Genomic DNA, 144,179 nt, shown 5'->3' with positions numbered 1-144,179 from the left:
ATCGGTAATCCACACTACGGTGGAGGGTATACGAATGAGCCGCAAAAAGCCTACCAGAGAGACTTCATACCTACTCGGAGGTCGCCAACATCCATCGCAGATTTTAGTAAAGAGTCACTGCATATTTCAGTAAGAGTAACGGTTTTTAGTGTTTCGCCTATTTTTTAAGAAAATTTCACAAAAAAATTATTTTAATAAAGAAAGAAATAATTTTATGGCTTTGTAATATATACAATACTCTTTAATAACGCTCATATAGCGTAGTGTATTTTTCAGATTAAACCTTTCGTGATTATAGGCATATATCTATTTCAGACGTACAATTCCAAATTTATGTACATATGTATATCCATCCCATTGCTAACACCCTAAGATAGTCAAAAATTAGGAGAAACTAATCAAAACTTACAAAATCTGTTTTATGGCATTTTATTGTTCATCCCTTATCAATTTGTTGTTTATTCTTCTGCTTTACCACGTTTTATTTTCTTTCTCCAAAAGAAAATCTTACAAAATACAAATGTCAGATTCTATTAAAAAGTAAAAAAGCAACAAAGTGACCCTTAAGTATCACTTTGTTGGTCAGAGAGAGAGGGGTAAAATTTAATTTCACAAAAAAAGCTACAATTTCCATTCAACATTATCTTGAATTTCATGTTAAATATTAACGTAATTCAAACTGAAAGGTCAAGTGGGAGTGGTATATAAAACTGACATAATACGAGGGGAAAGAAAAAGAACAAATCTTTGTATTTGTGTTATTCTTTTGCCTTCTTCAAGAACTTTATTTGCCATGCGTCTGTATTTGTGTTTTTCGCATTTAAAATGGACCTTCGGTGAGGAGAGTGGCATCATAAATAGCCAATGGAGAATTGAAATTAAATTCAATATTTTTAATCATATTTCATTCGAACTAAAGAAAACCTGGGACAAATAGAAATTGAGAAAAAAAGAAAGGGTCAGACATTAAATATGAGAATATTTCAACAAGCACTGTAAAAAGCAACGGGGGAATGGATGGGCAGAACTTACCAAAGAGAGCGTTCTCAGAAATCATTGAAACATGTATGCTTCTTCGATAATAGTATTGCCTTTTATTATCATTGCCTGTTCACATTTACATATGAATTGCAAAATTTTACCCTGAGCTTGCGATAGTAATTTTTTTCTTTTAAATAATTAACAATCCTCCCTACCAATCACTAAGACTCTCAAGTAAAAGTAAAAAAAGATGAAACCTTTCTTGGTTAGAAAAAATAATCTCGTATGCTTACTCTTAAAGTTTATCAACCTTTTTAACTCATATAAAACTAAATTACGCGTGTTCACTCTAATCTAGAAACCGACATTTGTAGACGTTAAAAGGATATTAAAATTAATGGCAATCATTTAGACAGGTGAACAAATAAATGGATGGATGGATGGCCGGTTGGAAAAAATATTAAAACAGAAACGTGGATATCTGACGAACAATGTCAGTTTGAATAAATAAATATTAGATGTGAAAACATAAGAGGGCAATAACCATAGACACATAAATAACTCAAATAAAACGATTATGGAACACAACTGACAAACAAACGACTTTATTTTTGACGCTTATTGTGTTCGTCTTAAATTTTTCATAAACAAAAGGTAAGCTTAAATTTATATCATAAGCAGTCATTTTACACTTTGTGATGAAATGATAATTACATTCACCTCTATACCCGCAAAAAAGTTAATCATCCCTCACGGGGTAGCAACTGTTTTTGGAATAATTGAAACTAAAATAAGTTTAGAAATAGTTTAGGTAATGTTGCCACTCCAATATTTTTTATTATGGTCTTCGAATTGTCCTTCAGATGCAGTGTTGGGTGCGTTCACAGATAGTTGCACATCCATATATTGGATGGCTGCTAATAAGCAGTCGAGGGCAGGAACGTAGTCAGAAATGTATCTCGACACCAACGGACAAAATTTAATGTTTGGGAGTAAAATATACAAAAAAAAATAAAAATATAAATACATAAATAAAATAAAATAAAAAATTACCGTTTCGTGGGGGCGGCACCCTCGAAGTTCTGACAGCCTGTTAAAAAAATAGTATCACTGCCTTGTTACAAAGGTTCGCAAACGATTGGACGCAACATTGCATTGAAGTAAAATAGAACAACTAATTTCCTTTCGTTTATGAAAGTACTAACCTCTTCCGCAACGTCAAGGCAAGGCTTATTCCTAGAAGAAGTGGAATATGCCATGGTAACTGAAGAATGTTATTTTTTTGTAAATAAAACAATAGGGGTATGACTTTTTTACAACTTCGTATCCCTGTATCATATGTTGATTAATTTTTTACCTAATATTAGATAAAATCTTAATTATTAGGTGAATCGACAAAAAAGCTCACACACAAACACGGTAATTTGAAAATGTTTTATATGGACTTTTTTGACAAACTTTTGAATTCACTATAAACTGATATATAACTGAATACAAGCTTTAGAGCAGAGACGCGCTTCTTTGCAAAGACCGTATAGTGAGGGCGCCCACTGAGTTGTTTTGCATTTGCTTTTCTCACTTGCAGTGTAAGTGAATGAACACAACCAATAAATTATTGTTGACGTAGGGGATGTAAGATACCAAGGAACGGTCCTGACCGGCCTTAACATGGCAAAGCCCAGGATTTATTTTAGTCCCTCTTTCATCTCAAGTGGACACTGAGCTCCCCGTGGTGTCACCTGGGGAACTGCCTTTAACACCCGTCAAAGGTAGTGAGCTAACATGTGCCGCGCGTTCGCCCATAAGAATATTAAAAACTTGGGTTTGGGCGTCGGATTAGTAACCCTACCCTAGAAAAAACAGCCTAATATGAAAAAACGAAAGAAAAGAAATACAAACCCCTCTAAAGTTTACGAACCCTGCAAACGTTTTAAGGACCATGATCTGCGAATCTGCACCTGGAATGTTCGCACTCTTTATAGAGAATGTGCAGTTTACGCATTGGCAAATGTACTTGAAAAGTACAAGGCCGACATTACTGCCATACAGGAAATACGATGTAGTTGGTCGGAGGTTAAAGCATCTGGTCTCCAGCTTCACCCCAGTGAATGAAAGACTCGCTGCATTAAAAGCAAAATTCTTCAACATCAGCTTTATTTGTGCTCATACTCCCACTGAAGACAGGGGCGAACAAACCAAAGATATATTTTACGAGCGCTTAGAAGAAACTTATGACCGTTGCCCTGCCCATGACATTAAAATCATTCTAGGCGATTTTAATGCCAAAATTGAAAAGGAGAATATCTTTGGCCCAACAGTCGAGAAATTCATTCTCCACAGTGAAACATCTGACAATGGTATGAGGCTGATAGACTTTGCAGCTGCAAGAAACATGGTAGTTAGCAGTACCAGATTTAAGCATCTCGATATCCATGAGGGCACCTGGCTGTCGCCAGATCAGAGAACAAGAAATCAAATTGATCACGTTATGATAGATGGAAGACATGCATCAAGCGAGTTGGATGTACGATCTTTCCGAGGTGCAAACATAGACTCGGTCCACTACCTTGTTGCAGCAAACTGATTAACTGGTAACTGATACAGATAGTGTGCTCGGGATATGAATAAAGCCTTTTTCCAAACTGTTGGTATCCAATACTAGCGAAGACAACAAAGATACCACAGATACAATCCCAGAAGATGGTATTAAATGTATACCGCCCGGCCAAGGTGAGGTAAAGAGAGCAATAAATTATGCTGAAGAATAATAAGGCAGCAGGACCTGATGGCCTACCAGCCGAGCTGTTTAAAACCGGAGGCGACACGCTGATAAGGTGTATGCATCAGCTAGTTAGCTCCATCTGGCAGGAAGAACGTCCAAAAGAAAGGAGATAAGACTTTATGCTCCAATTATAGGGGCATTAGTCTTCTCCCTATCGCCTACAAGATAGTGTCAGGGATATTGTGCGAACGACTAAAGCCCATGGTCAACGAAACAATTGGACCATAACAATGCGGCTTTCGACCTGGCAAGCCCACTACTGACCAGATATTTACCCTGCGGCAAATCCTGGAGAAGACCCAAGAGATGCAGATCGACACCTACCACCTTTTTGTCGATTATAAAGCAGCCTTCGACAGCCCGCTACGTTCAAAGGTATTCCAAGCCATATCTGAATTTGGTATCCCCGTAAAGCTCATTCGGCTTTGTAAAATGACTCTAACTGACACAAGATCTTCAGTTAAAATGGGAAAGAACCTCTCCGAAGAGTTTTGTACCAAAATAGGTTTCAACATCCTGCTAGAAAAGGTTATAAGAGAGGCAAAAGAGGCAACCGTCAAAAGAAGTGGCACAATCTACACCAATACCACATGTTACTTGCTTATGCTGATGATATAGACATCATGGGACGATTAGCAAAAGAAGTAACCGATACCTTTATTAAGGTCGAAGGAGAATCTGCTAAAGTTGGTCTGGCGGTAAACGGCGAGAATACCAAGTTGATGGTGTCGACGCGCAATGCGTCCATTGAGATCGGACCAACTGTTGAAATTGGTTCCTATAATTTTGAGGTAGTAAAAGACTTCGTATACCTCAGCACCGCCGTAAACACAACAAACGACATCTGTTGTGAAATAAAAAGAAGAATTGTATTGGCCAACAGATGCTACTTTGGCTTAAGTAAGCACTTCAAAAACAAAGCCACAACTCGTCAAAATAAAATAACGCTTTACAAAACACTGATACTACCCGTGCTGATGTATGGTTCCGAAGCCTGGGTACTTGCGTAAGCAGGTAAGGCAGTGCTTGGCGTGTTTGAGAGAAAAATTCTTCGAAAGATCTACGGACCGATCTACGTTGACGGTAAATATCGACGTCGTATGAACCACGAGCTGTATCTGCTATACAACGACATCAACGTAGTTAAACGTATCGAGATGCAGCGATTGCGTTGGCTAGGCCATATAATAAGAATGAGCGATGATGAACCCACTAAAAAGGCATCTAAATTCGAGCCATATGGCGGTGCACGCAGAATTGGCAGGCAAAAGAATAGATGGCGCAAACAAGTGGAGAACAAGGCGTGGTTTTCCAAAAAGCGAAGCACTAAACAGAGAGAATTGGAGATCTTTTCTTAGTTCGGTCTATGGAACAAATGTACTGTAATGGGCCAGCTAAGTAAGAAAGTAAGGTTATTGTTTTCTTCACTCATACATACACACATACTAAAACATTGATGGAAATGGACGACGCTACTTTAGAGTCACAATTACTACTTACTTAGCTGTCCCTTTAAAGAATATTTGTTCCATAAGCCGAACTAATAAATGATCTACATTCATCTCTGTTTGTTGCATTATTTTCCCAATCTGGATATCGAGTTTTCTGATTTGGTATTTCATCTGTTCGCACAATCGAAGCCTTGACCTTCCAGGTCTGTGTGTGTCGCCACGCGGCCCGTATTTATACGCCTTTTTAGCAGGTTCATCATCACTAGACAGCAGAATTTTATGCAACCTCTAGTTTTGATCCGATTAATGTCAACTTTTGGGGCTGGTATGAACACCTGCCTTGCAATCAGAAGATCTGCGGTTCGATTCCCAGGCCAGACAACATCAAATTTCCATCGGTGGCAAAATACCTCTCAGTAATGTTGGCGACCTTTCCTGAGTATTTCAGCCATGTAAAAATTCTCTACAAGCGGTGTTTTAAGACACGCCGTTCGGATTCGCGATAAACTGTACTCATTGATATGAGTGAAGTCTCTCTTGTCCCGCCTGGGATGTTTGTGGAACATTATATATTATACCGACAAATTTCAAGTGGAAAGTTTTATACCCCCAACGAAGACTTAATGCCAAATTTCAGCCCTTTCGGAAAGATATTGAGGTCACAATCGGAAGGTGCTGTTCTATGGGAGCTATATGAAGACTTGGACCTTTGCGGAAAATTTTGAGGTAGAAAGTTTTATATCACCAACGAAGACTTAGTACAAAATTTCAGGCATTTCGGTGAGATACTTAGGCCACAAATCATTAAATATGGTTTTGAAAAAGGGTTGCATATGTTCATATTATGCATATATGTATGTCAAAATATGCAAAAAATTCTGTGCCTAATTCGTTTTATTTTGTGATAAAATGAGTTTCTGTCTAATCAAATTTTCTCTACGACCATTCTAACCATATATGCATTTACATAGGATTCCGCTGTCTAATCATCACTTATTCTTATGACATGGCCTAGCCAACGCAATCGTTGTATCTCGATACGTTCAACTATACTAATGTCGTTGTATAACCGATACAGCTCGTGGTTCATACGACGTCGATATTCACCGTCAACGCAGATTGGCCCGTAGATCTTTCGAAGCACTGCCTAATTTGCTTGCGTAAGTACCAAGGCTATGGAACCATACAATAGCACTGGTAGTATCAGTGTTTTGATTTTAAACTGCTTACTTAAGCCAAAATAGTATATGTTGGCCAATACAATTCTTCTTCGTATCACACAACCGATGTTCTTTCTATACCTTTAACTACCTCAAAATTACAGGAACCTACTTGGACACCATCAACTTGGTCTTGTCGACCTTTACCGTCAGACCCACTTTAGTAGATTCTCTTTCAACTTTCATAAATGTATCATGTTAACTGCGGACCGGGTATCAGTTAAAGTCATCAAATGATCTTCGACATGGCTTGGAATACATTTGAGCGTAGAGGGCTGTCGAAGGCTGCTTTATAATCGACAAAAAGGTGGTAGGTGTCGATCTGCATCTCTTGGGGTCTCTTGGATTTGCGCGGAGTAAATATCTGGTCAATGATGGAATTGCCAGGTCCAATTGGTATGGCCAAATTACTTCGTTCATCAAAGGTTTTAGTCGTTCGCACAATATCATTGACACTATCTTCTGGGCAAAGGGAGAAAATTTATGTCCTGAAGCTAGAACATACAGTCTTATATCCTTTCTCGTGGACGGGACACATGATGTTCAGGTTCCAATCGACAGATACGCGTTCTTCCAGCCAGATGGCGCTAATTAGCTGATGTACAGATTTGAACAGCTCGGTTGGTAGGCCATCGGCTCCTGATACCTTATTATTCTTCAGCAGTTTTATTGCTGTTTATACGTCATCTTGGCCGGACGGTATACATTCAATACCATATTCTGGGATTGGATCTATGGTATCTTCGTCGTCTACGCTAGTATTGGATACCAAAAGTTTGAACAAATGCTCTTTCCTTACCCCGAGCACACTATCTGTATCGGTTACCAAATTACCTTGCTGGTCTCTACAGGAGGATGTGCCTGTACCTAAGACATCAGTTTGATGTTTCACTCTTTGGTAGAAGTTTCAGACTTCATTCTGACTCCTGTACATCTCGATTTCACATTCCCGCTTTTCCATTTCTACCTTTTTCCTGCGGAAAAGACGTTTCTCTTCTCTCCTTTTCTCCCGATACCTCTCTCGTGCGCAACGCGTTGCTACTGATTGAAAAGATGCCCGATATGCCGCATTTTTCTTTTCGGTAGCAGCACGACACTCCTGGTCATACCAAGGGTTCCTTAGTGGAGGTCTTTGGAGTCCAAGAAAGGATTTTCCGGCTTTTTGCATGGAGTGGGCAATAAATTGCCATTGCGCTGATATGTTATCGGGACGATGAGTGCTTTGATTAAGCAATTGGGCCAGTTAAGTGGAATATGCCGTGGTTATCTACTGTGATTGCAGCTTACCGATGCACAACTTCTGTGTTGTGTCTGTTCATACTTTAGTTACTAAGTTTTATAGGCTTTGCTGTAACAAGGTGGTGGTCCAAGTCTATTTGATTTCTTGTTCTTTGATCTGGAGGCAGCCAGGTGCCGTTATGAATATGGAGATTATTAAATCTTGTACTGACAACTACCAGAAGCATACGTTTCTTCTCAGCGCTCGTAAAATATACCTTTGGTTTGTTTGTTCGTGTCTTCAGTTGGAGCATGAGCGCAAACAAAGCTAATGTTGAAGAATTTGCTTTTATCCTTTGTGTAGCAAGTGTGTCATTCACTAGGTGCTGCTGGAGACCAGATGATTTAACCTCTGACCGACTTCAAATCCGCAACCAAACGCATGCGTTGTGGCAGCTATGTTACAGTGCGTCACATTTATGTGTTGTTGTAGATTAACATGCTGATCAATTATATATATACTTTGATTATTTCGAGGAGTTACAAACAAAATTCGTAGATGGGTACCACAGGGCTGTGTCGAAAAACCCACGATATGACCAGGAGTGTCGTGATGTGGCATATTCATGGATGAAGTATTGGGGTATAAGGAGAGAAAATAAATCCATGTACCACAAGAAAAAGAGAGAAATACGTTCAAAGGTGCAAGGTCCATAATTTCAAATTTTGCAAGATTACATTACCTGATACCCTGTCATCTGCTCAAATAGGAAAAATCCTTCTCCGAACAGTTCAACAGCAAATTTTTCTTGCATGCCTATTATGCGCAATGCCTACTCCTTGCCACACAATGATACTCCTTTCAATTGCTCTCATTTAATCGGTTTGGTTTATATGCATGTACTCTCAATAATACACACACACAAATTAAAATAATTAAAATTTATTTACATTAGTAAAGAATTATGAAGAGTTTAAGCATTTACGTAGGTATGTTAAAAGTCAACAGTATTGATATTATAAGCCAGCCTCAGGTGATGTTTTTTATGTGTGTTTTTTTGTTTTTGTAGCATTTTTATGCTAGTTTTCGTCATTCGATAATTGATTATTTAGTAAAAGGTTAAGTAAGTTAATTTTTTTGTAAAAGATGTTGTTCTATTCAAATCAAGTGCCTTATTTCACCGCATGTCCTTTTTGTGTGATTGTGGGCTCATTTCATCTCATGCCATTGGTGTTGTTATCCCTTTAATGTTTGCCATAATCATCGTTTGCATCGATAAGCGAGTTATTCAATTCTTCAAATAATTCATTTGATTGATGATTTCTTAACAAGGGATTATTGTTGTTGCCATTATTAGGGTTGTTGTTGTTGCTGTTTCTGTTACCAATTTGATTGCTAGCCGACAATGGATTTAAGGCCATGGCAGCTGCGGTGGAACGTAAAAGCAAAGGATTTCTTAAAGCATGTTGTAGTTGCATTAAACATCTGAAAGAAGGAATTGTTTTGAAACTTAATTTTATTTCGATTTTTTTAAACCAGTCAGCCAAACCTTTCTAGTCTTCTTTCATTGACGTCTTGAATGTCGAAAATTTCGGACAATCCTTCATCGTCTCGGTGAAACATATTCGTAGCCGTATTTCCAGCTCCATTTCTTTTGCCATTGGTCCAGCCACGTGAATATTGGAATGTCTGGGCCATGCATGTCATTGAGAACAAGAACAACAACACAAGGACACGCAACATGGAATATTGAAATGATTGACCCATAGGAAATTGCAGTTTGACGTGGATTTAAAATTGGCTGTAAACAAAATGAATGGTATTAAATAATAAAAAATACAAAGTTATAATAATTTAATATAATATGTACGCTTATTATTGTCTTATTTTTATTTTACATTGGCAAAAATATATGGGGATTTTAGAAACATGTTTAAATCTATAATGTTGCTTAATATGCATATGTATATTATATGTACATGTTTGGCAGATGTATGTGTCTGTATACATATTTTTTTGCTGGTTTGTGTCTTTGAATTATTGTAGCATAGAATCAAACCAAATGTAGAAAATTTTCGTTATATTATCTTCGACATTAACCCACATACCTACACACTTCGTTATTATCATTATCAGGGATGGAAATGTTTTTCTTCACAGAGAACACGAATTTCAAATTGATTTTCAAATGAAAAAAATCGAGCCGCAAACCTATTACAATTTGAAAAATTAACGATTGCGACGTTTCGAATAAATGTGTAGGTTTTGCCAATAAATTTAAATTGGACGAAAGCGCAAAAGTATTGAGCTTTTGTAGAAGAGATACCTAAAGATTCATGAAAGTGAATCTAATTTTTGAAGTCATTCGTTTCGATAGTTATCGTGCGGACCATTTAGTTGGTCACCTTAGGATTTTTCTCTTGCTCTTGCGACATTATGTCAGGAAGTATGGGCTAATCCACAACAAATTATATCGCTGTAATCACAAGACCTACCTCCGAAGAAAATTTCTAAACAATCCTCGAAAAGCGCACTATAGCGAGAATTTTCGGAAAGACGTTCCACTTCATGAAATTAGGCGTTTTTAGATCGAATTACGCACAACAGCAATTTCATAAAATTACTTTAATATGGAACTCGATATAAGAAGCCTAATTTCATGAAATTACTTCATTGAAATCACTCCAGTGTGGACCGGTACATAATGGCACAAAAGCATATTTAGTGCTTATGTACTAGCCATCCAAAAAATCCTATTATGACATGCAAAGTTTGGAGGAAATTGCTTAGTCACTCGAGAATTATCCAGCCCACGTATTGGACGTAGGCAATGAATGATACTAAGCAACGGCTCTGACCGGCTTTCATCTCAAGTGATGTCACCCGGGTGTTAACATGTGCCGACACAAAATGCGTACCTAGAATTCGTACCAACTGTGGAAGTTTGTTCATATTATTTTGACGTAGTTAAAGACTTTGTCTTCCTCGGCACCGTCATAAACACAACAAACAACATCAGCTGTGAAATAAGATGAAGAATTGTACTGGCTAACTTTGGCTTAAGTAAGCAGTTTTAAAAACAAAGCCACATATCATCAAAAAAATAACACTTTAGAAATCACTGATACTACCCGTGCTAATGTATGGTTCCGAAGCATGGGTACTTGCGCAAGCAAATAAGGCAGTGATTGGTGTGTTTGAGAGCACAATTCTTCGAAAGATTTACGGACCAATAGGTGTTGACGTTGAATATCGACGTCGTATGAACCACGAGCTGTATCGGCTATACAACGACATCAGTATCGTAACGACATAAGGAGCGATGATAAACCCGATAAAAATGCGTATAAATACGGGCCGCATGGCGGAACACGTTGAAGGCCAAGGCTTCGATGGAGTAAGGCTTCGATGGAGTAAGTAAGTGGAAGACGAGATTGAAAAATGCAGGATTAATAATTGGAACAAGTAAAAAAGTAACAGTCGGGTTTGCCGACAGAGATATACCCTCAGCCTTCGTAAATAGAAACTTTAATCTACGGTCAGATCGAATGTATTTAGGGTCTATTCAGAAATGTGTGGCACTTTTTGGACATTTGAACTTGCCGATAAAAATGTGGATTAGGATTATAGTTCAAACGATTTGCGGAGCACAGAATGGACCGACATAGTGCATTACGGAAGTGGATCTTATTTTGAGAGTCATAAGTTTTCGATAGACATCGCGCCCATGACTAGTGGGTTCAATGGGTTATCGTATACCTGTTGGACCAGGACATGCATGGGCTTGGACAAGCATGGGCTTGTCAACGGAAAACATAAACATCGGTATAAATTGCCAAGGATCTCCGAACAGACCCTAAACTACAGCTGGACACAAATGTTGAATCTTTTTGGGGGAGGTATCCTAAGGACAGGACCGATATGGGCCATTTTAGAAGTTAAACTAAATTAGGACAAAATATGACGAAGGCCAAATTTTGGACCAAATCGGTTTATCACTTCGAGAGTTATTGTACTCTCCAGCTACTACATATGGTGCCATAGGAGTTTTTTACAACTTTCGGGCTGTTTTCCCAAGAAGTATGGACTTGCCACTGAAAAAACTTTTACCGTCGTAATTGAGACGGCGATTGCAATTTGCTTCAACAGAAATCAAAGTTAGTCAAGAGCAAGTCTTAAAGTGAACTTATCCGAAATTTTGTGTGGGATGTACCCAAAAGAATGAACAAATATAGTCCATGTTCATATCTGATCTATATCTGGTAGATATATTAGGATGCGTAAAGTATGGACCAAATCGGTCCTTCCCTTCAAGAGTTGTCGGGCGCACAATTTTTCCAAACATTTTTTAACTTTTGTGGGGGTGAACTGATATGACCCATCTTAACTGAACTTAAACTAAGTTTGGACAAAATATTATGAATTCCAAATTTTGGATCGAATCGACAGTTCCGTTTGAGAGATATCTTGCGCTCCAACCACTACACACGGTGTCATAGGGGTTTTGTGAAACTTTCAGGATATTTTCTAAGGAAATACGGTTTTGCCCCTGATGAAACTTGTACAGCCGTATGGGGGCCGTGAATACAAGTTGTTACAACAAAAATCAAAACGATTCAGGAGCAGGTCCTAAACTGAACTTTCCGAAATTTTGTGTGGCAGGTACCCGAAGGCGTGGACCGATTGAGTCCATATTGGCACCTCGTCTAAGTTTGGTAGAAATATCACGATGTGCAAAGTAATTTCACGATCGTGCGCACAAATTTTCCGAACATTTTCGAATTTTTTTTGGGGGAGGTACCGGGAGGAGTGGACCGATATAACCCATCTTCGAACTTAAACTAAGTTTGCGAAAGCCAAATTTTGGACCAAATCAATTCATCCGTTCGAGAGTTATCATGCACACCAGCAAGCCAGACAGACGGACGGACATTATAAATCGACTCCAAATTTTCTGAAACACATTTCGTCCAAACATACTTGCGGTCCAAAACCATTATTTCGATGAGGCACATTTTGCCCGTATGAAAATGTATATTCCCTCATTAGCATAAATGTTGAGGGTATAAAAATAAAGTAACAAATAGAGAGGAATGAAAATATTTTCTTAGTTCAGCTGTCCTGTGTAAACCAACCAAATATTGCGAAATCCAAAGTTTGGATCAAATCGCTTGATCCGTTCGAGAGTTACCTGTGCACCAACCAGACATATGGACTGGCCATGTGCATGAAATACATTTTTGAACGTCAAAGGTTATATGTATGGCCTTGTTAGTCTAAAGGCTGAGGGTAAAAAAGTGAAACTACCTAACAAAACACAGTGGTGGCACTTACATGGGAAGATGCGACAAAAATACTTCTAGATAATACATGTGACTTAAAAATACTCTAACAAAAATATTGTAGTCTTAGATCAAAGTTTTGATTCGATTTGACGTGTCATTGCAGGAGTTGTCATTGCTTAGTGAACTTAACTTCTCCGCGAAAAATGATAAACATTGGTTCCCGATTTGATTATTAACTACATTTTCAAAGTAAATAGAGTTTAAATGGAATTCAGAATCTAGAACAACTTTTTATAAATATTTGGTGTATCAACCTGTATTGCATTTTCATTGTGAGAGCTAAGTATTTATAGATGTGTAAAGAAACGACACTAACGCACTCTGCCGGCAATTCCTTAAATTATAATAAACAAAAGACAGATAAAAACATATGTGGAATAAACAACTGAGACATAATAAAATGATGAAGAGAGAAAATGAGAGAGCGATAGAAAAGTAAACAAATTTGGATTAACACAAAGTTTTAAGTCAGATAAAAGTGAGGAGCACATAAAAAGGAATTGAAAGTGAAGTAATAGACTTTAATTGTCGTTTCTTTATTTATAGGTAATAATGTTTGTAAATAGTTGTAAGTTTGATCACTGAAAAAAATATATCACTTTATTTATAGAGCAACACTCCGAAGTCTATTTATTTACAATTCCTTAAATCGAAGTGGCAGTTGACTTTGGCCTTATAAAACGACAATTTTGGTCGAGGAATAAATAACATGGAGAAGTTACATTTTACATTTGTTGTAAAGGCAGCAGAGGATGGAAAAACAAACGTGATTTGTATAACCTCAATTAAGACTGAAGATGGTAAAAGTTACGTAGTACCAAGAGAACTGCAACCGGTAGGACAACATGCGAGCATTTTAGGATCGGCGGTTTACGCAAATATCAAAAACACATTAAAGAAAAGATATCAAACAAGAAATGTGTGGATTAAGATGACAGAAAATATGAAAAAAGAATACTGTGATGCGGATGAAAACTTGGTGATTGGGGGTGCATACCCAGAAGAAAAAACTGACAACGATAGAGAGAGTAATACAAGTATATCAGAGAACACAATAGCAGATCAAATGGCAAAGGCTTTTCAAATGATAATGAATAACCAAAAAAGTAACGAGAGACCATGTCTAAGAAAATTGGCAGAAAAATTTGTTATCGAAAAATACAGTGGAAAAGGTAATGCAAATCAGTGGTTAGATGATTTTGAAAACGAATGTGAAAGATTAGAAATTTCAAGAAACGAGGAGAAAATCGAAATTTTAAAGGTTTTCCTGGACAGATCTTGCTTAGACTGGTATAGTGCAATGATCATAAAAAATACTTTAAACTCGGAATGGGATACCTGGAAAGAAAACTTTTGTGCCACATATGCTAACAAAGGATGGTCAAGTAGCAAGTACGCTTTATCATTTAAATACCAAACAGTTCTCTACTGGAATATGCGCTAAAAAAAGAAAAACTTATGCTTGAAGTGAGATCCTCAATAGATCAAGGACATATACATAGATGTTCGAAGATGTGCTATATCGGCCCTCGTTTTGGTACATCTCCCATACAACAGTACCACCCGACTGCATTTGCTCACCGAACAAGGTGAATTGTGTGGAAATCGATCTTCATTTTGGTATACTCATACGCTGTAAAAGCCAAGCATTGTTTTCGTTCGTACGATTTACGGACAAATAGAAAAATCGTATGTAAGTTTGTACAACACATTCTTAAAAGCATTTACAGTACAGTTCAATGCTTTGGTATAGTTTCCTTATGGATGTTAGTTTTTTTCTCTTTATCCAACGTTACTATAATTATACCCTCCACCATAAATTTGTCATTCCGTTTGTAACACATCGAAATATTCTTCGGACACCCTATAAAGTATATATATTATTGATCAGCATAAAATTCTATGTCCGTCCGTCCGTCCGTCTGTTTGTCTGTTGAAATCAAGATACAGCTCGCAATTTTAAAAATAGAGAGTCACAATTTGGTAAAGAAGTTTTTATTACTTGCAGGATGGATGGTATTGAAAATGGGATATATCGGTCCACGTTTTGATATAGCCCCCATATAACGGTACCTCCCGATTTTCGGTATTTTTAAGGTTTTAGCTTCATTATCCTACCAAAACGTAGTCTTATTTAGGGGCACAAAACTTCCCCCCAGAATTTGTCGGTATCAGTCCACACCTTCATATAGCCCCCATAGAACGGTACCTCCCGATTTTCGGTATTTTTATGGTTTTAGCTTCATTATCACACCGAAATGGCTGAAATTTGGTACTTAGTCTACGTTGGTGGTATAAAACTTTCCCCCAGAACTTTGTCGGTATCGGTCCATGCCTTTATATAGCCCCCATAGAACGGTACCTCCCGATTTTCGGTATTTTGAACGTTGTGGCGTCAATATTCCACCGAAATGGCTGGAATTTGGTATTTAGACTTCGTTGGGGGTACTCAAACTTCCCCTTTTAATTTGTCGGTATAGGTTCACGCCTTCATATAGCCCCCATGGAAAGGTACCTCCCGATTTTTCGTATTTTGAAGGTTGTGTCTTCAATATTCCACCAAAATGGCTGAAATTTGGTATTTAGTCTTCAATGTGATATAAAACTGTTCGCCAGAAATATGTCTGTACAGGTCCACGCTTTCATATTGCCCCGTTTCTCACTAAAATTTGTCGGTATAGGTCCACGTTTCGATATAGCCCCCATAGAACGGTACCTCCGGATTTTCATAATACTGAAGATTGTGACGTCAATATCCAACCGAAATGGCCGAAATTCGTTATTTCGTCTTCCAAGAGTTATAAAATATTCCAGAATAGTATTATCAGTAAAGGTAAAAACTTTTCGTCAGAAATTTTTCGGTATAGATCGACATTTTGAAGTAGCCCCCATAGAATGGTGTCTCACATTGTTTTACCGAAATTGCTGAAATTTAGTATTAAGTCTTCTTCATACACGAAAGGAAACTAATTATTCCATTTTACCTCAATACAACTTGTGGTGGAGGGTATAACAAGATCGGCCCGGCCGTTCTTACTGGTTTTTCTTTCCTGTTCCCGGATGATATCAATTTTCCATACTAGATCGGACCACGACTATGTCTTGCAAAATAAAAAAATCCAAAAATAACACACTATTTTTATTCTTGAGTCGACTGAGGATTATTTATTAAAATTTCAAATATTTTTAGCCATATATGGATATCATTAAAATAAATCGTAGTCGCTTTAATCCGATCCCAAAAACTTTGTTTATAATAGTGTGAATGGGTATGGCTAAATATTCACTAAACCAAGTGTTAAGATTTCCAAATTTACAACTTATTTTATATATTTAAATTCTTATTTTCACACACTTAAAACCTTTGAAGTATGATCACAAATTTTGAAACTTACATTTGCTGTCTAAGGAATAAACTACACGTCCGTTAAAATGTTCTTTGAAATACCGACTGAATAACAAACTGAAATATGTTCGTGGTTTTATACCACATTTCTTGGCTGAGATACAAGAGGCAGAATCTTTACCAGCAATTATCATCTGGAACAGAAGGAAAGTCATATTAACTAAATACACTGGAAGAAATATAGAATATAAAATATGTACCAAAAGAAATTACAATCTCAACAAGCAAATTCTGATTGGAATGTAATCCTTTACTAATAAAACAAAATTCACATTCAACGTGTACCCGGACCGCCTTCTTCATTTAATAACACTTGTTTTATTTAGCATCTACACGGATTAAATGTTATTAGCAGGCAATTGTTTTTGTTCATTTTACCAAAAAAAAACTACCATATCATGTGTATGTAAAGCAAAAGTAACAACAACAACAAAACAACACATATAAACATCCTCCATAGAAGGATTCCATATTGACGATGGATTTTGGTGCCGCACCAACGAGTAAATTGAATGCATTTGTTGATTAAAAAATTATCACCTTCACTTTCTGCTAAAAATCAAACCCTTTCGTGGTCTGCCCCATCATCAAAGATAACACTTTGCCTGTGGGTCTTGCTAAAAATAAACATCATTTTCATTCCCCCAAACCCCACTTAGATTAGCCACAAAGATGTCTATGCAGACATTGGTGATGAAAGGATTGTGATTGAAGAGGTTAAGTATAGCCGATAATTATCCATGTGTTGATCATTTGTTAAAGTTTTGTTAAATGCAATTACATGTTTCGGTATGGTCTTGTGTCATATTTGTAGGAGAAGACATACGTCAGTTAGACGAATTTATTTAGAGGAAATAGAGGAAATTTTTGAGAACTTCAGCACTATATCATCGCTTAACTGAAAATAGTCAATAAAAAAATGTATAATTCAGATTTAGCTCCATTAATTACGCTTTTTGACAAAATTAAAGACATGATGACTTATCAACGGCTGGTTAAAGATCCAACAACAAATTTGTCGAAGAAAAACAATGAACTCGTAGAAGAGTTGTACAAAAATAACATTATCTCGGCAATAGATAGGAAAAACCTCAAAACAGACGTGGCTACAGCACCGAGATTATATGGACTGCCAAAGGTCCATAAAGACAACTACTTAGGTCTAAAAATTATAGAGGAAAAGTGGAACGAGATTAAAGAAATAACAAATATGACAAAGAGCCTATTTTTCAGCATTCTAAAATTCTGCATCAAAGACAACCGCTATTTCCAATACGAAGACAAGATATACAAACAAAAGAAAGGACTGCCAATGGGTTCACCGGCTTCTCCGATTGTAGCTGATTTAGTGATGGAGAAACTACTTGACACCTGTATGGAAACACTTTTGACGAAACCAGTGATTCTGACAAAATATGTGGACGATTTATTTATAATCATAGAGGAAAACGCAATAACAGATACATTGATAAAATTTAATAATTTCGATAGTCATATCAAATTTACTATGGAAGAAGAGAAAAATGGTTCCATTCCATATTTGGACACGGTCGTAATAAGAAATGAAAGAAAATTGGAGATAAATTGGCATCAAAAGCCAACGGCATCTGGTCGTATATTGAATTTTTACTCCAAACACCCAAAACAAATGATTATCAACACAGGAAAAAAACCTTGTAAACAGAATATTAAATATTAGCGATAAAAAGTTTCATGGAAGTAATAAGATGAAAATAAGAGAGATTCTGACCAAAAACTGTTTTCCAAAACCATTAATAGAAAAGCTAATAAACCAATATAACACCCCCACGAATAAAGAGAAACCCGAAAGGATCTACAAATCAATGGTTTATCTTCCAGGAATATCTGAAAGATTTCAAAATTCAGATCTATACAATAAGGATAAAATCCAAGTGGCAACTCGGACTAACAACACCCTAAAACGCTTATTTACCAATACAAAAAGTAAAATTCCGAGTCTTGAAAGACATAATGTAATATACAGTATTGAATGTGATGGAAAAGTGGATGAAAGTTGTGGTAAAAGATATGTGGGAACAACTAAAAACAAATTGAAGACTAGATTATCGGCACATAAATCGGATATAAAATTAAGGAACCAAAATAATACCCAAAAAACGGCACTTGCAGAACACTGTAAGCTGACCAATCACTTGCCAAATTTTGACAACGTACGAATACTTCAAACTGAAAACAATTACAACAGAAGGTTAACATTAGAGATGCTACATATTAATAACATACAAACAGACAAGAAAATCAACTACAAAAGCGATACAGATAATGCAGCTTACTGTTATCGGCATTTGACTAAGAAGAGATCGTTCAACAACAAGAAATCAGTGCAATAACAACACCAGACAATGGTGGTAAAAACTACAATAGCTGATAGATTAACTTGACTGTTTTATTATTTTTATACAAATGTAAGAAAAATTGTGTACCTACAAATCTTGTACCTACAAAAAATGTGTATTTATCTAAAGCTGTGATAATAATTATTAAAATATACAACTATTATGTTTTCTATAGATCACCCCTGAAGATGCAATTTTAAAATTGCGAAATATTGGGAATGTAAATAAAATGCAATAAAAATGAAATTCAAACAATGACCTCAAGCTCAAAAAAGTCTTATTATTTTAAAAATCTTGGAAAGAGGTCAATTAACAACCAATTATTAACAAAAAAAACAAAATTAAATGTTTTCCCGTGCCTCAGAAGGCTTTATTGGAGCAAGACTAGTCAATTTATCCCAGTTTAGAAGGAATATTATCCTCACATGGACATTTGAACGTATTAATGGTTTCAATAAATTCATAGATTTCATTGCAAGTAGAAGACCTAAATTAGAACTTAGAGGTGCACCTTCTAAAAGTTCTAAACTGATTATAATTGTTACTAAGATGTCTTTTTACACCATTTTTCGATGTATTAACAGATTCTACAAAATAGCCGTTAAAAATTCTAGATTCTGTGTAATTTGAAATTTTAATGGTCATTATTATATGCTTTCCTTTACTATTGGTTGGATACGACAGCGCAAAATAAACCAATTTGGAGGACTTCAAGATATAACTTTCATATTAAAAGTTGATGCTAAGAAGGTCCTCTTTTTCAATGGTCACATTTAACTTTAAAATTGCCTGGAAGCTAAAAATCTGTTTGAAAAAAGCCAATATATAATAAAGGGGGAAATATTGTTATATTTGACTTCTCAGTCATACCTAGAATATTAGTTCAAAATCAACTCTTTCAATTCCCTCTAAATTGCTTTCAAAATAATTTATCATATATACCTTACTATCAAAGTGCCCGCCACTTCGTATGCGAAAAGGAAATAAAATACAACAACAAATAGTATTTAATACCGAAATGGTGAACTCTGAAAATGTTGTTGTAGTAGTACCTATTTTAATTGATATGTAATTTCATTTAAGTACTATTTCGTCTGCTCCGTCCAGAGATGGCCTGTCGGAAACTGTGACGTATATGACATACATTTCCGACGTATAATACATACGTCAGAAACGTCGTAAACTTACCCAAAAAAACATAGGTTTACGACAGAATTAAAACATTTATGGTTTTAACAATATTTGTATTTAATCCAATTCAATAACATTTTAGATTTTCTTGAGATCTTTTTTTTCAACAAAAAGAACAACAAATTTTCATTGAAAGTGTCTTTTTATACCCTCAGCCTTTAGGCTAAAGAGGGTATTTACACTTTGATACGACCAAAAATGTGCCTCATCGAAATAATGGTTTTAGACCCCAAGTATGTTTGTACGATATCCGTTTCAGACAATTTTGAGTAGATCTAGCAATGTCCGTCCGTCTGTCTGTCTGTCTGTCTGTCTGTCTGTCGGTCTGTCTGGCTGGTGCGCACGATAACTCTCGAACGGATCAATCGATTTGGTTCAAATTTTGGGTATCGAAATATTTTGCCCAGATTCGATTTAAGTTCGAAGATGGGCTATATAGGTCCACTCCTTCAGGTACCTCCCCCACAAATGTTCAAAAATTGTCGCAAAACTTGTGCGCACGATAACTCTTGTAGGGAATAACCGATTTGATCCATACTTTGCACATCGTGTAATTTCTACCAAACTTAGATGAGGTTCCAATATGGGCTCAATCGGTCCACTCCTTCGGGTACCTACCACAGAAAATTTCGGAAAAGTTCAGTTTAGGACCAGGTCTCGAATCGCTTTGATTTTTATTTACGCAAGTTTTATTCGCTGTCCTCTATACGACGCTGTAAGTTTCATTAGGGGCAAGTCCATACTTCCTGAGAAAATAGCCTGAAAGTTACAAAACACCCTGTGACACCGTGTGTAGTGGTTGGAGCGCAAGATAACTCTCGAACGGATCTGCCGATTCGGTCCAAAATTTGGCTTTCGTAATATTTTGTTCAAACTAAGTTCAAGTTCAAAGATGGATTATATCGGCCCACTCCTTCCGGTACCTCCCCCACAAAAGTTCGAAAATGTTCGGAAATTTTGTGCGTACGATAACTCTTGAAGGAAGTAACCGATTTGGTCCATACTTTGCACATTATGAAATTTCTACCAGACTTAGATGAGGTTCCAATATGGACTCAATCGGTAAACTCCTTCGAGTACCTCCCACACAAAATTTGGGAAAGGTTCAGTTTAGGACCAGCTCTCGAATCGCCTTGGTTTTTGTTGTAACATCTTGTATTCACTGTCCCCTATACGAAGGTACAAGTTTCCTCAGGGGCAAGTCCATACCTCCTGAAAAAATAGCCTGAAAGTTGGAAAACAAACCCTATGATACCATGTTTACGGGTGGAAGCGCAAGATAATACTCGAACGGAAATGCCGATTCCGGCCAAAATTTGGTCTTCGTAATATTGTTTCCAAACTTAGTTTAAGTTCGTAGATAAGCCATATCGGTCCACTCCTTCAGGTACCTACCCCACAAAAGTTCAAAAATATTCGGAAAAATTGTTCGCACGATAACTCTTGATGGGAGTGACCAATTTGGTCCATACTTTACACATTCTCATAATATCTACCAGATATAGATTAGGTTCGAATATGGACTATATTTGTCCACTCCATTCCGTACCTCCCACACAAAATTTTGGATAAGTTCACTTTAAGACCTGCTATTGAATCACTTTGATTTTTGTTGAAGCAACTTACATTCGCTGCCTCAATTACGATGGTAAAAGTTGTTTTAGGGGCAAGTCCATACTTCTTGAGAAAACAGCCCGAAGGGTGTAAAAACCCCCTATGGCACCCCCATGGTCTATGTCGGTCCATTCCTTTAAGTACGTTTTCCGAAAAAAATTTTGAACTTTACTCCCAATAAAAATTTTTGTCGGTTCATACGACCAAAATTTTGAAACCCCCTAAATACATAAGTTTTTTGTGAAAAAAGTGTTTCAATTTGCACAGGCTGAGGGTATATCTCTGTCGGCAAAGCCGACTGATACTTTCTTACTTGTTTTCCTTGAAATAGAAAAATATTATCATTTCATATTTCTGTAATATAATGTTCACATGATATGACAGATGGAGTTTGAATTGGGCTGTATCGTTCAAGGCGTTGAACGAAAATGGAGTCGTTAAATTTCAAACTTTTTGAATATTCTTGTAATATAATTGTTGAATATATATTTGTTAATTTAAATATTCATATGTATAGGACACAATACATTTATAACAACGGGTGGGAATTATTTTACAAATTTAATTTCATATTAAATAAATGTCCAATTTTTTGTAAAACCACTACAATAAATTGCAACTGACAAATGCTAAACAATCTTGAATAGCAAAATATTTACTAACAAGTGAAAAAGTATCAGTCGGCTTTGCCGACAACGATGTACACCCAACCTGTGCGAGTTCAAACCTTCAAACCTTTTCCCCAATAATAATAATAATAATTAAGTATTAGGGAGTTTTCAGATATTGTGGACCTTTTGAGAGTATGAACTAAAGCTCGCAAATAATGCGGAGGAGGTACCTGAAGGAATAGATCGAAAATGGAGTATTTTGGAAGTAGATCTTAGGAGACATTTCAGTTGGTCACTGTATAACTTAAAGGTTTTGGGCCAGTATGTCAGGAAGCATGGACTTACCCAGGAAAAACATAATACCGCTAAAAAAGGAGCAAAAACGAGTAGCATCGGTGTAATTGTCCAAATGATCTTCGAACAGATCCTGAGCTGTACTTAAAAAAATGTTGAACTTTTGTGGGGGGGGGAACCATAAGGAGATGGCCTATATGGACCATTTTCAAAGTTAAACTACAATTGGACAAAATATTAGGAGATCCAAAGTTTGGTTGATCAGTTCGAGAGATATCGTGTTCTACAGCCACTACATATGGTGACATAAGTGTTTTTACGCCCTTCGGGCTGTTTTCTCAAGAAGTGTGGACTTAGAGGGCAGTAAATACAGTTTGTTACAATACAAATCAAAGCGATTCGAGAGGTGGTCCTAAAGTGAACATTTCCAAAATTTTGTGTGGGAGGTACCAGAAGAAATGTACCAATTGAGTCCATATTGGAACCTCATATAAGACTGGTAGAATTTTGATGATGTGCAAAGCATGAACCAAATCTGTTACTCCCTTCAAGAGTTATCGTGCGCACATATTTTCCCAACATTTTCGAACTTTTGTGGGGGAGATACCGGAAGAAGTGGACCGATATAACCCATCCTCAAACTTAAACTAAATATTATGGACAAAGTATTACGAAAGCCAAATTTTGAACCGAATCGGTTGATCCGTTCAAGATTTATCGTACCCTTCAGCCAGACAGACCGGCAGACAGAGTAACGGATCAACTCCAAATTGTCTGAAGCGAATTTCGTCCAAATATACTTGTGGTCTATAACCACTACTTCAATGAGGCACATTTTTCCCGTATGAAATTGTATATACCCTCGTTAGCATAAATGCTGAGGGTATAAAAAGTGTAAAATATAATTAAAATGTGCAAATATAACACGAAATAACCCATATTGTAGAGGTATTAAATGTGTAATAATAATTTAAATTAGAAATTATATAGAGACCATAGACATTTTTAGGTTTATGACGTAAACGACTTTTTATACGTTTCATACCGGTATGTGACTTTTCCGACGTTTACAACTTTACGACCGTAGAAAACTCAAAAAATTGTCAAACAGACCATCTCTGGCTCCGTCGGAAAATATCGTAAGTCCCTCTCAATAAATTTTTCAGGAGGAAGAAAAAACATTCCATCTCTTTCTGTATTAAAGATTTTATTATGGTGGTAAAGGCAGTATTCTTCGTTTGTTTATTCCGCTTCAATACCTGTACTTTGTTTGATAAAATTCCGTCGCGTTTGGGAGGTAATTGGATGTCTTTGCACTTACGACCTTTTCCTGTACAGTTTTGTATTTTTGTAGGGACTTACGACCTTTTCCTACAATTTACGGACGTTTTTTATACCCTCAGCCTTTAGGCTAAGGAGGGTATATCACCAATATTTTTGAAAATTTAACATAGCTGAAGCCAAGGTTTACCCTTTTAGAACACGCGACTCGTGATTGTATATTGTACAAATTAAATACTTTTGGATAAAATGAAATGTTTTTGGACGTGGCAAAAAATATTGGCCTTAAAAGATAATTTGCGTGGAAGCTGTGGCTATATTTATGTTAAAAAATTGGTGAAAATGGGTTGAAGCCACCATGTCTTTTTTTGTTATCTCTCGATTTTTGAGTAAACCACACTTCTCTCGATTTTCCTGTCAAAGTAAAAGTAGAAGCAAACTAAATAAGGATCATCTCACTAATGTATTACTTTTCAAAATTTGGTCTGCTTCTACCATTAAATGATGCTGACATTTTGAAGCCAGATTTACAGTGTTTTTTGAAATCGTATATAGGATTGAAGAACTCGCGATTCTGAGTTATTTGATACGAATATTGTGAATGTAGTCTGCACAGCTTCATAGAAATCTGCATACAAATGCGAAAATTTTGTGCGAACAATTGTCTAAAAATCATATTTTTCGGGCCTAATTTTTACAATTGTCACTCGATTTACTCGTACTTGATTGCACATTTTAGTTTTTCACGTTCCGGGTCTTATAAATCATTCCCCGTAAAAATCCATCTACTGAAACGCGAGTTACAAGAAATTCCAAAGTAGAAAAAGCATCTAAAATTATTTTTGGAAATATCACGTATTTTATCGCGTTATCTACGTTTCGTTTCCACTGCAATGAAACAACTAGTACAGCATCTTCGTTTTAGCGGAAACAGAGATTTGAAAACTTCACTGATAAGGGAGCTACATTTATTTTATCCCAAAAAATAGTGTGTGATGCTACATCCACGGTTCTTGATTGATCGCCTTGAATTAGATATATATCGATATAGATTTTCATGGTGAACACTGAAATCGGATGCGGACAAATATTGTATGCAGTTTGCGCAAATTAGCGATATTTTATAGGTTTTTTAATGCTAGGATGCAGCCGATGCTACATCTTAGCCTCCAAATTAAATTTCGAAAAATATATTTAAATTAAAAGATATGATCTTGCTGTACATGAAAATCACATGCGGACAAAATGATTTTGATAATTACGCGACTTACACGTATTTTAAAATGCATATAAATTAAAATGGTTTATTTGACCTCTGTTTCCATTTTATATGCTTTGAGATATATCCTCATCAACCCAATTACCTTCCCTAATAGGAAAGCTTTAATATGAATGTCAATAAAGCAAAATCCGTCTATTTTATTGGGAGATTTAAGCAAAATGAAGGAAGTATTCTTATAGATTTTTCCAATATTTTCTACTACATAATGCATGTAAAAAAATATTTTTTCAAACAAAAAATAATTTTTTTGACCAAAATATGTGCTTATTTTGGCTGTAACATCGAAACTGAAACACCAATCTGTATGATTGTAGTCTCATTTGATTCCCCGTGAAGTTTTGATCCACAACAAATTTTTATGTAATTTTATGACCACTAAATGGCCTTAATTTTGAAAAAAAGTTTACTTATATTCAATAATTTATCAATTTTATGTACATACCGCGAGTTCTGTGTAACATTTTGCAGGTATTATGCAATCTACTCGCTGAAGTCACTTCGAGAGAACTTTTTTGTAACAATTGTGCTCATTAAAATAATTAGCGTTTTTATAATATTTTCTTTTTTAAAAGCCGAAATAAAACCGCCATAACTTTTGTCCGCAACAACCAAAAATTGGCTCGCGACCAGATTCGTACTGGGAATTTTTTTCTTAACCTACATATCAAAAATCGTTGATGTAGCGCGAAAAAAAATTATCAATTTTTTTGGAAATGGAATATGAAATAATTGACAATATTCGTGATATACACTTTGATACGATAAAAATGTGCCTCATCGAAATAATGGTTTTAGACCCCAAGTATGTTTGGACGAAATGTGTTTCAGACAATTTGGAGTCGATCTAGCCATGTCCGTCCGTCTGTCTGTCTGTCTGTCTGTCCTGCTGGCTGGAGCGCACGATAACTCTCGAACTGATGAACCGATTCGGTTAAAATTTTGGCTTTCGTAATATTTTGCCCAAACTTAGTTTAACTTCGAAGATGAGCTACATCGGTCCACTCCTTCCGGTACCTCCCCCACAAAAGTTCGAAAATGTTCGGAAAGTTTGTGCGCACGATAACTCTTGTAGGGAGTGACCGATTTGGTCCATTTTTTGTATAGCGTAAACTTTCTACCAGAGTAATATGAAATTCCAATATGGTCTCAATAGGTCCACTCCTTCGGGTACCTTCCACACAAAATTTCGGAAAAGTTCAGTTTAGGGCCATCTCTCGAATCGCTTTGATTTTTGTTTTAGCAACTTGTATTCACTGCCCTCCATACGACGGTACAAGTTTCATCAGGGGCAAGTCCATACTTCCTGAGAAAATAGCATGAAACTTTAAAAAAACCCCTATGACACCGTGTGATGTGGTTGGAGCGAAAGATAACTCTCGAACGAATCTGCCGATTCGGTCCAAAATATGTCCAAACATAGGTTAAGTTTAAACATAACTCATATCGGTCCACTCCTTCAGGTACCTCCCCCACAAAATTTCAAACATGTTCGGAAAAATTGTTCGTACGGTAACTCTTGAAGGGAGTGGCCGAATTGGTCTATACTTTACACATCCTAATATATCTACCAGATATAGACCAGGTTGAAATATAGGCTATATTTGTCCACTCCATCCGTTACCTCCCACACAAAATTTCCGATAAGTTCACTTCAAGACCTGATATCGAATCACTTTGATTTTTGTTGAAGCAACTTGCATTCGCTGCTTCAATTACGACGATAAAAGTTTTTTCAGTGTCAAGCCCATGGTTCTTGAGAAAACAGCCCGAAGAGTGTAAAAACCCCCTATGGTACCATATGTTGTGGCTGGAGATTCACTTCCATAACGGTCAATGTCGACCCATTCCTTTTAGATCCTTAATCCTAATCAACATTTTTTTTTCGTTTCATACGCCCAAAATTTTTAAAACCCTCTAAATACATACGTTTTTTTGGGAAAAAATGGTTTTAATATACACAGGCTGAGGGTATATCTCTGTCGGCCAAGCCGACTGATACTTTTTTACTTGTTTTAATTTTTCAATATATGAGATATTTGACCGCATACAGCATCCCAATTTGTTTCAAGGAAATGCCAGAAGTCCATCTTTCATAACCAGTTCGCTTATAGGGGAAAATAAATATATTTTATATAAATAATAAATTTTCGTTGCAATATAGAAATTATCAAATTTTTGTTCAAAAGTTTGGACCACAGGCTCCGCCAAATATCATCCGATTATCATCCAAAGGTGTAGGCTAGTTCTTTACATTGTACCCCATCCATGGAAGACGTTAAAAATTATCTCTGAACTATATTAGCTGTAGTATTCTTTTAAAGTATACATTTTCCTTTGGACTTATGACCTTTTTGTACTCAAGTTTGTACGTTTTGTGGACTTACGACCTTTTCCGACAAGGTCAAAACATATAGAAAAACGCGACATACTACCATTTTCTTTATATCATACGACGTGTTTTGACTTGTACTATCATCTTGTACCAAAAACGCGATTTCCATAAAAAGTGGACTTACGACATTTTCCGACGGAGCAGACGATTTGTAACATTTTTGTTATATTTTTCAAAAACATCTGATGTATTTCACCCCTACAAATCAGCAGCCACGTGTTTCAATTGATGGCTTTCTGTCCACTGGGTGCAAAACAAAAAATGTATAGATCTACGTTTCCATATGGAATAAAAACACAATTTTGTTCAAAAATAAAAACCGTCTTCGCGTTCACATAAAACCAATGGTACAATATTGAATACAAATTTTCAAACCCAGGACCTTATCTCAAATTTCGCAGTTTGTTCTCCCAATGCTCACATGTAAAAAAAAACATGTCATACATATTAAATGCCATTGTGATCTAATCCCAACCGTGACTCTCATAACAAATTCCATAGCGCTGGATTTACCAGTTCATTCATACTAGTGATTCAATTTGTAATACAATTTAGTAATTCTAAATCATTTATGGTGTATTACCCTTTAGAACTTTGCGTGCACTAGTAGTATTATTCCAAATTATATAACTTCAGCTTTAATACTACACCTAAAACCTAATTTGGTACTTCTCGTAACCTTATAGGAGGTATTTCCAATAGCACCTCCATAGCTCAGAAAACAGCGACCTTTATACCAAATTTCAGAATTTGTACGAATTTAAAAAATGTACCAAAGTTAGTACTTTTCGTACACCTGGGTATAAACCTCAAAAATGTATCCCTATATCAACCCTATATACCAACCATGATTCTCATTGCCAGTTCTATATGTACCCCCACCATATCTTAACTCCGCACAATAACAGTGCTTCTAATTTTAGCTCTTATTCTACATCAAGTACCTAATTTAGAACGATTTAGTACTTTTCTTATACTTAAGGTACGTATTTTAACAACCACATCCACATCTTAAACCTGTATACAAACACCGAAATTAATACCAAATTTCCGAATTCTCCTCTATTCCTACACCCAATTTAAATTTTAATACAACTTGGGCACTAATTTCCGAGATATCTTTTTTATATACATTTAATTCTATATTTTAAAAATTACCAATATTTAGTTTCATTTAACACTTCTCTTACATGTGAGTACGAATTTCCAAAACTACCTCCTTATGTCAATCCCACACTATCTAATCTCAAATTTTTTGTTTCCATCTCTATCCATCCACCAAAATCCTAATTGTACCTAATTTTCTAAAACTACCTCAATTCTTCACTTCAACAGCAATCTTAATTTCAAATTTCAGGATTCTACACGTTCGCACAAATCCAAAATATACCAAATTTAGTAACATTAAGTACTTTTCGTACCCATAAGTACGAATTTCCAAAACTTACTCAATTCCATACTCCAACAGCAATATTTATTCCAAATTACAGGCTTTCTGCTCTATCCGTTCACCAAATCCATATTGTACCACATTTAGTACTTTTTGTACCCATAAGTACGAATTTCCAAAACTACATCAATCCTGCACTGCAACAGTAACTTAGTTTAAGGTTTCCAACTCTATCCGTTCACCCAAATCCAAATTGTACCAAGTTTAGTACCATTTGTACCCATAAGTACGAGTTTTCAAAACTACTTCCTTCTGCACTCGAACAGTAACCTTAATTCCAAATTTCAGGATTGCAGCTCTATCCTTTCACCCAAATCCAAATTGTACTAAATTTAGTACCGTTTAGTACTTTTCGTACACATGAGTACGAATTTCACAAACCATTTTATTTTATAAACACCACTTCCCAACCTTCATTTCCATACCAAATTCCAACTTTCTAGCTAAATACGTTCAAAATATACAATTGGTACCAAAATTAGTACTTTTCGTACACTTAGAGGTCGAATTTCCAAAAACCCTTTGGTACATCTTTCTAACTCTCCATCAGTTACCCTCATTCCAAATTTCAGAATTCTAACTCTTCCCGTTTGCTAATACAAATGGCACCATATTTAGTACCTTTTCCAAAAACCCAGCCTTATCTCACCCCTACACACCGACAGCAACCCACAGTCTAAATTTCAGCTTTCTAGCTTCAGCGGTTTCGTCTGGGCGATGATATACATGTCACTCACTCACTTATCACTAAGCTCTTATATATATATATATATATATATATATATATATATATATATATATATATATATATATATATATATATATATATATATATATATAAGATCTTCATGGATTTGAATAAATGTAGCATTTCTTCTGGAAACGCACAAAATATATTGGGGAAGCCTTTTGGCCCTTTTCAAATTCCTTTATTCGCTAAATTCAGATTTTCTAAATATTGTAGCAGGTTGTCCTCGCGTGACTTCAGACACCACTTGCAGATAAGCTTTTCATGGCTGAGATATTCAAGCAATTTCGCCAACATTACGCTGAATATGGACTATATTTTTGCTCTCTTTTTATCGCTCTTGTATTCTTTGCCCCCATTACGACGGTACAAGTTTTTTCAAGGACAAGTCCGTACTTCTAGAGAAAATAGTCTATATTTCCTGACAAAATTGTCCGAAAGCTGTAAGGCCGCCATGTGTAGCGACTGGTGCGCACGACAACTTTCGAACTAGATACTGCGTTGGTAATATTTCTACAAATTATAGATAATGTTCGAAGACGGACATCGGACCACTCCTTTGGGTACCGTTCTTTCAAAAGTTCTAAAAATTTCGTAAATTGAAACTCTCATCAATGGACAGATCGAATACTGGACATGCAACCAAATTATTTATCCCGAAAAATAATGTAGTCCTTTTGTTTGGGGCGTGGACGTAGAAGCTCAAACATAAACCTGATCCTCAAACAAAAACCTTAAACTGGACTTTAACAAAAATGTTGAACTTTTATGAGTGAGAAGTGGGCCGATATAGCCCACTTTTCTATGTCCAAGAGAAATATTACGATGTGCAAAGTATGGAACAAATCGGTTACTCCTTTCGAGAGTGCCTCATTGAAATAATGTTTTTAGACTCTATATATGTTTGGACAAAATCAGTTTCAGACAATTGTTGGTCGATTTAGCGATGTCTGTCCGTCTAGCTGGATGGACCGCACGATAACTCTCGATCGGAGTACGCGATTGTAAACATCATGATATTTTTACCAAACTTAGCTTATGTTCGAAGATGGGCCATAGCATGATCGCTAAAGTTTTCCAAACTTTGCACATTGTAATATTTCTTAAAAATAGATCAGAATGGAATATGGACTATATCGGTCAACTCCCTCAGTTACCTCCCATACAAAATTTACTATTATGAAGGTACAGTTTTTTTTCGAAGGCAAGTACATACTTGCTGTGTCAATGAACCAAAAGCTGTAAAAACCCCCGTCAGCTTCAAATAAAATGACTAATGAGCATGATAACTTACGAAATAAACATCCCATTTGACCGAAATTGTGCGCATCCAAGTATACGTCCCCCCACCTTCACAAAAGTTCAACAATTCACTTTAGGTACTCCTGGTGATCCAGTTTTCAGCGATATTATGGTTGCATAATGGCCCAATAGCTCTAACTCCTACGGAGACCACATAAAATGGCTAAATAAGAAGGGAATGAATCCAAAAGTAAGATCCACATTCAATATGGACTAAGTTTGCCCATTTCTTCCTACTGCCTACTCCAAAAAGTCTCTATATCTTTTGTCTGTATGTTCATTAGAGTTATTAGTCCAGTCAAAATAGACATGCGTATAAGGGGGAAATAGCACAAATTCCTACAAAGCTTAATTTTTTTGGAGAGCTAGGTTTAGCCATTAGAAGCGATATCCTAAAAGTCCCCATCGATTTCATGTGTGCAAAAAATGTTATTCGGGGTCAAAGATCAAATTTTGGGACTTTTTTCGGTTTGCTGATCATATCTCCAAAACAATATTTATGTTTTTGACATCGGAGCTACGGTTCCTGAGATATAAGTCTCGCAATATAGAAAATGCAAACAATTTTACGCCACCTGTGCGGTAGTTTGCATGTCGCGATTCTTTTACACTTATTTCAAAAACCATCGTTTCTATCAAGAAATGCTCAAAGAGTAGAATGTAGATTACAAAATTTTCAATAAATACTAATCCTTACAATAAATGCCTATACGGCACCGTTCCTACGATACGAGTCATACAATACACGGTATGCACTTATGCACGCCACCTAAGAGCAAATTAACATAACGCGATTATTTTACAATTGTTTCGAAAAATGTATGTTCTGTTAAAAAGTGATTAAAGAAAAGGTTATAGAGTATACAATTTTGTACAAGAATGGTATTTACGGTCTCTACCTAAGACGTGCCGTTCTTGAGATATGAGTCAAACAATACAAAATATTTCCACGCCACCTCTGAGGAAGTTCTCATTACGCGATTATTTTAAACTTATTTCGAAAACTGCAGGTTTTAAAAGTGATTAAAGTAAACATTTTAGATTGCAAAATTTTATACAAAAGTGCTCTTCACGATTTTTGACTAAGACTTACCATTATTGAGATACGAGTCATACAATAGAAAATATGCACAAATTCCCATACCACTAGTGCGGTAGCTACTCGGCGCGTTTTTACAGTGGTTTCCCTGTATCCCTTCTCCACTAACATTTTTGATTAGTTTCGGAAAATTTGAAGGAACAATACCTAAGAAGTCATACAAATACCCAATTATTGATATTGAATATTGCATAAACTTCAACGGCAGTATTTACTTCCAAATATTTTACATTAAAAATTATGTACAAAAATTGGCCTTATGTTACAGCTATTGAGATATGTATAACGAACCTAAGTGTTAAGTTATGCATGATATGCGCATATAAGCTAAGTATATACATACCTAATTAGAAGACAGGTATAAATATCTAATTGCATTTCTTTCCTATATATTTATACCTTGCATCAAGCTCTCGTAAAGGGTATTATGTCTTTGAGCATTTACATGTAACATACAAAAAGAAATAGACCCATGGTTACTTTTGATGATATATGGTAACATGGGGTGCCTGCGCCACTGGGGCGGCTTTGCCACCGCAGATTTTCTTGAAAACTGCAAATGCTACAAAAAACCAGTTAAAAGAAAATTGTGAGTTTAGCGAAGATCTATCATATCCCAAAGGACTTTTTTTTGTCAATTTTAGTATACTTTTTGATTATTCGATAGATAAAACGTCCCTTTATTGTAAATTTTTGATATTTAAGGAAGAAGTATGGTAAATGAAGTTTTAGAGTCCCGTCCATAAGAATGGATATAAGACTTTATGATATTCCAAGCCATGGCTGAATTTGGTATTCCCGCAAAGCTCATCCGGCTTTATAAAATGACTTTAACTGACACGAGGTCCTCAGTTAAAATAGGAAAGAACCTCTCCGAAGAGTTTGGTACCAAAAGAGGTTTCAGACAAGGAGACAGCCTTTCGTGTGATCTCTTCAACATCCTGCTGGAAAAGGTAATACGAGAGGCAAACGTCAAAGGAAGTGGCACAATCTACATGTTACTTGTTTATGCTGATGATATAGATATCATGTGACGATCAGTAAAAGAAGTAACCGATACCTTTATGAAGGTCGAAGGAGAATCTGCTAAAGTGGGTCTGGCGGTCAACGGCGAGAAGACCAAGCTGATGGTGTCGACGCGCAATGCGTCCATTGAGATCGGACCAACTGTTGATGTTCCTATAATTTTGAGGTTGTAAAAGACTTCGTCTACCTAGGCACCGCCGTAAACATCAGTTGTGAAATAAAAAGAAGAATTGTATTGGCCAACAGATGCTACTTTGTCTTAAATAAGCAGTTTAAAAACAAAGCCACATCTCGTCAAACAAAAATAACGCTTTACAAAACACTGATACTACCCGGACTGATGTATCGTTGCGCAAGCAGATAAGGCAGTGCTTGGCGTGTTTGAGAGAAAAATTCTGTGAAAGATCTATGGAACAATCCGCGTTGACGGTGAATATCGACGTCGTATGAACCCCGAGCTGTATCTGCTATACAACGACATCAATGTAGTTAAACGTATCCAGATGCAACGATTGGGTTGGCTAGGCCGTATAATAAGAATGAGCGCTGATGAACCCGCTAAAAAGGCGTGTAAATTCGAGCCACATGGCGGTACACGCAGAATTGGCAGGCCATAGAATAGATGGCGCAAACAAGTGGATAAAAAGATGACAAGGCGCGGTATTCCTGAAAGCGAAGCACTAAACAGAGAGAATTGGAGATCTTTTCTTAGTTCGGTCTATGGAACAAATGTTCTGTAATGGGCCAGCTAAGTAAGTAAGTACTTCGTACGAATGGTACTAAATTTGGTATATGAATAGAGGTGGAATTCTGAAATTTGTTATTAAAGTCGCTGTTGGTGTGAAATATGGATGTGGTTGTGAATCCATCTACCATAAGTAAACTAAAGTTACTAAAAGTCACAGAATTTGATTCAAATTGTTATTGTGTAATGGGGTAGTGCTGAAATTGTGAAACTCGTTATTAGGATAGCATTTGGCGTTTAGAGTGGAGATAAATAAGGATGAGGTATTGGAAATTCGTACTTATGTATACGAAAAGTACTAAATACTGCTATTATTGTTTTTTTTTTTTTTTTGGAGAATAGATAGAGCTGTAAATGAGTATCGCGATTGGGATATAGGGATGTAATTTTTGAAACTTGTATCTATTATAAGTACTAAATTTGGTACAGTTTTGATGTTGCATAAAGTGATATAACTGGAATTTCGAAATTTTGTATTAGAGTCTACTTTGATGTTTAGATTATGAGTTTCTGAAATGCATACAAATTCTGAAATTAGGTATGGAGGTCGCAAAGAACTGAATCACTGAGTTGGTGTTTTAAATCCGAAAAGTACAAAATGGTACTAAATCTAGCGCTGGGTGAAACAGGAAATGTATAATTATTGTACCAAAGTGCAATAGATTTTGTATTGGGCCAAGGAATATATGTTGAATTCTGATTTATTAATTATTTGTCAGGTTCACTGTTAGAAGTGGTAGTAGTGAGAATCACTGTTGTTGGATCACTTCGTTTTATTTTTTTATAACGATAAAAGTAGTGAAAATCTGGGTTTCTAACATTTTCAAATTTAAACGGACATATCTTCTTTTTTCACAACGGATTTCTATTGATCCTTCTTCCTTTTAAAGGGGCGAATAATATCTTTTGAACAAGTTATTATTTTTTAAATCGGTTAACAAATGGCTAAGTTATAGTGGTTTATGTCTGAAAACCCCACAAAAAAACTATAACTGAATTTCTCACAATTTTCAAAATAAATATTGAACAAAACAAAAAAACATTTTATGTGTATGTATGTGTATATGTATGTAATTTTTAACTATTCTTCACATATTATCTTAGCGAACAGCTGACTGACGTACCAATAGCTTTTAAAGCTTACAAATAACTTACAAAATGTTTTCGTTTTCACATCAATAGGCCAAAATAAACAGCAACAAGTTGGCTGTTTAGATTGTGGCTAGCAAAACAAAACACAAGACCGACTGCAAGCAAGACATGCGCGGTACGTGTTTAACAATTTCCTTTTTGAGGAAAAGCGAATTTGAAGAATGTCAACACACAAACAGTACATTGGAGGTAGAAGTTAGTCAAGTCCAATTGAGTCTCCAGCAATTGATAACAAAGGAAAATAAAATATCAACAAAATTATTTTTCCTCCGTTAGTGTGTATAACAGTAAATGGAAAATTAAAAACAATTCTTTAGGAAAGATAAACAATAAGTTGATTTGGTTGCTTGGAAAATGTTTTATGGAATTTTGTAAAGCTATATATAGTAAAATGTAAAATTCATGAATTAAAGAATTTGTATTCAGCTTAATTTTGCCATATGTTTTATTATGCCAAACCATTTATGGCAAAATATGTTTTATAAATTACGTTAAACATAAGTGAAGTGCAATTTTCCTATTCACCTGTGTCTCGGTTTTATTAGTTTTTCAAAAATTAAACTTAAAACCAGAATCCTATAATGAATATGGAAAATATGGGTCGACTACGCAAGGTAAGTGGGTGAGTGTTTGTGCATTTTGTAGTAGATTAACAAAAACATATTGAAGTAAATTTATGTTGTTGTTGTGCGATTTTGCATTCCTATCGCACAAATTGACCTTCACATTGGAATACCCACCAATTTAGTTGAATGTGGCCAAAACAAAAGTGGGAGAATTACTCAAAATGAGTAAACAGTTGAAGAAATGCGTAAATTAACATAAAAACATTTAAGTCAGTTATAAATTAATGTCTCTTTGAGCTGTTCACTTTAATATTTTAATGCAAGTTTTGTATTTGCTCATGTTAACCCAGCAAACAAAATTACAAGAAACATTTTTTAATAACTTTAATACGGTTTATCTTTTGACAATGACTTGTCATTTTATTTGACTTTTGCTAAAATTATTCATGAGAAACGCCAGCAGATGTAGGCTTACTCAGGTTTTTTACCGAATTTTAAGTTTTTTTCGTTCCTCTCCCAAATTGTTTTTAAAATTCTTAGGCAATACAGTGACGTAGGGGTGACGTAGGGTGACATAGGGGATGAAAGGTACCAAGCAACGGTCCTGACCTGCTTTAACATGACAAAGCCCAGGATTTATCTTGGTCGCTCATTCATCTCAAGAGGACACTGACCTCTCCGTGTAGTTACATTGTGAGCAATCATGTTCCGCGCGTTCACACATAACAACGAAAAAAAACATGGGTTTGGATACCTAGAAAAAGCATCCTACTATGAAAAAACACAGGAAAATAAAAAAAAACCCATCTAAATATGCGAATCTGCACCTGAAATGTTCGCACTCTTCATAGAGAGGGTGCAGTACGCACTGGCAGATGTACTTTAAAATTACAAGGCCGATATAACTGCCATAGAAGATATACGATGGATTGGGAAAGGAGTTGTTGTTATGACGCCTTTCTCATCGTATCTGAAAGGTGATGCACTGCATTATAGCTGCCATGACACAAAACATGAGTTTGGTTGGGAATTTGTAGTTGGTCGGAGGTTAAAACATCTGGTCTCCAGCTTCACCCTAGTGAACGAAATACTTGCTACGCGTTCATGCTCCAACCGAAGACAAGGACGAACAGACCCAAGACATATTTCATGAGCGCTTAGAAGAAGCGTACGGGCGATTTTAATGCCAAAATTGGAAAGGAGAATATCTTTGGCCCAACAGTCGGGAAATTCAACCTCCACAGGAAAACATCTGACAATGGAATAATGCTGATAGACTTCGCAGCGGCAAAAAACATGGTAGTTAGCAGTACCAGATCTAAGCATCTCGACATTCATAAGGGCACCTGGCTATTCCCAGATCAGAAAACAAGAAATCAAATTGATCACGCCCAGCAAAAAGAGTCTTCCCAAAATCATGGGTTTTGTAAGGGATTTTTGGCAGCCGTAACTACTCACAAACCCCCCTTCTTCCCCATTATTTTTACAAGGGCATGTCGCACTCAGTTTCAAGTTATTTTATGACCACCAGAATAACTAGTTATTCTGTGGCCACTAGAAGTTGAAAAGTAAGGTGAAAAAATTCTATTTTTAGAACCAGTTTATGTAGAGAATTTGTTTTTAATTTCATCGCACTTCTTACTTTTATTTTACTTTATTTTATTTCGCTGTATTCCTGAATTGAGCCCACGAACCCTCTGATTTCTGGCCGAAGACACTACACACTGTGCCACGCACACGAATATTAAGGGTTGCTTAAAAACTTAAATGTGCAGTACACATGTGCACCACGAACTGTTATTTTTTAATTAAAAAACACTCGCGTGCCGACGCTGAACGTTGAACTGTGCCACCGTCCTCATTACTTAGTGAGGAGTAAAGTAAGTAGGTTTGCCTTGTACATTTTTTATGAAGTAACCCATTACTTTTCCGATTACTTGTAATGCGAAAATAAGCTTGTTTACATTGCTTTGTAATGGGTTACGTAATGAATAACGGATCCGAATTTTTGCTAGGCGTTGTGATAGATGCTGAATGTTTTACCGAGCGTGTTGCAACCATCGACTCGTATAAACGTTGCAACTAAAACACGAACAGAAACAACACGGAAATTGGACATCGGTATACTACAAACACAACAGATAGCCACAGTATATTCGACTCAACTTGCCCAATTGCTCAATGAAAGCACTCTCCGCCCCGATAACATATCAACACAATGGAAACAGCCGCAAAATCCATACTTGGATACCAGAGACCTCCACCAAGGAACCCATGGTATGGTCAGGAGTGCATCATGACACTCCTACCGAAGAGAAAAATGCGGCATACAAGGCTACCTTACAATCAGTAGCAACTCGTAGCACACGACTTTTTCGCAGGAAAAAAAAGACATATGGAAAAGCGGGAGTGTGAAAAAGTCGAGATGTACAGGAACCTGAATGAAGTCCGAAAATTCTACCGAAGAGTGAAACATCAAACTAATGGTGTTGGCACAGGGACTTCCTCCTGTAGGGACCAGCAAGGTATTTGGTAATTGACACAGATCGTGTGCTCGGGATATGGAAAAAACATTTTTTCAAACTGTTGGTATCCAGTACTAGCGAAGACAACAAAGATACCACAGATCCAATCCCAGAAGATGGCATTGAATGTATACCGCCCAGCCAATATGAGGTAAAGTCAGCAATATACCGGCTAAAGAATAATAAGGCAGCAGGAGCTAATGGCTTACCAGCCGAGCTGTTCAAACCCGGAGGGGACATGCTGATAAGTTGTATGCGTCAGCCGATCTGCAACCTACCACCTTTTTGTCGATTATACTACGTTCAAAGGTATTCCAGGCCATGTCTGAATTTGGTATCCACGCAAAGCTTATTCGGCCTTTTAAGATGACTTTAACTGATACTAGGTCGTCAGTTAAAATAGAAATGAACCTCTCCGAACAATTCAGTACCAAAAGAGGTTTCAGAAAAGAAGACAGATTCCCTTGTGACCTATTCAACATCCTGCTGGAATTTGCACGAGATGCAAATGTCAAAAAATGGTACAATCTACAGCAACAGACACATGTTACTTGCTTATGCTGATGACATTGACATCATGGGATGATCAGTAAATGAAGTAACTGATACCTTTAAGAAGGTCGAAGGAGAATCGGCAAAAGTCTGGCGGTAAACGGTGAAAAGACACAAGTGATGGTGTCAACGCGCAGTGCGTCCATTGAGCTCGGACCAACAGTGGAAGTTGATTCCTATAATTTTGTGGTAGTAAAAGCCACATCTCGTCAAACAAAAACAACGCTTTACAATACACTAATACTGCCCGTGCTAATATATGGTCCGAAGCCTGGGTGCTTGCGCAAGCAGATAAGACAGCACTTGGTGTGTTCGAGAGAAAAAATTTCGAAATATTTACGGGACAATATGTGTTGACGGTGAATATTGATGGCGCCTGAACCACGAGCTGTATCTGCTATACAACGACATTGTTATACATTATTATAGTTAAGCGTATCGAGATACAACGATTGCGTTGTCTAGGCCATGTCATAAGAATAAGCGATGTAGAACCCTCTAAAACGGCGTATAAATACGAGTCTTATTGCGGCACACGCAGAACTGGAAAGCCAAGGCTTCGTTGCTACAAAAAATAGATAGGAATGGACATCTTTTCTCGGTTCGGCTTATGGAAAAAATTTTCTGTAAAGGGCCAGCTAAGTAAGAAAGTACACTCGAACATCTCTATAACAAATAATTATCTATAGCAAAACGTTTTATAAAACAAAAAAAAAACGAATTTTCAACCTCAATAGTCTATTTATAACGAATTTTCTCTATAACGTAGTAATCCTTCGTATCGCGCAGCTACGTTATGGAGAAATTCGAATGTACACATGTCAAAATTCATGAAAAGTAAATGGAATTAAATTTCATTGTTAAGTTTTCTTTATTTTGTCTTCCACTTCATATAAATCGTTTGCTGGGTATTGTTTCTTCAAATGTTTCTCTCCCTCGCAATTGGCCACCTAGACCGACCGACTGACAAGCAGTTAACTAAACATGAATTTATATTCGTGGCACGAGTGGCCCATTGTCAAACAACAAACAGACAGACAAACAACTTGAAACCAAAACTTAACATTTTTGTTGTTGTTTTGAGCAACCAGTGAGTGACCACTGACTGGTGGTCAAACGTTTATGTTTAACTGAGCAGCAGTTAGTTGTTTGCTAAAATTCAACGATAACGGTTCTCGCTTTAGTTCAAACAGTATTGGAAAACAATTACATTAAATACATTTTTTATTCCATTTTATATTTTTCTTTACATAGCCGACCACTGCTGGTGGTAATGATACCCAACATCTACTGAAATCTTCACCAAACATTTTGGAAAATTTTCCATACGAGGATTTTAGATTGAAATTGGATCGTTCGCAGCCAAAACGAATGACGTCACCACCAATACGCCACCAATCGGCGGCCTCACGTTCAAAGTCACCTCTGTTTTGCGACACACTAGAACGTCATGCCTTCATGCAAAATGTCATCAACACCAAAGCAAACACACGCAGCAACTATGATGTGCGCTATTCGTCACCCAGCCAAAAGGAGGCCACCGTAAGACGCAGCTTGGAAGAGATTTCCAAAGACATCAAGGAAATCGAAGACTTTCTAACTGTCACAGAACATGTTTTGCAGCAAGAACGCGAGTTGGATATGGAAATGGAATTGCAAGAGAAAAAGAAACGCAACAAAACCGAGGGTAGCCCCAATAAGGAAAACAAATCACCCTCACCAACCGGCAATCGTTCACGTCGCAATTCCAATAAATCGGTTACCTATAAAATCAATTCATTTCGCAATCGCAAAAAGAAGTCCGGATCTCCAAGATTTTTAAATTCGCGTTTATATTTTCGTAATGGTCGCATAGGCTGTTTGGAAGCGGAAAATGCCACCTCCAATGTGGAAAGTACCCATGCCTTGGTGAAACACATTATTAAGTATGAAAATGAAAAGCCATTGGTCAGTCCAGAAAGTGTTAGAAGAGTTTTAAATGCTAGACCAACTAGCGATTCTCCTCCACTAACTGAGTCCAAGCCCCCACGAAGGTTATCAACTTTAAGTACCAATCATGTACCATTACCCGGACAGGTATCGGAAAATCCCAATGGCCGAGTAGAAGCATTTGAAATGCAACCTCTACAAGATGTCATATCGAAGGCGGCTGGTAAAGTTCTATTGGACCATGGTGACTCGGGTGTCCACAACTCACCCCAAACTGAAAGTTTTGGTTCAAATAGTCAACCACTGGTGGACGAGGATGAGCAGGATGTGCAAATTTGTTATGATGAACTACCTGAGTTGCCAAATGAAGAACAAAATATGGGCGCCCTTATGGACAGTGAACTGGATATGATGGATTGTGAGATACCGGCGCATGTTATAATCAACCGTCTATCGAGTGCCGATAGTCTAGATTCGGATGGTCAACAGTTCCTGAGGGATCAAGTGAGGCACTTGGTTCGACGTTTTACAGCGCGTGCAAATAAAATGAAAACACGTCTAGAAATGCCACCCACACCTAGCAGCAGTGCTTCTTCACCATCGCCACCACCACCAGCAGCCGTCAATGCAAAACCGAATTTTGCTTTGGCGCCCAGAGGCCATGATTCGCCGGCAAAGAAAAGTTCAACACCTCATCACACGCCCAATAAGAAGCCCCAGTTTGTAGCTGATAATCCGCGTTCCAATGTTTGGCTTTGTTCTAGTTTTTGCAGTACCGATGATCAGAAAACCCTGGATCCTCAGGGAACTCTGTACATTTCGTGGTTATGTGTGGTCTCAATATCGTTCCTTTACAATGCTTGGGTTATACCATTACGTTCCACGTTTCCATTTCAAACACCGGAAAATACCAACACCTGGCTTATACTGGATTTTTGTGCTGACATTGTCTATCTGGTGGATGTGGTATTCTTCAAGCATCGCATTATGTATCTCTTCGAAGGATTTTGGGTTAAGGATAAAAATCTAACGCGTAAGAATTACATGCGGAAGCTGCAATTTAAGGTAGGACGAGGGGTAATTTTATAAAGAATGAATGGATTTTTTATTAAATTTATCGATTTTCGTTACAGTTGGACCTCTTGGCATTGTTGCCTTTGGAATTGCTGTACTTCAAATATGGAACAAAGGCTGTTTACTTGCGATTTCCACGTTTTCTCAAGGTTCAAAGTTTCTGGGAATTCTTCAAGCTATTGGATCGTGTTATTTCATCGCCACATATTGTAAGTATGATTTTAATACATATAACCATAATATCCTAGCAAACGAAATGAAAGTGTTCCGATGTGAAGTGGTTCTTTCACCCATGCTTAAGAATGCATTCAAAGGAACTTTTGAAATAACTGGTGGGTACTACAAACCTTTGAATAGGTGAAAATATTATTCAAACAAGTAAAAAGTATCGGTATTTAGGGGATTTTCAGAATTTTAGGCGTATGAAGTTGCCACAAAAATATAAATTATCATAAAATCTCAATAGTTTTGCGGGGGAGGTACCTAAAGAAATGGACCAACATAGTCCATTTTGAAAGTGTGTCTTATTTTGGGTGTCATTCCTCTCGCTTGATGAATGTCTTCCATCTAACACAACGCGGTCAATATGATTTCTTGTTCTTTGATCTGAAGACAGCCAGGTGTCCTTATGAATATCGAGAATCTTAAATTCGATACTGATAACTAACATGTTTTTTGCCGCTGCAAAGTCTATCAGTCTCATTCCATTGTCAGATGTTTCACTGTGGAGACTGAATTCTCAACTCTTGGGCCAAAGATATTCTCCTTTCCAATTTTGGCATTAAAATCGCCTAGAATAATTTTAATGTCATTAGCAGGACAATGGTCATATGTTTCTTCTAAGCTCTCACAGAATATATATTTTGCCTGTTCGTCCTTCTCTTCAGTGGTAGCAGGAGCGCTAATGAAGCTAATGTTGAAGAATTTTGCTTTTATCCATATTTTAGCAAGTCTTCCATTCAATGGAGTGAAACTGGATACCAACTACAAATCCGCCATATCTGTAAAAAGTGCGAACATTGCAGGAGCAGATTCGCAGATCATGGTCGTTAAAGCGTTTTCGGGGGTCGTCAACATTAAAGGGCCCAAAACCCAAGTTTTTATCGTTCTTATGGGTGAAGGCGCGGCACATGTTAGCTAGCTTTAACGAGTTTTAGAGCCAACTCCCCAGGGAACACCACTGGGAGGTCAGTGCCCTCTTGAGATGAAAGAGCGACCAAGATAAGTCCTGCGTTTTGCCCCGTTAAAGCCGGTCAGGAACGTTGCTTGGTATATTTCACCCCTACATAAATTCGATTTCAAGTTTTATTATTACAGACTTTTTTCCAATAAAAAAAAAACTTATAGTTTTATAACTATTTTATTTTTTTTTTATTTTGCAACAGGTCCGCATAGCTAAGACGTTGCTCTATATGCTCTATATGATACACTTGACGGCAACATTTTATTATGCCTACAGCGTTTATGAAGGTATAGCACCACTTGAACTATCATCCACAATTTCACAATAAAAATTGATCCTGATTTCATTTTTCACAGGTCTTGGAACCAATCGATGGGTATTCAGCGGCAAGGGACATCCGTATGTACGTTGCTTTGCCTTTGCCACGAAAACTGCCACGTCCATTGGTAAATATCCCGCTTTCCTTCAAAACGATTTTCCAAGCTAAACTTATTCTCTCTTTAAAAGGCAAAAATCCCAAACCTGAACACGAAGGTGAATATCTCTTCATGACGGCTGCATGGTTAATGGGTGTCTTTGTATTTGCCTTACTCATCGGTCAAATAAGAGATATCATTTCCACCGCTACCAGGACCAAAAATGAATACATGCAATTGGAAGATGAGACCCTGGAATATATGAGACGACTGAATCTACCTCAAGAAATACAGAAGAGAGTTCAAATGTGGTTTAAATTCACCTGGGATCAGCAGCGAACACTGGACGAGTCGAATATTTTGGATTCCTTGCCTATCAATCTGAAAACCGATATTGCCATTTCGGTTCACATACAGACACTATCTAAGGTACAGCTGTTTGCTGACTGTGAGGAAGCCCTGTTGCGTGATTTGGTGTTAAAACTTAGAGCTGTCACATTCCTTCCCGGTGACTATGTGTGTCGCAAGGGTGAAGTGGGCAGGGAAATGTACATCATTAAACTGGGTCAGGTTCAGGTAATGGGTGGACCCAACAATGACACCGTCTTGGCAACGCTATACGAAGGTTCAGTATTCGGTGAAATTAGTTTACTGGGCATCAATGGAGCAGATCGTCGTACTGCAGATGTCCGCTCTAAAGGTTATGCAAATCTCTTTGTTCTCTCCAAATCTGATTTGAATGAAGTTATTGCCTACTATCCCAATGCCCAGTCGATTCTGAAGAAGAGAGCCCGTGCTCTGATGCGTAAAAATGCGGCGCGTGAAAAGGAAGAGAGAGCCCGCAGTGCTGTACAAGCAGATGTGGTTATTGGAAATCCCAAAACCCCTGAAAATCCACCCAAACTCCTGCAGACCGTCATACAGGCATTACCCTATGAATCACCTGCCGTTATGTTGATTACACGGGGCTCCAAGCGCATGCGTAAAAAACGCCACTCCATGAAAATGGAAACAATTGAGGATCGAGAGGTAGAAGAAATTAATGATCCACATAATCAAATTAAGGCGCGAGACAGTTTTATGCTACCACGCGACTCCAAGTCATATTCCCCAGACCTGCTATCATCAATACAAAGAGAATTGGAAAATAAAAATCAATTTATTAATTTAACCGATTCCGAAAAGGCCCTCATCATTTCCACTTCAAGTACGGATTCTGTGCGAGTTGAGGACATCGAAGAGTATGGAAAGTAAATGAAAAGAGGAGTATTATATTTATAAATGTTGTTATGGTATTTACATACATTCATATATAATTGCCAACCACTATTATTCAAAATAAATGTGCTTTTAATGTTCAAAACAATTATTATATTAATATGCTTTCTATATCCGAACCGGCTTAACTTTTGGAATCAATAAACTTGATTCCAAATTTCAATCGGAATGTCACACTGTATCGAAACTTCAAACTACAGTTAAACCTGTTAACAAATTGAGATAAAATATTCAAAAGTCTATATCGGTTCAATCCTTAGGTATCTTCTCCACAAAATTTCAAAACTTCTTTCAACTCAAGAACATGTCTCGGATCGATTTGACGTGTTTTGCAGTGTACACGTAAATGGTGAGGTGACGACATTTGTTCGGAAATTCCTCTGAGTCCATCCAGTGCATTGATACAGCCGCCGTGGGATTGCTTATGTGGGAGAGTTAGGTGTTGTCCGAACTTGATGTATATTGAGAAAAATATTTCGATGTGCAAAATTGAGATCAATGTCAGTCATCTCTTTCGATTTTCGGGCCACCGACCATTTGTGTGTGTTTTTTCCATACAATCTCTCGTATAAATTATAGCTTTTTCAACCAAATGGAAATTGTTTTTAATATATGAGTTTTTATAAGAGTTTTATGAACACCCAAGGAGTATTTTTTTCAATTTTGGCAATGTTTTTTTAAGAAGTTTTGAAAACATTTTTTAAAAATTTTGTTTTCCAATTTTTGTTTAATTTTTTGTATATTTATGGTTTGTTTTTAAGTTTTTGCCTTTTTAGGGGCGAAGGCCATTATTTGTGAGATTTAATTAATTTAATTAATCGAGCTTTTTATGACCTCTCCTTAGGTCGTAAAAAGCTCGATTAATTATATTTATGGTTTGTTTATTGGAGTTTGAACTTTTTTAAATAGTTAGAACATATAAAAAACTCAAAACTCAAATAGGAGTCTATTTTGATGCAAAATATTAAAAAAATTAATTTTTTAACGTGAATTCCTACGCAACCGCTAGACGGAATTTAGTGAAAGTGCAAAAAATGAAAAGAAAGAGTTATAAAAATATCTCTACCCATTCAAAAGTTACAGGGTTTTAACCAGGAAAAAACGATTCTGAACCGCTGTGCGGCATAGATATCGTAATTTTTGCCTATTTCTGTATAGTTCTTCCATATGAGAAATGTGAAAATATCCGCCTTTAAATCCACTATAACACTATTCACCACCTGGACGGCTGAAATGAGACCCCCCTGAAAATGTTGGTCTATGATGTCCAGACTCTGACCACTAACTACCTTAAGATAGTGGGTGTAATGTTCGACGGCTGGTTAAATCCGCTCAACAACAGATATTTCTGACATGACCAGAATTAGGAACAAGGTTCCCAAGTCGTTGCCCGCCAGCTCTTGGGGTGCTGACAAAGAAACCTTGTTGACCTCTTATAAACCAATTTTAGAGCTACGCAGTAAACGAATATTCAAACCTACCATAATGCCGATCAGTACCTGCTTGGCTGTTGCCGCCTTAAGCATCCCTGCCACAACCTAGAGGACAGGCATCCCCACCCTGGCAGGCACATCAGGAGATATCTTCGTGAGCTGGAGAGAGAGGCCCAAAAGATGCAAACCGGAACCATTATATAAACGAGCCTATCAGGCTGACTAGAATAACATTCACACTAGTGCAGTTGCGGATTACGTACAAAGATACAGTGAGAATGAAGTCGAGGGGGTTTTACATGATTCTCGCCTTGACGGCTCTTACCATGGTGCACCATTGCACCGGGGGTCGCGAAACAATACGTCGGCCAGAGCCCCTTTGGAATTGCCCAGAGTACTCTCAGAGAGTGGTAGCTCTCCACAGAATCCCCAAGTCTATCCTGCAGGTACCAATTCGAAGATCCACAATTATGGGCTTCACTTCCCACTTGGTAAGGGGTTGAGGACAATCTTACAACTCTGCTGCTCTATGGGTCGCAGCACCCGGTTGATAATGCAACTCCACATCGTGCCGAAGCTCTACCCGCGATTTGGGTCCTACAACAACCACCGCGTTGCAACCAATAGGTGCCTCTCCATAGTTAGGTTAGATCAACTGATCTAGGGGCTCCTGACTCCCGCGGTACCAGAAAGTCTCCGGTCACACTTCGTAGTCGAAACTACTACCAGTTTTTGTTCCATACAACACGGGACTGGTCACCCAAAGTGAGAGAGAGTTTAGGCACGATCGGGGAATGGGAAGAGTGCAACAAAGATCTGTGATGGCACGGTTCCATGCGACCAGGGGACTGGTAACCCCCCGTGGCAATATACGCGGTTAAGCCTATAAAGCCCCAACACAACAACATAGAAACAACACCTACGACGACACCTGCACTAACGTTTTGCAAAGTCCTAGGTTCCTGAAGTCCCCATAATGAGGACACTCACACAACACTGGAGCCCCACAACTGCACGATGAAGTGCCAGAAAGGTTTATACTATGCAAAAATGCATTGAGAGACCCATGCCCAGTCAACAAGTATCCCAGATGAAGGCCGAAACCAAAATCGCGGTTCGTCATGGCAAAAGTAACATCCGGGATAAACCTAAATGTTACTCGCCCATTCTCGCACTCGATCTATCTAGATTGCCATCTAGATGTTACGAGTTCACGCAGCCGCGCCTTGCGATTCTAGGCATCCAAGCTCTTCACAACCTCTACTGCCCAATCAGTGGGAACAATCGGCAAGCCTATCTTGGCTAAAAATGACACGTTTGCTCGTATCACTTCCAGGTCAAGAGGAGGGACACCCAACAACAACTGCATAGCCTCAGTAGACACTGTGCGACATACAGGGAGGTACGCCAGCATCATAATGCGCTGACATGACAGTATCTTACGATACCCATACCCTGTAACCGCAGTATGCCATATGGGGGCACCGTATATTACACAGGCAACAAGCAGACCACCACGCACGTCTACTCAGACCCCAATCCGATCGCAAAATGCGACGAACATGACATAGAACGCTGCACATTTTCTATTTGAGCCGATCTAAGTGAGTGATGAAATTCATCCTCCCACCCATTGTTATGCCCAAATACCTCACTTCAGTCTTGTACGAGAGACCTCGACCATCGAAGACGACGCTCGGATGTCGATTGCCAGACAATCTACCCTTGAGTAGCATTGTGGCACTCTTCTCTCTAGCGACTTGGACACCAACCCTGGTACCCCAAGTGCCAACAATAGACATCATTCTGGAGCCCAACTGTTCCATCTCAGAACGAGATTGAGCCTCAACCAGAATGAGCAAATCGTCTGCATAAGCACAGACCTTGCAAAGCGAGATGAGTTGTTGCAGTAGTGGATCCATCATTAGGTTCCAAATAAATGGACCACAAATGTACCCCTGCGGATAACCCCGAACAACATCAATGGAGACTCTATTGTTTGCACCAATAGAGCAAGCCCCCCGATCTGAGAAATAGCTTTGCCAAAGCCTAATCTCCTGGCATCCTACTTCCTGTGGACGAACAAGTACTCTTGACCAACAAAGGTAGTCAAAAGCACCCTTGAAGTCGACGAGTATGCCCAAGACATATCGACTCGAAAACTCAGGCACACAGCGCTTTACATGCAACCATGCGTCTTCTATACTACGACCTGGTTTAAACCCAAACTGCCATTCAGACTCTGCGCCAGTAAGTCTCTCCTGAAACCGATGCACCATTATCCTCTCCAGTACTTTTCCAAGCACTAAAAGAAGAAGACCGATGTCGCGATAAGATCGAGGATTACTCCTGACCTTCCACTCTAGTGGAAACACACCCATACTCACACATTTACACAGCAAAGCCTCTAGGAAATCCGGAATGACCCTCCATATGCTTTTACATATCTCTCCGTTCAAACCGTCTAACCCAGGCGACATCCTGCAGCAAGAATGTCGAACTCATTATAGCAGAAGAACACCAGCTGTCAAGACAAACACGAGTGGTTTTAGCTCAGTTAAGAATCGGACGACGCAGGCGCCTCAAATCGTATTGGGCCTCAATTGATTTGCTTTGCTACAGTAACAACAAAATTCGAGGTTATTTTTAAATTTTCATCGAACAACTATGTACGTTTCGGTTTTCGGTTAAGAGCTGTTTAAGAGCGAAAGAAATTTTGAAATGTTTACCGCTGTTATTCTTTGTAGTCTTGTTTGCAGCGATATAATATTTTTATGGAACAACACCATGCTCCCTGACATAATGGTCCGAAAGTTCTAAAAAATCCTATGACTACCCTCAATATCGATCGAAATTAATGACCCTCGAAATTAGATCCGTCCCAAGATGGTATTTGTGTGTCGATTACTTCTGATACCTCTTCCACAAAAGTTGAACCCCTGTGCCCTTCCATCCAGTTGAAACCACTTCACAGATCATAGTGGTCATGACTGACATAGTGGGTCCTCCTTCATACATCTCTCTCAATAAAGTTAGTAGTATAATTAACAAGATTACAAAGTTATAATTTTATTTCCCATACTTCTTGTTGCTTAGATCTGTCAGTGGATTAGTTAGACCTACTGTATTTGATACCTATAGCACAAAGTTCTTTGGGGAACTTACTTCCAAATCGTATTTTGTCACCTGTGAGCAATGGTATGCACACCCGCCATGCACGCTGAAGGTCGTGGGTTCGATTCCCCGGCCAGTCAACATCAAACAATTTTCATCGGTGGAAAAATACCCCTCAGTCATGTTGGCGACATTTTCTGAGTATTTCAGCCATGTGCAACTTCTCTACATTGATCATTTGTAGAACAGAAAATCGTTATTGATTTCAACCACTCTAGTCGTTGTTTATTGTACTGTCACATGCTGGGGTAATTTTCTGTTTACATGACTTACCTTTAGATCATAAGCTTAAATAAGACAAATGTTTTGTTTTTAGTTGTTAACTAAACTAAAAATTTTATTTATGTAGCTTTGCATGAGAAAACAAGAATATACTGCAAATCATTATATGAAATATGGATGAAATTATATAATTAAACTGCTTTAATGTTAAAAAATACATTCTGTCAATAATTCAGGTGCTCATTCATCTACAGCTGTCTTTCATTCGTCTAACTAAAAAATTAAAAATATTGTATTTAAATCTACGACAATGAATGTCGATATTTTTTAATTTACAGTGATCAGATTTGGGGCCTAAATATTTGTATTTTTTTATAATTTTTCATATATACTTTCTTTTTGGTATAATACAATAAAATATTTATATTATACATTTAAAGCTCATTTAACATTAAGTCTGACATTTAACCAAAATACAATACAATTCCTGGAATTTTTAGTTTTTTTGTGTCTTTAATTATGTTTTTATTTTATATATATTTTTGCTCTTCTTTTTCCACATTAAAATCATCGGGGGAATTTGGAAATATCACGGATTTAAATTCATCACTTCAAGAGACGGATAGTGGTAAAATTGTGATTAAAATCAAAATATTTTATGATTAGCTTAAAATAAAGACGAAGAGGTGTTTTGAAAACAGCCTATTTTAAACGTAGTATATGTATGTATGTATATATTTTTCTAGAGTGTTTTTTATACAAATATTAATATATTATTTAATAATATATGAATATAAAGTTTGGGTTTTATATATTTGTTTAGTTGCTTAATTTTTGATCCATTTAATATACTTTTTTCTGAGAGGCTACAAAAATCTTCACATTATAATATGCTGTGTGATATACAATAGCAAGCGATGTCACAATAGGGACGCTAGGTTGGCAATGGCGGCATTAATGTTTTGGGAAAGAAACAAGTGCAACAACAATACAAATGATTTTACAAGCTTTTGCAGGAAATTACCATATACTCGTATTTGTATCATACGACAGACAGTCCAATCACTGTATGTGAATGTAATTAAATTTTGACTTTCTAGTACATTAACAATTTCTTTAAATGTTTGATAATTTGCATTGGAGATTAGTTAACTTTAAATTTACACGTAATTCAATTTAAAAGTCATCTTAAAACCGAAATCAATACAAACAAACGCCACTATTGCCAAACCCTTGATTATACATTGTTGTTATTAGTAGTATATTGCTGTGATGTTAAATACAAATAAAAGTTGATTAAATATATAGCTCTTAATTTTTGTTGTTAATGTCTTTGATTTACGTTACGTTTTGGTTTTGTTGTTAAGTCATTTCGGGAGAAAGGCGCATCGCATTCGAAAAGCTATTGAGAATGTGCACATTTGGTTTTTCTTTTTTTTCTTATTTGAAATGTACAACATCGAGTTAAACGTTGTATTTTGGTTTTGCTTTCGATTTAAATATATTGTTGTTTTATATATTTTGCATTGTTTTTATATAAATCGTATATTTTTACTATTATTTAACTTTATACTCGTATTTTAGTATGGGAATCGAAGTTGTATATGTATGTGTTTTGATCTGTTTGTTATAATTTTACGCTTTTCTCTAGGAATACTGACTGACTGTTTAAACATTTGTTGAACTGGGTCTCATGTAATTTGTGTGGGCGTATGAACGCAACAAACGATTATAAGGATACTGAGCTGCTGGCCAGAGTTCAGGTTTCTCGGTTAATGTATCCGATAAAGCTTGCAATAAAACATCTGCAATAATTTACATGTGTGTTACTAAAAACAATCCTTTGCAATCCTTTCTGTTAAAAAGTTTACTTACGTATAACTTTTTGCTCCAAATCCAATGGTATGACACCCAGTTCATGTTCGCGTTCAAAGAAATCCATTAGTTTCTTAATTTCCCGCTGTGCTTCATCACCATGTGTAAGAGATTCGGTAAACATTATCTGAAACAAAACAAATACGAGGTATATAAGAAATAAATATTTTATTGTGGCAAATTTGACAAATGTGGAACTTTACCAATAGAGTTGATAGGGATATTTCCAACCCATATGGAATTCGATATACTAAATTACACATAATTCGATTGAAAGTGTTTCCTACAATCTTTTAATAACCAAAAACGCTAAATACGGTTATACTAAAACTGGGCAATTAACAACAATCACGGTGGTCTTAAACCAACTTAAAATGATAGGAGCTTACACCTTTGAAGTTTTTGCGGATTCTGAAACAACAATGTTCATAGATGAACATTAAATAAATCGCGGTCAAAGTTTACATTTTTAGGTTCCTTTTTAAGGTTTTCATTTTTTTGCTTGGAAACCGCAAGTGAAAATTCCCTACAAGTTTGACCTTTGCTATATTTTCATAGGGTTTGCCGTTTTTGATATTCAGAAGTTCAAATTGGGGCAATGCGCTGACTATATCACTTCTTTATAAAACGATACGCCTTAACTAACTTTAAGGGGTGACCCCCAAATGTGAATTTCAAAAAATCAAAAAGAATTATTGGCCCATTTTAACGTATAAGTAGCATAGAATATGTGGTAAAACTGTAAAGTCGATCGGTACAAAATTGATTGAGTTATGAGTAGACATCGGATTTTTGCATATTTTTGAAATGTTAACCATTTGTAACTACGTTATTCTATAGAATTATATCGTTCCAATGTTAGAAATTCGATGTTATATTGAAAATAATCAATTATACGTACAAAGCTCTAGCTCTACTATTGCTTAATAAACGAATTATTTGAATTATAATTTTGAAAAATATGCAAAAATCCGATGTCTAGTTATGAGTGATGGAAGTGAAAAATTCATTGTGATTTGTATGTAGCATAGAAACTTAAAACGTGTTTTTTCTCAAAATCACATTTTGAAAACGGTGCCAACTCTAGCTCAAAAACTAATATTGTCATATGATTTTGTGGGTTTATCAAGGACATCAAAAACTAGTCCTTCATCCATCGTTTTTTAAGTTTTTTTTCAAGTTTTATGACCAAAACCCTTCAGTTTTTTAAACCAAAAATTTAAATTTTGATTTTTGGTTCCACCATTTCCGTAAAACCTAATATTTTTTTTAAAAATCGATAGATAAGGGACAAAACCTTTATGTTCTAACTAAGGATACAAAAATATACGATCGGTTCATTAGTTTTCGAGCTAGAGTTGGCACCGCAAAACGCTTTAATAAAAACAGGGTTTGGTGGACGGTCAATTGGTACAAAACTACGTAAAATTTTTCAGCAAGAAAAATTCAGAAAATAGATTAAGATGTGAAGTAAAAAAAACATCTACTAAAACCGTTTCATAATTTTCTTGGAAAACATTCATGAAAAATGGCTTTAAATGGGCTTTACACCCGGTAAGTTATGGCGGATTCTGAAACAGAAATGTTCATAGAAAAATAAAAAAACAAGAAAAAATAGCGGAGGACGCCCCTACCAGAATTAGAGGAGAGTGTGACAGTTCGCCAGACATAACCATCGTGTCACCTGGTCTAACAAATGACGTTACCTGGCAACCCGACATTTCCCTTGGATTAGACCATCTCCCCATAATTGTCTCCATTAGCAGACCACCCGACTTCATCAGCTCTGAACGCTGATTGGCCGAGTTTCAGAGAGTTCACCAATCACCGCTTCAGAGAATTGCACAAACCTTCTGATGTTCGGGTCGCGGAAAGGACGTTCCGAGACATCATCACTGCTGCGGCCGCTCGCCATATCCCTTCTGGTCGAATACCCGAAGTAAGACCAAAATTTCCAGCAGAGGCGACGGAATTAGCAAATGAGACCGAGGGTGACAGGGCGAAGAGAAGAGTATTACATCGCATCAGATCTCTTCGTGCCGAGGATGAACCACCACAATTTACAATGGATGATTTTGCCAATGCCATCAGAAACGCTAAATCATCCAAAGGGTTGGGATCTGATGGAATCTCCATGGTAATGCTGAAGCAACTGCATTGGAGTATCTCACTAAAGTTCTCAACTTGCCGCTAGCCACCCTCATTGTTCCCGAAGTCTGGAAAATGGGCAGGGTGGTCCCACTACGGAAGCCAGGATGCCAGCAAAAGTGAATCGTACAGGCTGATTTCGCTTTTGTCGGCCGTAGCAAAGACACTTGAGGCCTTACTCCTCCCCAGTATCAGAAATAGCTATCAATTTGCCGATCATCAGTATAGATTCCGTAAGCAGCACAGCACGACTACAGCGCTGCACGCCATTTCCACATATATTTGTCAAGGACTCAACCAGAGACGACCGTGCGATAGAACAGTGATGGTGGCGCTTGACTTATCAAAAGCCTTTGATACAGTCAGGTAGTCCACGCTGTTTGAGGACATTGAGCATAACCTCCGGCCAAGCTTGAAACGTTGGATAGTCAACTTCCTCCCCCTCCAGACGGCATCGAGATCGTAACGTATGCGGATGATTGCACGATCCTGGCGTTGGGTACCTATCCTGATGACATCTTACCACCTTTTTCCATTTGAGGAATATGCAGATTTCCGGCACAAAATCTACAGCCACTCAGTTCACCACATGGAAAGCGCAGTTTGGACGTGAGTTGAATGTCGTGGTCGACGGTAGCAGAACACAAGTTGCGTTAACGCAAGCAACACAAATACCTAAGCACGCGTGTATAGGATTTAATGTAACTTTTTCTCTGCTGGCAATCTATATAATATACTGTCGTAATAGAGACCACCTGATGTAAAGAAATATTATGATGTGCAAAATTTGGACCAAATTGGTTTATGCTTTCAGGAGTTTTGTCACCAGTCATACAAATGGCAAATATGTCCGAAACGGATATCGAAGAGGATAGAAGAGGAGAGAAGTGTATTTTCAGAAGAATGAAGATAGAGCAGATAGAGCGTGAGAAACTCGAGTTGTTCAGGAGACAGAATGATGTCCGACAATTTTACCAGAGTATAAACACTAGACTAAAGGTTATGGTGCTAGCGCATTATCATAAAAAGATGATAAAGGAGATCGCGTATTTAGGATCATGGGCGCGATGAAGATACCCGATAATCAATCCCAAACTGGACAATAGAGTGATTGTCAGCTGAAGAACAATAAGGCAGCAGGAGCTGATGGGCGAACTGTGCAAGACCGGTGGCGACATATTGATAAGGAGTATGCCTTAGTTGATTAGCATTAGTGCTGCCGGATGTATTGTGTAAATGGAATAATCGAATCCAGGGTTTAAAAGCCAGCATGTAAAAACATTAGCATTAGCTGTACACTTTAACTGCTACGCAATATTGACACACACGCCTAAATAAGCAACCGAACGCATATTTTTGTCCATTTTTGCTTTTTTCGCTTATTATTATTTCGCCTAATCTTTTTTTCGTTAGGCATAATCGACAAGCACGCTAAATATTTAGCAGTCCGCTGACCATTCGTCGCAGCAAATTAGCAATCGAGGGTGGTTTTGTGATTAGAGTTGACAACGCATCGCAAAGGTGCCATTTAATGTCAAAATGCCTCCACCATATGAACCTAATGAATACTAATTAATATTAAAATAAAAAAATAAAAAATTTATATATATATATATATATATATATATATATATATATATATATATATATACTAGCTGACCCGGTCCGCGTTGCTGGCCCGTTGTTTGGGTTCTCCGTGTAAACTTTAGTTATCTATCCAGTATTGATACACCCATAATCAGGCACCCCTCTAGAAACTTCATAATATAAATCAATGTTTTGACATAAATTCCATGTAATGGTATCCCCCAAATTTAAGATATAAAATCTCTTTTATTATACCCTCCACCATAAATCTACAGTTTAAAGCACTTTGTGACCCACATATAATGGTCGGTGCACGTCAATTAACAATGCTATATATTGGATTGTTGGTCTCGGTTGGGGTCGTAATTATTACTGCAAAGAATTGTTGGTATAGGTCCACGTTTTGATATAGCTCCCATAGAACGGTACCGGCTGATTTTAGCTATATTTGAGGATTTAACATCATTATCACACCGAAATGGCTGAAATCTGTTTTTAATATATTTTAAAGAGGAGAGCATAAATATTCGTATCGACCGAAAGACACGCCTTTTTATTTGCGCTCGGTATGTAACAGTAATAGGTTCACGTTTTGATATAGCTCCCATAAAACAGTACCTCCCGATTTTCGATAGATATAGCCACTGTTCAGTATACGTCCTCCTTTTGATATAGCTCCCATAGAACGGTGGCGCCTGATTTTAGCTATTTTTGGTGGATTTAACCTCATTCAGCCCGATCGAACGTAACGCCTTTTTTCTTCGCGCTCTATATGCAATAGTGGTAAAATACCCCTCAGCGAAATGTATGTTCCTTCGGGATATGTATGGCAACATCATAAAAAAATTACTTCTATAAATTGTAGTTGTTATTATCGAGATTTTGCTGTATTTAAAAAATGTATCTTTACCTAGCTATTCCAAGGACTGAAATCAATGCTCATGAACTTTCACTTCCCACATTTTGAGATTTTATCCGTAATTATAATATTTTCAAAAATCGAACACGATCGCGGTATTCTATATTATTGATTCCAATGATGATATTGTATTGTATATCAATAACTTTGTCTGATTTCCAATGGATCTTTCTGGAATTTCGATCTTGTGACATCTCAAGTTATCCGGATTTTACTGTATTCCAAATTGTGGAGTTGATCGCGCTGTCCCACTTATTGTTTAGTGTTCAGCGTCTATAGCGTTTTAAGGCACGCTTACAAAATTATGTATATTATCTGAAATAATAAATGTTTGCAAATTTTGTGATGACCGCGATATTTCACTTCCGCGAAGACCATTCAGGGTCAAGACAGTAATTACAGTAGTATTGCAAACAATCTGTAAACAATACGTTCAAAAATATCATGGACTTCAGATTTAAAAAAAAAAAAACAAATTTTGAAGGAGAACCTCCGGTCACTACACTTAGCCGTATTAAAATAGCTCACGACGGCGCTATCCCACTTGTTCAAGCTAGTGTTTATATCATTTTTGTGTCACGCTTACTAAAATTATGTATATTAATTGAAATAATACATTTTGGAAAACCGGTCACTACACTTAGCGGGATAAAAAAATAGATTACGACCTATTCTCAGACCTAAAAACTCAACGTACAAAATTTCATAAGATTTCCCAATCGATTTTTCGTAATTCCTATATAGTGACATCTCAAGTCATCGGAATTTTACTGTATTCCAAAATATGGCGTTGACCGCGTTATCCCACATATTGAAGCCAGTGTTATAGCGGTTTTGTAGTCACGCTTACTAAAGTTAGGTATATTATCTGAAATAATACATTCTTGAATAATTTGGGATGACCGCGATATTTCACTTCCGCGACGACCATTCAAAAAATATATATAGCCTATTTTCACCACCGGTGTTCCCAGTACATTATCTGAAATTTTCAAGAAAATCTATTCAGCCGTTTTTGAGTCTATTCTGAGCATACAAACATACTAACATACACACATTGCCTTTTATATATATATATATATATATATATATATATATATATATATATATATATATTCTAATATATAAAAGACAATGTGTGTATGTTACTATGTTTGTATGTTTGTATGTTCCGAATAGACTCAAAAACGGCTGAACAGATTTTCTTGAAAATTTCAGATAATGTACGGGGAACACCGGTGGTGAAAATAGGCTATATATTTTCTTGAATGGTCGTCGCGGAAGTGAAATATCGCGGTCATTCCAAATTATTCAAAAACGAAAAGACTCAAAAACGGCTGAATAGATTTTTTGGAAAATTTCCGATAATGTACTGGGAACATCGGTGGTGAAAATAGGCTATATATTTTCTTAAATGGTCGTCGCGGAAGTGAAATATCGCGGTCATCCTAAATTATTCAAAAATGTACTATTTCAGATAGTATAGCAAATTTTAGTAACGTGACTATAAAACCGCTATAACACTGGCTTCTATGTGTGGGATAACGCGGTCAACGCCATATTTTGGAATACAGTAAAATCTCGATAACTTGAGATGTCACGATAAAGCAATTCCGAAAAATCGATTGGGAAATCTTATAAAATTTTGTATGTGAAGTTTTTAGGTCTGAGAATAGGTCGTAATCTATTTATTTAAACCGCTAAATGTAGTGACCGGTGGTCCTCCCCACAATTTTTTAAGAAAACCGCGAAATTCAAGATACTTTTTAATATATTGTTTACAAATTGTTTGCAATGCTATGGTAATTACAGTCTTGACCCTGAATGGTCGTCGCGGAAGTGAAATATCGCGGTCATCCCAAAATTTTCAAAAATGTATTATTTCAATTAATTAGAACGTTCGTAAGCTGTTTTTATACGACTAAGAGTAGTGACCGGTGGTCCTCCCCTACAATGTTTTTAATAAAATCTGAAATCGCGGTCATCACAAAGTTTTCAAAAATGTATTATTTCAATTAATATACATAATTTTATTGAGCGTGACACAAAAATGATATAAACACTAGCTTGAACAAGTGGTAGTGGCCGGAGGTAGTGACCGGAGGTTCTCCTTCTTCTTCTTCTTCTTTATTTGCATATCCGTTATCCGGATGTTAAGCGATCATACAATATTACATTTTATTACATTGTTCTTGCAAATATATAGTTTATGTGGAAAGCGATAAATGTCGGTTTTTAGCCGCTGTTAGAAGACTGAGTTCATCGCGGTATCCGGTCCAGTCTTGAATATTTTTTAGCCAGGACAATTCTCTTCGACCTCTACCACGTCTTCCTTCAACTTGGGATTTGAGAATGATCTGCAGGATCTTATATTTGTTGTTCCTCATCAAATGTCCCAAATAGGAAACTTTCCGGGTTTTGATGGTTTTAATTAGCTGCCGTTGTACATTCATTCTTTGCAGAACTTCGGCATTTGACACTCGATCGGTCCATGGAATTTTGAGCACACGTCGGTATGCCCACATTTCAAATGCTTCCAATTTCTTCTCGTCTGCTGATTTTACAGTCCATGTTTCAGCCCCGTACAATAGAACAGACCATACATAGCACTTGATAAAGCGGGTTTTAAGCTCAATGTTGATGTCGTGGCTGCTTAGTACTTTTTTGTATTTGAGAAACGCTTCTCTCGCCATTTCTATACGACATCGTATTTCATTAGAAGATTGCCACTGCTCATTTATTTGTGCTCCCAAGTATTTATATGATTTTACTCTCTCTATTTCTGATTCACGGATTTTTAGTGTGGAGTTGTAGAAATTGGTACTTTTACTAACGATCATATATTTTGTCTTATTAAGATTAATGTATAATCCGTATGAATTACTTATCTCGTTGAGGGAACTTAAGAGACTTTGGAGTCCAACTAAAGAACTCGCTATTATCATGGTGTCATCAGCGTATCGAATATTGTTAATGAATTGTCCATGTATTTGTATCCCAATCCTTTTTCCTTCTACGCATTCTCGAAATATTTGTTCAGCATATACATTAAACAATAATGGTGAAAGTATACACCCCTGTCGAACACCTTTTGATATTACTACTTCATCTGTAGTTTCACCGGATACTTCTACTGATGCTGTCTGGTTCCAGTATAGATTTTTTATGCATCTTATGTCATTGTTTTCAATGCCTATGGATGTCAGAATTTCCATTAGCTTGTCGTGTTTAACAGTGTCAAAAGCCTTTTCATAGTCTACAAAACACATAAATACGTCTTTTTGGACATCGCGACACTTTTGGATTAGCACTTGAACACCAACTAGTGCTTCTCGAGTTCCCATTCCCTCTTTAAATCCAAATTGCGTTTCTCCCATTGCTGCCTCGCATCTGGGGTATATTCTTTTGTGAATTATACGTAGGAATACTTTTAAGGCGTGGCTCATTAGGCTAATTAATCTATAATCGTTGCAGTTTCTGGCGTTTGCTTTCTTTGGTATGGGGATAAATGTAGATTTCAACCAATCTCGCGGATATTGTCCTGTGTCGTATATATTATTGAACAGTTTCACAAACAATTGTATATTGTTTTCATCGATTAATTTGAGCATTTCGGCGGGAATTTCATCTGGACCAACGGCTTTTTTGTCCTTTAACGATTTTACTGCATATATGACTTCTTCTTTGGTAATAGGATTTACACTTACGAGAGAATTTTCGTTTATGTCAGAGTTTTCATTACGATCACAATCTGATCTTTCATGATCTGTAAATAGTTTTAATATGTATTCTTTCCATATTTGCTTTCTTTGCGAGATTTCAAAAACGGCTTGGTTATTATCATCAAAGAGTATAGATGGAGGTTTCCGTTTGTATATTCCGGCTGTTTCTTTCAGCTTTTTGTGCATATTAAAGTCGTCGTGGAGTGTTTGTAGGGCTTCAATCTCTTCACATTTTCGTTTGAGTTGTTCATTTTTTGCGATACGCGTTGCGATTCTTATTTCTTTGTTGATTTCCCAATATCTTTCGAAGTTTATGTTTTTACATCTTTTTCTTTCTGATCGAAGTTCTCTTATCTCATCAGTCATCCATTCTGCGTATGTTGGTGTTGGATCTTTTTTTAGAGCACTTCTCATAGTAGTTTTAATACTATCCTTAACATCATTCCATACAGTTTCTATTCCATCTTGATGAATTCTTCTAAGGTCTGCGTTTATTGTATCCGTAAGTGCTTGTTTAATTGTCGGGTTGCTCAACTTATTGAAATCGGGTTTCGAAACTTGCTTTTTGCGCTTAATTGTTGCAAGTTTTGTCCGAACATTTGCCATAAGAAGGTTATGATCTGATGGTATATCCGCTCCAGGATATGTAGAGAGAATTTAAAAAAAAAAAAATCTGAAGTCCATGATATTTTTGAACGTATTGTTTACAGATTGTTTGCAATACTATTGTAATACTGTCTTGACCCTGAGTGGTCTTCGCGGAAGTGAAATATCATGGTCATCACAAAATGTTCAAACATTTATTATTTCAGATAATATACATAATTTTGTAAGTGTGCATAAAAAACGCTACAAACCCTGAACACTTAACAATAAGTGGGATAGCTCGAACAACTCCACATTTTGGAATACAGTTAAATCCCGATAACTTGAGATGTCACTAGACCGAAATTCCAGAAAAATGATTGGACATCAGACAAAGTTATTGATATACAAAACAATATAATCATTAGAATCAGAATACCGCGATAGTGTCCGATTTTTGAAAATATTACAATTACGAATAAAATCTCAAAATGTGGGAAGTGAAACTTCATGAGCATTGATTTCAGTTTATAGTTTATAGAAGTAATTTTTAATGAATTATATAAATGGTGCCATACATATACCGAAGGAACATACATTTCTCTGAGGGGTATTTTACCATGCAATAGTGGTAAAATAGAGCGCGAAGAAAAAAGGCGTTACGTTCGATCGGGCTGAATGAGGTTAAATCCACCAAAAATAGCGAAAATTAGTCGCCACCGTTCTATGGGACCTATGTATATCAAAACTGAAAATTTTCTGCAAGACTGTTTACGACCCCCAACAGTGGCTATATCTCCGAACTATCGAAAATCGGGAGGTACTGTTTTTTGGGAGATATATCAAAACGTGAACCTATAGCTGTTGCATACCGAGCGCAAAGAAAAAGGCGTGTCTTTCGGTCGATCCGAATATTTATGCTCTCATCTTTAAATTATATTAAAACCAGATTACAGCCATTTTGGTGTGATAATGATGTTAAATCCTAAAAAAATAGTGAAAATCAGCCGGTACCGTTCTATGGGAGCTATGTATATCAATACGTGGACCTATATTGACAATTCTCTGCAGTAATATTTATGACCCCAACCGAGATCAACAAACCATTATATAGCAATGTTAATTGACCTGCACCGACCATTATATGTGGGTCTCAAAGCGCTTTAAACTGTCCATTTATGGTGAAGGGTATAATAAAAGAGATTTTATATCTTAAATTTGGGAGATACCATTACATGGAATTTATGTCAAAGCATTGACATCAATACTGGACAGATAACTAACGTTTACACAGAGAACCCAAACAACGGGCCAGCAACGCGGACGGGTCAGCTAGTATATATATATATATATATATATATATATATATATATATATATATATAAAATTCATTTGTTTTGCTATTTTGATCTTTAAGAACCATTTCTACAGGGTTCGTATGTTCTAGAAAGTTGTTTATTGAGATCTAAGGTACATTTTGTAGTTGGTTGTTTGATTCAATTTTGATCGGTTTGATATCTGTAGGCCAAAATCTGTGAAAAAATTATAACGGAAACTTGACCTTAACGATTTTGACCTTGAATATAAGGTTGAATGGATTTTATGTCTTCACAATTATTATTCTATAAGATGAGAGCTACAACTTTGCCTCCACGAGTAAACCAAAATTCTTAGCGGTTTAGAAGATATGAGCCTGACAAAATGGTCCTTTTTGACATCAAGGCCTCAGGTCTTTGGGGGCCCATAACCGCGAAATTCGAAGTAACAGGGAAAAACGCCGAGACACGTGTCTTCTAATTTTTCGTCTTCTATTACGCTGCGGTGTCAGAATGTGGTTATTTTTTTCGTGTCGCACAGTGTATATTGAACGGCTTCATCAAAAATTTGAACGAAAAAGTGGTATTAATTATATCGTGATTTTTAATGCATTACACTGGTAACCCTGATCTCAGAAACAATTGTTTGCTGAAAACCTGGCTAAGCCGTTGAAACTTTGTTGCTTGTTCTCTTTTCTAATATGTGTTGATCATGTGTGCTGCAAAATATGTGTATGCGTGTCCGATGTTATTTTATTATAGCGACAATTGGGGTGTCTTTTTACTTACTAAATGTAGCTGAAACATTTTTTTCAGCAACTTTTCCTTTATACAACTGTCAAAATCTGCAAAATTAGTAATAATTATTACTAATTATCACGTAAAAAGACACAGCGACATCTGACGGGAGAGAAAATATTTTTGGTTGCCAAGTCCAACCTTCTTGGGGTAACATCTAATAACGGAATGAAGGTGATCGATTTTACAACGGTTTGGACCACTTCCTTGAAGTAGCCTAGGTACTCACTCACTCCGCTTAACTCACCCACATGCGTGTCCCGATTATGTGGAAGTTTAGTGGGGAAGAATAAACTTTCTCAAAATCTATACTTGGGTACCAAAAACCACCACCTAAAAATGCATGGTACGATCTATAGGAGTCGTGTCCGATCTGATTGGAAACAAGACCAAGTTTATTGTATCAACACTAGATTGACCCAAAATAAAACAAAACAAATAAATGTTGAACTCCCAATTTGTTTTCATTTGATCCAAAAACATTATATATGAAATTTTAATTCGAACGGTTAAGGCTAACCCGTGCCAACATAGCGATCTTTGTTTCCATAGTAATTTGTATGGGGCCAAAGTCGCATTTTCACCAAAATTCTCAAAATGCCACAATTATGGTCCGATCGATGAACAAACTTTACCAGTTTTGAAAATCGCATCGGATTTTGATATTTGGCCGATTTTGGGTATTTTGGGTTCTATATAGCTGGACCCTATAGCTACTTTTGCTTATGAATTAATCGTTTAGGTTATAATAAAAGCTATTTGAGTAAGTAAGTACATCTGGACCAAAAGGACTTTCTTCGGTAACTTAACATTGGTATGGGATATACTCACCTTCCTTTCAGTGCCATCCACAGACACAGTTATATTAATTAATGTAAAATGTTCTTACCCTTGCCAACTTGTAAATAATTTCCTCCAAATTATACTCCTTGTGATCACAGTCGGCTATTTTCGGACGCCTAGTTTCACTTTCATCTTCACCAGTATCTATGGAATAGAAGTTGTAATAACAAGTTCAGCAAAACAACTAAAACAAGCGGCCCTCTTACCCTGCCTATCTTGATTGCCTTGATTCATGGCTTGAAGTTTATGCCAAAGTGCAATGTTATCCAAGGCTTTTCCTAGATTTAGATTTTCCGGTTCTTCAAGATTTTGTTCGAAATTTAAATATTGTAAATCAGGCTTAGGTGTTGTTGTTGTAGTCGTAGTGGTGGTAGTTGTAGAAGTCGTAGTGGACGGTTTAGTTATAAAGCTCTTCTACAAAAATTTAAAAAAAAAATCATTTGATGCTTGATGTTGTGTTGAAGTAACACCCTACACCTTACCTTGACAGTATTGTGATGAATTTCCTCAGGGAAGATACGATTGGCATAGGATTTCTGTAAATATTCAATACCCACTCGTATTTCATGTAAAAATTTCAATGCATCTTCACGGCTCATCTAGCGAAATAGGTGGAACTTAAGCGGTTACGTTTCTTAAAGGGGACCATCAAATTAAGGTCATACTTACCATATCCTGTTGTATTAACTCCTCCACAGCTCTTGCCACTCCAGCCTCATCACCAGTCCAGAAAACATATTGGGCCATATCGAAGGATGAGTACTGGCCATTATTATGCTTCAGCAGACTTTCAGCGGTCTATGTTGAAAACAAAAAATGTACAAATTAATCGAATACCGCCATATTGACTACTTTGAAAGTTAACAAAACATTGAAACAAAACGAACAAAGCTTTCGTATTAGAGTGCAAACAATTTTGTTGCTATAAACGGCCGATTAGTTAACTTTTGATTTTGGTGGATGCATTGCTAACTAAAGGCGATTTAGAAACAGAACAGAAAAATGGTCCTCTATATATTTTTTTTTGGTAATTGTATTGGTGTAGGTTTTCAAAGGAGGAACTCTAACTCTAGTTGAATGGAAACATAAAAACCTTGGGAGTCATATGGGTCACCGATCGCCGAGAGGTAGACTTCCGTAAGGCTGATTCATCCTCTAGAAACAAATCACCGATCACCTGACGTTCGGGTTCTTCATCTTTTCTGGGTTTCTTTGTAGTGCGATATGGTCTATAGGTATACACTTGTGTGGGAGCTTGTGTTGTTGCAATTGTAACAGGCACAGTTGGTACCTCAGGAGGAGCTTCAGTCACTTGATTTTCGGACGGTTGGTTAAGTGTTTCAACAATATCTGATGTTTCAGGTGGTGGTGGTTGTGGTGCAGGTGCCTGTTCCGCATTGTCCACAGTCTCTACTGGACTATTTGGATTTTCTGCAACCGGTTCAATGGGCTCAGCAGGTTCTGCCGAGGCATCAGAATCATTATCACTTTCATCACTGTCATCTTGTGTGGGAACTTCTGGTGGAGGCGGAGTTGGTGCAACTGTTGTTGTAGTTGTAGTCGTTGTAGACTTCACAGTTGTGGCAGCCGGTGCGGAAGTTGTGCTTGTTACATTCGGAAGAACAGGATTTTGTCCATAAACTAAACGGGCGGCACCATACATACCCAAACGGCACTATGGACGACATTTGATATTTTTGTTTAAATTACAAAATTCGGTTTAGAAGTAGAACTCAAATCAAAATCAAAAGCATCACCTATTCATGATTTTCAGATAAAAATTGTCAAGTTTTTTTTGGATTTATTAGGAAGTTACGGATATCTTGAATAAGGGGTACATTTAAAAATTGCATGGGGCCAAACTTACAGGACAATATAGATGTCACATTTACTTGCAGTGAGAACCAACTTATCGTGCCCTGAAAGTTGCCAAGTAACTAAAGTTCACAATCTTAGAAGCAATCTTATAAATGCGTGTTTCAACACGAAGATACAATTAAATCTTTATAATATGAGAGCCGAGTTATACACTATTTTTTTTTTTTTATATAATTCATTTTTGGTTACATAGAGGGCGGATCAGCTTCTACATTGCATTGGACAGAACTTACAGTTAAGCAGACGGGCGGACATGGCTACATTAACTATAAACTGTCGGAGAATGCACCTTCAATATCCGGCATAGATTATTTAAGGAGAAGGTTCAGTGTCATCGCAACGAACACAAAAGATTACGCATGGTCTTGGTTTTAAGAATTCCTGTATCGACCTAAAGGAATGATGAGCAGACTATATACATACATATTCTACGCCTAGTAAGAATGTATACTCGCTGCCGTTTCCATGATATTATGATTGTACTAGAACTCTTAGTCTAGGAGATTTAAGTGCTTAATTTCTAAAGGAAAATATATTTAGTCCGACAAGTTTAATCTTCTCGAGGTAACACTCGGTAATGACATGAGGCTAAAGACTTATCGACTATAAACAAGTAAGAACGGCGTTAAGTTCGGCCGGGCCGAACTTGTTATACCCTCCACCACAAGTTGTATTGAAGTAAAATGGAATAATTAGTTTCCTTTCGTGTATGAAGAAGACTTAATACTAAGTTTCAGCAATTTCGGTAAAACAATGTGAGGCACCATTCTATGGGGGCTATTTCAAAACGTCGATCTATACCGACAAATTTCTGACGGAAAGATTTTAGGCTCAAAGAAGACTAAATACTAAATTTCCTATATTTCGGAAAGAGAATGTGGCTAAAACTTAAAAAATACTGAAAATCAGGAAGTACGCTTCTATGGGGATATGGGAAGACGTGGACCTATACTGATAATACTCTTCTGGAATATTTTATAACTCTTGGAAGACGAAATAACGAATTTCAGCCATTTCGGTTGGATATTGACGTCACAATCTTCAGTATAACGAAAATCGGGAGGTACCGTTCTATGGGGGCTATATCGAAACGGGGACCTATACCGACGAATTTTTGTCAGAAATGGGGTAATATGAAAGCGTGGACCTGTACAGACATATTTCTGGCGAACAGTTTTATATCTCATTGAAGACTAAATACCAAATTTCAGCCATTTTGGTGGAATATTGAAGACACAACCTTCAAAATACGAAAAATCGGGAGGTACCTTTCCATGGGGGCTATATGAAGGCGTGGACCTATACCGACAAATTTAAAGGGGAAGTTTGAGTACCCCCAACGATGTCTAAATACCAAATTTCAGCCATTTCGGTGGAATATTGAGGCCACAACGTTCAAAATACCGAAAATCGGGAGGTACCGTTCCATGGGGGCTATATGAAGGCATGGACCGATACCGACAAAGTTCTGGGGGAAAGTTTTATACCACCAACGTAGACTAATTACCAAATTTCAGCCTTTTCGGTGTGATAATGAAGCTAAAACCTTCAAAATACCGAAAATCGGGAGGTATCGTTCTATGGGGGCTATATGAAGGTGTGGACCGATACCGACAAAATTCTGGGGGAAAGTTTTATACCCCTAAAGAAAACTACGTACCAAATTTTAGCCACCTTGGTAGGATAATGAGGCTAAAACCTTAAAAATACCGAAAATCGGGAGGTACCGTTCTATGGGGGCTATATGAAGGTGTGGACCGATACCGACAAAATTCTGGGGGAAAGTTTAATACCCCTAAAGAAAACTACGTACCAAATTTTAGCCACCTTGGTAGGATAATGAGGCTAAAACCTTAAAAATACCGAAAATCGGGAGGTACCGTTATATGGGGGCTATATCAAAACGTGGACCGATATATCCTATTTTCAATATCAACCATCCTGCAAGTAATAAAAACTTCTGTACCAAATTTTGACTCTCTATCTTTAAAATTGCGAGCTGTATCTTGATTTCAAAAGACAGACTGACGGACGGGCGGACGGGCATGGTCAAATCGACATAGAATTTTATGCTGATCAATAATATATATACTTTATAGGGTCTCCGACGATTATTTCGATGTGTTACAAACGGAATGACAATTTTAATTATACTCTCCATATGGTGGAGGGTATAAAAATTAATCATCGCAACATACACAAGGCTGTCGCCAGATCAAGTACCCATATTGATCCTGTATTTACAGACAGAAGACGTTCATTTAGTGTGCCAGACGTCCGAAATATCGATTCGGACCACTCATTACCTTGTAGCGGCCAAGTCTAAAATATCAATTCGGTTAACTTCCATGTAGCGGACGAAAATAAGTAAAAAAGCGTTAAGTTCTGCCGGGCCGAAAATTATTTTGTGACCAAGGATAAATACCTAAATAAGGTTATGAAATATACCTGAAATGGTCTTCAAACTGGCGGCACCTTTATATGGGGACTATACGAAAACATGGGCCTATAAGGACAATTTTTAATAAGAAGTTTTGTGACTACTGGGAACCTCAAATGTTGAAATACAGATGGTCAAAACACCTAGAATCAGGGGTATAGTTATATGGGGGTTGTACCATAACATTGACCTATGATGACAATCTTTAGTGGAGAGATGTTGTGACCACTGCAAAACTCAAACGTCAAATTACAGGTAGTCCTGTCAAATATATTGAAACTTATGAGGACTATACCAAAACGTGGACCAATGTTAACAATTTTAGGTGGAGAGCGGTCAAATAATGTAGCTAAAATCCTCAATATACCGAAAATCGAGAAGTACCGTTATATGGGAGCTACACCAAAACATGGACCTATGTTAACAATTTTTGGTTGAGATGTTTTGTGACCACTGGGAACCTCAAATGTTAAGTTACATATACTTCAGTCAATAAATGTAACTAAAATCCTCAAAATCGGAAGGTACCGTTATATGGGGGCTATACCAAAACAGGGACCTATAATAACAATTTTTGGAGGAGATTGTTTGTGACCACTGGGAACCTCAAATGTTAAATTACAGGTAGTTCGGTCAAAACATGTATCTAAAATGCTGAAAATCGGAAGGTACCGTTATATGGGGGCTATACCAAAACGTGGACCGATATAGCCCATCTCCGAACTCGACCTGCCTATAGAGAAAAGACACTCGTGTGCTCATTTATTGTGGATGCTAGAGTGATTACAACAGACGGCAAACGGACGTGGCCATATCGACTCAGAATTTTATCAAGAATATATATGGGGACTTCTGAGTGAAATCGGACACTTTTTCAAAATGAGGTTTTTGATTCCCTTTATTTTTTGCTGTGGTAATGCTGCCTATCAGTAAAATATTTCAGTATATTTTCAGATATGTTTTTTTTACTAACGGTTCCAGAGATATCGCGCCAAAGAAATACTCACAACTTCTATAATGTTGGTCCAATTTGAAACCAAACTATTTGTTGTATGTTTTGCTGTTTTATCAGCTATTCAATAAAAATGGAAAAAAGTTTACACAGTGGGCTTGGATGCAATTTTCGCGATTTAATATTTAAAATCAATTTTTAATAATGATTGCACTCTTCGATTTTACGAAGTTATGAGTTTTTCTTTGTTATGAGTCTTTATTTTCATATTGCAAAATCCACTATAGACACATTCCTGCTATTAGTCAACTATAAGGCCGTCTTTGGCAGACCCATCAGATCAGAAGTGTTCCAAGCCAAGTCTGAGTTTCAACGAAATTGATACAATTATACAGGGCATAAGATTAGCTGTTAAAAAGAAAAGAACCTCTTCGAGCCTTTCAATGCCAAACGAGGCTTCAGAGGTTTCAAAGATAGAGAAAAACGTTTAACATTGACGTGGTTGGAAATCCTTTCAAAATTCGGCGTTTGGAACAAACGCTATGTACATGGCGTTTGTACATTGTATGGGAGTAATATACATACAGGACCTGCAACAAGTTACTATTTTTGAAATATTGACAACTTTTTCCTTTATCAATTAAAAAACCGTAGATTCTTACAGTTTCTGGAACAAAGCAATTTTATTATGAACTCCTCAAAGAACACCTGGACATGTTCAAGTCCTTTCATCATAGACGCCTTAGCTTAATTGGATTTTTACATTTTAATATAATTGTATCTCACTTTCGAGATTGAAATGTTTGTTATATTCTAGCTTATAATGATGTGTTACACATACTCGTACATATGTATGTATGTAAACCGATCTATTACTATATTAAGTTAGACTTAATGCAAAGGTCTCTTCTATTTCCAAGATAAAATTAAATAAATAATTAATCGAATCTTACCTTGGCTTTTGGTTTTTCACCATTTCCATCAGTTTTACCACCATCGTGAATTTGCAGTGTGGGTGGTCGATGACCAAAAGACTTCGGTTGTTCCCCACCATTGCTGGCAGATTCTGGCGGTGTTTCGCCAGCACTTTCAGCCGGCACCTGAGGACCCTGAGTACTTTGCAGTTGGGGTGTAGCAGATTCCAGCTGTTGTTCTAATCCGGGTAGGGTTTCATCTGCCATTACCAATGGTTGCGGTTCTTCGGCCACCAGTGTATCGGAATTTTGCTGATGACTATAACTAATAGGCTGTTCGGGATGAACATCACGTAGTTGTTCTAATTCGAAGACATCATCATCGGTCTGTAGATATAGATCGTTAAAAATTGTATTTATGTATATTGAGAAAATTGTTAGCATACCTGTGGAAATCCCATAATTTTATTTTGTACACCCAATTCATTGTCCATCGATCCTGTTGTTGTAATAAAAACATGTCGTAATTAAATTATCAATTTGAAAGACATTTTTACAATATTAAATCTCCCATAAAATGGTTATCAAATTATCAAGAAAAATAATCAATTTTGTCTTTGCGCTGTCAACGAATGCAGCTGGGTCCTTGAACGCTACAGCCAACGAAAAATGCTAGGTGAAATGTTAAGGGAAAAATCAGTACTGACTAACTACTGTGGGAAATATTCTTAAACAAGAATTGTCTACTTCAAATACATTACATTAACAAGTAAAAAAGCGTTACTCGTAAGTTCGACCGACCCGAACTTTATACCACCATGAAATAATCTGAACCACAATATATCAATTAGGTCTAGCATTTCATCAAATTCAGACAAATAATGTGTCTAAAAATTCCAAAATAACTGAAATAGGGTGGTACCGTTATATGGGGGCTACACAAAAACGTGGACCTACGTCCACAACTTTTAGTAGATTATTTTATCGACCACAGGAACCCTTATTTCCAAATTATAGCTAATTCGGTGTGAAAATGTAACCAAAAATACCTAAAATCGAGTGGTACCCTTATGTGTGTTTATAAAAAAACGTGGTCCTATGTTCATAATTTTTGGCGGATAAGCTTCCTCAACACTTCATACCTAAAATGCCAAATTTTAGTTAACTCGGCCAGAAAATGTAGCTAAAAGCGTGAAAATAACGGCAATTGGGTGATAGTGTTATATAGGGGCTATTCCAAAACGTGGTCCTATGTTCACAAATTTTTGGTTGATAAGTTTTTTGACCACATCGAACATTATTAACCCACTTAAAGCCACTGGTCGTTTAAACGCCACAAAAAATGGTTGCACAAATGTACGTAAAACTCTGGTATTTTTGCATAATTTGGTGTTTTTATACCATCAGCATTTATGCTAAAGAGGGTAAATACACATTCATACGGGCAAAATGTGCCTCATCGAAATAATGGTTTTAGACCCCAAGTATGTTTGGACGAAATCCGTTTTAGACAATTTGGAGTCGATTGAGCAATGTATGTCTGCCTGTCTGGCTGGTGCGCACGATAACTTACGAGCGGATCAACCGATTCAAAACAAATTTTTGCTATCGTAATATTTTGCCCAAACTTAATTTAAGTTCGAAGATGGGCCATATCGGTCCACTCCTTCGGATACCTCCCCCACAAAAGTTCGAAAATGTTCGGATAATTTGTGCGCACTATAACTCTTGAAGGGAGTAACCAATTTGGTCCATACTTCACATATCCTTATACATCACCCAGATATAGATCAGATTTGAATATGGACTATATTTGTCCACTCCTTCGGGTACCTCCCACACAAAATTTCGGACAAGTTCACTTTAAGACTTAATGTCGAATCTCTTTGATTTTTATACCCTACACCACAATGTGGTAAGGGGTATTATGTGTTAGTTAATTTTTATGTAACATGCATAACGAAAAGAGATAGACCCATAGTTCCTTCTAGGGATATGTATAGAATCACTTTCTGAGTCGATTTATGCATGTCCGTCCGTCCGTTCGCAACGTATAGGTCGCATTTGTTGTCCGACTTGGCTGAAAATTGGGCAAGATCATTTTTTAGCCGTCGGAAGAACGCTATTGCTTTTGGTGAAAATCGGTTCAGATTTGGATATAGCTCCCATATATATTTTCGTCCGATTTGAGGTATTTGATGCACCAAACACGCCATATGCCTGATTTGGATGAAATTTGGAATGCGTGACGGAATTCGGTCTATAGATAAATGTACCAAATAATATCGAAATCGGTTAAGATTTGGACGTATTTGCTGCACCAAACACGCTATATACGACCGAATTTGATGAAATTTGGTTTGTGGGACTGAATTCGGTCTAAAAATAAATGTGCCAAATTACAACGAAATCGGTTCAGATTTGGAATAGCTCCCATATATATTTTCGGCCGATTTGAGGTATATGATGCACCAAACACGCCATATCTGCCGTGACGGAATTCGATCTGTAGATAAATGTGCCAAATAATATCGAAATCGATTCAGATTTGGATATAGCTCCCATATATATTTTCGGCCGATTTGACGTATTTGCTGCACCAAACACCCTATATCTGCCAATGTTGATGAACTTTGGAAAGTGTGACAGCATTTTGTTAAGTAATAAGTGTACTTTATTATATAGAACTCAGTTCCAATTGATATACATATGTCTCCTGGTGTAGGGTATCATGTAGTCGGCCCCGCCCGACTATGATCCTTTCCTTACTGGTTATTAATTTTCTCGGTTAGAGTTAAGCTTGATGATCGACAATTTTATGCAAGTGAAAAAGGAAAGCCAAGGACTCGAACCCACATCGTCAACAAATTACGTGACCTGGTTTCGCTGTTAGTTGAGCAGCTCTTCAGACGTATCGACTGTGGGATGGCATCTCTGTCCTAGAATGTTTGGTTTTTTAAATGCCGTTGAATTGTATTTCTTCATGACAAACGCTTGATTTTTATTGAAGCTACTTACATCCCCTGCCACAATTACGACGGTAAACGTTTTTTCTAGGGCAACTAAATACTTCTTGAGACAACAGTCCGAAGGGGTAAAAACCCTATGGCACCATATATAGTGCTGGAGAGCACGAACTGATCAACCGATTTGGTCCATTATTTGGCCTTCGTCATATTTTGTCCAAAGTTAGTTTCAGTTCGAAGATGAGCAATACCGGTCCACATCATCCGGTTCTTCCCCCCAATATTTAAATATGGTGTTGTTGTGGCCCTGTTTATAGCGATATTATATTTTCCGTGGACAAGTCTATGCTTCCGGATATACTGGCCCAAAAGTTATACGATGACCCACTGAAATGACTAGTGGGCGCAATATCTATCTAAAGATATGACAACCAAAATAATATCCACTTCCATAATGGACATCCGCAACACCTTTGAACTTGAATCCTAATCCACATTTTTGTCGGCAAATTCAAATGTCGAAAAAGGGCTACAAAATTCTGAAAATACCCTATAAACATTCGATCTGTCCGTTGATGAATGTTTCAATTCACATAGGGTGAGGGTATATCTCTGTCCGCAAAGCCGACTGATACTTTTTTACTTGTTTACATACAAATAAACTTTTTTGTACGATCTAGAAGGGACCGCTGCCCTCCCCTAGTTATTCGTGGCTGCTCCCATGTTGGACAGTTATCGATAATTGCTAAAAATCGGCATTCAAAACTGACAATGTGTACTGCACTTAAAGTTTCATTTGGCTTATGTATTTCCGCGCATTTGGCCTAAAGAGCCAGCATTTCAAAAAAATCGATCGGGATTCTCATGTAAGAATACACCGATATTATGCATGGGTTACAGGAAAACTATACGTTTTGGAAAAAAAATTGTTTTGTAAAAAATGCTTAGAAAGTTTCCAAAATATCATTTTCATATAAAATGTTAAGTTTTCTTGCAAAAAAAATTCTCGTCGCTAAGTGAGTAAAATTCCATATTATAGCTAATTCGGTCTAAAAATGTAGCTAAAAACGTAAAAATCGGAACCGTTATATTGAGGTTCAGGGAAGTACACAGGGTGTTTTCAATGGTTTCAATGGTTTGCTTTCCTTTATTTTTTTGCTGCGGTGATGTTGTTCATCGGCAAAACATTTCAGTATATTTTCAGACTTTTTGACTAACGGTTCCAGAGATATCGCGCCTTGAAAAAGTCAAATTCCGTAAAAACTATATGCAAAGAAATAGAAAAACAAATTTTGAACAGTGGGTTTGTTCGCGATTTAACATTAAAACCCAATTTTTATCAATGAACTACTATTAATTACAAAAATCTTAAGTCCTATTTGGTAATGGGATTCGAATAATTACTATTTTTTCTTATTTTTTTAAAATTTGTCAAAATAATTTTTTCTTTACGCCTGTGTTAAACATTTGTTATTCTACCAAAAAAGTTTTTTTTAACATTTGTTTTGTTTTTTTTTATTTAGGAATTTATCTTAAACATCTTAAAAACTGCTTCATTTTTAGATTTTGAAAATGGTTTAGCAATTATTGTTCCAGCCGGACAATAAATAAAAAAAATAATAAAAATTGTTCCACAAACATCCCATACGGGACAAGGGAGACTCCTCACATATCAATGAGTGCACCCCGATTCATATTAGCTCAATGATAAGGGACCTACTATTTATTGTTGAGTCCGAACGGCGTGTCCTAAGACACCACTTGTAGAGAAGTTTTACATGGCTGAAATACTCAGTAAATGTCGCCAACATTGATAAGAAAACTAAATAAATTTATGATCAAATAATCTACCAAATATCAAAATGATATTTTCTTCAGAAGATGATTATTTAAATACGAAGGAGGACTTGAATTTGAGATATTAAATGGTTAAACCTATCGCGGGCAAAAACTTCATTCAGAAATACCCGCTAATGCTGGTACACTAAACCATTTTCAAAATCGAAAAATGAAGATGTTATTAAGATGTATAAGGTAAGATCCAAATTAAATAACAAACAAATGTTTATATTTATATATTTTTTAATTTATTTTTTTTATTTTTTATTTTTTATTTTATTTTATTTTATTTTATTATTTTTTTTTTTTTTTTTTGCTGAAATAACATATTTTGGACACTGGTATATAGGACAAATTAATTTAATACAAAAAATTCTAAGAAAATCGAAGAGTCCTATCATTAATAAAAATTGATTTTAAATATTAAATTGCGAAAATTGAACTCAAGCCCACAGTGCAACATTCTTTTCTAGTTTTTTATTAAACAGCTTATAAAACGTAAAAAATAAAATATTAATATTGGACCAATATTAAATAAGTTATGAGTTTTACTTTGCATACAGTTCCAACAGAATTCGACTTTTTCATGGCGCGATACTTATGGAAACTGAAAAAAACTCAAGACATATTAAAATGTTTCTCTGATAAGCAGCATTACCACAGCAAAACATAAATGAAATCAAAAACCTCTTTTTGCAAAAGTGCATTTCCTGGCCGAGTAATTTCTCCTCGTGCCTATATCAACTGGCCACCAAGATCTCGCGATTGGACACCAATAGACTTTTTTATGGGGCTAGGCGAAAGACAGTGTTTATGCACATAAACCTTCAACTCGTAAGCACTTAAAAACCAATAGTCGTCATGTTATGGCTGAGATACCGCCCAATATGTGTCAAAAAGTTGTCGAAAACTACCTCAAAAGAATCAATGCTTGCAACAGTTTGCGTGGAGGTCAGTTAAATAATGTAGTGTTTCACACTACACTACACACTATGAAAACAATATTTTATATGTGTTTATACCCTACACCACTATGTTGGGAGGGTATCATAATTTTTTTAAGTTTACTTTTGAGGCCACAAAATGGACAACCCTTTATAATTGCACCACAAATGGGACCTACTTTTTATATTCGAGTCCGAACGGCGTGTCTTAAGACGGCACTTATAGAGAGATTTTACATGGCTGAAATACTCAGGAAATGTCGCCAACATAATACTGAGGGGTATTTTGACGCCGTTGAAACTGAGATGTTGTCTGAACTGGCAATCGAACCCCGGCACCTTTCTGCTAATGTATAGTTATTTGTAAAGTTTACTTTCTCACTTCGTTTCTCCAGTAATCTTGCTTCTTTAATATTAATATTTCTTTATCAATCACTTATGTATATTTGTTCTTTTGGTGTATATAATGTATGTATGTATGTCGCCATGAAAGTATGAAAAATTGTCTATCAGTACGTTGCTACCATATTGATTGTTCTCTGCTGGAGAGGACATGTGTCAATAATCTATTTAATCCATTTTAACTGAACTCTTAGCTATATCAGCACACAATGTATAATGTGGGGTGTGTGTGTTATATTGGTGTCTCGAATTTACATAATATGTATAGGTAGATGCCTATGTAACTGAACAACAGCTAACCGACCACCAGCCAGCCATTCATCCGTGTCGGGGCTATAATGTAACGGCGTTTCAAAAAAAATTACGTTTTAAATAAAATAATGCTAGGAGAAACTATTACCGTGACAATCGCCCCACCACACCGAAGCAGCAGCATTTTGTAAATGTCAATTGGATATATTCTAGGAAGGTCCATACAAACAAACATACTATCAAACATATGCACTTGCATATTTTGTCATTATTATGTGTATTTGAATGTTACAGTGGTTAAATTGTATAAGCATTTATTGGCCATGCGGTTGGTTGCGCGTGTTTGTTGTTGTATTATGCATGTTGTTTTTGTATTCTCAAGTTGATTATGATACCAAACCGGAAGTTAAAGAAAAATCGATAAAACACAAAACAATTTGTTTGTTACAACGCAAAAAAAAGAAATACGCAAACCACGAGGGTCATCATCGATGGAACGAAAGGAAAAGTGTGTAAAGTCTTTTAATTAAGAATGTTACATGTTGCGATTAACAACAAAATGCATACAACCAAAAATGCAATTCGTTGGAAGAAAACGTAGAAACCAACCAATATGATGTGACAATACGGCTAATTAGTGAATTTGCCATATCATCATGAATACAAGAGATACTCTGCTGAATCTAACATGGAAAAATGTTAAGTGAATAAATTCGAGTAGTTTCGATTTTATTGAAGAAATTCTCTTAATGGGTATTTAAACGATATGTTTTTATACCCTAAACCACTATGTGGGGAGGGTATTATAAGTTGGTTTTGGCCAAAAAGTTTGTAACGCATCGAAAAAATGGTCGTAGACCCTGAGTCGATCTGGCTATGTGTGTCCGTCCGTCAGTCCGTCCGTCCGTCTGTCCATCTAAACCTTGTAGTCACGCTACAGGTCGCAATTTTGATCAGATCGTCACGAAATTTTGGATGTTGATGGGGGTCCCGGAGGGGAAGAAGCCTATTGTTTTTGGTGATGGTCGGATAATATTTAGGGTTCGGAATGGGCAAAAAACTTATGTGGATAAAAAGACAACGTTTTTTTCCAAAGCGAATATCTCAGCTTCTATACGGGGTATACCAAAAGCAAAACCTGACAATAGAAGTAGAAAATATTACCTTTCTAATGATGTAAAGTAGGTTCTCGTAGGTGATCAAACAACGAATATATCGCAATAGCCGCTAATAGAACCTAACTTTTTATTTTTGCGATTTTAATAATAATCTATATATATAAATGAGTAGTGAGGTGAGTGACTGACTGATTGACTGATTCATCAGCGCCCAGACGAAACCGCTGAAGCTAGAAAGTTGAAATTTTGGGTGTAGGTTGCTGTTGGTGTGTAGGGGTGAGATAAGGCTGGGTTTTTGGAAATTCGACCTAGAAGTGTACGAAAAGTACTAAAAGGTACTAAATATGGTACCCTTTGTATTAGGCAAACGGTAAGAGCTAGAATTCTGAAATTTGGAATGAGGGTAACTGATGGAGAGCTAGAAAGATGTACCAACGGGTTTTTGGAAATTCGAACTACAAGGGTACGAAAAGTACTAAATGGTACTAAATTTAGTACATTTTGGATTTGTGTGAACGGATAGAGCTGGAATCCTGAAATTTGAAATTAGGGTAACTTGTGGAGAGTAACAAAGAAAGGTTTTTGGAAATTCGAACTATAAGTGCACGAATAGTACTAAATGGTACTAAATTTAGTACAATTTGGATTTGGGTGAACGGATAGAGCTGGAATACAGGCATTTGGAATGAGGGTCACTGATGTAAGAGTAATAATGAACGGTTTTTGGAAACTCGAACTGTAAGGGTACGAAAATTCTAAATGGTACTAAATTTAGTACAATTTTGATTTGGGTGAACGGATTGAGCTGGAATACACACATTTGAAATGAGGGTCACTGATGAAGAGTAACAATGAAAGGTTTTTGTAAATTCGAACTATAAAGGTACGAAAAGTACTAAATGGTACTAAATTTAGTACAATTTGGGTTTGGGTGAACGAATAGAGCTGGAATCCTGAAATTTGGAATGAAGGTCTCTGATGGAGAGTAAAAACGAAAGGTTTTTGGAAATTCGAACCATAAGTGCACGCAAAGTATTAAATGGTACTAAATATAGTACAATTCGGCTTTGGGTGAACGAATAGAGCTGGAATCCTGAAATTAGGAATGAGGATCACTGATGAAGAGTAAAAATGAAAGGCTTTTGGAATTCGAACTATAAGTATACGAAAAGTAATAAATGCTACTAAATTTAGTACAATTTGGGTTTGGGTGAACGAATAGAGCTGGAATCCTGAAATTTGGAATGAAGGTCACTGATGAAGAGTAAAAAAGACAGGTTTTTGGAAATTCGAATTACAAGGGTACGAAAAGTACTAAATGGTACTAAATTTAGTACAATTTTGATTTGGGTGAACGGATTGAGCTGGAATACAGACATTTGGAATGAGGGTCACTGATGAAGAGTTACAATGAAAGGTTTTTGGCAATTCGAACTATAAGGGTACGAAAAGTACTGAATGGTACTAAATTTAGTACAATTTGGTTTTGGGTGAACGGATGGAGCTAGAATCCTGAAATTTTAAATTAGGGTCACTGGTGGAGAGTAAGAAAGAAAGGTTTTTGGAAATTCGAATTATAAGTGCACGAAAAGTTCTAAATGGTACTAAATTTAGTACAATTTGGATTTGGGTGAACGGATTGAGCTAGAATCCTGAAATTTGTAATGAGGGTCACTGATGGAGAGTAACAAAGAAAGGTTTTTAGAAATTAGAACTAAAAGTGCACGAAAAGTACTAAATGGTACTAAATTTAGTTGGGTGAACGGATGGAGGCGGAATCCTGAAATTTGGAATGAGGATCACTGATGAAGAGTAAAAATGAAAGGTTTTTGGAATTCGAACTATAAGTGTACGAAAAGTAATAAATGGTAGTAAATTTAGTACAATTTGGGTTTGGGTGAACGGATAGAGCTGGAATTTTGAAATTTGGAATGAAGGTCACTGTTGGAGAGTAAAAAATAAAGGTTTTTGGAAATTCGAATTAAAATTCTACGAAAAATACTAAATGGTACTAAATATAGTACAATTTGGGTATGGGTTAACGAATAGGGCCGGAATCCTGAAATTTGGAATGGGGGTCACTGGTGAAGAGTAAGAAAGATGTACCAAAGGTCGAAAAGTCCTAAATGGTAGTGAGTTTAGTATGATTTGGATTTGAAGAGCTGGAATCCTGAAATTTGGAATTAAGATTACTGTTGGAATATAGAATTGAGATATGGAGGTAGCTTTGGAAAATTGTACTAATGTGCACGAAGTAGTACTAAATGGTACGAAATTCGCTATAATTTGTATTTGCGTGAACAGATTATTGTTGGAATTAGGATTGAGGTAGTTTTGGAAATTCGTACTTATGGAAAAGTGCTATATGGAACTACATTTGCTATAATTTGGGTTTTGGTGAGCGGATAGCGCTGAGATATGAAAGTACGTTTTGGAAAATCGTGTACAAAAAGTGCTAAATGGTACAAAATTTGGTACCTTTTGGTATTTGCTATATGGTATAGAATTTTGTACAATTTGTGATTTTGTAAAGGGTAGAACTGGAATTTTGAAATTCGGTATTAGATTAGCAATTGGTGTTTAGAGTGGAGGCAGGGGGGAGATTTTGAAAATTCGTACTTATTTATACAAAAACTACTAAATAGTCCTCAAACTGGGGAACTGGAAAACTGAATTGGGGTTAGGATATATGTTGAATATAAGGAAGTAATTTTTGAAACGTTTACCTATGTGAAGGAAAAGTTGGGTAACATGTTGATACCAAAAACCGTTTTAAATAGTTAAGGTACTAAATTTGGTGTTGGGTGTAGGAACAAAGCTGGGATTATATAATTTAAAAATACGCTATTTGTACAAAAAATACGAAATGGAAAAATATTTGTTATGAAGATCGCTCTAAAGTGTGAGACAAAGTTCTGAGTTTGAAAAATTGTACTGAATATTGCCCCATTGATTCATCAAATGTTTCTAAATAATGTACTGAAATTAAGTAGTCAAACGTGAAGTATCTTTTCAAAAAATGTTTTTTGTTCTGACCGCTTTGGTATGTAAATTTGAAAACGTGGTCCAATGCGACAATTTTGTTAACTAGAAGGTATTTTCCCCTGATATTAAAAAATCCTAAATTGAAATGCCTTCAAAAAATTTTCCGTTATATACGGTTGACATACCGGTGCACATTAAGTACAATTTTTTGTAAAGAAGTTTTCTAACCTTTCATGCCACAAATTCCGAATTTCGGTTGGAAAATGTGCAGAAAATCTTCAAAATACTCTAAATCTTCAAAATATCTCTTCTAATAAACGTGGATTGAAGTGGAGATTTTTCAAATTAAACTTCTATATCCTCTGAGTATTCAAGGTCCAAATTTAAAGAAAATTCGACAATATACATTTGTTCTTCTTTAAAAAACGAAAACGAAAACGTGGCCGAAAATTTAACGGACCTATTCGGGTTCTGGGCGAGACCGCTAAAGCTAGAACCTTGAGTTGTGAATGTGCGTGATTGTTGTTGTGAAGGGGTGAGATAAAGTTTAGTGTTTGGAAATTCGTACTGGAAGAGAATGCTGTGTTAGTGAAGCGGTAAAACCAGGAGTCAAATCTGAAATTTGCAATATGATACGTAGTTTTGGAAATTCGAAATAAAAAATATGGTAGCTGTGTAGGGATGCGATACGGCAATTTTTTTTTTTAAAATTCTGACTGCAATCGAAAAAATATTGGTAATAAAAATAGGTCTTAGTGCAACAGAATCTCCAGTATTCACCATTCCCGTATTAAATATTGTTTATATATATTTCGTTTCCTTTCCGCATACGAAGTAGCGGGCATTTGCTAGTGACGAATATCACAGCTTCGGTTGGGGATCTTCCAAGAACAAAGTCCGACTATGAAAGTAGAAAATCCCATCTTTACAGTGATGGAAAGTAAGTTGGCGTAGGTGGCCACATAACGGAGATATCACAATAGTCGGCAATACATCCCATTTTTTCATTTTTTTGTAATCACGCTACAGGTCGCAATTTTCATCGGATCGTCACAAAATTTTGGGGGATAATGGGGATCCTACAGAGAAAGAAGCCTATTGATTTTGGTGATGGTCGGATAATATTCAGGGGTCGGAATGGGAAAAAACTTATTTGGAGAAAAAGTCAACGTTTTATTTCAAGGCGAATATCTCCGCTTCTAAAAGGGGTATATCAAAAGCAAAACCTGCTAATGAAAGTAGAAAATATCACCTTTGCAACGTAGGTTGTCGTAGGTGGTCAAACAACGAAGATATCGCAATAGCCGCTAATAGAACACAACTTTTCATTTTTTGCGATTTTATTAATAATAAAGAATATCACAGCTTTGGTTCGGGACCTTCCAAAAGCAAAGTCTGACAATGAAAGTAAAAAATCCCATCATTACAATGATGTAAAGCAGGTTGGCGTAGGTATCCAAATAACGGAGATATCGCAATAGTCGGTAATACATCCATTTTTCCACTTTTTTGGAAATCACGCTACAGGTCGCAATTTTAATTGGATCGTCACGAAATTTTGGGTGTGGAACCCCCCCACAGAGGAAAAAACCCTTTGATTTTTGATAATGGGCGGATATTATTCAGGGGTCGGAATGTGAAAAAAATATTTGGAATAAAGACCAACGTTTTATTTCAAAGTTAATATCTCCCTTCTGTAGGAGGTACATATATCGAAAGCAAAACCTGGCAAGGAAAGTAGAAAATATCACCTTTACAACGATGTGAAGTAGGTTGTCATAGGTGGTCAAACAACAGAGATATCGCAATAGTCGGTAATGCATCCCTTTTTCCATTTTTGTGCAATCACACTACGAAATTTTGATCGGATCCTCACGAAATGTTGGGGGTTGATGGGGGTCTAACAGAGAAAGAAGCCTTTTGATGGTTGGCATACATCCCACTTTTCCATTTTTTATTTGGGTTGTACTGTAGATGCACTTAAATGCGTTTCAAAAAAATTGACCTGTGTCAATGAATGAAGACATTCAGAGCAAAGCTATCCCAATTTTAATATTTTGAATTTTATTAGTCAAAAGCTTATGAACTGGGGTAGTGGTGTAGGGTATTACATAGTCGGCCCCGACCCGACTATAGCCTTGGCTCACTTGTTTACATATGGGTTGTCACTTTGCATATACATTTTGTATTTAAAAAGTGGCAACTCATATGTTAAAAACATATTGTGTAAAGTATCCATAAGCCTTATCTGCACTCATTTCTAATGTTTGCCTTAATAGGGCGAAGGCCATTATTTGTAAGATTTTAATTAATTGTGCTGCATATATGACTCAAGGGATTTCATTTGAAAAATAACGTTAGAAGTTTTTCTTGAAATTTATAATTTCACCTTAACTAAATAAAATATTACTTGTGCTATTAAGTTGTGAATAAAGTTGGCGAAGAAAGTTCAAAAACTCTGTTGTAAAACTTTTAATGTTGAATGGCATGATTAATTTTCGCAGCAAAATATAGAAATTATCAACTAACTTTTCTCGGTAAAGTCATTGCCATGGCAATGATAGAAAAGTTCGCTGCTCTAATATTGACATAACATTAACAGTCATGGAAAACTTTAATTGAATGGTTATTGTTGAACGACTAATGAACGCAACTTATTTTTTTATTTCATTTTAAGAAAACATAAAAGTGAAAGCTCAAAGTTTGGCATAATTCAATCGTCAATAGAATATGACATTACATTTATTTGTTGAGGAATATTTGAAAAACAAAGTCAGAAACTACTTCAGTTGTGGAATTCTGTAACTCATTTTTCTAGTTACCGACAAATATCGGTAAAATTGAAATGCTTATAATTTCGGTAATTAACGAAATTTTTCGGTAAGATAACAACCAAAATAAAGCTGTTGCTAAATTTTACCGATAGCAACAGTGCTGTCAACTTTTATTGACACTTTTCATTCATAATTTCGCGTTTTAATGTTACCGATTTTTGTCGGTAACTCAAAAAATTAGTTACAGAATTCCACTACAGATTTATAACGTCCACAGTTTGTCCGAGTCTTTTGGACGTCTTGCATGTTGATACTATAAATTTTGAAAGATCCTTTTTTTGATTTTTCAAAGTTGGCTGTTACGGCTTGTTCTGATCAACCAATTATGTCGATATCATTTATATAATATGAAGGGTATATTAAGCTTGTTTTTCCTTTTGCAACGCATTGGGTGCCAACGTGGCCTTGCACGCTGAAGGTCGGCCAATCAACATCAAATTTTCAACGGTGGCAAAATACCCCTTAGTAATGTTGGCGACATTTGCTGACTTTTTCAGCTATGTAAAACTTATCTACAAATGGTGTCTTAGGTCACGCCGTTCGGACTCAACAATAAACAGTAGGTCCCATATCATTGAGCTAATATGAATCGGGGTGCACTCATTGATAATAGAGAAGTCTCCCTTGTCTCTTTGTGGAACAGTGGTATATTACGCATTGAAATAATAATTCCACACCTGACTGCTACCCCCATACATTCCATGGACGGGTCATTAGAGACAGGCTCAAGCAAGATAGGTCTGTATTGGCCAGACTGGTGCAATAGAAAAGCTAATCCCCCACCTCCACTTCTGGTACGATCCTTCCTCAGCACATTGTAACCATCACAATGTTGTAAGCTACAGTTGTTGTTGAGCTTAGTTTCTTGCACCGCAGCGACCTTGATGTTATTCCGACTCATGAAATCTACTATTTCCTCGATCTTACCTCGGAGTCCATTGCAATTAAATTGCAAACAGGATGCATTCTATGGGATTGGGACAACAACGGCTGGTGTTAAAGGCCGCGTGTGCGGTTGTTGTCGAGGGGACTGCGGGGGTGTTTCGTAATCAGACGAAGAGGGAGTTTCGTAATCCGACGACGACTAACTGGGGACTGTGTTCACGCAGCATGCAGCAACATAGTCCCTGTCGTAGTCCCTCACGTGGACAAGTCCTGAGCAACCCCTTAGATGCACCCACTCCTGACATCTGTTGCATCTCACCGAAGGTTGGATGTGGGTGAAGATGCGGATGTGACAAACTGAGCACAGATATATTGGTTCTGGGTTTTCCTCCGTCCCGGCACGGACCAAAAGAATTCGGAGCAGGCTGCTCCCAACACATATGTATACTGAGGTGGCAGCCGCTGGCCGGAACGATGATTTTGTGTAGTTCCGGGTCAATCCGGTACGAAAGAACCCGCTGCCGTGGGATTGCCAAAAATTATAGACATAGGTTCATGTTTTGGAATATATACATATATATATATATATATATATATATATATATATATATATATATATGTGCCTGCCAAATGATCCCTTTTGACATCAATGCCTCAGGCCTTTGGGGGCCCATAACCGCGAAAGTTGAAGTGATAGGGAAAAACGCCGGAACACATGTTTTCTTATTTTTGGTCTTCTATGCCGCTGCGGTGTCAGAATATGGTTAATCATTTTCGTGTCGCACAGTGTTAGTTAAGATTCGAAGATGGGCAATATCGGCGTATACCTTCCGGTACCCCCTTTCAAAAGTGCAAACAATTTCACAAAAATGGTACGCGCTATATTTGTTGAACGGAACAACCGATTTGGACCAAACTTTGGATCCCCTAATATTTTGTCCAAAATTAGAATAACTTCAATAAAAATGGTCCATATCGGTCTTCTCCTAAAAGTACCTCCCTCACAAAAGTTCAACATTTCGGTTCATGTGTAGTTTAATATCTGTTTGAAGGTTCCTTGGAAAATTATTCCGAAGCTGCTGGTGGTGGTCCAAACCTCACCAATTGAAATGATTGGAGGGCGCGCTATCTATCGAAAAGAAATGACTACTAAATTAAGATACATTTCCAAAATGGATATATTCCTTCCTTATATTTTTTTTGACAAGTTCATACTTCCAAAAAATACCGCAAAATCTGAAACCTTCCAAATAAATATTTTTTTAGAAAAACGATTTTGGTTTAGTAGCCTTTTATGGATATATCCTTCCTTATATTTTTTCGGCAAGTTTATACATCATAAAAAAAACCGCAAAATCTGAAAACCTTCCAAATACATAATTTTTTAGAAAAAACGATTTTGGTTTAGTAGCCTCAATAGACTAAATTTTCAATTCACACAGGTTGAGGATATATCTCTGTCGGCAAAGGCTACTGATACTTTTAATTGTTTTCATTGTTCTTTCATACGAGGTTGCTTTTTTACTAACCCGACTACCAATCAAGTTTTTATCGTTCTTATGGGTGATCGCGCGGCACTACTTTAAACGGGTGTTCCCCATATGACACCACGGAGATGTGCTGCGCTTTGCCATGTTAAAGCCAGCCACACTAAACGTCTTATACATTGCCGCAAAGTTATTTACGGAAATTAACTTTTGCAAGTCCATACCATAAAAACCATTTAGAATTTTTATTTACTCTCTGGGGTAAAATTGTAGATCATCTACTTATATTGAAAAGTGTATTTGAAATTAATTATTTTCTAAAAGCAATAATTTTTCTAATTACTCTTAAATACTTTATTGTTCCTTTTGAGGAGGTCTGCTTTAATTTTTATTCGAAAATACGAAGAAATTAATAAACTCGAATCTGTTCGACCTAAATTTAATCTCACACCCCAACTTAAATAAATTGTATTAAATTTCATCTTAATTAAATGTTTTAAATTTGATCTGTTATTTTATTACAAAAACAGTGAAAGGAAAAACGAAGTAATTATCTTCTCACCCAACCAAATCCTCCAAACCTCACAATGTGCTGTGATTTTTATCAAATAGCAATGTCTAGGAAATCCAAACCAATCAAAAAATAACTCAAACAATCTGAAGAGGCAATAAAAATAAACACCACAAAATCTCCGAAAACATAGAAAAAATAAAAAGTAAAATTTATTTACATCATTGTCCTTGGATTCCTTTTCTGTGAAGAAAAATAGGCTAAAACATAAAAATAAAACGGTAGGCAATAAAAATAAATTCCAATGTGTCTCTATCTCTATCATTTAAATCGGTCATATATATGTATATACATATATTTTTGTGACGTCTTTACTGGCAATTTCAACATACAAACACACACAATGTCCTTTTATTAACCCTCTGGGGAAACCAATAAACATCAGCATGAGCTGAGGTCGTTGAACGTAAAATTTACATTGTCAGTTTTATTTATTTTTTGCTTTTATTTTCTCTTGCTAAATGAATGCTTGCTTATCTAAAGCTAGAACTTTTATTTGGAAAGCAATGTGAAATTGTCACTTAAAGCTTTGTATTAATTTTATGTTATTTGGCACTTTATGTATATTTTAAATTACATAAATATATCAAAATTTATTTTAAAATGCATACTATATATATTTGGAATCCACCCGTATGGCGTCACACCATATGTAGCACAATATAATTTGTATCCTTAATATTTCTTGCCCGCAGAATGATTCATGGGTTAAAAGTTATGGGTTAATTGTTTTGTTCTGATATATATTCGTTTCGTTTAAAGAAATCCAATGTTAAACAATTCAATTGGATTAAAGCCAACATCCGTATGTACAATAACAATACCAGACAATAACTAAGACGCCAACATTGTTAAGAAGAAGAATATATTGAAAATCAATATGAAACCCGAAGATGGGCATATTTTTTTGGCTAAACAAATGTGTCCCATGTAAATAAAGCACTTGTAAATTAACTCGTGAATTCCAAGAAAAAATCTCTGTGGCCGGTATTCGATAACAACAAATATTTTCTTTTTTTATAAATACTTACTGTGCATACGAGGCATAACCAACGACGGGAAGGCCACGGAAGTCTCTATCCAACAAAACACCAGGAGTGTTGCGAATCCCAACATCAAAGTGGGATTATGTAAATTCATTTTGTGATGATGGCAAAGGACGTCCCACACGATTTTAATAAACTGAAAATAGAAAAGACATTTATCACAAAAAAAACGAATTATTCAATGAATTGTGCCAACAAAAGACACGCATTTTTAATATTATCAACCAAAGAATGGGAAGAAAAGGTCAGAAAGAATGTTTGGAAGCATGTTTATAAATAGATTTTATTTTGTCCTTTTTAATTTTCTCTCTCTCTCTCTCTCTCTCTATTGTATAGAAAAATAGCTATTTGAAATTCACAATTTAAAAAGGTAGTGTTCATCCGATTTTAGAACGCATTGTTCAGGGAGTTTGAAGAGAAGCAGACACTTCATATTTCTGCCTTTTTACATTTCGAGAATAAAAAGATAACTCGGTATGTCGATTAAGTAGCTCATGTGCTTAAAGTATAACTATTCTGACCACTCTTGAAAATATACATAATTCAAATGAAATAAATCTTTGGAGAAACTTTCACTAAGGCCAAGTTATTTATAACAGTAAATCCAATGTCTCATTTTAAATAATAAATAAATATTTCACAAAGACCTATACTATATACGTATACTCAATATAAATTGATACTCATACGCCTAACATAACTCGCATGAGAAATTCAACCTAAAATCGAAGTTGCTTTAATTCAACCGCGACGTTTGAAAACATACAACGTTTTTAAGTTTTCAGAGGCACAATCCGAGCTGGCAAAATACACCACCTGATTGTTACTAGACAAGACACAACAGACAAGATTGTAATAAGTAAAAACGTATCAGTCAGCTTTTCCAACAGCCTGCGACCGTACAAAGAACAATAACAGGAGTGATTGACCTAAATTTGCTAAGAACATACATATACATATATCCCTAATTTGAACTAGTAAAGAAAGAATCAAATTCTGGCGGGCCAACTATATGGTATATTCAAATCTCGGCCGATTCAGATATAATTTGGTGCATTTATTTCTGGACCGAATTCCATTACACATCTCAAATTTCATCAAAATTGGACAGATATAGCGTGTTTGGTGCATCATATACTGACCAAGGATATATTCTACGAGCGCCTAGAGAGAGCATATGAACATATGCCCTGGTCATGACATTAGCATTGTTCTAGGAGATTTTAATGCTAAAATTGGGAGGGAAAATATCTTTGGTTACACGGTTGGTCGATTTTGCAGCGGCAAAAAACATGGTAGTGAGCAGTGCCACGTTCCAACACCTCGACATACCCAAGGCCACGCACAGTGGGAAAAATGCAGAGATAGCGTACAGAAAACAAAAGTCGATGTTTTATTGTATTTTTATACATAAATATGAGAAGAATAGCTTTAGATTTACAATTTTACTTCATTTATTGATATATTTGGTCGATTTGTATTTTTTATATCGTCACCTGAAATGCGAAAAGACCCTTTGATGGTTACGTCTTTGGGCATTTCAGGTGAAGATATATATAACTCCCATAGGGCGGTATTTTAATGATTTTAGCCGCATTATCAAACTGAAATGCCTGAAATTTGGTATTTAGTCTTCGTTGAGGGTATAAAATATTCCGACAGAGAATTGTCGGTAAGGTCAACTTAAGGTCAACTAATTTTGAAGACTTTAGCCGCATTGTCCAACTGAAATGGCTGAAATTTGGCATTTAGTCTTCGTTGGGGGTAAACATATTTTTAATATACATAATTTGTGGTGGAGGGTATAATAAGAGTTCAAAATCAACCCATTCTGTACTTTTTAGTAATAAAAACTTGTATTTAACAGTTTGTTTCGAGACGCATAGCTGCATTCATTTTTCTACTTCCACCCATATCTTGGGAACCGTAGGACGGACTTTTTCATTTTGTAATTTCTTATCTGATATGCCGTGATCGATTGTAAGTGCAATCTGATCTTATTTATCAAAATGTTTCCCATAATCGTAGTTTTATTTGAACAAAACTTAAAAAAAGCTTCCTTCCCGAATTGACATATTTCCTAAAAATTGCTATAAAACCAAAAGTCGCAGGAGTCGCAGGTAAAAATGTAAGACATTATTCTAGACAAGATACATAAAAAATTACAAAAAGAATCGGTGCATATTCAGATATAGCCCCTATATATCTTTCCCGATTTTGCTATAACTCGGTCAATTTTAATCGAATGGCCTTCAAATTTAATATGTGATATTTTCCTAGGCCCCTGAGTAGCTACACTGATTTTTACAACTATCGATGCAGATTTGGATATAGCCCCTATATATATCTCACCCCGATTTTGCTATAATTCGCCCAATTTTTGATTAATAGCCTTCAAATTTAACATGGGATTCCTCAGGCCCCGGTTCAGTTTTACCGTTGACCTGGATTGATGAATGTTTGCACAAGTACTTATGAGTGCACAGGCCTAAGAAAACATTCAATGTTAAATTTCAAGGTTATTTTTCAAAAAATGACCGATTTATAGCAAAATCGGTGAAAGATATATATGGAGATTTTTGCCAAATTAAAACAAAAAACGGAAAAACTGAACAGGCGCCTGGGGATACGTCCCATGTTACATTTGAAGACTATTGACCAAAAGTTGAGCGATTTATAGCAAAAATCTGAACCGATATAGACCAAAGTCTATATTTTTCATTCCTGTGCCCTCATAAGTACTTGTGCAAAAATTCATCAACCTAGGTCAACGCCTTCTATTTTTGTCCACATTTGTATGGAAGCGGCAACACCTGTTCGTCGACTATAAGGCCGCCTTCGACAGCCCAATTAGATCAAAGATGTTCCAAGCCATGTCTGAGTTTGGCATCCCTGCAAAACTGATACTATTATGCAGGATGTCATTGGCTACCACAAGATCAGCAGTTAAATTAGGAAATAACCTTTCCGAAACAAAACGAGGTTTCAGACATGGTAACAGTCTATCGTGTGCCTGTTTAACATTCTACTGTAAAAGGTAATACGAGATAAAAATAGCACTATTTACAATAAAAATACAATCTTACTGGCCTACGCAGATGATATGGCAAAAATTAAAAAAGAGTATGCCGAATTTTGTCTGGTATTCAAAGGCGATATGACGAAATTTATGGTATCAACACGCAATATGTATATCCAGTAGACTCGAACCAACTGTGTATGTTGATAATTATAATTTTATAGTAGCAAATAGCATTATTTACCTCGGCACCGAGAAAAATAATATTGGTCACCTCTTGTGAAACCAAACTTACACTCTACCAGACACTAATACTACCCAGCAAAAATACTCATTACAAATTGGCCTACTTTCTCATTATTTTAACAGGGGCATGTCATAGGGAGTAAGTACTTACTTTTTGGCCACTAAAAAGTAGATAAATAAGTAGTTACTCCCTGGTTACTTCAAGTCGTAACTACTTATTTAAGTACTTATTTATTTACTTTTAAGTGCCAAAAAATAAGTAGTTACTCCCTATGACATGCCCGTGTTAAAATAATGAGAAAGTAGGCCAATTTGTAATGAGTATTTTTGCTGGGTACCCGTACTTATGTATGGATCTGAAGCATGTACATGAGGCACAACTTGGGCTGTTTGAGAGAGAAAATCTTCGTAAGGTTTATGGGCCAATATGCGTTGGCGGTGAATACCAATGTCGCAGAGTGGTTCAGAATCGTATTTTTTTCTGGTCAAAACTCTGTAACTTTTTAACGGATATAGATATTTTCATATTTTTTTGTTCTACAGAAAACATAATCAGCTTTCCGACGCATTTTGGCTCCAAATATGTACCATTACCTCCCAAAATGTATGCTGTAACCGATATAATCATATGTTAGGCTTATACGTACAGCGTTTAAGACAAATGCGTGTGGAAGGTAAATCACCTCCTTCAAAATTCAAAAAATATACATAGCAACGGCAAACCTTGAGCCTTTGCTGCAAATTCCATGGAAATCGGTTCAGTAGTATTGAAGATGTAACATATATGAAAAACCGGCATGCTTGGGTTTAGCCCCAAAGAAGTACCTACCTCTTAACTCATTTGGCTAAAAATAACAAAGCAAACAAAAACAACAACAACACCAAAAATCAATAATAAAAAAGAAATAAAAAGGAAAATAACAAAAGAACGGTCGAAACAAAAACATCAATCGGTTGGCAGGAATAATACCATCATACAATACACTTCAGCAGCTACTGCCTTAAAGAACAAACAAATACACAAACAACAACACTATGCTACAAATTGGTACATAAATGGTTTAGATAAAAATCATCATACAATTAGATGATTTTCTGAAGGATATTTGGATTTTTTGTTTTCAGTAATAAAGTAATTGATTGCATAAATTGAAAAAATATGCAAAAAGAAAGTAACAACAAGTAAGAAAAGCGTTAAGTTCGGTCGGGCCGAACTTTTTATACCCTCCACCACAAATTTCGGCCATTTCGGTGGATTAATGTGGCCACAACCTTCAAAATACCGAAATTCGGAAGGTACCGTTCTATGGGGGCTATATGATGGCGTGGACCTATACCTACAAATTTCTGGGGGAAGTTTTATACGCCTAAAGAAGACTAAATACCAAATTTCAGCTATATCGGTGTGATAATGAGGCTAAAACGTTCAAAATATCGAAAATCGGGAGATATTGTATTATGGGGGCTATATCAACACGTGGACCTATATATACATTTTAAGGTAGAAATTTTTCTTAGCCTCTGGAAACACAAAATACAAAGTTACAACCGATTTTTTGGTCAAATGGGTCTAATACATTCAAAATATATTAAAATGACGCGTACTTTATAAGGGGTCTTATGTGGGGACTATACCAAAACGTGGACCTATATAACCCAACTTTGGTAGGAATGTTTTCTGGCCTCTGAAGACACAAAATACCAAATTACAACCAATTCTGTGTTCAAATGGGTCTAATACATTCAAAATATATTAAAATGACGCGTACTTTATATGGGGCCTTATATGGGGGCTATACCAAAACGTGGACCTATATAACCCAACTTTGGTAGGAATATTTTTTGGCCTCTGGAGACACAAAGTACCAAATTACAACCAATACAGTAGTAAAATGGGCCAAATATCTTAAAAATTCCTTAAAACGACGACGCGTCACGCGTCATTTTGTATGGGGGCTATACGAAAGCGTGGACCTACATAGCCCGCTTTCAATACCAAAAGTCCTACGTAAATATAACATATTTTCCCAAAATTTCATCAACCTACGTCAATCCGTTCGGACGCTAGAGTGATTTCCACAGACGGACAGACGGACGGACATGGCTATACCGATGTAGAATTGCACACTGATCAAGAATATATATACTTTGTGGGGTCTACAATGATTATTTCGAGTAGTTACAAACGTAGTGACAAACTTAATATACCCCCATCCTATGGTGGAGGGTATAAAAAAAGAAAGATACTAAAAATGCAAAAACAAAAAAAGGAAAAGCCAATTGATAAATCCCTTCGCCGGGACGTAATCATGATATTGTCAGCGATCATTAAATTTTGCAAGGCTGTCAGTGCGTTTTGTAAACATAACATTCTATAATAGAGTGTAATATGAAGTTAAGCAACTGCGGTAAAAACAACAAAACTTAAACAATCATGTGAAAGATACAAATTTCAAAAACAATAGGATATCGATGCCTTACTTTCTCAACCTCGTATCTTAAAAAATATTTTATTGAGGAGAGATAAAAAATTATAAATTGGGTAAAAGTTTAAATGCAATTATTAGAAAATTGAGTTTGTATATCTAATTTTATAAAAGAGTTCAGTAATGATGACTGACTGATAATCAGCGCCCAGGATAAACAGCTAAAGGTAGAATTTTGAAATTTTGGGTGGTCGTCAGGCTTGGTCAGAAAGTGTCAGATAAGGCTGGGTTTTTCAAAATTCGAACTAGAAGGGTACGAAAAGTCCTAAATTGTACTAAATATGGTACCATTTGTGCTTGGCGAACCGGTAGGGTTAGAATTCTGAAATTTGGAATGAAGGTCACTGATGGAATATAGAATAAACGTACCGAACGGTTTTCAAAAATTCGAACTGCAAGTGTACGGAAAGTACTAAAATGTACTAAATTTGGTACAATTTGGTACTGTCTGAACGGATAGAGCTAGAAGCTTGAAATTTGGAATGAGAAGGAAAGTTGAGAAGTTGGGTTGATACAAGGAGATGGTTTTGGAAATGTGTACTCATTTGTACGAAAAGTACTGAATGGTACTAAATTTGGTACAATTTGGATTTGGGCCAACTGCAAGTGTACAGAAAGTACTAAAATGTACTAAATTTGGTACCATTTGGTACTGTCTGAACGGATAGAGCTAGAAGCTTGAAATTAGGAATGAGAAGGAAAGTTGAGAAGTTGGGTTGATACAAGGAGACGCTTTTGGAAATGTGTACTCATTTGTACGAAAAGTACTGAATGGTACTAAATTTGGTACAATTTGGATTTGGACCAACGGATAGAGTTGGAATCCTAAAATTTGGAATTAGGATCACTGTAGGAACGTAGGATTGAGATATGGACGTAGTTTTTGAAATTCGCAATTATGTGTGCAAAAAGGACTAAATGGTACTAAATTTGGTACAATAGGGATTTGGGTGAATGGAATCTTGAAATTTGGAATTGAGATTACTATTGGAGTGTAAGATTGGGTAAGTTTTGGAAATTTGTTCTTATTTGTATGAGAAGTACTCAATGGTACTAAATTTGGTACAATGGGGATTTGGTAAAATGGATAGAGCTGGAATCTCTAACTACGGAAATTTGGAGTTGAGATTACTGGTGGAGAGTAGAATTGAGGTAGTTTTGGAAATTCAAACTTATGGGTACGAGAAGTACTAAATGGTACAAAATTTGATACGATGGGTGAACGGATAGAGCTTGATTCCTCAAATTTGGATTGATGATAACTAATGAAGAGATGTACCAAAGGGGTTTTGGAAACTATGAGTGTACGAAAAATACTAAATTTAGTACAATTTGGATTTGGGTGAACGGATATAGCTGGAATCCTGAAGTTTGGAATTGATATGACTGTTGGAGTGTAGGGCTAAGGTAGTTTTGGGAATTCGTACTTAGAATACGAACAGTACTAAATGGTACTAAATTTGCTACAATGGGAATTTGGGTGAACGAATAGAGCTGGAATCCCAAAATTTTGGAGTGTAGGTTTGAGGTAGTTTTGGACGTCCGTACTTGTATTTACGAAAAGTACTAAATTTGGCACAATGGGGATTTGGAATATGTTGAAGTGTAGGATTGCTGTAGTTTTGAAAATTCGTGCATATGGGTAAGAAAAGTACTAAATTTGGTAGATGATGATTTGAGTGAACTGATAGAGCCGGGATCCCGAATTCGCAATTGAGATTACTATTGAGGTAGTTTTGGAAATTCGTACTTATGTGTGCGAACAGTAATAATGGTACTAAATTTAGTACAATTTGATTTTTGGTGAACGGAAAGAGCTTGATTCCTCAAATTTGGACTGAGAGTCACTGATGAAGAGTAAAAAAGATGTACCAAAGGGTTTTTGAAAACAATGAGTGTACGAAAAGTACTAAATGGTACTAAATTCTGTACAATTTGGATTTGGGTGAACGGACAGAGCTGGAATCCTGAAATTTGGTATTAGTATTACTGTTGGAGTGTAGGGCTAAGGTAGTTTTGGAAATTCATACTTAGAGTACTAAATGGTACTAAATTTGGAAAAATGGGGATTTGGGTGAACGGATAGAGTTGGAATCGTGAAATGAGGAATTGAAATTTATGTCGGAGTGTATGATTGAGGTAGTTTTGGAAATTCGTACTTATTTGGGTGAACAGTAATAATGGTACTAAATTTAGTACAATTTGACTTTGGGTGAACGGATAGAGATTGATTCCTCAAATTTGGACTGAGAGTCACTGATGAAGAGTAAAAAAGATGTACCAAAGGGTTTTTGAAAACAATGAGTGTAGGAAAAGTACTAAATGGTACTAAATTCAGTACAATTTGGATTTGGGTGAACGGATAGAGCTGGAATCCTGAAATTTGGAATTGATATTACCGTTGGAGTGTAGGGCTAAGGTAGTTTTGGAAATTCATACTTAGAGTAATTTATGTTACTAAATTTGGAACAATGGGGATTTGGGTGAACGGATAGGACTGGAATGCCGAAATTTGGAATTGAAGTTGCTATTGGAGTGTAGGATTGAGGTAGTTTTTGAAATTCGTACTTAGGTGTACGAAAAGTACTAAATTTGGTACAATCGGGATATGGAACCTGAAATCCTAAAATTCGGATTTGAGATCATTGTTGAAGTGTAGGATAGAAGTATTTGTGGAAATTCGTAATTATGGGTACGAAAGGTACTAAATGCGCTAAATTTGGTAAACTTTGGATTTGAGTGAAAGGATAACGTTTGAGTCCTGAAATTTAAAATTAGGATTACTGTAGGAGTGTAGGACTGATAGAGCTGGAATTTGGTAAGACTACATACATAATGTCACATTGTTATGTTAAATAAAACTACTTTTCTGTTTCATTATCAAAGGGTGACACATCTCCAAAAATCCAGTTTCGAGAAAAAACGCGTTTTAAGTTGGAGATTGAAATTTTACTTCGATGATTACACAAAAACTAAAATAATTATTTGGATCATTCATATTTTGCAAACAACTAACCACATATCAGTGCTAAATTTCTGTGCAAGATCAAGCATGATTCGAAGTGTTTTAGTGCTTTATAAGCTCAAACAACTTTTGTGTTGAATTATGTGTGAAAATTTGACACAAGATGAAGTAGAAGTCGTAGAAAAAATATAAATTGCTAACTCAGAAAACACATTTTTTTTAAATATGTCACTTATTGAGTAAATGAGCGATATACTGTATACTATATACTTATAACACAATCGAAATCAAATGTCCAACTAAAATTTTGATATCTTCAATTTTATTTTCAATATCGAATATCTGTAATACTGTGTTGAAGAAAACATAAATATATACGAACATACACACATACAATTGTTTGCATGTATTGTCATTGTTTTTGTATCGAATTTCTTGTGCCAAGCAATAATGGTACGACTTTAAACGGAAAATATAATAAAACAAACTGAAATTGGTGGCAGGTCAGTGGGTTTGGGTAAAGGAGGTGAAGCCACTCATGCAAACCCACATATTATATGTACATACATATACATGGTTAGTATTGTTGTTGTTTTTTCTCTAAAACAAAGGGGAACAATGCAAACGGAAGTTGCCAAAACACAACCCCACACACAAACGTATATTGCAATGACGGAAAATAACAAAAAGAAGTAGCCAGTATCAAACTCCCACTACTACTGGCTCCTTCGCAAAAAAATATAATACCGAAAAACAAGAACATCAATAACACTCCTAATCACAATAACAATTGATTGTGGTCTTTTATTTCTGGGCAATTCGAGAACATGACTCTTTTAAAGTAGTTCGTGTCACCAAAATGTCTGTTAGTGGCAAGAGAATGAATGGCAAGGAACGGGGAAAGTGAAATTAGAGTGAGTTTGTGTGCAATCGTTGGGTTCTATTCAAATGCAAATTATCATTTGATACTTGAGCAAGAAGGTCTTTTGAGGGCATTAACATAGAAACCTAAAATCAATCAAAACCAAGAGCTGTTATACATAAACTTTGTTGTGTTGATTTTGATCCAGTTAGACACAATGTAACTTCCTTCCGTTTTCCAACTTCAACATTATCTTCATATACATTTGGTATCATTCATCCACAAAAAAACACTCTCACATATCTATCTAACAATTTACACAGCTTATTGTTAAAATCAAATATTTAATTTCACCTTTATTTAAGTTTAGTTGTTGTAATTCGTATTGAAAATTCTTCTTCCGTTTTATTAGTTGTTTTTGTTTTTTTTTTTCTTTCTACCTCTATAGTATATTTATGACCCGTTTAAAACGTTTCGATGTTCTCCTTATTTACGTTTCTACCGATGAGATTAACTTGCGTTACGACCACTACTGTTATTTCTTATCGAGCCGATGGTTACAAACACTTTGAATGGCGAAACTGGAATATTGTTATGCCTGAACCTATGACAACTGCCAGCTGCCACAAAAGCTTTTTTGACCTTAGAAAGCTTTTTATTGCGGCTATATTAGTGAGAACATAACAGTGGTTAAGGTGGTCAAATAAATGCAGAATTTTAAGAAGTGAGGACTACCATTTTCTGTTGCTAAAAGCAGCACAAGAGAGAACTGTCCAACATTTTTGAAATTGGATGCAATAAATGTTTTCATGGCTACCGTGGACTATTTAGGAAAGGTATTTAACATGGCAAAGGGTGATGGATGTTTTGCGGTTTGGATATACATACCACTGATCTTGAATCTTCAACCTAGCAAAACTCCCACTCCCAGATTAGCTGTATAGTTATGATATAGCCTAACATGTTTCTCCAATTATAATTGGACGGATATTTAGATAAAAACACATATTAAACACCAATCCATCTAACCACAGTATCGAATGCAGTTAACATGAAAAGCTTTCTCATTTCTCGCAAAGTTAATATGAATGAATTTGATGAGGATTCATTGCGTTTTGCTAAGGATATTTAGATAAAAACACATATTAAACACCAATCCATCTAACCACAGTATCGAATGCAGTTAACATGAAAAGCTTTCTCATTTCTCGCAAAGTTAATATGAATGAATTTGATGAGGATTCATTGCGTTTTGCTAAGAGGAGATTTTGTTTTCGTTTTTTCTTGCGCGTACATTTGTTTTATTACGTGTTTTTAACAAAGTTGTTGTTATTTTTTGTATTGTTAAACCGTCATTCGTGTTTTGCAGAGTTCAAGAGGAGGATTATCCTGCGAACGATGGAAGAAGTAGCAAAACAGCAGCATTGCTTGTTCGTGGTTATTTCTATTTTTAGATATTTGCCTTTGTCGTTGCTAAGTTTTGTTAAAAAATATATGTATGTATGTACATGTAGTATATAAAAACAAAACAACGAATTTCTTTTAAGTACAAATGTGAGTGAATGCAAGTTGTGGGGTTTGATTGAAACATATGGTCGTACAAATGTAAATTAATGATTAAACAAAGTTCCGTTGATGCCGTTAAAACATATGGACAAGGTCCAAGAACATTCAGACAAACATCCACATAACGTTTTTCTTTATCAATGGGGATATTTCCGGTCAACGTTATTTCATACACACATTTGTACATATGCATGTTAATATTCATGTATTGGGGTAATCGGATTATCGGAATATGTTGTTTTCGATTTTTATAGCACATCAAGAAAATTAAAGAATTTATTACAGTGTTAATTTAAAAACTGTACTGTTTACTGTAGTTTTTGGCTTATATTCCAAGAAAATATTCAACATAACGAGGATATACTCGCACACTGGATAATTCGGAAAACGAGTTAGTTGGGAAACTCGAGGTATTCCTTACCACACCCAGCAAAATGTTCGATACCAAAGGTGCTATTCAAGTATGAGTGTAACTGATTTAGCGTGTCTTCGTTTTAGCTTATTCCCCCATTCTTTTTACCAGAGCGTGACCGCCAAAAGATCCAAATTATTTCCAAATCTTAAGCAATTCAATATTTATCAAACCCTTGATAAAAAATATAACAGAGTTGCTCTTATTGATATTAAAAATATTTAGAATTTATGGAATTGGTTCAAATGTTAAAGTTAGAGTTTATTAAGACTCATAAAAAACATACAATGCAACAAAAGAATTCAAAACATTCAAAAGTGAACTTTGCCATAATGTATAATTTTAATTTTGGTAATTTGTATTAATAAATTGGAATTACGGTAAATTTAATATTTTAATTATTATAATTGCAACCAGTGTCGAGTGTCGTTGCCAGTTGCCTGACACCGTCAAATTCAGTCGCCATAAAGTTGATTTTCGGGCGACCACAAATTATGCCTTGTTCATACTAAGGCTTATTCGTTCTCCATTCGTTATTCGAACCCAAATTACGATATAATTACTTAATTTACCATACAAAATTTTGAGAACGAACAACGATTTTTATACATTGTTCAATTTAAATTACTCTCAGAATGACGATAAAATATGTCCCATCTCTAACTAATGAGATAATTTATCGAAATAAACTAATTATGGCAGGAAAAATACAAAATTTTAAATTTTATCAAAAACCCAAACATTTTTAGAAAAACTGCAAAACATGAATGAAAAGTAAACGGTATAACGACTAGTGTAATTTCAAATAGTAGCAAATTTTGTCTTATCTTTCATTGCAGTTGCATTTTTTGTCCATCGTTTCAAATTCGCGTACAAATTTAGAAACAAAAAGCAAATGCCTTCCAGAAGGTCTGTATACCAAAAAGTTATTTTGGCAGGTCACTCTCGCTCTCGTTAATTTTGAAAATAGAAAAATTAAAAAATTTTCTGAAAACACCAAAATTGTGAGAAACAAATAAAAAAGGGTCAGTCGGCTTTGCCGACACATATATACCCTCAGCCAATGTGAAGTGAAACTTTCACCTTCGGACAGATCGAATGTATTTAAGGCCTCTTCAGAATTTTGTGGCCCTTTTTTGGACATTTGAACTTGCCGACTAATATGTGGATTAGGAATTAACTGCACTAATACATAAATGTTAAACCTTTGTGGGGGAAGTATCCTTAGGGAGGACCGATATGGGCCATTCTAGAAGTTAAACTAAATTTTGACAAAATATAAGGAGATCCAAAGTTTGGACCAAATTGGTTGCCCCATTCAAGTGATATCGTCCTAGTTGTGGACCGATATTGCCCATGAAACTAAGTTTGGATATAATATGACGAAGACCAAATGTTGGACCAAATCGGTTCAACAGTTCGAGAGTTATCGTGCTCCCCGACAGCCACAGATGGTGACATAGGGATTTTTTTACACCTTTCGGGCTGTTTTCCTAACGAATATGGATTTGCCCGTGAAAAAACTTTTACCGTCGTAATGGAGGTAGCGAATGCAAATAGCTTCAACAAAAATCAAAGTGATTCGAAAGCAGGTCTTAAAGTGAACTTATCCGAAATTGTGTGTGAGAGGTACCAGAAGGAGTAAACAAATATAGTCCATATTCGAACCTGATCTATATCTGGTAGATATATTAGGATGTGCAAAGTATGGATTACATCGGTCACTCCCTTCAAGAGTTATCGGGCGCGCAATGTTTCCGAACATTTTTGAACTTTATGGGGGAGATACCTGAAAGAGTGGACCGATATGGCTTATCTTCGAATTTAAAGTATGTTTCGACAAAATACTACGAAGGCCAAATTTTGGACCGAATCGGCAGATCCGTTCGAGAGTTATCTTGCGCTCCATCCACTACACACGGTGTTATAAGGGATTTTTGCATCTTTCAGGTTATTTTCTCAGGAAGTATGGACTTGCCCCTGATTAAACTTGTACCGTCGTATGGGGGGCAGTGAATATAAGTTGCTGAAACAAAAATCAAAGCGATTCGAGAACAGGTCCTTAACTGAACTTATCCCAATTTTTGTGTGGGAGGTACCCGAAGGAGTGGACCGATTGAGTCCATATTGGAACCTTATCTAAGTTAAGTAGACATTTCACGATTTGCAAAGTATGGATTACATCGGTCACTCCCTTCAAGAGTTATCATGCGCAAAATTTTTCCGTACATTTTTGAACTTTTGTGGGGGAGGTACCTGAAGGAGTGGACCGATATGGCTTATATTCGAATTTAAAATATCTTTGGACAAAATATTACGAAGGCCCTTCAAGAGTTATCTTGCGCTCCAACTACCTCACACGGTGTCTTAGGGTTTTTTTTTTTTGCAATTTTCAGGCTATTTTCTCAGAAAGTATCGGCTTGCCCCTGATGAAACTTTTACCGTCGTATGGGGGGCAATGAGCACAAGTTGTTAAAAAAAAAAAATCTAAGCTATTCGAGAGCAGGTCCTAAACTGAACTTATCCGAAATTTTGTGTGGAATGTACCCGCAGGAATGGACCGATTGAGTCCATATTGGAACCTCATCTAAGCCTGGTAGAAATTTCACGATGTGGAAAATATGGACCAAATCGGTTACTTCCTTCAAGAGTTATCGTGCGCACAAATTTTCCGAACATTTTCGAACTTTTGTGGGGGAGGTACCGGATGGAGTGGACCGATATAGCCCATCTTCGAACTTAAACTAAGTTTGGACAAAATATTACGAAAGACAAATGTTGGTTCGAATCGGTTGATCCGTTGGAAAGTTATCGTGCGCTCCAGCCAGACAGACAGACGGACGGACATTGCTCAATCGAGTCCAAAATGTCTGAAACACATTTCGTCCAAACATACATGGGGTCTAAAACCATTATTTCGATGAGACACATTTTGCCCGTATGAAAGTGTATATACCCTCGTTAGCATAAATGCTGAGGGTATAAAAATAGAAAACATTAATGAAAATAATATAATTTAATATTAAATAAATATCTGAAAGAAGGCCAAATATTTTAATTCCGTTTGTAACACATCAAAATATTCGTCGGACACCCTATAAAGTATATATATTATTGATCAGCATAAAATTATATAAAATTGTATGTCGATTTAACCATGTCCGTCTGTCTGTCCGTCCGTCCGTCTGTCTGTTGAAATCAAGATACAGCTCGCAATTTTAAAGATAGAGTCAATATTTGGTACAGAAGTTTTTATTACTTGCAGGATGGTTGGTATTGAAAATGGGATATATCGATCCACGTTTTGATATAGCCCCCATACAACGGTACCTCCCTATTTTCGGTATTTTTAAGGTTTTAGCTTCATTATCCTACCAAAATGTCTGAAATTTGATACGTCGTCTTCTTTAGAGGTATAAAACTTTAACCCTGAATTGTCGGTATCGGTCCACGCCTTCATATAGCCCCCATAGAACGGTCTCCCGATTTTCGGTATTTTGAAAGTTTTAGCTTCATTATCACATCTGAATGACTGAAATTTGATACTAAGTCTACTTTGGTGGTATAAAACTTTCCCCCGAACTTTGTCGGTATCGGTCAATGCCTTCATATAGCCCCCATAGAACGGTACCTCCCGATTTTCAGTATTTTCAACGTTGTCGCCTCAATATTCCGCCGAAAAGCCTAGACTTCGTTAGGTGTACTCAAACATCCACTTTAATTTTGTCGGTATAGGTCCACGCCTTCATATATCCCCCATGGAAAGGTACCTCCCGATTTTTCGTATTTTGAAGGTCGTGTCTTCAATATTCCACCAAAATGGCTGAAATTTGGTATTAAGACTTCAATGTGATATAAAACTGTTCGCCAGAAATTTGTCTGTACAGGTCCACGCTTTTATATTGCCCCATTTCCGACTAAAATTCGTCGGTATAGGTCCACGTTTTGATATAGCCCCCTTAGAACGGTACATCCCGATTTTCGTAATACTGAATATTGTGACGTCTATATCCCATAAAATATTCCAGAAGAGTATTATCAGTATAGGTCCACGTCGTCCTATATCCCCATAGAAGCGTACTTCTTGATTTTCGGTATTTTTTAAGTTTTAGCCACATTCTCTTACCGAAATATAGGAAATTTGGTATTTAGTCTTCATTGAGTCTAAAAACATTCCGTCAGTGCCTCACATTGTTTTACCGAAATTGCTGAAATTTAATATTAAGTCTTCTTCATACAAGACAGGAAACTAATGATTCCATTTTACTTCAATACAACTTGTGGTGGAGGGGGGTATAACAAGTTCGGGCGGCCGAACTCAACGCCGTTCTAACTTGTTTCAGTTCATATTAACTAATTTAACTTGTTTTTTGGCTGAAATTTTCTTTAAAATCTGTAAATAAAAAGTGTGAAAGTATAAATCATGTGGCTATGAATTGTGTACCATGTCGTATAAACGGGTTAGTTCGTATAACAAAGTGATTCAAATGCTGGTATGAACATGACATTAGCTGTCTCCGTGCAGGGGCCGGATTCCTGTTCTATGAAAATTGGAAATGAAAAATATTTCCTTTATAATTTTTTTCATTTGACAGTATTTTGCTTTATAAAAGTTATGCGCAGCTGATCGAACATGCATTTTCAAACATTTTCTTGTAAATTGAATTAGACATCAAAAATATACAATAATATCGAATTTTTACTGATTTATTTATCGTAAAATGATCTATATATCGTATTAATCGTTGAGACATGATGATAATAAATTTTGTTAAATAAAAATTGTTTTCATAACCTGCAAAAAATTACTACTTGCAGTTGTTTTTCCCGTTTAGTATTAGAAATCAGTTCCCGTACTCCTAAATCTAGTAAGACTTTCACTTCTCTTTAAACAAAAATAGCTGTTGTTTTCTGCTATAGATATTTGGCCTAGTAGAAACTAGCAGCATGTTTATTGGCTTCTAAATACCATGGCTGATACGTTGATTTTGACATTTCTGCTGGAGTTTTTGCAATTTCCGTCATTTCTCCCTTCCCGCGTTTTTTAAGAAATTTGTATAGGAAAGCAATTTTTGACAATTCACTTTTTTTTCTAACATTACCATTAAAAAAGTACGTGAACACAATGAAAAATAGCATTGTAACAAAGTAATTAAATATTTTTTTACAAATTGTTTACAAATTTTGATACTAAATTTTTTGTTGCAACAATTGACCATCTACCTTGTTTATTGTGATACGTGAAAAGTGTTGCAACTTTTGGTACTTTTTTAGCCAAAAACAGGCTTCTATATCATGTGTACTGTGATTTCCATGTTTTGTATGCGAAATCATGATAAATTTTGCCTGATTCCACGCGAAATCACGAAACGACGCCGAATGTGAACCAAGCATAACATTTTCATTTATTTTAAGTGAATTTGTTTAATATTTGGGGTCATTATGAACGAAAATTCCCCGTGAGTTTTTTCACTTTCTCCCTCAAGTTGTAACGGCGGAAAGACAACAACTCACGGGGAATTTTGATTCAGAATAACTCCCTTATATACGGTTTTTTGTGTTTCAGTACTTATAATTGTAAAAATTGCTACAAAACAGAAATTTGAAATGCAGGGGCTGGATTCTTGTTCTATGAAAATTTTTTTTTTTTTTTTTCAAATGTTTTTTATTTACAATCAGTTTAAAAACAAACTATAAGTAAATTTTATAAATAAAAAAACTATTTACATATATTACATAGAATGAATTCTAAAAATTCAACAAATTTTGAAGGTATTGATAATATATAATGGATATTGTGTCATAAATTTACATGTATGTACATTGTTTTATTTTAACAAATTAATGTATTGATAATATAATATGGATTTTGTGTCATGTGTTTATATATATTATTTTCTATATGGAAGATCAAGAATATCAAATCGTTTTAGTCGGGATAATTGTTCTGATTCATCTAATAGGATAATGGCAAGTGTATTAACATGGTTACTTAGTCTTTGTAAATAATTAGCTGACAACTGGTTTATTTCCTCATTAATAGTTGTTATTAGTAAATCTTTATGAAGGTTTTTGTTCGTCATGTACCATGGTGCATTTGTCATCATTCGAAGCATTTTCGATTGGAACCGTTGAAGTATTTCCAAATTGGAATTGCTGGCTGTGCCCCATAACTGAACTCCATATGTCCAGATTGGTTTAATTATGGTTTTATACAATAGGATTTTATTTTCTAGGCTTAGTTCGGATTTGGGACCGAGAAGCCAGTACATTTTCTGCGATTTTAGCTTCAATTGTTTAACTTTTGCTTGTATGTGGGGTTTCCATGTAAGCCGTTTGTCAATATGTAAACCTAGATATTTAACACAATCCTGTTTAGGAATATCTCGATTATAGATTTGGATGGGAGGGCATTCTGATTTTTTGAGCGTAAAAATAACATTAACACACTTTTCATGATTTAATTTTATATTCCACATGTTAAGCCAAGATTCAATGCTATTGACTGCTTCTTGCAAGTTATCTGCTGCTAATTTTGGACACTCGTTTGTAGACAACAATGCAGTGTCATCCGCATATGTTGCTATAGTTACATTGTCATTTATTGGCATGTCTGATGTATATATTGTATAAAGTATGGGAGCTAGAACACTCCCCTGGGGAACGCCAGCCTTAATACCTCGCACAACTGATATTTCGTCTTTTACTTTCACGAAAAAGTGTCGTTCTAAGAGATAGGACTTCAATAACATATAGTATGGCGCAGGGAGATCTCTTTTCAGTTTATAAAGTAGACCATTATGCCAAACTCTATCAAATGCTTGCTTTACATCTAAAAATAAACCGCTACAATATTGTTTTCTTTCCAAAGCATCTCGTATAATATTTACAACACGATGACATTGTTCAGGTGTACCATGTTTGTGACGGAATCCGAATTGATAATCTGGTATGATGTGATTCTGTTGTAAAATTGGCAATAACCTCCTCAAAAGTAATTTTTCGAAAATTTTTGAGAAAAGTGGCAATAAACTTATAGGCCGGAAAGATGTAATTAATTCTGTTGGTTTGTTGGGCTTTGGTAACATGATAATTTCAGCACATTTCCATTGAATTGGGAAGTATTGAATTCTTAACATGGAATTGTATATTTTACATAACAGTATAACAGCTTTTCTTGGCAAAGATTTGGCTACTTTTGCATTGATTTTATCACATCCAGGTGATTTTTTGTTCTTAAGCCCATTTATTTCTTCTGCAATTTCTCTCGGGGAAATGTGTTTTATTGGAACGTCCATTTGCAAGGGAGATTCAAGGTATTTTCGAACTACATTTAAATCATCATCAGTGTTTAAATTAAAATTTTGAAATGTGTTTTCGAGATATAGCGAGAACGCTTCCGCCTTGCCTATATCATTTCTATGCCAGTTTCCATCCTTATCTTTTAGTGGAGAATTCCTTGTAATTGGAGTTTTTTTCAGATATTTTGTAGCACGCCACAAGTTGTAGTCATTACTTGTTGGAAATCTTACATCAAGATTTTGTAGAAACTCACCTAGTTCTTTATTCTTAAATTCCTTTAAAAGGTATGAAAGATGTCTTGACGCATTATTAAAGTTTCTCTTGTCCATGGGATGTCTAGTCCTTTTCCAAACTTGACGCAACATTCTCTTGTTTTTAATAAGTTGTCTTATTTCAACAGATACGTGGCATAGATTTCCTTTGTTTGGGCATTCGTTTGTAGCGGGAGTTGATAAATATGCAGCTTCGTGAATTAGACTGGTTAAATTTTGAACAGCGGACTCTAATTCAACATCAGTATCTATAGGAATAGTCAGATCGATGTTCTTTTCAATCCAATCTTTATAAGAAGCCATATCGGTTTTGCTCGTGAATATATTAACTTGTTTCTTTGCCGTTTCTAATGCACAACAGTATGTTAATATTATTGGAGTATGGTCAGAACTAAGATCATTACTGTCAGCAATGTCCAATCTTGTTTGACTAATCCCTTTATATACCACGAAATCTAAAAGATCGGGGACTTTTGAGGTATCACTTGGCCAATGCGTTGGGTTACCTGTAGATATAACAGAGTAGTTGTATTTTCGAATGCATTTATACAACTCTCTCCCTTTTGGATTGGTTAACCGTGAAGCCCACCATGGGTGTTTAGCATTAAAATCTCCTCCTACTATAAACTTAGGACCAAGATTGTTGAAAAACTCATAGTATTCTTGACAATTTATAGCATGTCTTGGTGGAGAATAGAATGAAAAAATAGACATGCTCTCATTATTGCAATTTATTTTGATTCCTGCTGCCTGAATGTGATTTAGTCTATAGCTGTTCAATTCCTCATATTTAATAGATGTTTTTACAAGTATTGCGGAACCTGCATGAGCTCTATTATCGGGATGATTTGCAGTAATCAAGTCGTACCCTCTTATATTACAAAAACTTCTTGCAGTGAAATGCGTTTCGGACAATAGACAAATGTCAATAAATTGGTTATTTAGGAATACAGACAATTCCTGAATATGATTTGATACTCCGTTGGCGTTCCATATAGCAATTCTAATGTTTAATTGCATAGTTTTTGAATTAAAACAGACATCATGCTTATAAGCGTATTCGTGAGTTCCATCTGTTTTGTAAACATGGACTCAATTTTAGACATAAAGGACGAAGAATTCTCAGGTTTCATCACATCAGAATATAAAGTTGCATTCTGATTATTTGAGTTTATGTTACTGTGTTGATTATTTGAAGATGAAGGTTGATTTACATATACGTTACGTGTTGACATTGGATTTCTTACAGAAGACATATTGTTGAACTTTTTCTGCCAAAGCTGTTGATATATTCTACATCCTTTATAATTTGCAGTGTGGACACCTAAACAGTTTGTACATTTAGGTTGTGTTTCAGTAGTTTTCGTACATTCAGTTGTTGGGTGATCCAAACCGCACTTAACGCAACGCGGAGGTCTCTTACAATAAGCCTTTGTGTGCCCAAAAAGTTGACAACGGTGACATTGAACTAACTCATTGACTTTCTTTGGAGGTTCAATTTGTACGGATGCATTTTCTATAAATTTGATATTATAAATATCTTTGTTATTTGGTTTTGGATCGAGATCCACAAAGAACATGTTAAGTGGTTTTTTATCAATACGGCTTTTAACATTCATAACGTTTCGTACACCATGACCTAATGACAGCAAAATTGCTTTTAAATCTTCTACTGGATAGCTATGATGTAATTGTTTAATTACTACTCTGAAAGACCTTTCCTTCTTTACTTGGTAAGTATGGTAGTTTTTCTTTTGCTCATCCAAAAATTTAACAAGTTTCCTGTATGACTCAATGGTTTTAACCATTACTTTTATTTGATCGTGCATCAATGATTTAAAATTGAAATCAGATGCTGGTATGATTTTTGTAATCTGATTTACCATTTTAGTAATATTTGACACATCAGGCAAGAATATCGGCGGAGGCTTTGATGAATCTTCTTCATTGATTTTATTGTTTACAACATTAACATTGTTGTTAGAATCGTCACTCAAAATAGCATACTTGTTGGTTGATGTTGATGGTTGTTCATTGCTTGTTGTTCGTTGCCTTTTGTTTAGTTGCCCATTAGACGATCGATGAAGGTTTCGTTTACTTGGGACCTGCCAGTCGTCTTCATCACTTTCATTACTCTCACTCATGTTGTTAGTACTGAAGGTTCAGTACGAGTTCAAGGTTTTTTTTGCAAGTTAATTTTTGGCACAAGAAAAAAAATTGTTGATTTTGTTATTGTATTTTTGTAACACAAAAATTGAATATTGAAAACAACTTTGTATGTTTAATGCGATTACACGTCCGTTAGCAAGAGCGGCTGATGAGACCTACCTGTGAAAAAATTTGATCCCGATCCGAGCTTAATGAAAACATTCACTTAAGCCACGACATCTTCCGATTTCAATAACTTTTTATGTTGGCTAAGAAATCTAAATGCCAGATTACATGTAAACCGTTCGACAAGTTTGGCTTAATACCCCCGTTTACCCTTAACTGGATTAACCCAATGGATTTGGGTTTCTAATGTCAAATACATAAAGCAAATGTCAAATAAATCCTCATGATATAGGTTAACCCACAAATTCTCCTGAGTGTAATGTTGGCGACATTTCTTGAGTATTTTATCCAGAATCCAATAGGAACACGAATACTATGGTTTAAGTTTTTCTACATATTATATTGTTTAATTACATTAATAACGAATAAACACTATGTATAATAAAATAAATTAAAACATTTAACTGCAACCTGGGAATGGATCTACACGATTTTTCCTGAGTACAAATTGGATTTTGCGATTCATATCTTCATTGTAAATAGCTTTACACTTCTCAAAGTTCACACGACGTCTAACCTGTTAATGATAATTTAAGATTTAGGATTATTAAGGTATTGTTTCAACTCCCAGTCAATATGTAGTACATACTTGATATGGCTTTTCATAGTAACGTGTACGACGGAATTGGTCGAAGATTTCTTCCTTGCCCAGAACACGATTCAAAAGCCGGCAAGCTTCTTCGACATTGTTATTTTGTACCAGCACTGTACGGGCCAAGAATTGAGCGTGTCTCATGGTTTCTGAAATTCTTATAAGTTGTTTTAATTCATTTATTTGATTTATTTGTTAATTTACTATTAAAAAATTAAATAATCACCTATTTAGTAGTGATCTATAGATCGAAAATGGGATACTCAATAGACTTTCGATAAATAAATTAATCGATTTTTGCGCTGAAAGTATAAAAATTGAAGTTATCTTTTAAGTGGGGTACACACGTTTGTGTAATATCATCAAATTGACTTACTTCATAAATGCAATATTTACATTGCAAATATTGACAAGCTCATATGAAGAAAAAGTGTCTGTTCCAGAACGTGCAAGAATCTACCCATATTTTCTACTATAACACCTGGTCTGTTCAAGTACTGCAAGAATCTACTAATTTTTACTATTTTTTTCGATAACATAAGTGAAAAAATGTTATCGAAGTAAAAAATAGTAGCTTCTTACAAATTCTGGAACAATCACTTTGTTTACCTTTTAAAATTGGGCTTTTATTGAAAATAAATGTATTCCTTTTTGGGCACCACTATTCCGCAATTTCTAATTATTTTTATGTATTTTTCTGGTTTTCTTCGCAAATGTCAGTTGGCATAACAGTACTAAATAAACATCATTACTGCGTAATTTATGAAGTGGCGGCGACATCTATAAAAAGACATAGTGCCTTTATGAATTCAAGATGATGTTACGTGATTCATCATGAAGTCAGCCATTGATGTAGTGGGGAACACTATCTAAGAACGGATAATTTCATGAATTTTTTTGCAAAGAAATAACTTTAGTGAGATCCGGGACTAAGGACTCATAATTTCATGAAATATGTTTAATGAAGTCACTCTACTGTGGACCGGGACGAAAGGAAAAATTGTTATCGTAGTAAAAATGTGTAGACTCTTCCAGGTTCTGAAACAGAAACAAGTTTTGATTGAGAACAGCTGTTGGAATACCTTATAAATGGCCCAAACGACATTGAAATTTCGAAAGTCAATTCTCTCTTCTTTTTTCCTACTACAAGACGATTATGTCGCAATTCGACGTATGAATCCCTAACGTAGAAACAAACTCGAGAAATACATTGAAAGGAAGGAAAAAAACTTAATTTTTTTCTGAATATATTGGTATTAGGTATTACCTTTGTTTTAAAATTCTAAAAGTGTTTAGTGAAGAATAAAAAGGTAAAAGCTTATCAATAATATCCTCTGCATTTTCTTCAATTCTCAATTCCACCAACAAGATGTCAAGAGTTTTCATTATCTTAACTCGTAAGAAAATTCTGTGTTAACGTGTACTACAGAGGGGAAATTGTTGTTGGGATATCAACAAAATTAAACTGAAATCTAATCAAAGTTTTCTATAGCGCTTTCCAGCCCCATTCACACCTAAATTTCATTTCTCTGTTCAATTAGTACTTGAGTTACAGCACTTGTAATAAGTATGGAAATGTTGATTGTATTGTAATGAGAAATGACTCAACCCTTGCTTTGCTTTATTTCTAGCTGATCGACACAAACAGCTGAGGTTGAGACAAGACGAGTTTAACCAGCTCTGCGCTTGCAGTTATTAACCTGACCCTCAAATTAAACGTTTGGCAAGACACTGTTTTTTGGTCAGTGACAGCAAGAGAAGACACTGTTATACATCACAACTAATTCGGATTGTGGAAAATGAATGTTCCACCAATACCACCACTATTATGTAGTACTCCACCTCCCATCGATTTCGGTGATGACGATGATGATGTTTTACGTGGAGATGATGTAGACGTTGATGAAGAATTTGGGGACTTCTCCGGAGGAGATATTAAAATAGATGGTAAGTGTGTATATACTTTTATAAATATTTAACATTTTTAAACCTAGTTAAACATTTTTCAGAGCCTTTGCCATCATCCAGACCACCCTCAGTTACAGATCTACCTCCTGTTAGTATATATGATGGTTTCCTACCACAGGACGATCCATTGTCTGATCCAGTCCCCACAAGCAATGATACATTAAAGAAGACACAACAACCATCACCTATTGTAGAGGCATTTAATTACAGTATTATCGAGCAACAAGCAAAAGAAGTCAATGAAGGAATTAGTCAAAATTTTACAAATGGTGGATCTGAAAAAGAAAACTTGGACATTGCTAATGAAAATCAAACAGGGAAACAATCAGAGATGATCCTTGAATGTCCAAAGGATTCATTGTTTGAGAATAATTGTCAAATTATTAAAGAAGAAGAGAAGACAACTGAAGAAGAATCCCCTCAACAAAGTACGGATAATATTGAAATCCCCTTCAGCAATGATGATGCAATATCGTCAGAAACAAATCAACCTCCACCAGTACCAAAATTAGAAATCAACATAAAACCCACAATAAGTCCGCTGACCAACATTGTGTCAATTGAAGATTTGGAAGATGATTTAAGTGACGATGAATTATACTCTCCAAGAACACCCAAAAACTTAGTGGATGCTGACGCAACAAGCAATGATTACTTTAAAATACACGATATTCAACAAAATAACAATGCAAGTGATGCAGATGCTAAAGATTCATCAGCAGACATGGATATTACTAAGAAATCACCAGACAGTTTTGTCTTTGCAAGTTTTAATGAACCGCCACCTATAGATGATCTCCCACCTTTAGATGCTAATGATGACAATGTTGACGATTTTGGAGATTTTGCCGATTTCCAAGATTTTTCCAGCAACACAACGACTGCAATCCCATCAACATTAAACACAGAAACTGCTGCTCCAATCCCAAGTGTACCTGTTGACGAATGTAAAAGCGAAAACACTTCTAATGATTACGATGATGAATTTCATGATTTTATACAGCATTCACATTCGGGTTCACATACAAAAGGAGAAAGTGATTCCCTTCCATGTGTGGAGACCAACCGAAAGGATGTTGTTTGTACATCTGATAATGATGATTTCGACGATTTTACTTCTGCTAACGTCATCACACCAGATTTTTGTTCTGGGAATATTGAGAAAACTGAAGGTGAAACAGAACTGTATTCTGAAGGAAAATCGGATCAAAATGAGGATGACAATTTTGGCAATTTCAATGAAATGCCAATTGATCACGAGCAAAGGTCGAATCTTGAGAACGAGAAGGGTAACATGGTGTGCATTGAACCTAATAATGAATTCTCCCCAAGCCAGTGCGATGAAAACGACGACTATGGTGATTTTGCAGATTTTAGTTCCCAACCCCCAGCTAACACTACTTCCCAATCCATCGATAAAACTGAACAAAAACCACAAGCAGATGTTAAAAGTGATAAAGAACACGTTGTAGAGGATGATGAGGATGATGATTTCGGAGACTTTAACACTGCGGAACCAATAACATCTCAAGTTGCTATCGACACAAAACCAACTAGTCAAATATCCAGTTGTAATACCCATCCTGTAACACTTCAAACACCTAAGAATCTTAATGAACGCATATCAAAAATACTAGAGCTAATGTTCTCAAGCACTGCGTTTCCTCTGTCCACAACACCGCCCAATGAGAAAGACACCGAACTAAAAAAACAAAAAATTCAAGATATACCCTTTACTTCGATAGATGCTGCCAAAGCTTTAGAATATCAGTGGTTAAATTCGGAAACTAGACATGCTTTTATCAAATCGCTGGGAATTGATTCACGTAATATTGTAAGTTATATTTTATCTACACCATAAAGTAGTCGCCAATAATTACAAAATTGTACCGCTATCTTTCCTTCCCTCGTTTAGCTATATGGCGAAAATTGGAATCCCTCTTTGCCTCGTTTTGCTGCAAATTTAAGTTTTAATCCCTTAAAGCCTATGAAACCAATTAGCTCCTATAGTGGAACCGAGTCCATCTCCACTCCTTCCTGTCCAAAATCCATAGAAACTGTTCCTGTAAGCAATAGTGATGTTAATAAAACTGTAAACGATCATAATTTAGCTGACATCAAAAGGGATACTGCTGAGCTAGATTGGAAAATATCATCTGCGGAGCAGAGAAAAGAAGGTAAATCAGTATATTTTCTACAACGTTTTGGTTAAAAATAATTTAAATTATCTATTTGTAGCTCTGGATAATAACCCAGCAGTGCAGATGACAAGCAATACTTCACCAACGGCTCAAGTTGAAGTGGCTACATCTTTGCCATATGTAGCAACGGAACCACCAGAAACGTTAACCATATTTGACAACCCCTTAGATATTGACACTGATAAATTTTCCAAAACACCACCTATAAGTGAGATGGAATCTGTCAACTCATTATCTTCTCCCATTCCATCACTATCGGCCCTAGAAATAGATATACCACCAGTGGCAGCAGCTCCAATTGTAAATACCTTCAAACAGTTAGACTTAAATGAACCGGCTAACACAGAAGATATCCTTGAAGTTGTAACATCAACAACATTTTCGGGATCCTTCAAAGAAACTCATATATATACACCACCCAAAACCATGGATAACTCTTCATCTACTCCCTCGTCAACTTCAACAACATCCCCAGCAAAGGCAAATAGTATTGATTTTGATTATGAAAAGGCTGCAATGGGTGTAATAATTGATGAGACTGTTGTTAAGAAGGAGTATCGTGATATCGAATACAACTCACCTTTTACCAGGGAATCTCTAACACGTACTCCCTCTTTAAAGACGGAATTTATGGAACCCTCAAATATGTTGCCCAACCAAACAACTGCATCGACTACATCAAATAGTGGCAGTGCTGAAGAAGACTTTAATGATGAATTTACAGAGTTTCAATCTGTGCCAAGCGTTCCCATTACTTTGCCTACGGTCCCAATTGATTCAGCAGTCAATTCCAAACTATCAAATAACAATCAGTCCAATCGTGCTACTTCGGAAATTTCAAAAGTATCAAATTGCGGAATGATTCTAAGTCCAGCCATATTAATACCTCAAGCCATATCAATGGAATCCAATAAACCAAAAATTGAATGGGGTGATTCAACAGCCTCTATAAATCCCGAAGAGCTCGCCCGTATTGAAGAACTTTTCCCAGAACCCGCAAAAATGCTAAAGTCCAACAATACTACAAGCTCCTCTCAGAAATCCACACCAACCCATCAATCCTCGGCTCCCACTACTATAAGTGCAGCTGTTGCCAACAGAGAATTCGAGGGCACTAACAATGGCGGCGATGATGATGATTGGTCTGACTTTATATCTGTGCCAGTTGTGGCTACCAACAATAACAATAATGTCACTAAAACACCGCTAACAAACAACAATGCCAGCACCAAAAGTCGAACTAATTCCCCCTTTAAGCAAAGATCTCCCGTTAATTCGTACAAGATACCGAACTACAATAATTCACCTAACGATGATGAATGGTCTGATTTCGTAAGCAGTGCTCCATCACCAGCAACAACACAACCAGCCGAAATAGCGTCAAATATTCAAGGACCTCCACCAGCCCAAAGAGTTCCTCAATTCAATAGTGGTGCTTGGCAAAATGCAAATTTCTACAACAACCCACTAAGTTTGTATCACAAGGGTCCCCTGAATCTACACTCCAACTCACAACAATCTCCAAAAAACTACTTAAACAACAATAACTACAATCAGTTTCAATCAGCAAACATTGCTGGCCATCAACAACAAATTCATGTTATGCAAAATTTTTCCACAGCACCAGTACCTAACCCCACAGCCGATCGTTTACCGAGTTCCACAACCAAAACCCCAAATCAATTCCAAGTGGGATCATCTGTTAAAGTGGCTCCCAGTATAGCATTAATTCCCGATTTGGGGTTCGTGGCACCCGCCATACCCACACATACCTCGTTCATTAATTCATTGCCCAAACCAAGTATTAACACCAAGAAATGACGTTTGCTCAACAATCAGAATCAGGACCAGTCACAGCAAAAACAAAGTCTTGTTAATTCGCAACATTCCCAACGTTCACAACGTTTTCAACAGAAAATGACAACAACGACAACTGTGTCGAAAAACTCTACTTACCGTTCCAACAACGCAAATGTCTGTGTGACTTCAAGTTACAGTGATGATATTTTAATATAGAACCAAATCTTTTTAACCGTTTTAGTCGTTTTAGAATTGCAAGTGTGATTGTGTATGTATGTACATGTGTGTACATTAGTTTAGTTGATCTAACATTTGAAAAAAAGAGTATTGTTTGTAGATTGTTAGCGAGCGTTATGGCATTGGAAATTTCAAAAAAGAAAATTGACTGCATTATATTATGTTGCAGTTATAATTTTTAACGCTTTGTCTGCAAACTCATGGAAAATTGTACTTAATACAATGTGGACATTTCTCAACAAGTCATTTCTCAGAGTAAAGAATCATTGTTGGTTGTGGTATATGCAAAATTATGGTATATAAGACGCTTAATGAAAGTTCCATCTCAAGAATTGTAATAGGGTATGTATTGTGAAAATTTTAACATAACTTCAAAAAGCAATATATACCATTGATACTACCAATGGAATCGGCATGGCAACCGTATGCTGTATATTGATATATACAGCATATACTATATATGCTGTGTGTATGCTGTATGTATCTATCGGGTATGTTCTGAGACACACTTCACCTCTCGTGTAAGGTGAGAGGATTTTTGACAGTCTTTACGTTTATTTTTCGACTATTTTATGGAAGGACTATAATAGTGTACTCTTCTTTTTAAATGCCCTAATGAATCTTAGCCCCAAGAAGTTCGCAAAAAATAGGAGTAAATGGGGTGAATCAAATGCTTGAGGCATGAAGTGAGAGGTGAAGTGTGTCTCAGAACAAACCCGTAAATGTCACAATGTATCCCAAATTAATCCTCATAACATTTGCTAATGCCAAGTTAAAAAGTCCACTAACGTATGTATTGTTTCAAACGCTTTTCAATATTAAGTCTAAATATAGAAATGTCCACATTAAAAAATATTTATAGATTTCTGGCATATAAAAACATAGTTTATATTTAATTTCGACTTGTTATAATTTTACTTAGAAACAAAATAGATTTGTATATAATAAATAATATTTTGAAATTATTACATTTACTTACAAAATAACGCATGTATCAGTGTGTTTCGTTATTATTTTAGTTACTATATATGTTTTTTGAATATTAATTATAAAATTGCGATTTATAACGAAAGAATTATTTTATGTTGTTGTTTAAAATTTCTGAAATAAAGTAAAACACATATAATGGAAATCAATCAATAGCAACTAATCCGACATACTATTATAAAAATGATGAAAAATATATATAATAAAAATATTGTTATAATAAATTTAAAATAATTAAAAGATGCTTTGAATTTTATTTGTCAATATTAACTAATATGAAGATTATTTAGACATATTTTTGCGTACATTCACCAGATGCCAAAATATTATATTCTGATTTGTTGGGAAATGGATCAATTTGTGTATATGTTATATCATTGTGTATATTGGTGGTATCATATTCAATTGTATTTTTATAGGGTTCAATGTAATTGTCCCGTACTTCGGTAGTCATACCAGTATTAGGAACAGGTTTAACAAGACTTGGAAATTCACAACGCCTTTTGACACATTCATTTGCTTGCAGCTTATCACACTGCTGTGGATCCCTCTCTGGAAAAACTTTCTTAGTACGATTTTCCATTACCTGCCAATTCCAAAATGTTATATTGTCTTTGGCTGCAATTCCACTCATTACATCCCTAGCACTTCTATGACAATAGTCCAAGCGAGAGGTGGTAGCTGCAGGATCTAAATATTTGGAGTAACCTGGTTTGGCGCGATCTATTGATATTTTAGTGGCTGTTACAGCTGTTGGTAAATGTATTGTGGTGGGAGGAGACTCCTTTATTCGTTCAGGATTCCACAAATAATCAAAATGGGAAACACTTGTGGCTGGTACCATTGGCCGTTTCAAGAATTTCATTTTGCATTCATAAAAAGGCTTAACACCATCCATCTTTGCCAAAGATGGATTGCGAACTTCATTGGGATCTCCAAACTAATGGACCATAAAAGTAGTTTTATATAGAAATTAAGCTAAATAAATGCAAATAAATACCTTCCATATATAGTTTGTTTTGTAATCACTTTGTCTTTGCTGGGCCAATACAACATCCTCCTTATATGGTGGAGATTCTCTAATTTTATAGTCAATGTTATTGCCTAGCATCGTATCGGTCATATATTTATTCCCAATATATGTAGATGTTCTCATATCTTGTTGCTTGTTCAGAGGTTCTTGATAATCAATGAAACTGAATTCGTTAAGCTTATAAGCTTCAGATTTTGTCGATGCCATTTTAAACTTTAATTATTTTTGATCGAATTTAAAAAAGAACGTCTTTTTTTAAAGCGATTACAAAATAAAATAGAAACTGTTTGTGTTGCCTCGAAACGAATAGAAGTATTTTGTAACCATGCGACCCACTATAACATTAGAAACTGGTATCGCAAAATATTGTATATGTTATGTCAAAACAATGTTGTGGGGAAATTACAACAAACTTCATTTTTATTTTATTTATAAAGGGATTTAACTTTTCATTTTCGAACAGTTGGTGTGATACCACTAGCTGGGTAATGATTAGAAACAAATAGTACGTTTATATACATAGGGTAAATGCTCCTAACTCCAGCATGAACCAGTAGTCAGCATCTTTCGTATTTATTTATTTATTCAACATTATAGTAACAACGCGCATTTTGCCATCTAGTTACACAAAACAACAGAAGTTATACTACTCTGAGATCAAAAAACTTAATAGAATAAAAAAATAAAATTTAAAAATATAATAAAAATAAATTGAATTGAAAATAATGAAATATCAGCAAAAATAAAAATTACCTACGAGAGTTCTGAATGCCGATTTTGGTCGGTCCCTTGACCGACGTTATAAGCGATTTCGACTGTACCTTATATGAATTTGCCTTGGTTGTGATGATAGATAATATTCAAAAGAACAAATTAGAAAATGAAATTATTAACCCCCAGGATAGAAACAACCTAAGAATTTACACAAATCTTTGTCAGATGTGGCAAACTTTTACAAATAGCTATTTACAGTCAAAAAATAAAGTCTATAAATCTATAAATCTCACCCCATAAATCTCGAGTTTTATGGGTTCTTTTTAATATCACCAATAAATAAATGGCCTGTTCTCGTACTTTATAAAGTGGTAAAAGTTGTAAAAGTCGTTAACGATTTTCATATAAATTTTGTGTACGGGAACGCAAAATGGTAAAAGTTGTAAACACTTTTTAGTTCTGGAACATAGCTAAAATTAAATACAAGAAAAGTTTATTGCATAATATAAATAACGGTAAATTCTATAAACATCAAAAAATGTTAAGGAAAAAAAATGTACATACACCCCAAGAAAATATGGGTATTTCCGTAAAAATTATGGAAAAAGCCATAACATTTTTACATTTTATTGTTTTAGCGGATATTTCTGGTTATATGATATCGTCTAGGCGACACATAAGCTCTGTTCCTTTACGTGCAAGAATCTTCAAGTTTTGCCACTTTTCACTCGAAAAGCGTTCCTTTACTTCAGATACCATACAATCCATATGGGAACAGTTTACAACTTTCACTACTTTTGCCGGTTTTACCATTTTCAAAAGTAAAGGAACAGAGCAATATGAAGCATGGCATTTTTGCTGAAGTCATATCTGATAAAACAAGTTCGACCTAATAAAAAGATTTCAGAATCACATTTGAATTAGGTCGAATTGGTCTTTAGTCATTTACTAGATACGACTTAAGCAAGCATGGCATTGCTTCTTATGTGTCGTAATACAAATAATTTTCCTTTGCAAGGAACTGTATTTCACGTTTTGTTGGGCTTTTTTTTTTAAATACAAAACACGCACACGTACAAACAATAACCTTCTGTCAAAGTTAAATTTTTTCAACTTACAAAAAGTATACGCTCGACGTATTTCGGTAGTTCTTATAAGAATACACGTGTTCTACTTTTTTCACCACACACGCCCTGGGTATAAGGACGTATATAGGTATGGGCCTTATTAATTTTTCCTGAAACATCGTATAATTGTTGTTATTATTTATCGGAAAAATTTAATCTAAAACAAAGACATAAATACAAACTACGATTTATTTGACGTATATACTATGGAACTGACATTTGAAATCGAGTGGATTTATAAGTCTAAACGTACTATAAGACAATTGCTATCAGTCTTTAGTGAATGGCTTCTGAATTCAAAGACATAAATACAACTAAGACTAGACAAAATGCATGCAACAAAAAAATGTTTAGGGGTAGTTTACACTATATGTAAATGTCATATGACATGAAATTTTCCATCGGTATATATTCGCTAATATGTGTAATATTGGAGATTTTCCTTACGCCATTTACTCTGTGAGTCCACACCAGCAAAAATGTAAAAAAACTACGTATCCACATTGCCTCCGTGGGTAAATATGGAATGTTTTTATTTCGTGTCATATGACATTGATAGATAGTGTAAACTACCTCTTACGAAACTTTGTATAGAATCATTACCCTTAACAGGTTGCAGTTAATTCAAAATCGCAACCAAGGAGGAACATTTCATGTAATGGTATCAGAAACGAAATTTATTAATTCAAGGATCTATTCAAGAATAATTCTATGTCAATTGGATCGGTAAATTCGGTTAAATACGTAAAAATTTATAAAAGAAAAACATGTTATATCACCATATCGTAATATAACATTATGTTAAATTCAAAAGCCATTCACTGAAGAATGATAGCAAAAAAATGTCTTATCTTGTTGTATTTATGTCTTTGCTGAATTTAACATATTTGCTCTGTTCCAGAACCTGCAAGAAGCTACTAGTTTTTACTACGATAACAATTTTTCCTTTATGTTATCGGAAAAAATAGTAAAAATTAGAAGATTCTTGCAGTACTGGAACAGACCAAATGTTATTTTACGATATGGTGAAATAACATTTTTTTCAATTGACATGGAATTATTCTTGAATAGATCCTTGAATTCATAAATTACGTTTCTGATACCATTACATGAAATGTTCCTCCTTGGTTGCGATTTTGAATTAACAAAAGTTTTTATTTGCCAGAAAATTGTAGCAAAAGTTCGTTGACTGTCATTTTTGACTGATGGTGTGTACTCCCCTTAAGTTTTCAATTTTCAGCGCGACTGAGATGAAATACTGCAATATTGATGGCAACGTAATTGGGTTGCCGATAAACGTGTTATCGAGCAGGGTTTTTTTTAAACTTGTGAACACTATATTGTATCAAAAACAAAACAAACGATTCGCGAAAAAAATTTTTGAAATGATAAGTTCAGTGGAATTATTTTTTAGTGATGAAGAAAGTGATGAAAGTGTACAAGACGTCCATGAGGCTCAGGAGGTTCAGGGCATTGCATCTATTAGAAGAAGTTTGAGAGACAAATCGAATCCACTGGAATTGCCATCTGCTCTGTAAGTTAATGTTCATGCTTGGAAAATTTGTATAATCAATTAATATTATTTAAGGTTTAAGGCTTATTTTCGATTGCCAAAGGATGCCGTTGTTTATATAGTGGAAACTTTAAAGGGTCACTTCAGAGTAAGTTATAGATCAACAGCAATACCACCACTTTTAAAAGTGTGCGCTGCATTGAGATTTTTTGCGGAGGGAAGTTTCCAAAAGTCCCATGGCAATGATTACATCGATTGCATGGCACAACCTACATTGTCGAACGCATTGAATGAAGTTGTCCACCTGATAGAAGATAAATTGTGCGGAAAATGGATCATTTCAAAGTTGACGGATGAGGAAAAAACACAAAATAAAAACCATTTTTATTCAAAAACGAAATTCCCTGGTGTAGTCGGCTGTATAGATGGAACACATGTGCGCATTAAGGCTCCAAAGGAGGAAGTTCGAGATTTGTACTTAAACAGGAAAGATTATTTTAGTTTAAATGTTTTGCTGGTGAGTAATGATTAATACGCAACAATTTTTGTACATCAGTAGCCCCCTTTTTTTAAGGTATGTGACTATAAAATGCGGATCAGATTTGTGGATGCCAATCCTGGCTGGACACATGATGCTTCTATTTGGAATAACAGCACATTAAAGCAAATGATCTCTAATGATTTCGGGCCAAATACGTACTTCCTATTAATATAATTTTCCATATTTGTAGGTGACGCAGCATTTCCATTGGGACCGTATTTATTAACACCTTACCGATCAGCTGAACCACATTCGCTTGAGTATAAATACAATACCATTCATTCTAAGACTCTGAATATAATAGAGCGTACAATAGGGGTTTTAAAGTCAGTGTTCGGATGCCTTTCTGCTGAACGAGGTCTACACTATACACCCCAGAAATGTGGCTCTTTTATTAATGTTTGTTGTGCCTTATATAATATTGGCAGGCATTATAATGCTAATTGGGAAGAAGTACCTGCAGAATTACAAGAAGAGCCAATTTTCTATCAAAATGATGAAGAGAATGTAGTTGCTTCAGATATAAGACGAGCAATAATGCAAGCATTAGACGAATAAATATAATAATAAAAAATACAAGACTAATAAACACATTCACTTAATAAAGTTATTTTCTCCTCTGGGATGACGATCATCGACATATGGGCAATTTGGCAAATATCATATTTACGGTCTAAAGACTAACCCCCAGTTTTTGTAACTTACTTTTGTTCGTTCGTCCATATTCGTAATAATTCAGGCATCCATAGCTTAGCCCACAGATGACATACAGACTTAATTTTTTGTAGATGAGTTCCATATATAGCTAAGAAATCCTCATTTAAAAATCAGCGCTCTACATTTGCGCTAAGGCTAGTAAATCGATCTACAAAATTTGACAATTCGTGTGAGAAGAATACAAATTTTTACAAAAACAGGGGGTAACGCTACAAAAAGCAGATACAGCTCCCATATATATTGGCATCCGAGTTTAGATAAATCAGACACAAAAACCGCTATATACATTTGATAGAAGCGGAAACTTAGCCGATGTCAAAGTATGCCTAATTTGGTCCAAATCTGTTCAGATTTATTTGTAGTCCAACATATATTTTCTATTTCACATTTTGTTAAAGTTGCACAAAAGCCACAATATACCTCTGACCACGATTATATTTGATAAAATGTATCCTAAATTTTCACTAGGACTATGTTGACAGGATTTACATCAAATCGCTTCAGATGTACATGTAGCTTTCATATATATTGAAAACCAAAAAATTGTTGAACCGACTTTTACCCTTTAAGCATTCGCGAACTGTTAACATATTTCATATGGTGATTGAATATATATGACTGAAATTCTTTCAAATTAACTGTTTTAGGAGGAATCCGATAAATTGATGGCAACAAGTTTTTTATGTTTCCTTCCGATTTCTGGCCGTACATTTATAGACCTATGCCCAAAGAAAGGATCAAAGAATACTTCATGGACAACATTATACTAGCGGGGTTTTTTATTATTATTTTTTTAATAATCCGGACGCGCAGCAAGATAATATTCAAAACTCGTGATTTAACATACTTTAATGTATATCACATGAGTGTGCTCATTACAGCATCCTAGTAATTGGAGTCTAAAGGCCAAAATTTGATGCGTGAATTTACTTTAAAAATCCTATTTTTTGCGTGTAAAAATTACAAGTCTCATTCAATTTCCTTTGAACCCCGCGTGAATTTAGTATTTCTTAAGCGACGGATTTAATGAAAGTAGGAAAATATACAAAAATATACAGTGACACAGAAACGTATACATACACCCTACAAAAATGCCGTTTAGGCTAAATCGTTGGGTTTTTTACAGCAACAACTGCACTGTGTGGCTCCTTGGTAACAAAATAACCATAATTACACAAATTTATTTTAATCTAATACGTATATTTAATACAATTAAAGAAATTCAATTTTCACAACACAGAAAAGTATACATACACCCCAAGGAAATACGAGTATTATCGTAAAATTTATGGAATTAGTAGCAAAATTTATACATTTTTTAGTTTTGGCGAATGTCTCTGGGTGTCTAAGATATATTTTAGAGAAAAGAAAATAATTTTTGGGGGTCAAATGCCGTTATTTAGGGTCAAATTTCTTATATACCTCGTTAAAGCTGACCCTTTCTTAATTTTTTGCGTTTTTAGGTATTGTACTTTATAAAAAGCACAAAATTCGTATCAGATGGCAAATCTTGAGACCCTAGAAAGCTTTGAGGTTGTTTTTGTGCATAATATACCTTCCTGAACGTCGATAAATGCACGTTTTCCCTCAGATTTCTCAGGAAATGAATAGATTCCCCGGAATTCCTGGCGCAAATTACATACAACATTCATTGAATTGCCTTGTAATATGGTCTGATACAATTCTTGGGCATTAATTGAATCAGAAATGTGACATATTTTGTTACAAACCTGTTCCCAAAGCTTCTAAAGCAACGAAATATAAGCACTACCAAAAAAGCATGAAATTTGTACTGTGAACAACGTCGTTTTCGTATTATGATCATTACCGTTACTATAGGCGCGAAACGTTTCGTATAATTGTACATTTCTGAGTCAATTGATGCCCAAGGATTGTATCCGACAATATTACAAGGCAATTCAAGGCCATCTATATGTAATTTGCTCCAAGAATTCCGCGGAATCTATTCACTTTCTGAGAAATCTGAGGGAAAACGTGCATTTATCGACGTTCAGGAAGGTACATATAGAAAAGTAGAATGTGGAGGCACATCCGCTTATCTTGAATAATCTATTTGAAATAGGTGTATGTTGACGTATTTTTTTATAGGTGCTGCTGAAATCGGATGCGCTTCAAACGCACATTGCGCGACTTTTTGGTTTTTTGGTAGGGTATAGCAAACAGCTGATTACAATTTTTTTCTATTGGTCAGCTTATTCTTTCAAATCAGAGTACACAAATTGTGTATGTATGTATATGTATGGTTTTGAAATATATGACAAAATATGTATTTTATACATATTAAAATTCAGTCGAAATGAAAATTGTTATTACAACATTTATTATTTATATTTATTACAACATTTTGATGAAACAAACTTTTGAACATATACAGAGGCTGACTCTGTAAAGAAATCATAGCCTCCCATTATTCTTCGCGTTTTTCGTCAATGATCCAAAATATCAAATAAACAGTACAACCTGTTGCATATTCAGTTATGGTAATTCTGACAGAATAAGCAAATACACCCAGGCCTTGTTTTTTCACAATTTGTTCTAACCTGACCTACCTTCCAAATTATTGTTTCCTATTATTGTTCAAAAACTCTAGGAAATTTGAAAGGTTTGTTATTTACGGACCTGTAGTGCGATTCTCTAACTCATTTTTTGAGTTACCGACAATTGTCGGTAAAATTAAAATGCTTATAATTTCGATAGTTACCGATATTTTTCGGTAAGTTAGCGACGAATAAAAAGCAGTCGTAAAGTTCTACCGATAGCAAGAGTCTTGTCAACTCCAATTTGAACTTTTCATTCATAATTTTGCACTTTCATTTTACCGATTTTTGTCGGTAACTCAAAAAATGAGTTAGAGAATCGCACTACTGAACAGGAAAGAATGATCTAAAATAATAGAATTTTGAGCTTGAAGAACCGTTCCTAGAATCTTTTTATGTTCTAGAAAGTTGTTTATTGAAATCTTAGGTACATTTTTGTAGTTCACTGTATCCTTAATTTTTGCAGGGTTCGGTATCTGTGGACCGGATTTGGAGAAAAAATTATAAAAATCGAATATTTTCAAAAGTTTTTGGCTATTTTCAATTTTGGTCGGTTTGATATCTGTAGACGAAAATCCGAGAAAAATTAAAATGGCAATTTGACCTTGACGATTTTGAACTTGAAGGTGAGGTATTCTTTAAGACGATAGTTACAACTTTTCTTCCACGAGTAAACCCAAATTCTTAGCGGTTTAGAAGATATGTGCCTGACAAAATGATTCCTTTTGACATCAAGGCCTCAGGTCTTTGGGGCCCATAACCGTGAAAGTTGAAGTGATAGTGAAAAACGCGTGTTTTCTTATTTTTGGTCTTCTATCCCACTGCGGTGTCAGAATATGGTTAATAATTTTCGTGTCGCACAGTGTTATTCAATAAATCAAAACAGGTACATGTGTAATTTTAAGGTAACACCCTCTTCAAAGATGACATATTGAAAACTGTAGGGTGTAGTTACTGTCAATTATCTATGTTTTAAATACCAGTCACTCTGTTCGTTATCTTTACTCTTTTTAATCTCCCCGTACAGGTGGTAGTAGCCTCTCTCTGAATCACTCCCATAGATACAATTTTGGTTCTTTCAGATACAATTGACGCTCAATTTCTCCACATTCACGCTTTGTGTAGTTGTTTATGGAGACGAACATATTGCCATCAATAACTGAAAACGCTGAATATTAAGAAACGCTAGCTGCAAACGTGTTTTGTATCCGAGAGATAATGGTTAGTTGTTGTTCAGTTTTAGCGCAAGTTTTGTATCCGTTGAAATGCAACTTCACCTACTTTCGGGTTTGTTTTGATTTCGATATTTTGTTTTGATACCTATTTTAATTTTACAAAAACAAAAGTATACATCAATATTACTAGAAACTTGAAAATCGTGTAAAAAAAGTAAAAGTGTTGAAGATAAACTAACGAATATTTGCAGTAGAAAACGAATTCTTAACTAAAGAAGCTCTACAAAAACAATTTATTCTGAAATTGTGAACCAAAAAAAGCCTAACTCTGTGAAATAAAAGTGACTAATACAACAACTGTACTGCGTATTGCTGCTGCCTAAAAAGACAACAAAAAAAGGTTAAAGGCATGTCTTATAGCACTGAAAGATCATTGGCTTTCCTCTATCCCCTCGTAATTGTTTCATCGATCGTTTGCTGTGTTACCGCAGGTATTGGCTGGTCACATTGGCGTTATGTCTTAAATGCCTGTCCAGAAACTAATTGTGGCTGTTATTTGCATGCTCGCTCCACCTACACTTCTTTTGAGGGTGGACATATTGCTTATTGCCACTATGCCACATATGGATTGATCTTACCGCTATTATTTTGTACCGTTCTTGGTATATATCATGTGTATCGAGTTTGTTTGGGTACTGGCAAGAGGAAGGCTGGAACTACCACAATACGACAAAGGTAAGTAATTAAATTACCAAAAAGTAATGGATCTGATAACAAGAAAACTAATTACACCATTTCCAATATGAATTTGAAAAATCACAATATGTTTTTTTCTTATTAGCGTGTTTTTCTAATGTGAATATATTTTATATAAGATTTAAATTACATACATTAGATCAAGTCTGAAGTCAGAAGCATTGTCCATTTAAAACACAAATTCAGATTTTTAAAAATAGTCTTAAAACATGTGTTCTGTTCCAGAACTGCAAGAATCTACTAGTTTTTAATATTTTTACGATAACATAAAGGAACAAATGTTATCGTAGTAAAAAATGATTTCCATGATTGTACCCTAGAAATAACAACATATAATTTTTGAGAAGATGTTCATATTTCCTGAAACAATGGCCTTAAATCGATTACAACAAAATTAAAATTCTATGTTGGACCGCAATTCCAGTTTCGAAGTAGCTAAAATAATGCACTACCTGTAAAATCTTTGTTATATAAGCTATGCTGGGATATCATATTCAAGCACAGGTTGGAATATTTTCGACATCATTGTGTTGTGAAAATCAAGATTGCAGTCGACCAACAAAAACAAGGATCAATTTGTTTTCTTTAGAACTCTCAAGGATCTGACATAAGGGGAAAGTCTTCTCGATGGTGGATTAATTAGGGTTTAAGGTTTCCACAGTACACCCGATACTATTTCACTTGCAATCGGGGGGAAACATTTCCTTATTTGGCCACACCTTCTTATCTCCATTTTGCGAAAGGGTCATTCCTTACTGTTCAGTCATAGAGTATCGATCCCACCCACAAAGTATACGATACAGAATTATTTCCTACTAATGAGTAAATTTAAAAGAAAAAAACTATTTTTGCGTCTATTTCGAGAAAGCCGATTTCGTCATATTTTTTTTTTTTATTTTCTTAAAGATGCTTCGACTGCATAGATAATTTTCTTAAACAATACAAATTCATTGTTAATAGATGGCGAATATTGGTGGTGTGCAATTATGCATAAGTTATACCCAATTGAAATAATTACTGAATTCTAAGCATTGGGCAGAGGTCACATATTCATTACTTAAGAGAGTTGAGGCAATTTGTTACTTATGATTCATATTTGTTAATGTTTTAATTAATTTATTTTGTTTATTTTGTTTGTAATATGGAATTGAGTGGAAACTGTAGTTAAGACAAATATACACCCATATTTTGTACTATTGTCCAGTATTTACATATTTATATGAACCTTATGATGTAACTACCTTTGAAAGTTTTAGGACCATTATTATATGTGTTCTTTTACTATCTGATGGATTTGGAAACGCAATACAAACCAATTTAGAGGCATTAAAAATATAATTTTTACATTGAGAGTTAATGCCAAGATGCTCCTCCTTGAAATTGAATCATTACTTTAAGTTAACCGGAACGCTATAAATATGTTCGTTAAATCGAAACTTGGGGGGTTAGGGTCATTATTTTATGTTTCCTTTACTATAGGCTGAAAAATAAATACATTTGAGGTTTTAAAAACATAAAATCATATTACAAGTTTATGTTAAATGTATGATTACTTTTAAATTGAAGACAGCCAGAAGGCTATAAATCTGTTCGAAAAATAAAAGAATGGCAAAAGGAAACTTATGGCCTGTTTCACTAAGACGATTCGAATTCAAATCCGTTCGAACTACTACCAAACTTCAGTTTTTTGAAAAATATTTGATTTATTTTTGTTTTCAATGAAACAAAATTTTTTACAATAGGTGTTTGGTATGATAATTGACAGACTCCCAGAAAATCAGACCAACAAGACTAATACGGCGTTTATATTATAGTTTTTTGCAGGGTTAACCTTCTTTATGAGGATTTGTTTGAAGTATATACAATGGAAATGACATTTGAAACCCAGACCCACTGGGTTAACCTTGTTATATATAAACGGCCTATAACTGTCGATATGAATAAATACATAATAATAATGCCACCGTGGTGCATTGGTATGTACACCCGCCTTGCACGCTTAAGGTCGTGGGATCGATTTCCAGGCAAAGCAACATCAAATTTTCAACTGAGCAAAATACCCCTCAGTAATGCTGGCGACATTTTCTGGGTATTTAAGCCATGTACAATTTCTCTACAAGTGGTGTTTTAGGACATGTCGTTCGGACTCGGCAATAAACAGTAGGTCGTATATCATTGAGCTAATATGAATCGGCGTGCACTTATTGCTATAAGAGAAGTCTCCCTTGTCCCATCTGGGATGTTTGTGGAACAATTATATTATATTATAATGTCAGTTTTATTTAATCTTTTAATTCTACCATTTTGATTATCTTATGTTCCCATATCACCTCCATTTATACTTTTATTCTTTTGCAGATCTGGCGAAGTTGTAGTTGTTACAACGGAATCGGAAATAACCGATAACGGTATATCACCATACTATTGGCTCCCTACTAGTATTATAGCATCCTTCATGGCTCTCTACACATTGGTGTATGCTTCAGTCTACACTGATGGATTTGAGGTGACATGCAAACAATATCGAGAAGCTCTGCTGAAAGAAATTCAAGGTGTGGGCAACATTGTTCCAGTCATAAAGGGTCGTCTTTCATGTTCAGCTATATTTGATTTTATGGTAATATAAGTCTATACATGGGCTACGTGTATTTCTTGCCTGTTCAATATATCTAATATAATTTAATTTTTTTCTTTTTGCAGGATTATTTAGTTGAAAGTATATCCTATGAGAGACGTCGTTATGGTCGCATCAACAGTTCGATATGTTTTCATATGACATTGATATTTGCTTGGTTGGCAGTGTTTGGATGGATTGCTATTGCTGCCATCAACATTGTACAGACACGAATAACGAAAGCAGCCCGGGTCTAGATTCCGGATTTATATTTATTGATAAGCGTTGCCATTATTTTTTAAAAATTAATTGACATTTATATTAAACGAATAATTATATTTAAGTTCAGTTTTAAATTAATAAACCATTTTATTAAATAGTGTTCATGTATATACTTTCGTTTTATATTACGTTGACTTTGGTCTCCAAGTAATTACTATTTTTTGATTCGGATTAATGCCATTTAAAATGTAATTCATTAGATGTAACGGAAAAAATACTGACATATATTGTCTGTTCCGGATAAAGGAATGGTAGCTGCAGGTAATTTTTATTACACGTTTAGGATGAAAAGAATTATTTTATGGTAGCAAATTTCGAAGTTTTAAATTTTATGAGTAGACCCTCATGGTAGAATAAGAAAAGGTAGCAGCAATACACAGCTGACTGAACTGGGTTGTAACGCTAGTGTCAAATTTCATATGACATTTTATACATTTATTTCTATTTCGATGTACATTAGGGACATATATTTTTTGAGAAAAAAATATCATTCCGAAAAAACCATTTCCCACAAAGACTTCTTCATATCAATGATATGTAACCTCCTCCAAGTTCGAACGACAAACTGCGCAGTAAATCCCCGCTTGTAGATATGTTAGGCATTTTGTTAAAATTTAAAAAGACCTAATAAACATGTGCTTCTTTGATTTCTAAAACAAAACATTGAAACAGCTTCTCCTTTTTCTATGAATTTCCAGCGACCCCAAACTTTTCTGCAAGAATTCTACTTTCTGCTAGAATTTATGCATTTAGTGGAATGATGTGGAAACATATGGTCTGTTCCAGTACTGCAAGAATCTACTAATTTTTACTATTTTTTCCGATAACATAAAGGAAAAAATGTTATCGTAGTAAAAAATAGTAGCTTCTTGCAGGTTCTGGAACAGAGCAATAAATGGTCTGTTCCAGTACTGCAAGAATCTACTAATTTTTACTATTTTTTCCGATAACATAAAGGAAAAAATGTTATCGTAGTAAAAAATAGTAGCTTCTTGCAGGTTCTGGAACAGAGCAAAAAATTGAAAATGTAACGAATTTTCATTCATATTTTCCAAAATATTCAACCAAATGTGAAAAATATTAGTTTTTTAAATTCCAATAATTTATAGACATTTCCTTGTTTTGTTTACAAATACAACTGGCAGTAACGTTACAAACAAAAACAAATTCCTTTGTGGTTGTTGTTCGAGTTGTATTTGTTGTAGTATTAACTTTACCTTATATTTGTTCTACCATGAGTAGACCCTATTGAGGTCTCGACACATAAGAAGCATGGCATTCTTCCTCTTAAGTGACGAGGTTTAAGGGCTTTCTCGTTCGTTTCGTTTATTAGTCCATGTTTATATTATAGCCTTTTGTAGGGTTAACCTTCTTAATGAGGATTTATTTGACATATACGCAAAGGAATTGACATTTGAAACCCAGTGGGTTTGTTAAATCCGTACTATTACTCAGATGCATTAAATTAATTATTTATTATGAATTATTTTATATATTTTAATTTTATGTCAATTTGTTTATTTCAATTAATCCACAAAACAATGAAAACAAAAAGAACGGTGAAAAAGAGAAATATTTGTGGAACTATTACGCTTCGCTCTTGGAACTATTTGGAACGAAGAAAACAAAAAGAACGATGAAGGAGAATGATTCATTATACTATATCGGTCTCGGAACTATTTGGAAAGAAGGAGACAAATAGAACGACGAAAGAGAAAGATTCGTTGTACTACATCGGTCTGGGACCTATTTGGGACTATCGAACTATATTAAGGAACTAGTTCCTTTTGGGAAAAGGAACTAGAAAGATAGATTGCCCAACCCAACTGTCGTAGGTCATTTTTATTAAGGGGTCGATTATGGATAGCAACTCAACTGTAGTTGCGTTGCCAGATGAGAAAATCATTCAATTTAAATGAGTAAAAAGACGAAAATGTTTGTCAAATTCAATCAATATCAGTGTTTTGAACCTTCAGCTATTAATTTAATTCTAAAAAAGTATAAATTTTAAAGCGGAAATACAAAATTCTATTACTAAATTTTCTGTTGGCAACGCAACTGGAGTTGGGTTGCTATCCATAATCGACCCCTAAATGTTTAGGATAAAAAGTAGTATTTTATGGTAGCAAATTTTGAAAACCAAATTTACGAAAAAGTAAAAATACAACTGATTGTCAGTTCTACCTTCTATAAATGTGCCTTGCAAAAAAGTAAAACTACAGCTGATTGTCACTTTTACCTTCTATAAATATGCTTTGAGTATTACCAAGGCCTACAGAAGGTCGGCCATTCAGAGTTCTATTAACAAATTTTGACAACAAACATGCCCCCATTATTATAAGTATTTTTTTGTTATAGTTTGGATTCACCGTACAGATTTAGTACCTTACCACACTACGAGTTATTTCACTGAAATTTTGACATGAAAGTAAAAGAAAATGTAAAATAAAATGGTATGTTTGTTTCATACGAATATTGCAACAAAGCAAAATTGGTCCCGGTCCAGACTAGTTAAATTTCATTAAAAAATTTCATGAAATTAGGTGTTCTTAGGCCGAATTCTCCATTACAGCAATTTCATGATTTTACTCTACTATGGAACTCAATCTATAGACCAATGGTGTGCACGGCCATCCACTGGTGGTTTCTGTAAAATACTCTTAATTTAATTAATTAAACAACACTTGGGTGTTTAAGTATTTTTTGTAATAATTCGTTAATAATTCATTTGTAGCACGATTTTAGGTAACATTAGTGCTTAAAAATGTTTAAATATGTAATGAAACAACAAGAAAAATTAAATATTAATTCTCCCTTAAATTTTCTCTTTTCCTATTTTGCTCACCATTGCTATAGACCATAACCGACCAAGAAGAGCGAGCGCTTAAATTGTTTATGTGTGGGTAAAATTACACTGACAGAACAGAACAGGGTGATGATTTTCATATTGTGGTTGGTGTGTGGGTTCGAATCGTCGGCTTTCCTTTTTCATTTGGATTATAGATCATAAATAAGCTCGATTAATAAATTAAAAAAATTGGAACAAATTGAATACTCTACCAGCTGACGGAAAAAAATTTTAATTTTTTTTTAAATTGTAAGTTTTTCCTATGTAGCCGGCCTTCGGCCGGGGATTTAAGACTTTCTCCTATGGACAGAAGCCAATTTAGGGCACGAAAACAACATTTTTTTAATTTAAAATTTTTTCTTACTTTAACAAGGGAATTTTCGGAACTTAAGAGGCCCATATCTCGGGAAGTATGGACTTCCCCCCGGAAAAGTTTATATATTTGTGATCAGGACAACAAGATCTACCTGTGGTAATTTTTCCAGAGTTTTCCGCCAGGTGGGAGAGTATTCTATTTATGCCAAAAAATTAATACTAAAAATGATCTTCGCCTAAAAAGGCAAAATTTTCAAATAGAAAAAATATATGTATTGTTGGCGCGTTCGCTTTGTATGACTAAAATTAAAAATAATATACAGTGAATCACAGTCAAAAGTATCCACTTCAGTTTCTTTTATTAAAACTGCGATTGCTAAGAGTTAGTTAATGATAGCGATTTCGTTCTTTTTTATATTTTTACATTAGGGTCTTAACTTAAATATAATAAAATAAAATTAACGAAATTCGGGTAAATTTAGATAAAAAAATAAAAATTTGATTGTGGCATTATCATAATTGCCTTTGTCTTTTATAATATTAAGACACCTATTATTTTTATTTGTTAAATTATCTTTAAGCTGGCATATTATTTTTTTTCGCACATTTCCCGTCATTAAATGATATTTTGTATGTGTATTATAATGACGACTAAGGTAAGATGGATATACATTTTTTATTGTTGCATTGCAGACGAGGCATTCTGCGTCATTAAAAATATTAATACAAAACAAAAAATCATTTTCAAATTCTTCCCTCCACGTATTTGCTGTACAACTGCAAAATCTTTTCAGTGTACCAAAAAAAAAAAACAAATAAAGCGGCATCAACCTGCTTGCATGACATTCAGTACAAGACTGAAGTAAAAAAACCAAAACATTTGCTCTCTTACTTTGCGTTCGGGTCGCGTGTGTGTGATTTGCCGAAAAACTTCGTAACCATATCAATACCAGCGAACGGGTTTGCTATAGACTCATAATTTCATGTAAAAATTTCAGTGAAATTATTCTAGTGTGGCTCGGGACTTGCAGAACACATGAAACCGTGTACACTAGTTTCTTGAAATTATGCATTTTTCCCAAAAAATGCAAAGTTTCATGTCAAAATTTCATTGAAATTACTCTAGTGTGGCCCAGGACTTATAGCGTTCCGGTTAACTGAAGCATAATACACACCGGCCAACAAAACTGACAGTCATCGAGGTCTATTTTGTTAATATCAAAGTCTAGCTGAATAATTACTTTCCTAGTCACTAAATTATACCTTAAATGTTGTATTTCAATCATTTTTAGCTAACAAAAAGTTTTTATTTGCCAGAAAATTGCCGTAAAAGTACGTTGACTGTCAGTTTTGTTGGACCGTGTGTACTATGCTTTAAATTTAAAGCGGGGTACACACGATCAGTTTTGACTGTCGATTTTTCGGAATTATCGATAACTGTCCAACCGTCCAGCAACCACAAAATATTTTGTGGTTGCCTGATGACTGAAAAAAGTCAACGGCCACACTGGCAAGCAACCGATTATTTGAGCAAAACTGACAGTCAAAACTGATCGTGTGTACCCTGCTTAAAAGTGATGATTGAATTTCAAGGAGGAGCTTCTTTCAATGTAACAATTACATATATTTTTAACGCCTCCAAATTGGTTTATTTTGCGATTTCAAATCCATCAGATAGTAAAAGAACACATGTAATATGTGTGTTCGTTTACTCAAAATTTGTACAAATTGTTACTGGATGATGTTCGTTTAGTCTGCAGTACAATGCAAAAGACCATAGTCGGTTGCAAGAAGTTACTTGACTTGTACAAATTTGTACAAATTATTGAGTAAACGAACACACCTGATAACAGCCCATAATAAAGGGCTGTTTACACCATCTATCAATGTCATATGAGCTGTCATTTCTTTCACCCATTCGACATTCTCTATGTTTGTCAAAATTGACGTCATCCATATAACTTTCAATTTGTGCGTTCATACCTACAAGTGTTATTTTCGTATGACATAACCTATAAATATAAAAACAGCTGTTTTTGTCATTGTTTACATTTATTGTTGAGTTGCAAATTTGCGCAAATTTTAATTTTGGTTGAAGGAAAATGAATATCTAGCATGTTTGTTGTGGTAGAATAGGTTTTTGGGGTTATAGAGGCATTTATGTTTTTGCCACAAAGCAATCATTTCCAAGACTGCTTCTTTCGACCAATCGATCTGAAAATTACATTATAAACACCCTTTATTTACTTTTCTAAATACTTAAATATACATAACTTTCTATTTTCTTTTTTAAAAGATTTTGTTTTTCTTTTTTTTAAGAATGCCAGAAAACAGCTGATAAATTTATGTTTACATACAAGAATGCCGTTTCAAATAGAGCGCTCCCTAAATGAAAAATTTACATATGAGTTGCCAAATCATTTTGATAGATGAAAATGTTCATAGTGGTCACACTATGTGTACAACATTCGCAGGTAGAAAATTTGACATCTCATACGACATTGATAGATGGTGTAAACAACCCTTAACACGTTATAAGTTATTGTGATTTAAAATACAAGAATAATAAGATTTAAAAATAATATATTGTGATTTAAAATACAAAGAAACTCGAATACATTAGGTCTGTCTGGTTACCCTATTTGTAACAATTTTTGCTAGAAGTCGTCTGTTAACACAAAAAACCAGCAAAAGAGAGCGATTCGAGAGAGGCAGTTCTTTGACAGTTCTTTCACTGAGAGTTTGCAAATTCTTGCTGGACAAATTTCTTCTAGCAAACATTTGCAACTATTCTTCTTCCTGAAAACAATCAATCGTCTGTTTTTAATTTTTCGTTGATTTATCTTTGTGAAAATAAAAAACAACTTTACTGCAGAAATAGCAAGTCTAATTGTATTATTTTTTGTAGAACAAAGTTGCAAAGTGGAAAAATACACTTTTGGGTCATTTTCTTTTTTTTATTTTTTTAATAAAATACACATTTTTGCTTCCATTGGTTCCTTCATTGGCCGACAAATTGTTCTGTTTTGGCAAGTCAGCTGATTGCTTGCTGGTTTTTGCTGGGAAGGTGTCTGTTTACTTTTTATAATTTTCTAGCAAAAAATAATAAAAACTCCTTAAGGCCTGCGTACATAAGCTGCCTTGCCTGCTTACCTTGCTTACCTCTGATAAAAGAATAAAAAAGAAAAGGGCAACCCAGTTCGAAATTTCCTTGGCCTTCTTTATTCTTTTATTTTTATTATGTCGAAAATGAAGCAGGAAAGCAAGGCAATCAGGCAGAGCAGCTTATGTACGCAGGCCTTTACTCTCTGAGAAAGTTCTTGCTGGACAATTCTTGCTGGAAAAGTAACCAGACAGACTTAAGGGTTGTTTACACCATCTATCAATGTCGTATGAGATGTCAAATTTTCTACCTGCGAATGTTGTACACATATGTAGTGGGATTCTGTAACTAATTTTTGCTGTTATCGATAATTGTCGGTAAAATTAAAATGCTTATAATTTCGATAATTAACGAAATTTTTCGGTAAGTTAACGATGAATAAAAAGTATTCGCTAGCCTCTACCGACACCAACAGTAGTGCCAACTTTTCTTTATGTTTTTAGTCATAATTTTGCGATTTAATTTTACCGATTTTTGTCGGTAACAGCAAAAATGAGTTACAGAATCCCACTAATGGTCTGTTCCTTTACTTTAAAAAATGGTAACAGTGGCAAAAAATGGTAAAAGTGGTGAACTGGTCTCATATAAATCGTATGCTTGTTAAAGTAAAGGAACGTTTTGCAGGTTAAAAATGGTAAGAAATGGTAACCTCAGGCAGGTAAAGGAACAAAGCTATAGTGTGACCACTATGAACATTTTCATCTATCAAAATGATTTGGCAACTCATATGTAAATTTTTCATTTAGGGAGCGCTCTATTTGATACGGCATTCTTGTATGTAAACATAAATTTATCAGCTGTTTTCTGGCATTCTTAAAAAAAAAAAGAAAAACAAAATCTTTTAAAAAAGAAAATAGAAAGTTATGTATATTTAAATATTTAGAAAAGTAAACAAAGGGTGTTTGTAATGTAATTTTCAGATCGATTGGTCGAAAGAAGCAGTCTTGGAAATGATTGCTTTGTGGCAAAAACATAAATGCCTCTATAACCCCAAAAACCTATTCTACCACAACAAACATGCTAGATATTCATTTTCCTTCAACCAAAATTAAAATTTGGGCAAATTTGCAACTCAACAATAAATGTAAACAATGACAAAAACAGCTGTTTTTATATTTATAGGTTATGTCATACGAAAATAACACTTGTAGGTATGAACGCACAAATTGAAAGTTGTATGGATGACGTCAATTTTGACAAACATAGAGAATGTCGAATGGGTGAAAGAAATGACAGCTCATATGACATTGATAGATGGTGTAAACAGCCCTTTACTTCAAATCATACCAAACGTCAAATTTTGTCGCAATAATGTATTATTGTACATTGCTTTTTTACATTTTGTATGTGTTTCATTATTATACAATAATGAATTTTGACAACTAGTATGATAACCAGCTGTTTTTGCCGCTGTACCTGTATTATTGCGTCATGGTATTACTATTACAGCTATACCTAATTTAAGTCGTGACGTACAAAAAATTTTCACCTACCTACCACAACAACGCTCTCTGAGCGTCCGTATTGCCCAAATACGTTGAATCCGAAATCCCATTTAAAACACAAAAACCGCTACTGAAACTTTATTATTGGCCTGTTCCCGTACTTTATAAAGTGGTAAAAGTCGTAAAAGTTGTAAAAGTCGTAAACGATTTTCATATAAATTTTGTGTACGGGAACGCAAAATGTGTAAAAGTGGTAAGAATTGTAAAAACTTTTTAGTTCTGGAACAGAGCTTATATGTTTTCATTCGTAAAACAAACATTTTTCCTTTGCAATAAATTGTATTTCATGTTTTGTTGGGCTTTTGTTTTCAAAATACAAAACACATACATACAATAAGTCCCAATTTACATTAGGCGAGTTTACTTGCGGCAATTAGTCCGTGTTTAGACACACGGGAAAGTAAATTCAGTTTTTAGGCAATAGGGGGTAGGAAAGAGTATTGAGGAGCTCTTTCCTCTCCGCTCTCTCCCAAAACCTCAATTTACTTTCCCGAGAAATTTGCGTGTCTAAACACAGACTTAAGTCTGTCTGGTTTAGGGATAGGTAAGTCGACTTTCGGTTAATCGATTAATCGATTTTTTGCAGTCAAAAATCTAAAAATCGTAGTCGACTTTTGTCTGAAAGGAAAATCGCATAATCGATTATCTTGTGATCGATTTTCGAGTTTGACCATAGATTGTTGACTTGGCGGTTTTACACTTTTGGCGGTTTTACAGTTTCAAAAGAAAACTCGAAAATCGACGAATAGTCGATTATAATCGATTTTCTGCACTTATGAAAAAGTCGAAAGTCGAGTTTTAAGACAACTGAAATAATCGCAAGACCGAAAAATCGCATTTTTAAATTTAGACCATAATCGAATAGTCGAAAAATCGATTATTGCTTTCCATTACCTATCCCTAGTCTGGTTACTTTCCCAGCAAGAATTGTCCAGCAAGAACTTTCTCAGAGAGTAAGGGGTTTTTATTCTCTTTTGCTAGAAAAATGTAAAAAGTAAACAGACACCTTCCCAGCAAAAACCAGCAAGCAATCAGCTGACTTGCCAAAACAGAACAATTTGTCCGCCAACAAAGGAAGCAAACACGTTGTATTTTATTAAAAATAAAAAAGAAAATGAAACAAAAAAGTATTTTTCCACTTTACAAATTTGTTCTCCATAAAACAATACAATTAGACTATGTTATTTCCACAATAAAATTGTTTTTAATGTTCACAAACATAAATCAACAAAAAACTAAAAACAGCTGATTGATTGTTTTCAGGAAGAAGAAGAGCGTGCAAGTGCTTGCTAGAAGAAATTTGTCCAGCAAGAATTTGCAAGCTCTCAGTGAAAGAACTGTCAAAATGTCTCTCTCGAATCGCTCTCTTTTGCTGGTTTTTTGTGTTAACAGACGACTTCCAGCAACAATTGGTGCAAATTGTTACAAATTTTAGGGTAACCAGACACAGCTATTGTCAGTTTGTGGGTGAGAGAGGGTGTTGGGAGACAAAGGGTTACCATATACCTCACGTCTCTCTCCATCAAACTGACAATTGCCGCAAGTAAACTCGCCTAATGTAAATTGGGACTATCATATCGTACGTTCTGTCAAAGTTGAGAATGTTCAACTTACAAAAAGTATACGCTCGACGTATTTCGGTAGTTCGCATAAGAATACATGTGTTCTACTTTTTTCACCACACACGCCCTGGGAATACGATCGTATTTAGGCATAGCAGTTAAAAATACAAATGCTGAATTATAGAATCGTGCTACCAGAACCAAAAAGTTTTTACAATTTTTACCACTTTTACACATTTTAGCTCTGTTCCAGAACTAAAAAGTTTTTACAATTTTTACCACTTTTACACATTTTGCGTTCCCGTACACAAAATTTATATGAAAATCGTTTACGACTTTTACAACTTTTACGACTTTTACCACTTTATAAAGTACGGGAACAGGCCATTTGCGTTCCCGTACCCAAAATTTCTATGAAAATCGTTTACGACTTTTACAATTTTTACCACTTTATAAAGTACGGGAACAGGCCATATATCATGTTGACCAACAAAATCGACGTATGTATCCCTACCTTTCACGCTTGTTTACAATTTTATTTATTATTTTTTCCGATCCCACCTGACGAGAATACGAGAATGACCCATCCTCTAGAAAATAGAGTCCACCCACGCAAATATCCTTTCATCAATATGAAAATTGATGATTACACAATACTGGATCATATAGAAGGACGTTTCAATTGTTCACAATGTTTGCGGTCCCGTAAGTTTTTCTGCTATAGCTGTTATATACCGGTGGGAAATTTGGACGAAATAATTCCTAAAGTCAGAATACCCATTAAGATAGATATCATAAAGCATAAAAAGGAAATCGACGGGAAAAGTACCGCCATTCATGCAGCCGTTTTGGCACCTAATCAAGTTCAAATATTCACTTATCCTGATATACCTGATTATAGTCAAGAAGAGGGAGTTGTGCTTATTTTTCCTAGCGTGGAAAGTGTGACGGTGGCACAATTATTCGAACGTAATGTAAGGCTGTGTAAGGAGAACAATTTTGGTTATCCCAAGGGCCATAATGTTGGAACCTTATTGAAGAGGAGAGTGGATGAAATTGTAGAAGAATTACCCAATAATACAAATAATGACGTAGAACGAATATACACCTACGACAATTTACCTATTAAAAAGGCGGTATTCATAGATAGTACATGGAATCAAAGTAGAGGGATTTATAAAGATGAACGAGTGAAAACTTTGAAACCTGTTGTGTTACAAAACAGATGTTCCCAATTTTGGCGTCATCAAAAAGGTAGTCCACGCTGGTACTTGGCTACACTGGAAGCTGTGCACCAATTTCTCTTGGAGGTGCACGTCAATGCCTGGGGTTTGAATAAACACTACAGAGGACTAGATAATTTGGAAATATGTGAAGGCTTTTACAAGACTGCAAGACTTGTAGAAGATGTCGTAGATAATATGGATCCAGTTGCACCCTACAACGGTCAATATGACAATTTAATGTATTTCTTTGCAAACATGTATGACCTAATTCATAAGTATTACGATCATCATGAACTGAAATCGTATAGAAGACCAATATAAAATAAATTGCTTACATTACAAGATAAAAATAACTATAAATTGCTGACTTCCGAAACGTCACAAAAATGCGCTGTTTCAGTTATTGCTCGTACTTTGTAGAAGTATTTTAAAATGCAAAATCTACCTAATGCATAAGTTTTCTATCTGATGCCTATTTTGATTGTATTCTTCGTTTCAAATGCAGATGCTTAAGATATTTGCAAATCCATTGAGGTTTCGGAAGTCAGCAAATGTGTGCAAATTCCATCAATTCTAAAAGTTTTTAAGTGGCATATTTTTCTTGAACCACAGTACGACATAAATAGAAAGGTTCATTGTATATCACAATAGTAAAAATAAGACGCTTTTCCAAAAAATAGAACGTTCAGTAGTATTGTTGTAGGTATAATTTATTGAGATAGGTATATTCTGATCATTTTATTAATACGGAATGCCTCGTAGAAAGGGTTTACGATTTATTTCTTCTTCTTTTGTTTATTTTCATCGCCGCTGTTTCCACTACTCGACGGTTCAGGTTTGGGCTTTTGCCAATGCAAGGGGTTACGTCTGTACATGGGCCAGGGGGGAATTGTCAACTGGCACAAAAGAACGCTCCATTAGTATAACTTTAACAATTATTAAGCACAATATTCTTACCAATGAGGCCAAAAGGAACCCAGCTCCCAATGTGTAAACAGTCTGTGAAAATTGCTGAGTGATTGCTCCCCAGATCAGGCCAACAACGCCAAACAGAGTGATGATGAAGCGAGAGTACATCTCAGCCTTGTGTTGGCCTACAAAATCCTAAAGTGGTTCCAAGATGTGCAATGATGTTATTGGGATATGTAATTTTTAGAATATTTAGTTACCATATGAGTTTGAATATTTAAATTCAGCATTGTGCTTAAATTTTTCTGTAAAAATTTTTCTTCCAAGTATCAACGAAATAAACACGTCTGCAAATTGCGGCTGTCAAACAAATCTTCTTCTTGCAGCAATGTATTACCAATTGATATCATGAAAGAGTGCACAATAGAGCTGGCAAAAAATCTATGACATTATCGATAGTATCGATATTTTTATACATTCAATATCGACACATAATGCCTGTTCCAAACCTGCAAGAAGCTACTACTTCTTACTACGATAACATTATTTCCTTTATGTTATCGAAAAAAATAGTCAAATATTGCCATGAAAAGCAAAGTTTAGGCGTTTTTCGTTTATTATTCCCATTCCTGAGATTTGCACCTGTCCATAGGAGAAGTTTTAAATCCCGGCCGAAGGCCGTCTATTTAGAGAAAAATAGGTTAGGGCCTTTGTGGATCTTTTGAGGCCTATATCTCGGGAAGTATAAATTTCCGCAACAAATGCAATACATGGTTGGAGACGGGATAAAAAGCACTATCTGTGGTAATGCCAGGGAAGTATGCATTTCCGCATCAAAAGCAATACATCTTTGGATTCGGTGTAAAAAGTACTATCTGTGGTTATTTTTTAATAATTTTCTGTCTGTGGTGGTTTGCCAACATTTTAGACTAGGGCCGTTGTGGAACTTTGGAGACCTATATCTCGGGAAGTATCCATTTACGCAACAAAAGCAATACATGGTTGGAAACGGGATAAAAAGCACTATCTGTGTAATTTTTTCATAATTTTCTGCGGTGGTTTGCCAATATTTTATACTAGGGCCTATGTGGAGCTTTGGAGGCCCATGTCTCGGGAAGTATACAGTTCCGCAACAAAAGCAATACATGGTTGGAGACGGGATAAAAAGCACTATCTGTGGTAATATTTTCATAATTTTCTGCGCTGGTTTGCAAACATTTTATACTAGGGCCTATGTGGAGCTTTGGAGGTCCATATCTCGGGAAGTTACATTTCCGCAACAAAAGCAATACATGGTTGGAGACGGGATAAAAAGCACTATCTGTGGTAATATTTCCATAATTTTCTGCGCTGGTTTGCCAACATTTTATACTAGGGCCTATGTGGAGTTTTGGAGGCCCATATCCCGGGAAGTATACATTTCCGCAACAAAAGCAATACATGGTTGGAGACGGGATAAAAAGCACTATCTGTGGTAATTTTTTCATAATTTTCTGCGGTGGTTTGCCAACATTTTATACTAGGGCTGTTATGGAATTTTGGAGGCCTATATCTCGGGAAGTATACATTTCCGCAACAAATGCAATACATGGTTAGGTTAGGTTTGGGGATGTGTAGTCAATATATATGTATATTGACTACGCCACTCGGAGACCTTTCGGTCCATTGTGATCATCCATAAAGAAAAAAGGAGGTTCAGAATTACCTGAAAAGAGAAGAGAAAAGAGAGAAGAATAAAGAAAAAAAAGGGGGGTGTGGTTTGGAGAGTAGTAATAAATGAATTATTTATAAGAAAGAATGAAGATGTAATAAAGACAGAGAGGGTGGTTTATTTGGCGATGGTGGAAAAAACTGTCAGAGAAGTAGTTACGCTTATGGTTCGCGCCGTCCCAGCCACTTCAGATTTTTAATGATGTTGTTTATGATTGTTGGTTCCATGTTTGAGTAGAAGGTTAAGCTTGGAGGAAAGCGTATTCCTGTTAGTCTATACCGCTTTCGAGTTAACATCGGGCAACGACATAGAATATGCTCGATCGTCTCCGTTTCCTCCTCATCTTCACAGAGCCTACAATAGTCCACGCCATCATCCTGCCATTTGCCGATAAAAGCTCGGATGTTGCAATGGCCGGTAATGACTCCCGTCAATACCCTGATTTCTGACTTACTCAAACTTAAAAGCGAAGTTGTTCTCTTTGTTGAAAGATTCGGCCAAATGGCCCTTGACACGTTGCACCTTGGTTCATTATGCCATAGTTCCTTGGCCTGTTCTTCAAAGAACGTCTCCACCTTCCGAAAAACGTGACATATGGGTGGTGTTAAACCTAACTAGAATCTAGCGAACTCCATTCAAGCACATAAACTTGAATTGGCACTTAGGATTCTTTTCGGGTTGTTCCTTTCAAGCACATAAACTTGAAGGAAACCGTCGGCTAATAATTAATTAAAGAAGCGGTGGATTGTAGTAGTACAAGACGACTGTTTATCTTTATTGATTTCATTCTTTTATAACAAAACTTTCTTAACATAAATGATGACTAAACCAAATATTATGCATACAAAAAAAAAGTAAAGAAATGAAATTATAAATATTACAAAAGTAAGTGAATTTAAATATAGGTCACATTAACGATAAAAACTATTGACTTACTTTAATTAAACTATTGACTTACTTTAATTAATGACTGAATAATGCTTTATAGGCAATTTTCACAATTCAACTAAAAAGTGTGAAAACAAAAATAAAAATAATAAATAAATAAAAGCTATGTAAGTATGTATGTTCTTAACATTCTCCGCCGCGTTGACAGTGTCAAGCAGTAAGTGTAGCTGCATTGGTTGTATGAGTGGATAAATCAGCTGGGACACTTATTGTTGATGGGTGAGTTCTTACAGCTGGAGTAGGTGCAACTTGAGCCGTTTTGTTTAACCTTGAATGGATTTTCCAACTCAGCAGACCAAGCATAATGATAACAACAATGACGTGTAGCTAACTGCATGATGATGAAGACTTGTGGAGTGAATTAGTTGCGGCAAATGCTTTAGAGTTGATTCATTCAGCTGTCTTTGGATGTTCTCCAATTCTTCTAGACGCACCTTGTAAGCAGTAGTGTTAGTGCGTGTTAAAACCCTTTCTACCTCCTGTGGTGAACTTATGTAATGGATGTCTCTCAATCTCACATAAGAAGCACGTAGGCTATTGGAGGCTTCAAAATGTCCGTGTATGGTAACAAAATTGTTTTTCATAACACAGTTGGACCCAATTTCCATTATACCCGTATTCTTAATGGTGATAAGACTAGTTTCCGTTCCACATACAATGGAAGATTCAATATCGGCGGTAGTAGCAAAAATCCAACTATTTTGACGATGCAATTGGCTCCAAGCTGCCGTTCCAATAATTCTGTTGAGTTTGCAATTGGTAGTTGAATGATTGTTGAAGACATTGATCTCGCATGGGTTGACGGCAGCGTTCCTCCGGAGTTTGGATTGCTGATTTTTGCAGATATATTCCCCATCCCTCGGTTTGAGGCATCTTGATATGTCCTCTGATTGAAAAAGTATATATTCATCTCTGTGGGCATCTGTAGCCATATACGATGTTTCTGGTTGAATGGCGATTAAAGTGTCATTTTTTATGGTTGGGACGGGTATTACCTTGAATAGTTCAAAAAACTGTTGATTGACTAAAGGTATCCTGACTTCAAAGATGACTTCATATTTTGTAACTGCTCCCTTGACGCTCATA

At 35.7% G+C, this 144,179-nt stretch overlaps 10 protein-coding genes and 1 long non-coding RNA gene across 25 annotated transcripts in view; 5 read left to right on the top strand and 6 right to left on the bottom strand.

Annotated features, from left to right (window-relative positions):
- Positions 1 to 8,811: 8,811 nt before the first annotated feature.
- Crz (Corazonin) lies at positions 8,812 to 16,440 on the bottom strand. The gene is made up of 3 exons (XM_073964400.1): positions 16,394 to 16,440; positions 9,203 to 9,454; positions 8,812 to 9,138 (listed from the first exon to the last, which is right to left on the bottom strand). Exons 2-3 carry the CDS (start codon positions 9,418 to 9,420, stop codon positions 8,898 to 8,900), a joined length of 459 nt encoding a protein of 152 aa, XP_073820501.1. The 5' UTR covers positions 9,421 to 9,454; positions 16,394 to 16,440; the 3' UTR covers positions 8,812 to 8,897.
- Positions 13,459 to 16,569, top strand: LOC141391524 (uncharacterized). The gene is made up of 2 exons (XR_012409672.1): positions 13,459 to 13,544; positions 13,609 to 16,569. It is a non-coding gene; the product is annotated as an uncharacterized lncRNA (long non-coding RNA).
- Positions 16,570 to 35,011: 18,442 nt separating this feature from the next.
- Positions 35,012 to 44,580, top strand: CngB (Cyclic nucleotide-gated ion channel subunit B). Of its 3 annotated transcripts, none has more exons than XM_073962788.1 (6): positions 35,012 to 35,583; positions 39,867 to 41,606; positions 41,675 to 41,824; positions 43,001 to 43,085; positions 43,155 to 43,244; positions 43,306 to 44,580. In XM_073962788.1, exons 1-6 carry the CDS (start codon positions 35,551 to 35,553, stop codon positions 44,466 to 44,468), a joined length of 3,261 nt encoding a protein of 1,086 aa, XP_073818889.1. In that variant the 5' UTR covers positions 35,012 to 35,550; the 3' UTR covers positions 44,469 to 44,580. The 3 variants fall into 3 exon arrangements, with proteins under 3 accessions (XP_073818889.1, XP_073818890.1, XP_073818891.1); XM_073962789.1 differs by having other exon boundaries at positions 35,020 to 35,591; XM_073962790.1 differs by lacking the exon at positions 35,012 to 35,583 and adding an exon at positions 39,644 to 39,804.
- Positions 44,581 to 50,746: 6,166 nt separating this feature from the next.
- Positions 50,747 to 96,801, bottom strand: LOC141390138 (uncharacterized). 5 transcript variants are annotated; one of them, XM_073962783.1, is made up of 11 exons: positions 96,560 to 96,796; positions 86,613 to 86,763; positions 69,745 to 69,797; positions 69,338 to 69,685; positions 64,208 to 64,789; positions 63,784 to 63,912; positions 63,597 to 63,713; positions 63,321 to 63,528; positions 63,161 to 63,258; positions 51,197 to 51,323; positions 50,747 to 51,126 (listed from the first exon to the last, which is right to left on the bottom strand). In XM_073962783.1, exons 2-11 carry the CDS (start codon positions 86,719 to 86,721, stop codon positions 50,990 to 50,992), a joined length of 1,908 nt encoding a protein of 635 aa, XP_073818884.1. In that variant the 5' UTR covers positions 86,722 to 86,763; positions 96,560 to 96,796; the 3' UTR covers positions 50,747 to 50,989. The 5 variants fall into 5 exon arrangements, with proteins under 5 accessions (XP_073818884.1, XP_073818886.1, XP_073818885.1 ...); XM_073962785.1 differs by having other exon boundaries at positions 63,597 to 63,650; positions 96,560 to 96,793; XM_073962784.1 differs by having other exon boundaries at positions 96,646 to 96,793.
- An 11,609-nt stretch (positions 96,802 to 108,410) lies between these two features.
- On the bottom strand, positions 108,411 to 108,985 carry mRpS21 (mitochondrial ribosomal protein S21). The gene is made up of 3 exons (XM_073962782.1): positions 108,910 to 108,985; positions 108,681 to 108,840; positions 108,411 to 108,608 (listed from the first exon to the last, which is right to left on the bottom strand). The coding sequence occupies exons 2-3, from the start codon at positions 108,825 to 108,827 to the stop codon at positions 108,492 to 108,494; spliced, it is 264 nt and encodes an 87-aa protein (XP_073818883.1). The 5' UTR covers positions 108,828 to 108,840; positions 108,910 to 108,985; the 3' UTR covers positions 108,411 to 108,491.
- An 853-nt stretch (positions 108,986 to 109,838) lies between these two features.
- On the top strand, positions 109,839 to 115,033 carry Afti (aftiphilin). Of its 6 annotated transcripts, none has more exons than XM_073962776.1 (6): positions 109,846 to 109,993; positions 110,176 to 110,250; positions 110,315 to 110,630; positions 110,693 to 112,485; positions 112,567 to 112,828; positions 112,890 to 115,033. In XM_073962776.1, exons 3-6 carry the CDS (start codon positions 110,483 to 110,485, stop codon positions 114,671 to 114,673), a joined length of 3,987 nt encoding a protein of 1,328 aa, XP_073818877.1. In that variant the 5' UTR covers positions 109,846 to 109,993; positions 110,176 to 110,250; positions 110,315 to 110,482; the 3' UTR covers positions 114,674 to 115,033. The 6 variants fall into 6 exon arrangements, with proteins under 6 accessions (XP_073818874.1, XP_073818877.1, XP_073818879.1 ...); XM_073962775.1 differs by having other exon boundaries at positions 109,860 to 109,943; positions 110,053 to 110,250; XM_073962777.1 differs by having other exon boundaries at positions 109,877 to 109,943.
- A 152-nt stretch (positions 115,034 to 115,185) lies between these two features.
- Positions 115,186 to 130,306, bottom strand: LOC141390135 (uncharacterized). Of its 3 annotated transcripts, XM_073962780.1 has the most exons (4): positions 118,742 to 118,875; positions 117,663 to 118,093; positions 116,877 to 117,574; positions 115,186 to 116,816 (listed from the first exon to the last, which is right to left on the bottom strand). In XM_073962780.1, exons 3-4 carry the CDS (start codon positions 117,114 to 117,116, stop codon positions 116,163 to 116,165), a joined length of 894 nt encoding a protein of 297 aa, XP_073818881.1. In that variant the 5' UTR covers positions 117,117 to 117,574; positions 117,663 to 118,093; positions 118,742 to 118,875; the 3' UTR covers positions 115,186 to 116,162. The 3 variants fall into 3 exon arrangements, with proteins under 3 accessions (XP_073818881.1, XP_073818882.1, XP_073818880.1); XM_073962781.1 differs by lacking the exons at positions 117,663 to 118,093; positions 118,742 to 118,875 and adding an exon at positions 130,124 to 130,306 and having other exon boundaries at positions 116,877 to 117,122; XM_073962779.1 differs by having other exon boundaries at positions 116,877 to 118,093.
- On the top strand, positions 125,246 to 129,014 carry LOC141390133 (uncharacterized). Its single transcript, XM_073962771.1, has 3 exons — positions 125,246 to 125,989; positions 128,369 to 128,627; positions 128,711 to 129,014. Exons 1-3 carry the CDS (start codon positions 125,664 to 125,666, stop codon positions 128,879 to 128,881), a joined length of 756 nt encoding a protein of 251 aa, XP_073818872.1. The 5' UTR covers positions 125,246 to 125,663; the 3' UTR covers positions 128,882 to 129,014.
- Positions 130,307 to 138,837: 8,531 nt separating the features above from the next.
- Positions 138,838 to 139,878, top strand: LOC141391522 (tRNA-uridine aminocarboxypropyltransferase 1). The gene has a single exon (XM_073964398.1). It carries the CDS (start codon positions 138,878 to 138,880, stop codon positions 139,844 to 139,846), a length of 969 nt encoding a protein of 322 aa, XP_073820499.1. The 5' UTR covers positions 138,838 to 138,877; the 3' UTR covers positions 139,847 to 139,878.
- A 339-nt stretch (positions 139,879 to 140,217) lies between these two features.
- On the bottom strand, positions 140,218 to 140,850 carry Spase12 (Signal peptidase complex subunit Spase12). The gene is made up of 3 exons (XM_073962841.1): positions 140,695 to 140,850; positions 140,483 to 140,629; positions 140,218 to 140,421 (listed from the first exon to the last, which is right to left on the bottom strand). Exons 1-3 carry the CDS (start codon positions 140,722 to 140,724, stop codon positions 140,302 to 140,304), a joined length of 297 nt encoding a protein of 98 aa, XP_073818942.1. The 5' UTR covers positions 140,725 to 140,850; the 3' UTR covers positions 140,218 to 140,301.
- Positions 140,851 to 140,968: 118 nt separating this feature from the next.
- The window catches only part of LOC141390150 (uncharacterized), a 14,975-nt gene continuing 11,764 nt past the window's right edge, over positions 140,969 to 144,179 (bottom strand). For both annotated transcript variants that reach the window (XM_073962829.1, XM_073962830.1), the window contains one exon: positions 140,969 to 142,139. The gene's annotated coding sequence lies outside the window, so the exon portion shown is untranslated. The remainder of the gene's footprint in view (positions 142,140 to 144,179) is intronic.

Source organism: Musca autumnalis, unplaced genomic scaffold, assembly GCF_047663935.1.
Source record: "Musca autumnalis isolate F117 unplaced genomic scaffold, ASM4766393v1 scaffold_1, whole genome shotgun sequence".
Taxonomy (NCBI): domain Eukaryota; kingdom Metazoa; phylum Arthropoda; class Insecta; order Diptera; family Muscidae; genus Musca; species Musca autumnalis.
Note: the sequence above shows the minus strand (reverse complement) of the source record. Positions and strands in the feature narration are given on the sequence as shown.

Bases quoted from the DNA above. Each gene is read 5' to 3' on its own strand.
- Crz (XM_073964400.1), bottom strand. From the start codon at position 9,420: ATGGGTCAATCATTTCAATATTCCATGTTGCGTGTCCTTGTGTTGTTG. The intron at 9,139-9,202 runs GTTTGGCTGACT...TCCTTCTTTCAG, and splicing joins AATGAAAGAAGACTAGAAAG to ATGTTTAATGCAACTACAAC.
- CngB (XM_073962788.1), top strand. From the start codon at position 35,551: ATGAATATGGAAAATATGGGTCGACTACGCAAG. The intron at 41,607-41,674 runs GTAGGACGAGGG...TTTTCGTTACAG, and splicing joins TGCGGAAGCTGCAATTTAAG to TTGGACCTCTTGGCATTGTT. The intron at 43,245-43,305 runs GTAAATATCCCG...TCTCTTTAAAAG, and splicing joins GAAAACTGCCACGTCCATTG to GCAAAAATCCCAAACCTGAA.
- LOC141390138 (XM_073962783.1), bottom strand. From the start codon at position 86,721: ATGAATTTACATAATCCCACTTTGATGTTGGGATTCGCAACACTCCTG. The intron at 69,686-69,744 runs GTATGCTAACAA...CTATATCTACAG, and splicing joins AAATTATGGGATTTCCACAG to ACCGATGATGATGTCTTCGA. The intron at 64,790-69,337 runs GTAAGATTCGAT...TGTCGTCCATAG, and splicing joins GTGAAAAACCAAAAGCCAAG to TGCCGTTTGGGTATGTATGG.
- mRpS21 (XM_073962782.1), bottom strand. From the start codon at position 108,827: ATGAGACACGCTCAATTCTTGGCCCGTACAGTGCTGGTACAAAATAAC. The intron at 108,609-108,680 runs GTATGTACTACA...TATCATTAACAG, and splicing joins ACTATGAAAAGCCATATCAA to GTTAGACGTCGTGTGAACTT.
- Afti (XM_073962773.1), top strand. From the start codon at position 110,483: ATGAATGTTCCACCAATACCACCACTATTATGTAGTACTCCACCTCCC. The intron at 112,486-112,566 runs GTAAGTTATATT...TCCCTCGTTTAG, and splicing joins GAATTGATTCACGTAATATT to CTATATGGCGAAAATTGGAA. The intron at 112,829-112,889 runs GTAAATCAGTAT...ATCTATTTGTAG, and splicing joins TGCGGAGCAGAGAAAAGAAG to CTCTGGATAATAACCCAGCA.
- LOC141390135 (XM_073962781.1), bottom strand. From the start codon at position 117,116: ATGGCATCGACAAAATCTGAAGCTTATAAGCTTAACGAATTCAGTTTC. The intron at 116,817-116,876 runs GTATTTATTTGC...ATGGTCCATTAG, and splicing joins AAACAAACTATATATGGAAG to TTTGGAGATCCCAATGAAGT.
- LOC141390133 (XM_073962771.1), top strand. From the start codon at position 125,664: ATGTCTTATAGCACTGAAAGATCATTGGCTTTCCTCTATCCCCTCGTA. The intron at 125,990-128,368 runs GTAAGTAATTAA...ATTCTTTTGCAG, and splicing joins ACTACCACAATACGACAAAG to ATCTGGCGAAGTTGTAGTTG. The intron at 128,628-128,710 runs GTAATATAAGTC...TTCTTTTTGCAG, and splicing joins CAGCTATATTTGATTTTATG to GATTATTTAGTTGAAAGTAT.
- LOC141391522 (XM_073964398.1), top strand. From the start codon at position 138,878: ATGACCCATCCTCTAGAAAATAGAGTCCACCCACGCAAATATCCTTTC.
- Spase12 (XM_073962841.1), bottom strand. From the start codon at position 140,724: ATGCTGAATTTAAATATTCAAACTCATATG. The intron at 140,630-140,694 runs GTAACTAAATAT...GAACCACTTTAG, and splicing joins TAAATATTCAAACTCATATG to GATTTTGTAGGCCAACACAA. The intron at 140,422-140,482 runs GTAAGAATATTG...CTTTTGTGCCAG, and splicing joins GGTTCCTTTTGGCCTCATTG to TTGACAATTCCCCCCTGGCC.